At 37.6% G+C, this 121,896-nt stretch overlaps 1 protein-coding gene across 7 annotated transcripts; it reads right to left on the bottom strand.

Annotated features, from left to right (window-relative positions):
• Positions 1–1,435: 1,435 nt before the first annotated feature.
• CENPE (centromere protein E) lies at positions 1,436–71,966 on the bottom strand. 7 transcript variants are annotated; one of them, XM_036410188.2, is made up of 45 exons: positions 71,825–71,966; positions 69,538–69,629; positions 63,849–63,938; positions 63,605–63,723; positions 62,770–62,889; positions 60,967–61,048; positions 60,668–60,735; positions 60,529–60,594; positions 56,141–56,192; positions 54,349–54,436; positions 53,882–54,011; positions 52,163–52,282; positions 50,459–50,617; positions 46,144–46,288; positions 40,262–40,350; positions 38,452–38,619; positions 35,530–35,604; positions 35,204–35,323; positions 33,487–33,609; positions 33,236–33,401; positions 32,782–32,936; positions 32,224–32,538; positions 31,853–32,113; positions 31,537–31,695; positions 29,509–29,799; positions 29,202–29,357; positions 28,519–28,806; positions 28,253–28,405; positions 27,826–28,110; positions 27,084–27,242; positions 26,166–26,447; positions 24,744–25,034; positions 23,810–23,968; positions 23,354–23,644; positions 22,410–22,514; positions 18,754–18,972; positions 15,695–15,892; positions 14,967–15,170; positions 13,115–13,333; positions 11,951–12,136; positions 9,644–9,756; positions 6,918–7,015; positions 5,244–5,427; positions 3,755–3,999; positions 1,436–1,779 (listed from the first exon to the last, which is right to left on the bottom strand). In XM_036410188.2, exons 1-45 carry the CDS (start codon positions 71,878–71,880, stop codon positions 1,685–1,687), a joined length of 7,239 nt encoding a protein of 2,412 aa, XP_036266081.1. In that variant the 5' UTR covers positions 71,881–71,966; the 3' UTR covers positions 1,436–1,684. The 7 variants fall into 7 exon arrangements, with proteins under 7 accessions (XP_036266081.1, XP_036266049.1, XP_045426244.1 ...); XM_036410156.2 differs by lacking the exon at positions 23,354–23,644 and having other exon boundaries at positions 22,410–22,517; XM_045570288.1 differs by lacking the exon at positions 23,354–23,644 and having other exon boundaries at positions 3,755–3,996; positions 22,410–22,517.
• Between the last annotated feature and the right edge of the window lie 49,930 nt (positions 71,967–121,896).

The following is a 121,896-nucleotide window of genomic DNA, read 5'->3' as shown; positions in this document are numbered from 1 at the left end:
AGTGATAGCTTTGCTGGATAGATTATCTTTGGCTGTAGGTTTTTACTATTCATCACCTTGAATATTTCTTGCCATTCCCTTCTGGCCTGCATGGTTTCTGTTGAGAAGTCAGCTGACAATTGTATAGGTGCTCCTTTATAGATTACTACCTTCTTTGCTCTTGCTTCTTTTAATATTCTCTTTGTCTTTTGCTCTTGCAATTTTAAGTATGATGTGTCTTGGTGTGGTCTTTTTTGGATTCCTTTTGTTTGGAGTTCTGTGCGCTTCCTGGACTTGTAAGTCTAATTCTTTCACCAGTGGGGGAAGTTTTCTGTCACTATTTCTTTCAATATGTTTTCGGTATCTTGCTCTCTCTTATCTTCTGGGACCGCCATAATTCTGATGTTGGTTCGCTTGAAGTTGTCCCAGAGGTTTCTTACATTATCTTCAATTTTCTGGATTCTCTTGCCTTCTAGCTTCTGTGGAGGAGTGTCTTCTGGCTCTGTATGTTCCAAATCTTTGACTTGATTCTTGTGATCTTCCATTCTGTTTTTAGGACTCTGTATAACATTTTTTATTTCAGAGAATGTATTTTTTATTTCTTGTTGATCCCTTATCATTTCTTGTTGATCCTTTATCATTTCTTGATGACTCCTTATTAATTCTAGTTGATCTCTTTTCATATCCTCATAGGTCTTATCCATCTTTTCTAGGAAATTCTTGAAAAACCTTATTAAGCGTAGATTTGAACTCTATATCCAGACGCTTTTTGTCCTCCATTTCTTTCGTTTGTGATCTATTTTGTTGTTGCATTTCGCAGTTACAGATGGGACGTGGTTTCAGGGTGGAGCCTGCAGCTTTGGCTTTCTAGAACACCGTATTTAGACGTTTTTTAGTTACTATAGTAAAAAGAAGATTAAGACTAGAAAATAAAAAAAGGTCATAGCACCTACTATCCCATAGCAATTTAAATCCAGAAAGCATGTGCATATTTTTTTCCTAGCAATTACATCATTTAAAAATATTTTTATTATTGACAGTATTCCAGAGGACCCCCATCCTCCCCTCCATCCTCCTCCCCCGCCAGCCCCTCCCCATCCAGGCCTTCACATCCCTACTGCGTGTCCATGGGATATCAGTTCTCTGGCGTATCTCTTCCTTCCCCACCCCCACACCGAGGCATGTCAGCCTGTTCTGGGCCTCCATGCTTCCAATCTTACATTTTGTTGGTTGATTCATTTTGTTCATTAGCAAAATTCTAAATGTTAACAAACAAGACAGGAGAACGAAGATATCCTGAGTATCCCACTAGAAAGCCATTAATTAACATGATAGGAGTTCGATTCAGTACTAATTAAACACTGACTGAATGTTCAAGATACTAAACAAAGAATTCATAACTTTGTTAAGTTCCACGTGGATGTTACAGTAATTAAAAATGGACACAATTTAGATGAAAAGTTTCCTTCAATAACTTTATTCTTTAATATACAAATAAATAAGACAGTTCCACTTCTTAGTATGACATTCACGCCGATGACATTGCTATCACTGAAACTACTAGAATGCCTTTGTCTCCTGTTCCTTCACCTTTCAATCTGGTGGCAAAACAAAAGCGGAGTTGAAATTAAGTTGGACTGTGACATAATTGCCGGCACAGACAGGGAGTAACAGCCGAGGAATGCAGCCCGGAAGTGACAGGCGGCTACTGCATCTTGCACTCGGGCAGGTCCTTTTCTGAGAAGCCCTGACAATCAGCCGGCTGAGGAGCCACGTTCTCCCCTCCAGCAGTTGGCTCTTCTGAGGAAAGAAAATAAAAACTAGAAGCTGTCTTATTTAAAAAATACACAAAACTCAAATACAACGGGAAGTGCAAAGGATGTTAAGACAGTGGAGATACGAAAAAATGAAACATGGCAACATGCTCATTAACACCCTCATGTCTGGTCATTAAGAAAGGTATATTTCACTTCATCAGAGACATAGTTTATTCTCCATTTTTTTCATACAATGAATTGTGAGAAAAACCGTGCTGTATATAAAACCAAGGAATGATAAAGACTTATTTGATTTTATAAATTTGAGTTAAAAAGTGAATCAAACATGGATTAAGTTTGATTTTCTTTTGTCCTATTTTTAGAAAAAAATGGTGTGCTAAAATAGCAGTTGAGAGGATATGTAGACATCTTTGGAAAACTGAGCCTTTAAAAGCACTTCAGCTGCATCCGTTTGTTATGAACTGTATACAGTACAGCTGACCCTTGAACTACAGGTTTGAACTGCACAGGAAAACTTTTATGTGGATTTAAAAAAAAAGTTTTTGATTTTTGAGGGAGAAAGGGAGAAGGATAAAAACATCCATGAGAGAGAACATCATCGATTGGCTGCCTCCTGTACTCCCCCTGCTGGGGATTGAGCCCCCAACCCAGCACTGAGCCTCACTGGCTGGGCTACATGTGGATTTTCTTCAGTGAATAACTATAATTTAGTTTCTCTTCGAGTTTCTTAACATTTCATTTTTTTTTCTAGCTTACTCTATTGTAAGAATACAGTATATAATACATATAACATACAAAACAGGTGATAATTGACTACGTTATCAGTAAGGCTTCCAGTTAACACTAGGTTATTAATAGCTGTTTCTACAGGAGTCAAGTTACTTGGATTTTCGAATGTGCAGGGCGGTCAGCCCCCACGATGTTCAAGGGTCGACTGTAAATCTAGCATAACTGCTCTGGCCAGTCATCTCAAGTTCCTGAGATAATTTAGATTCCTTTTTATAATTAAAAACTGACAACTTATAAAAAATTGTTATTTTACTAATTTAAGCTGGGACTCTGTCTTTTAATTCTGAATTGATCAGTTTTTTTTATTTATTTGTATATTCCTCCAGCCTCTTTTGTTAATTTCACTGAAAAATAGTACCAGAGAGATCTGTAGATTGACAAATAGGATGAAACAACTTTATTTGTGGTTGGATTAATTCACACAGAGACAGGCAGCCTGAGCCTGAATTAATTAGTAAGTAAATTATATAAGCCAATGACTATAATGCTCACGCCCAGCTCTGCAGGGTACTGCACCAGGTGGGTCATTGCAAGGGAAACTAATGTGTTGCTGGTCGTCTTTCTCACCACGTGGCATTCAGCGTGCCCAGGTATGCGTGGCCTGAGCCCTGTGAGACAGTGTCTGCCTGTCTGAAATACCCTATTGCACAGGGTAAGCCTTAGAGCCTGGTGCGCTCTAGAACATTACCCTTTCTTGGACTACATGATTACCAATTATACCTCCTATTAGACTGCAAGCTCCAGTGGGCAGGGGTCATGTCTGGTTTTGCTCATCTATGTACCATCTGGGCCTAATGTGTGCACACAGAGTTAGTCAAAAAATTGTTTACTGAATGAATGAATAAGTAAATTATACAAGCCAATGAATATAATGCTATTGGGATGACTGGCCCACTGACTAGATGAGAAAGTCTTTTTCAGTAAAAGTTTTGTACATAGGGTAGTGTCTTTATGTCCAAAGAGAGTTGCTTTGTCTATCTTCGGGAAAAGCTTGAGGGTTTAAGAGGCAGAATAAAGTCTTCACTGGAGTGACTGGACCTCAGCGCTGGGCTTTGGAGAAACTCTCACAGAGACAGCAGATGAAGGCTGTGCACATCACCAGCCTGCCTCCTTCTTCTCATCACAAAACTTGCCCTTTGGGCCACACAGTATAGTTAGGCCCCACTGTTACCCCCCGATTCCCAAGGAACCAGTATATGTTTACCCACCTGGACAAAGGCCTAAATTTGAGTTATCAAAATAGCGAACTGGATGGGGTACTGGAAAGGACTTCGACCGACTGTCAAAAAACCGATATTTTGGTGATTCCTTTGGCACGGGATCTTGTAAATTCTGCTCCTTGCACTGAGAAGGCGTACGGTGTCTCTTTTCAGAAGCTGTTCTTTTTGGAGTCCTTGGAGAATTCTCACAAGTTACATCTTTGAGAGCCTCATTGGAAAGATGATGATTACTGCTTAAATGGGGGGGGAAGAGGAGGAGAAGAAAAACTGTTAAGACTACAACAAACAAGATTCCTAATTTGGGTTCCCTTATAGAGCTTGAGTAGCTGTGGAGGTCATCCTCCTATTACATCGAGGATACCACCCAAACTTCCTCAGAATGATCTATAATGACCTGTGGAATCTGGCACCTATGGCACCTCATCTTGCATTTGTCTCATTCTCTATGCTCTGGCCACGTGGATGTCTTCAGTTCCACTTAACTGGTTATTCTTTCTCACTCACAGCTTATGCACATGCTGGCCCAGGAAGCTTACCTGTCTCTCCTTTCATCCAGCTCAACTTGTATTCATTTTCCAGATCTACTCATAGATTAGTTTCTTGATCACCAGCCCTCTTTACCATTTAGATAAGGCTTGATTCCTCTGGTAAACTCTTTCATTTGTTTAACAACACTCATTAGAAAGAATTAGTTATTTGTGTAATTATTTGTTTGATGCCTACTTTTATTCTACTATATCATTAGTAGACTAGAGGCCTGGTGCATGAAACTTTGTGCATGGGGAGGCAGGGGGGGACCTCTCAGCCCAGCCTGCGCCCTCTCACAGTCTGGAACCGCTCACTCCTTACTGCCCACCTGCAGCAGAGGTGGGAGAGGATCTCACCACCACCACTGCACTTGCCAGCCGTAAGCCCGGCTTCTGGCTGAGCAGCGCTCCCCCTGTGGGAGCACACTGACCACTAGGGGGCAGCTCCTGCATTGCATGTCTGCCCCCTGGTGGTCAGTGTGCATCATAGCGACTGGTTGTTCTGCCATTTGGTCGATTTGCATATTAGGATTTTATTATATAGGATTAGCATGGGATTCTAATCTTTGGTAGAAGCCAAATAAATTTGTTAGAACTGTTTGTAAAGTAGGTTACAATAATGGCCCTAAGAAGTCTTCTATTGAGTAAATCCTCATGACTTTGGCATATGGACATGTAGTGTATTTAAGCTGTCCCCTCAAAGATCTCTGTTCACATCTTGGTTCTTGGCTTAGTCAAAAAGAGGTCAGTTGACAGACAGTAAACATCTGGAATAGTGTTACCATATTCTTATTCCTTTTAAAAAGGATACATTACATGAACTCTAAAAATTACTTTCCCCATATCTGAAGGGTTGTTAACTGCAAAAAACATATGTATGGGTATATACTGTCCTCCCCAACATGTAACAGCTATAAACATAATTTCTGTATCATGTAAGCAGCTCTTACCTTAATGGTTCATTCTTTTGGTTTATTAGCTGTTCATTATGCTGCTTCAACTTAGAAATCTCCTTTTTTAGTCGTACATTTTCACTTTTCAAAATAAGAGCTTTTGTGCTTTGTACAATGCCACTGCCACCCCCACATGTGAGGGGTTTGTTGGAAGGTTTAGAATCATTAACTTCTAGTACCACTGTGGGAGGCAAATAAAGGAAACATTACTAAATGCAGTAAGTCATTCTAAAACCCAACACATCTCAACCACCATCTCCCTGGAAATCATCCTTGAGTTTCTCCTTCTACCTGACTCCCAATGCCTATTCCATCATCAATTCTAAATATCTCTAGAATTCTTGCTGCTGTTCTCCACCCCCACCCACCAATTTTGCTACCATAATCCTGCTGAAGCCTTTCCCCAGGACTGCAGTGGCAGCAGCCCTCTCTAATTAGAGCTGTCCTCCGCTGATCTGTTTCTGAATCACCTGCGGGGCTTCTTCCAACAGAGTATGTATGTGGGGCCCACCCCAGCCACCCAGTGCATTATAAATACTCAACACAGACTGGTAAACTAAACAAACCTTAGAATTATGTTAAAGCACAAATCATTCTATTTGTATATACTATATGTATAAAAAAAGTGGTATGAGAAATTGTTTTGTAAATTTTAGGTAAAACTGCATAAAAATGTGAGTAGCTTTAAAAGTAGAATAGTCCACTAAATCAGTGATAATTACAAAGGGGGTAAGGTGTGAAGATGTCCATTTTCTTTTGAATTATTTTGAATTCAGGCACAAGGTGTACTGAAAATCACTTAGTATTCAAGAATCATTATCCTGACCCTAATGTAACAACAAAGAGTCCTCAGTTCTATTTTTACCCATTGAAGTTTCCCATGTAAGAGCTGCAAATAGGCAGTAGGGTCATTCAAACTAAATTATGTACTAGACAACATCTTTAACACTATCTCTAATTTCTTTTTTAAATAAATGGACAATATACACAAATATCTTACATTTGCTTGACATTTAGAATATTCAGTGTGCTTTCACACACTCTTTTAGTGTGATCCTTGCAATATGTGTATACACATATGCTAGAAGGTCAGGTGTGGTCCCTTCGATTTCTCACAGCCATTAAGTGGGGGCAATCAGTTGAGACCTGCCCCTGACTTTTAGTTCATTGTTTTTTCTATTATTAGAATATACGAAGCTGCCCTAAGTACTGTTCAGCATTCTTTCTTGGAAGATGAAACACAAGAAATAGGGATATGAAACAAAGAATAGTTTGAGGAATGTATATGCAGAAATTCGATCCTTAGATAAATTTTAAAAAGTTTACGAGTATTTTCAGTATTAAGAACAAGTACGGTAATATTTACTTATTTGTATTATGCACTGATTTTATTTTTACTGTGTATAATATTAAAATCTATTAAGATATGTTTGGATTTTTATTGGGAAGGGTACTTCTATCTTGATAATTCAAGAATCTATAATGAGTGAACAGCTGACATTATAGGAGATGTCAGAAATATAATTGCAATAAATTCATTTTAAAAGCAGTTCTTTCTAAACTAGTGATTTATTCTTAACTATCACATATATAATAGTAGTCCTCAAAATGTATAAGTGTATTGAGAAATAAAATGGACAGGGACTGGAAATATCAGCATTTTCTACTTACTTGTGGTATCTTGGGCTTGTTGACTTCTTCTAAGATTTTCTCTCAATAACCTTATAGCTTCTTTTTGATATTCTACAGTTGCTTTTGTAGAAGCAATTCTAAGAAAAACAATAAGTATTAAGGTTTATCACACTGATATAATACTCTGGTATCATGCACTTTGTAGCTATATAACACCATCAAATTGGAAGTATCCTGTCTGGTTTCAGGGGCACTGACTTAACATTGAGAAACCAATCTTTTAAAATATATTTTATTGATTTTTCACAGAGGAAGAGAGAGGGATAGAAGAGTTAGAAACATCGATGAGAGAGATTCATCGACCAGCTGCCTCTTGCACACCCCCTACCGGGAATGTGCCCGCAACCAATGTACATGCCCTTGACCAGAATCGAACCTGGGACCTTCCAGTCCACAGACCGACGCTCTACCACTGAGCTAAACCCATTTCGGCAAAATATCTTGAAGATAAAATAATTATCAGAGCCTGAAAGTGAAAAGTAGTTTCCTTTCTACATTGTCAACAAATAAACCCTGGGCTGTTAAGGTGATACAGTAAAAGGTCAAATTCTGCTCACTGTTCTCTAATAGAAAGAGACACTTTATGAATTGTGGGCTTAAGATTAACCAGTAATGATAAATGATAAGACTTTCTGCCTTTTTTTAGAGACTGAAAGTATCTGCTGATTCTATTCTCTAAGTAAAATTGCTTTGTTTTTTAAATCGTTTTGATTTAATGAAGAAATGAGTCTGTATTATTTTCATTGAAATCAGTAGTGTTATCAATGAAAGGCTGATTAGAATGCTTAAAGACTCAGAGTGCTATTTTTTTACGCAAAATTATATATCACCAGTAAATATTTATTAAAGATTTATAGGAAGAATAAAAAGGGTTAGAAATCAGTAGGGATCTTCAGAAAGCTTCTAATACAAATCTATCCTTTCATCATGACTGTAAAGAGCAGAGAGATTAAACAACTTGCATATGTCATATATTAGTAAATGGCAACATTATATTTCTAATTCATGTTCCCCAACTTTCTTTTAACGCTCTTTTCATCATGCTACACCACAATGAACTTGAGGCATGCTAGTATGTGTAGTACCATACACAGACAAAGCAACAACAAGAGGACATGTTTTTGAACACTAGGTACTATAATTTCAAAGGAATTACAGGGTGTGGTAAAAGTAGGTTTACAGTTGAATACAGAAAACAGTTTATTTTTATAATACTAACAATTATTGTATTATTTTCCATATGAAAAACTGTGAACCTACTTTTGCCCCACTCTAAACAACCTTTACATAAAAACACAATAGAAAAAACAAATGAAATTGAGAAGGAACAGAAACCTTAGTCAAACTGCTAAATACACATACACACACACACACACACACAAACACACATACAAATATATTAAAGAAAGGAAAAAAAAAAAAAAAAAAAGCCAAAACCAGTTTGGCTCAGTGGTAGAGCATCGGTCTGCAGACTGAAAGGTCTCAGGTTCGATTCCGGTCAAGGGCATGTACATTGGTTGCGGGCACATCCCCGGTGGAGGATGTGCAAGAGGCAGCTGGTCGATGTTTCTCTCTCATTGACGTTTCTAGCTCTCTATCTCTCTCCCTTACTCTCTGTAAAAACTCAGTAAAATATATTTAAAACAAAACAAACAAACAAAAAAAAACTGACCTGAGGATTTAAACTAAATATTTTTTATTGATTTCAGAGAGGAAGGGAAAGGGAGAGAGAGATAGAAACATCAATGATGAGAATCATTGATCGGATGCCTCCTGCATGCCCCACACTGGGGATTTGAGCCCTTAACTTGGACATGTGCCCTGACTGGGAATAGGTCCGTGACCTCCTGGTTCATAGGTCCACGCTCAATCACAGCCACATCAGCTGGGCAGGATTTTTAAGAAATATATTTTATTGATTTTTTTACAGAGAGGAAGGGAGAAGGATAAGAGTTAGAAACATCGATGAGAGAGGAACATCGATCAGCTGCCTCCTGCACACTCCCTACTTGGGGATGAAGGCAGGATTTTTAAAAATTGATTCTGAGAGGGAGAAAGGACAGGAGGGAGGGAGGGAGAGAGGAAAGAAGGGAGGGAGGGGAAGAGAGAGAGAGAAAGAGAGAGAGAGAGCGAGAGAAAGAGGAGAAGGAAAGAGAAGGGGAGGGGTGGGGATGGGTGGGGAGAGGAGGGGAAGGGAGGGGAGAGGAGGAGATGAGATGAGAGGAGAGGAGAGGAGAGGAGAGGAGAGGAGAGGAGACAGAAGAGAGAAGCAAGACAGAAACATCAATCAGTTATCAACTGCCTCCCCCGCAAGCTAGGTATGCATGGTGCCCTGACCAGAATGGAATCTGAAACCCTTGGGTGTACAGGATGGTGCTCCAACCAACTTAGCAACCTGCCAGGGCCACACCGCACCTTCTTAGCATTCACTTCCAAGCATAAAAAGGCCATTTTAAACTATTATTGTGTGATTAAGCAAGAAGCATCCAAAGACATAGTGTGCTAGTAATTGATCAGATTTGTGCTTACTTTTTAAAATCTTTGCGCATATAATGAGAATTTAATTAATTAAAACCATGTCGTTGTTTGTATTCATTTAAAAAAGCTATTACAACAGTATTTTCAAAAGTTAATGCAAAGAAACATATCATTTGGAAAGAAAATTTAAGATATTAAAGTCATGTTTAATTAAGGCAAAGACATACTCCTTTTCAAGCTCCTTGACAATTTTCTTATTCTCTAGATCTGTTTTCACCAGTTTCATTTTGAGATCTTCAATTTCTTCTTTATAGGGTTGAGCTCCTAAAGAAACTTTGTCCTTTTTTAGAGAAAAGAAAAATAAAGTAAGTTTAGAGCAGTTTCACTTTATTGGTAGAAACATTTTCAAACAGCAAAACTCACATGAAAAATGGGAAAGGCACAAATGTGAACCCTAAAATGAGTAACAGATATTTGATGTGAAGTATATTCAAAGCTATTAGAAACTTGTATGTAGAGAACATATGAAGAATTTTATTTCTTAAAACAAATTATTTCCCCAATTAAAAAACAGTAACTATTGTACAAAATGAAACACAAAAGTTGAAAATAAAGAAAGGGTAGACAAATGAAACAAAGTCAGGAAAATGAAACAAAAAAAGATATCAGAAAATATAAAACTAGAACTGAATTAAAGGCACAAAGTATTATGCCTTGTATTCATATATGGTTCAATCCAGTGACACAAATATACCTACTTTCCACTCAGAAACAAATTATTCACATATAAATTCATATACAGAATTCTCTTTTAAATGAATAATGTCAGCTTGAATAAATGTTAAATAATGAAAAGAACACACATCCCTTTTTTGTTGTTGCTGTTAATCCTCACCTGAGGATATTTCTCCATTGGTTTTTAGAGAGAGTGGAAGGGAGGGAGGGAGATAGGGAAATATCCATGTGAGAGAGACACATCAATTGGTTGCCTCCCATGAGCCCCAACCAGGGCCGGGATTGAGCCTGAATTGAACCAAAACCCTTCAGTCTATGGACCAATGCTCTATCCACTGAGCCAAACCAGCAAGGGCAGAGCACACATTTTTTTACTTCTTTCTAATTTTAACTGGAATGACAAGACACTGGAGCCAGAATAGCAAACTTAAAAGTCTATTAGGGTCAGACTCAAGTAGCAAAGTATAAGAAGTGGCTGGGGCTAAAACAAGAGAGTGGGGTAAGGATGTGATAAATGAGGGTGTGCTGTGTAATGGAATTCAAGTTAAACACTGAAACGACTGTTATTCCTAAAGAAAATAGGTCAGATTCAGCCCATAGTGTATTGGCTAATAGGTGGACTCAATAACTAGGGCATTAAAATAGAAAATATTTTCCACCCCCAAAATGTACTTATCTTATAAGGAGTGTTAAATATTAAGATAAGAAGCATTTTTATAAAGTGAACATACATCTTAAACTATTAAACATATCTACAATATATGTCTTTTAAATTTTTTTCTAAAAATATATAATCATTATTATATTCCTATATTTCATTTCTAAGTTGTTACTTGCTTTTTCAAAGCCTAAGTATTGAACGTGAGACATATCTAACTAACAGGAAGTTGAAGTAAAAGCCTGGGTTCCCAAATGATCTGCCAAATTCAACAGTAAAAGGAAACAAACAAACAAAACCCTTTTATTTATAAACTAGAGGCCTGGTGCACAAAATTCGTGCACAGGGAGAGTGCCCCTCAGCCCAGCCTGCACCCTCTCCAATCTGGAATCCCTCAAGGGATATCCAACTGCCTGTTTAGGCCTGATCCCACCGGGACCAGGATTGGACCTTAATAGGCAGTCGGACATCCCTCTCACAATCCAGGACTGCCAGCTCCCAAATGCTCACCTACCTGCCTGCCTGATTGTCCCTAACCACTTCTGCCTGCCAGCCTGATCACCCCCTAACCACTCCCTGTCAGCATGATCGATGCCTAACTGCTCCCCTCCCGGCCCGATCATCCCAAACTGCCCTCCCCTGCCAGCCTGGTCAACCCTAAATGCCCTCCTCTGCCAGCCTGGTCATCCCAAACTGCCCTCCCCTGACAACTTGGTCAGACCTAACTGACCTCCCCTGTTGGCCTGGTCTCCCCTAATTGCTCTCCCCTGAAGGCCTGGTTGCCACTAACTGTACTCCTTTGCAAGCCTGGTCACCTCCAACTGCTCTCCCTTGCCAGCCTGATCACTCCCAACTGCCCTCCCCTTAAAGGCCTGGTTCCCCCCAACATTCCTCCCCTGCAGGCCCAGTCCCTCCAACTACTGCCCTCTACTGCAGGCCCAGTCCCTCACAAATGCTGTCCCCTGCAGGCCTGGTACCTCCCAACTCCCCTCCCCTGCTGGCCTTATCGCCCACAACTGCCCTTCCCTGCCAGCCATCTGGTGGTGACCATCTTTGACCACATGGGGGCAGCCATCTTGTGAGTTGGAGTGATGGTCAATTTGCATATTATTGTTTTATTAGATAGGGTTTGTGAAGTTACCTGAAGTTCTTGGGTCATTTCTTTTGTTTTCTCAAGGCATTTATTTGATTCCTTAACTTGTGCTTGAAGTTTTGCTATCATATCATAAGTCATCTGAAGTTCTTTCTGCATCTTTATAATCATGTCTTCCTTATGCATAGCACTTTCTTTAGCTTCATGCAGTGAAGCTTCCAGCTCTTGAATTTTCTACCAAAAAGAAAGACATATATGGGAAAATTGCAAAAACAAGAAACTAGGCCATAAACACACACTACACATAAGAAAAAAACTCAAAATGAATAAAAGACTTAAGTCATGAAACCATAAAGAACCTAGAAGGAAATATAGGCAATAAAATAGACATCTTGAATAATATTTTTGCCAATATATCTCATAGGGCAAAGGAAACAAAGAAAAAAATAAACAAGTGGCACTACATCAAACTAAAAAAGTTCCGCACAGCGAAAACAAAAACAAAACAAAAACAACAACAACAACAACAAAACACCCCATAAAAAAACAGTAATAAAATGAAAAGGGAATCCACTGTATGGGAGAACATATTTGCCAATGATACATCTGATAAGGGGTTAATTCCCAAAATATATAAAAAATTTACACAACTCGCCCCACTGGCTGGCTCAGTGGTTGAGTGTTGATCTGTGAATGAGGAGGCCACAGTTCGATTCTGGTCAAGGCACATGCCCTGGTTGCAGGCTCCCCAGTGTGAGGCGTACAGGAGGTAGCCAATCAATGATTCTCATTATTGATGTTTTTATCTTTCTCTCCCTCTCCCTTCCACTCTGAAATCAATTAAAAAAAAATATATATATATATATAAACTTATACAACCCAACACCAAGAAGACAATCCAATTAAAAAATGGGCAAAGGACCCAAATAGACACTTCTCCAAAGAGGACGTACAGATGACTAATAGACATATGAAAAAATGTTCAACGTCACTAATCATCAGAGAGATGCAAATTAAAACCTCATGCCTATCAGAATGGTTATCATCAATAAATCAAACAAGCCTATGACACACACACACAAACACAAAGATTGGCCCATGTTCCTTAATTAATATATTCAATACTATAATTCTGCTCTGAAATGTTACATGAGATACATCTTTAACTTTGTGATTAAACTGCAAATTGAAAAATATTAAAAATTCACATACCTCTGTGATTGGCTGTGTGACTCTCGATGTAACATGAAAATTCTTATCGTCTTGTGTAGTAGGATTAGCAGGGGCACCAGGTGTCTGAGAGAGCTTCAAAGTTTGGTAGATTTTAAACAGTTTTTCATTTTCCTCTCTCACTGATTTCAGGTCAAGTTCCCATTCTTTGGCTAGAGTAGCATTTCTTTCCTCAAATTCTGTTGATTCATTCACTATAGTCTATTGAATAGTAAAAATGCCATTATAGTTCTAAAGTGAATTGCATACTTAAAAGGAAAAAAAAAAGCCTATGAAAAATATTAGAATTCTAGGACAAGGTACTAGTATATGTTGAAATTCATTTTCTAAACATTCTAGAACAGTTTGTCAAGAACATAAAAGAATGTAAACATTCTTTTTTATTTTTAATGTTTTTATTGATTTGAGAGAGAGATAAAGGGAGGGGGGAGGGAGGGAGAAAGGAGAGAGGGAGGGGGGGAGAAGAGGGGAGAGTGGGAGAGAGAGTGAGACTTTTTAACTATCCATTTAATAGTATCTATATATTTCAATGTAATTTAGTTTCCAGATGAAATCAAAGTGTTAAGAACTACCCAAACACATGAAATTAAAAAACCAATCTTAAAAGCTACATACTCTAGCACTAATTTGCTCTAATCCTATCTAATAAAGAGGGAATATGTTAATTGACCATCACACCCTCACAAAGATGGCAGCCAATAAGGAGGGGATATGCTAATATGCTAATTGCCACACCTTCAAAGATGGTGACGCCCACAGCCACAAGATGGTGGCACCCAGTTCCCTCAACCCCGCAGGGGCAGCAAGTGTGTCTGGCCACTGAACATGCCTGCCTCCAGAGTTCCCAGCTCCTCGGTCCCCCAGCTGCCCAGGGCTGGTCCGAGGCACAGGCAAGCCTCAGATGGTGGCTGCCCAGCTGATGCCTGAGATGAAGGCAAGCCTCGGATGGCAGTTGCCTAGCTGCCCAGGGCTGCTTGAGGCTCAGGTAACCAGGGCCAGTTGAGGCTTGTGCAGCCGGCAGTGGCAGCAGCAAAGGTGTGATGGGGGCATCACCTTCCTCTGATTGCCGGGTTGCTCCTGCCCCGGAGGGCTCCCAGACTGTGAGAGGAAATAGGCCAGGATGAAGGACCCTCCCTCAATTTTCATGCACTGGGCCTCTAGTTGCATATATAAGAAGCAACTTTCTGATTACTACATGTTTTATTATAATGCTGCTTTTTGAACTAGTTCCTGTAGTTCAAAAAGCAGCATTAATAGTCTGATCAGTGTGGGAAGAATAACAAATTAATAAATGATCTTAAGCAAGGCTGGTTCTTATGAATCAGTTTACAAGGCTGATCAACTTGGGAACAAGGATACAGACTACATTTTTAAACCTCAAGTTGAAGGACAGAACATAAGATAGTGACCAACTAGGTGAAAAGCACATGAGGCCTCACTAGAGCTTTCCAGACTGTCTATGGCTGCACAACAACTCACACCTCACTGTGTCTGAGGCTACTTAGGGATAGGGCTCAATTCCTACAGAATCAGTGAAAAGTGAGAAAGGAAAGGAGAGTGACAAGAGGATTCACAATTTCACAAGTGGAAAGTGATCATCACATACCCATGTTTTGTTATTTTCTTTACAAGTATAAATCGGTATATTTATCTTAAGAAAGCATGTTAGTGGAAGAACATGTTTTACATAGTCAATATTTTTTTTTTTTACAAAAAACTGAAAGAAAACATACTTAAATATCCAGTTGCTCTGAGTCCTTTTAAGAATGAGGTAGAAAAATTTTAAAGCACACAACAAAAAGAATGAGGAAGCATAATAAAAATTACTACTTACAATTATTCTGTTATTATATAACTTATTCACTTGAAAAATCCTATCGTTTTCTTTCTGGATGCCACTTTTAAGCTTTTCTATATCAAAATGAGTATTCAACCATTCTTCCAAAAAGTGGGTTATTTCTTTCCTATTACTGAGTACTTGTTGAAATTCAGTCTGTATGATGTGGTAGTCACTTTCTGAAAAATCTTTGAGAATTTCCTGTGTTAAAAAGTAAGCAATGAATTGTATAAACATTGGGGGACTAGTAGAATTAAAACCTGCCAAAACTATAAATCTGTGACTAATAATAATAATAATAATACGTGAAGTGCTTCTTGATGTAACTTTTCTTTGCATATAGCAGGACATACATGCATGTTAGGAATTAGATGCTAGCTTCACACTTCTGGCTGAGAGCAAACATTCCATGTGCAGCTGTTGCAATAAAAATATTTCTGACTCCCAGTCATAGGTCTGGGAAGTGTTAGAAAGCATTTAGAAACTTATTCTGGTGTTCCACGAATTCCCACTTGCTGATATTGTTAAAGTTGTCTGTATCAGCCGAGTTCTGAAAGGAGGCTCCTCTATTACTTGGTACTCTCTTAGATCTGGCCAGCTGTTATTCTGTAGCTTATTTTTAATATTTGATAAATGAAAATGCCTCTAAGCACATGAAAAGGCACCTTTCTACTTGCTAAAAAAAGACTTAACATCTAATTAAATCCATTTAAAATAAATTATACCTGAATATGTAGATCCACCTTCTGGCTCAAGTTGAGGTCCCTTAATTCTTTGGATGATACATCATAACCTTGTGGAAGGTGCTCAAGTTGACTTATCAGCTCATTTTGTTTTTCCACTTCATCAATGAAAACCATTTCAAATTTATTGATGGATTCATGCTGTTCTTTCTTTATCATTATAACATTGCTTAAAGCATACTTGAAGAGAAACAGACATAGGAAAATTAAACTTATCTCATATTTAGACTATGTTTTAAACCCTCAAGACTAAAGGTGGGATGGCATCTCCTTATCTATATCCTCTGACAAGTGAGAAAAAAGGAAAGAGCCTCTCTCTGTCCCCAATTTTCTCCTCTCAGCATCTCAGAAGAGTTACTTCTGCGTCCTTATTTCTGACTTCCTACTGAATATACCTTGTTGTTATCACGAAAATACTCGATTCAATGTTTAAATGGCAATATGATTTTTCCTTCCTAAAAATACAACTTTCTTTATTGGCTCCTTTTGGTTAATTATATCACCAATCACCCAGGTTTTCAAGCTAGATACCTGATAATTCATTTTCAACATTCAATTCTGCCTATCTTGGTTTGGCAATTAGTATGGGTGCGCCATGCCTCAAAACTTCCTTGTCAAGCATATTTAGATGTTTGACTTCAAGGTGACAATAATTAGAATGTCATGGTCCATGGACTTCAGAATAAATTCTGGATATCTGATAGTCAGGATTTGGGAAAGACTATCAGAACCCGAGGGGCAATTTAACCAAACAGAGACACTTGCTCCCTATTTCCTCAACTTCCACCTTCCTTAACTTCTTATAAATTTGGCCTCTTCCTTAACTAATCCACTAAAACTGCTCTGACAAAGGTTCCAATGAGCTCTATTATCAACAAATTGAGGGGACCTCTTCAGTTCATATTCTGGCTGCTGAGTTATTTGACTTACTCTTCTTCACTGTCCTGAGTTATCTCACTTCCGTTTGGTTCTCTTCTGTCTCACTTTTCCAACCTTGATCCCATGTGTTGCTTTCTCTTTTCTATTACAGCTCTTGAAAATTTATCTTTTTCCAAGTTCTCTTTTTTATCTCAAGCCTTTTATTCCTATACTAGAATTCATGGAACACAGTGCATGAATTCCTGCACTGGTGAGATCTGGCTGGCCCACCCTGATGGGGGTCCATCAGGCCGGGTCAGTGCAGGGGAGGGGCCTCAGGTGGTTGGCCAGTCGGCCCTGCCCCCCGATCAGGGTGTTGGGGCCAGCTGGAGGAATGGGCTGTTTGGGACAGGATCAGTCCAGTTGACTGCTGTAGTGCACATCATAGCCACTGGTCATTTCTGTCATTCTGGTTGTTCTGCAATTCTGGTCCCTGAGCTTTTATATACATTGATTATGCTTTCTGGGTAACCTTACCCATGTTGTATTAACCATCACAAACATGCTGAAGAATCCCAAATCTTTATCTTTAGTCCTGACTCTTCTCCTGACAAACTTCAGACTTACAGCTAAATGCTGTGAGCCTTGAGGCAAAACCAAACCAAAACAAAACAAAAAATCCCCCCCAAAAAACACCTCACCTACTAAGGAGGGCTCCTCGTAGCTAACTGGGCTCAAATAAATTTTAAAAAGTAAAGCCTAGCAGCCATATTTGCACAGGGTTCTCTCATGCAAATTGCATTTCACGAAGAAGCCTACACTGAATTGCCTGGCTCTGCACTGCAGTACCTGTTTCTGCACTGTGTTTCAGCCATCTGAGCCAGTCCTTATAAAGGAGTTCCTGGAATCCCATTTCAACCCAAAGGACTGAGGCTTTCCCTATCAGCTGTGGGGTTTCAGCCAGAGTGGTTCTATTCTAATAGGACAGTGCCTTTTGGACCAATCAAACTGTGAGGATTTGGAGTCCTCATGGGCATGAGGACAGACCAATCAGAGACAGGGGTGGGAACTTCTGCCCATGTAGGCCAACTCTTCGCTGGCTCTGAGAGAATACTTTGCCTTTCCCCAGAAGCCTGAAGCCTGCCTCTCCCTGGCTCAGCTGAAACACTGAAGATATCTTGCTAGAACAGAGTGGAGCAGACCAACACAATGCAGGGTGGAACAGTAGGGAGCAGAGCAGAGCTTTCACAGCTATGCTATATCTATTACAATTGAGCCGAATAAACTTCCTTCTTCACCACACCCAAAAATGGGGACTCCATTGGCACTGAATTGGCGCCATTGACCACTGGTTGACAATGCCTAGTGAGTTTCTCTTCTTAAATGTCCCATGATAACATCTCAAAGTAAACACTTGATCTTGCTCTCCTACCTCATTCCCATTCCTCTTTCCATTACTCACAAACTTGGCTAAACTCAAATCCTGGGATACAATCTCAACTTTTCTCGCTTACCTCCACTATCAAACAGACTGTGATTTTAAACTAAATATTTTATTTATTTCATCTCTTCTATCTCTATAGAATCCCTCATTAGTAGTTCAGCCATCCATAACATCCCATCTGACAACTGTTTCTTGGCTCTTCTTTCTGCCACTAGGCGTATCCCCTGCAAACTCACTTCTTTATCTGTAGTGAAGCATCTAAAATGGCAATCTAATCACATTACTGCCAACACTTAAGATAACTGTTCAGTAGCTCCCCATTATCTGCAAAGTGAACTCCATCCAAGCTTCATTGAACAAGTCTATCTTCCACTACGGTCTTACCTTCTTTAACTTTTTTCCTAGTATGTCATATAACCTGCACATACTTCTATCACTACACTTACTACTACTATCTGTCTGTGTATCTGCCTCACCCACTAGGCTATGAAATAGTTGAGATGTTACTCATACCTGTGTCTAGGCCCATAGGCAGAGCTCAGGTTTTACTGAATGACCAGGTTTTGGTACACTGAGATTCTTGCACACTATTCTTGGACCCATGTAATCTTTAATTCAGACAGAAGTACATATACTAAGAAGCAAATGTGTCAACTCACAAAGGGTGGACTTAAATACAATGAAGTTTTTAACCAAAATTTATAGCAATATTTAGAAAGATATTACTAAAAGGTGTTACCTTTAGATTTTTCATGACTCTGTGGAATTCCATGGAACACCTTTGGTTTACAGTGAGAAGTTTTTGAATCTCTTTGGTTTGTGGAAATGGAAGTGAGAGGTTTGCTTTTATTTTAACTGAAAGCTGTTTTTGGGCTTCAATCTCCTTCTCCAAGTCAAGAGACAATCTATGTAAGAATTCATAATGGTTATCCATCTCTGAGTATCTCTTCAGAAGCTCCTAAAGGAAATTAGAATTCATTCAACTCAACAAATGATTCTAATTTAACAATAAGTAGTTCTAGCCCTAGAATTAAAACAAAAGTTATACTTTTATATTTTCTGTAGCAGAGTAATAAATTAAAACCACTGTGATTAAAAGAACAACAAAAGGAAACTGATATTATTGATTTTGGATTATAGAAATAATACATAATTATTGTGAAAATAAAAAAATTTAAGCAAATACAACGAAGAAAATCAGAATTAACCATTTTTAACATTTGATATTTTCTTTTAGTCTTCCATGATTTGAATAAGCATTTATAAAGTCTGAGGAGAAATTTAAGTGAATTCAATGTTGTAGTATATATTGTAGCTCAAGGCTGAATGCTGGTTCATGTTTACAATGGCAGTGTGAGGTAGCAGATAAAACAAGTAACTAAGAATCAAACTAGCTATATAGCCTCTTCAGACCTTTGTATTTGCCTAGAATCTGAGTTTTCTACCATTTTGTCAGAGTTCAGGTTCTAGCTCTGCCACTTTCTGACAGGGAAAATCATTGAGACATTTATCAACCACAAAATAAAAGACTACAATAACTGCCACAAAGTTTCCTATGTGAATCAAGTTAATATTTCAACCTATATCGATATAATCTATAAAATATGTACACATTACATGTTAAAGGAAATAAAATTATATTTATAAAAACACCTCAAAACCCAAGCTTTAAACTTCATCAGATCTGGCTTCAAATCCTAATTCTACCAACTTACTAGCTAAGGTGGAATTAAATGTGTGAAAGAACTAGCTACGTGATCTTAGAAAACTACTAAACTTCCTCTCTCCACCTTAGCTTCTTTGTATATAAATGAAGCAATACAACCTATCTCATGAGGTGAAGCACCAAATGTAGTGCCTGGAATGTGGTAGACACTCAGTAAGCTTAGGTCCATCAGCTCAAATGACTCACAAGTGGCAAGGAGGGTGACACAGTGGACTGAGTGTAAGTGGAGGGACACATTAAGTTTAAGTTGACACAATCATAAACTAGAGGCCCGGTATATAAATTGGTGCACAGGTGGGATCTAGCCAGCCCACCTTGATTGGGATTGGGCCCGGCCAGGGGGAGGGACCAAAGGCAGTGGACTGGCTAGCTGCCCCCTGGTTGAACTCCCAGTCAAACTCCTTGTTGAGGGGACAATTTGCATATTAATATTAGCCTTTTATTATACAGAATAACCATTTAGTTCAGAGCACTAAATAATAGAATAAGGGGCTTCTGACAATAGTGAGCTCTTTTTCCCCCCTCATAATTTAAAGAAAAAAAATAGATAAGATATTCATTAATCTGGTATGCTGGAGAGGTGATTCCTGCCTTTGACCTTAGGATAAATCACATTATGGTATGGAGCAGTCATTCATTTGTACTTTTAATAGACACATGTTGACAGGAAACAAGGAGATTAAAAGGAGCACATAGAAATCAGAGAGAACTAAGACTGAACAGAGGAAACAGAGGGGAAAAAAAAGAGAACAGAGAAAGCCAAGAAAGGAGAAAAAATAGAGGAGAGAACAAGAGAAAAAAACAAAAAACAAAGGAAATGGAGATAAAGAGAATAAGTTGAAAACAGAGGGGAAAAAAGACAGAACAAAAAGAAAATGCAGAGAAGAACTGAGAAAACAAAGAGAAAGAAATGAGAACAGAAAAAGAAAAGAACAAAGAGAAAAAGAAAACAAAAGATATTAGAGAGAACAAGAAAAAATATAGCAAATACAACAAAGAAAATCAAAGAGAAAACAAAGAAAAAAAGAAAAAATAACAAAGAGAGAGAGAAAAAAAAAGCGAAGAGAAATAACCCAGACACCAGAGATAAGAGAACAAACAGAACAAAAAGTAAAAGAACAAAATGAGAGAACCAAGAAAATAAAAAGAACAGAGAAAACAGAGAGCAGAGAGAATAAAGCAAGAACACAGAACACAGAGAAGAGAAAATAAAAGAGAAAATGGAGTGACGAGAACAAAAAAAGAGACCAAAGAGAGGAGAGAGGAAGTAGAAAATTGAGAGAAAGTAAAAATAAATAAAACAGAAAAATGGAGAAAACAAAGCGAAAAGAGGGAACAGAGAGAACACCAACAACAAAAACTAAGGGGAAATAAAGAACAAAGATAAAAAAGAAAACCCGAAAGAACAGAGAAAACAATACAAAGAAAGAACAAAACAAGAGGAAGAGAGAGAAAGATACATATTGAATGCTAACTCCCATTAGGGATGTGCTAAACAGAAAACAAGTCTTCAGTGATTTTGCATTCTAATAGGAGTAATGGAAAATATGATTGGTTTCAATATCTCCAAACATTCCTCACTTCCATTGCTACCAAGCCACTATCTGCCTGGATTACAAATGGCCTTCCTGCTTCCACTCTATGTTCAACAGAGCAGTGAGAGTCACCCCTTCAAATGTAAGTCAGATCATGTCTCTCACGTGGTCAAAAGTCTGCAAAGGATCTCCATCTCTCTGTCTTTTTAAAACTCGGTCTTTTTAAAGCCCCACAGCCTGCCTCCTCCCCATTAGCTCTCTGACCTCATTTCTTACTAGCTTTCTGCCTTCCTGATGCTCCTGGGACCCACATGGCAGGCTCTGCACAGGAGCTTTGTACTTGCTGTTCCTCCTGCCTACACTCTGGCCCAGCAGGTACCTGAATGGCTATGGCTCCATCCTTCACCTCTTTCAGGTATTTACTCAAATGTCACCTTTCCAGTGAGGCCTTAAACCAGAAGCCCCACTGCTTTTTGTTTATGTATGTAAATATGCACACCTATATGCCTGCACTAGAAAGTTTAGGAACATATTGACCATTATCTTTTCATTCCACAAACTATTTTCAACCTTTTTCATCTCATGGCACACATAAACTATTAAAATTCTATGGCTCACCCTAAAAAGTATATGTTTTTGCCAAATCCAGCAACAAACAACAACAAAAAGGTATACTTTTGATTCATTCACAACCGATTGTTGTGCTGGCTGTTGACATTTTAAAAAAATTTTTATTTAACAATCTAAGGGAAAAGAAGTCAGTACCCCTGACTAGTCAGGTATTACATGTTTAAAAATTAAAAAACAACACCACACATCTGATTTTAGAGAGAGGGAGGAAGGGGGAGACAGAGAGAGAGAGATTGAGGTGGGGAGGAGGAGGGTAAGTAGAAAGATAAATATTGATTTGTTGTTCCACTTATGTATTCACTGGTTGATTCTTATATGTCCTCTGACCAGGGATCGAACCTGCAACCTTGATGTATCGGTACGACATTCTAACAAACCAAACTACCCAGCCAGAGCAGGTATTGCATGTTTTAAAAATTCTTGCGGCACACTGCTTGAAAATCGCTGCCATCGACCTCTGCAGGGTACAGATATTCATTTGTAACTTAAACAGGGGGCACTTACTTTTATCCTAAAGCACTTTTCTCTCAGGCTTTCTGTAGGGTGCTTTTTTTCATCACACAGTAACTTTTTTTCAGATTTTACTATTTCTTTGTTGTTCTGTTGGTCCTGCATTGACACAAGGAAATAAGGTGTCAACTATGATTACAAACATAGGGAATGTATAGAGAAGAACTGAGAAAACAAATACTTTTTCAATTACGTATTATATATCAAGTTTCAATAATGGAATTAGCCCTGACTCCTTCGGCTCAGTGGATAGAGCATCGTTCTGCAGACTGAGGGGTCCTGGGGCTCGGTTCCAGTCAAGGACATGTACTTTAGTTGCGGGCACATCCCCAGTGGGAGGCAGCTGATTGATGTTTCTCTCTCATGGATGTTTCTGACCCTCTATCCCTCTCCCTTCCTCTCTGTAAAAAAATCAATAAAATATATTTTAAAAAATAGAATTAAACATTATACCTGTAGATCAAAAGCAAGTTAAAAATGGACAGAAAATGAATACTAGCACTACTACATCTTATAGTGAGTGATCTCAACTCATTGGGGAAAAAATGGGAGAACCACATATTTTTAGGAGATACAATACTTCACTTTTTTTGGTATTCATCTTGTTTAACTTTTTCCCATCTAACTTCATTAACAAGAGCCCATGTCTAAAACTCTTATGTAGAAGTAGTGAAATGGGATATTTAATCTTTTACAAATATAATCCTGAAAATTGAGAATAATACTATTTTCCTGTTTTGAAACCCTTTAAAAAACACTGTGGCTTTAAGAAAACCACTGTATTTTCTATTTGTGTGAAAAATTATAGTAATAGTTTCCCGATTACCCTTTATTGTTTGTAGACATTTGCCGAAAAAAAAAAAAAAAATAACAAAACAAACCATTTTAAAAAAGCTTGATTCTTATAGTTACTAGATAGGGGAAGATTCTGAACTCACTCTAGCTATTATCTTTCTTAAAGTTTCTCTGCATTGGTCTCTTTCCATTTTGAGAGACTCTTTTATCTTCCTTAGCTCATCTCTTTCCTTAGCTACAATTCTTATTTCTTCAAGGCTTTTATGAAGTTTCTTAGTCAAGTGTAAGTTATCCATTTCCACACTTAGCATAGATAAATTTTGAGCCTCAAATTGTTTCTTCAATTGTTCCATTTCATTCACTTTTTTATGACTTATATTGATATCTTCTTTCATTTTAAGAAGTTGAAGCTCTTTTTTTTGAAGTTCTTGGATCTTGAGATAATTATAAAACAAGTTAGAATGCAATGAGAATCTCTTAAAAGAAGGAAACTAGTGTCTATTTGTTATATATGTATGTTATATATGTCTATATATCTATCTATATCCTTATTTCACAAATAATTTTGGTCACTCCCAAAAGAACAAAACAACACATACCTTTATCTGTAAATCATCTTTTGACTTATTAAGATCCTTTTGAATATTTGAGATCTGAGTTGTTTTTTCTGAAATACTTTCTCTGAATTTATCTGTAGTTTCTTGGTGCTCTTTCAAATGTATACGAGCAATTTTTAGTTCCTTTTGTGTTTCCAGATCCTTTATAATTAGAATTGAAAAATGACATAAAAAACATTACTTCTTCTTAATGAATTGGTTAAACAAAATCTTAAAAAATGCATGCTTATCATTAAAAACTACCACCATCCCACCACTACATTACAATAGTGCAGAAGGATCGAAAGTAAAAGTTCCACCTATCCCAGTCCTGTTCCCTGATAAACTCTGCCACTTATTTTTCACCTTTCATATTATTTGGACCTCTCTCTAAATTAGGGGTGTCGAAGTCAATCAGAGAAGGGGCCAAAATCTAAAATCCAGCCTAAATCGCGGGCCAAATGGTTTACTGAACAGTCATAAACTGTCATTGTGATGGAAACGCAGCGGAGTGCAGTGATGACAGCGCGGTGCGGGCCACATTGCAAGGCCTGGCGGGACGGATTTGGCCCGCGGGCCTTGTGTTTGACACATGTGCTCTAAATCACTATCTCATGCCCTATACTTATGCTTAGTATTCCATTACACAGATGAGCTCCATCTAGTGAGTGTCTTATGGGTAGACATTTGGATTACAATGTTGCAGTAAATGCTGCTGTTTCTGCCCAAAATGTGTGAATATACTGATAGATTAAATTCATAGGCGTGGAATTGCTGTAGCAAATACATATGCTAATACATTTTTAATAAGATATTATCAAACTGTCTTCATAAAAAATTATAACATTTACATTTGACTAACAGTATCATTTATTTTCAAAGAATGGAGCCTCTTATATTAAAACATGTTTACTGGATGGAAAGGAGCACAACTCACTCTAACTATGGTTTCTTGTAGATTTGCCTTGAGCTGGTCTCTTTCCAGTTTGAGAGTTTCTTCTACTCTCCTTAGATGATCTCTTTCTTTCATTACAGATTTCATTTCTTCAAGGTTTTCATGAAGCTTCTGAGCCAAATTTAAGTTCTCCATTTCTATTTTACCCAGAGTTACACTTTGGGCTTTGAATTGACTCTTTAATTGCTCCATTTCAGACATTTTCTTCTGCGTCTCACTGATTTCTTCTTTTAACTTTAAGAGTTGATGTTCATTTGCTGTAAGTTCTTGGATCTTAAGATGATCATAAAATAACATGTTAGCAGTCAGATGGTTTTTAAGGGAAGGAAAAAGAAGTTTCTAAATTGATTTAGACAAGTTTTTCCATTTTGCTTTAATGAATACATAATTCCACACAGAAATTATTTTATTTTGAGGTATAAATAAATAAGTGGTCTATTCTTAAGTGTACATATAGCCCAATTATTCTTAACATCTATGTACTTACAACTCAGATTAAAATATAGAACCTTTCCAAAGACTCATCCTAAAGTTGCTACGTATCCCATCCTACAACCATTATTCTGACACTTTTCTCATCCTAGATGAGTTTTGTCTGCTTTTGATCTTATAAATTACAGTTCTTTTGATAGGTATTTGCATTATTTTCAGTTTTTCCCTATTATGATTAACTGGCATTATTTTTAATGAAAGTATTATATTTTCTTAGTAAAAATAATAAAACTATTACTTCTCACTCTATTATTTTTTTAAAAATATATTATTATTGATTTTAGAGAGGAAGGAAGAGGGACAGATAGAAACATCAATGGTGAGAATCACTGATCAGCTGCCTCCTGCATGCCCTCTACTGGAGATCGAGCCCACAATCTGAGCATGGGCCCTGACCGAGAATCAAACCATGACCTCCTGATTCAGAGGTCGACACTCAACCATTAAACCATACCAACTAGGCAAGGTAACAATTATTTTTAAATGAAAGCAACATATTTTCTTAGTAAAAATAACAGAACTCTAATTCTTACTCTACGTTTTTGTTAGAAAGTTAAAAGCTTTTCCCTCTTCTGTTCCCTCCCTTCCCCACAAACCTCTCCTTTCCAGAGGCAAACACATTATGCACATACTATTTTACAACCTGCTTTTCTCACTAAGAGTTATTTTGGTATTCCCAATTAGGACACTCAAATCTATTTAATTTTTTTTCTTTTTACCTGTTGTATAATATTCTTGACACATCACTCATCTTTATCCAGTTTCCTACTGATTGACATTTTGGTTGTTTCCCGTTTTCTGTTACATACTGTTACAATGAACAACCTTGTGGTCTATGTGTGCATTTGTGTATGCTTCTATCAAAGAAGGGCTCACATTTCCTCACTAGGAAGAGGGACGAGTGTAACTTACTTTAGCTTCTACTTCTCTGAGACTTTCTCTGAGCTGGTCTCGCTCCATTTTGAGGGTTTCCTCCATTCTCCTTAGGCTATCTCTTTCCGTAGTAACACATTTTAGTTCTTTAAGGTTTTCATTAAGTTTCTGAGTCAACTTTAATTTCTCTGTTTCTGTACTTTCCAAGACTGAATTCTGTGCCTCCAATTGCTTCTTTAATTGCTCTGCTTGATACATAGTTTCCTTGAGATCATTTTTTACCTCAAGAAGATGATGTTCCTTCTCCTGAACTTCTTGGATCTTGAAATAATCATACAATAAATTAAGATATAAATAGATAACAAAAGCTAAACATTCGTTTCTAAATTATGTAGACAAAATCTCTACTTGTCCCCAATTTTAGGCTAATTCATATCCTGTTTTACTATACCAGTGGTCGGCAAACTCATTAGTCAACAGAGCCAAATATCAAAGTACAATGATTGAAATTTCTTGTGAGAGCCAAATTTTTTAAACTTAAACTTACACTTTTAAAAAATATATATATATTTTATTGATTTTATACAGAGAGGAAAGGAAAGAGATAGAGAGTTAGAAACATCAATGAGAGTCATCGATCAGCTGCCTCTTGCACACCCCCTACTGGGGATATGCCCGCAACCAAGGTACATGCCCTTGACTGGAATTGAACCCGGGACCCTTCAGTCCCCAAGCCGACGCTCTATCCATTGAGCCAAACCGGTCCCAGCTAAACTTAAACTTTTTCTAACACCACTTCTTCAAAATAGACTCGCTCAGGCCATGGTATTGTGTGGAAGAGCCACACTCAAGGGGCCAAAGAGCCTCATGTGGCTCACGAGCCGCAGTTGCCAACCACTGCACTACACAAAAGACTTGATTTAAAACTATTACTTCGGAAACAACTTAAAGAAATACCTGTGCTTTTAAGGCACTATTTTTGTTTTCTAAATCTATTTGCATATTTGATATTTCATTTGTTTTCTCAGAAACAGTCTTTTGGAGTACATCAATAATTTCCTCATGCTCCTTCAGATGTTTGTGAGCAATTTTTAGTTCCTCTTGTTTTTCCAGGTCCTTTATTATTAGAGAAAGAAAAATAATATATTCAGATGAACACAATTCAGACCATATGTACAAAAGTACAGAGTAAGAAGTAAATTTTTTTCTCTCTCCTTATACCTCCTAGAGTTCATCCTCCACTTGACTCTCAGATGCTAATACAAGCTAGATATACTACTCTACAATTTCCCCTTTTCCCTTGGATACTTCCAAGTCATAGCTCTACCTCATTCTTTATCTGTGGAATTGCATTCCATGGTCTGAATGTGCTACACTTATGTAAGCAGTCTCTTACTAACAGAATTTTCCCTATTTTTTGGTTTGCTTTATTTTGTTATTACTACTTGCTATGAATATCCTTCTACAAATATCTTCCTATGGTTGTGCTAATGTGTGCAGAGTAAATAGGTACAACTGAACTTTTGGGTAAATGAACAAACTTATTATAATATTTGGAAGACATCACCAAATACACTCCTTCTTCCTCCTTCAACCTTCTAAAGCTGCACCAATTTTACACTCCCATCAACCCTCTTGCCTATGCTTCTTTTGGGACACAGTGTCATTTTTACTAGATGGGGAAAAGATGGTAACTCACTCTAATTATAGTTTCTTTTAGGTTTTCCCTGAGCTGGTCTCTCTCTCCTTTGAGAGTCTCCTTTGTACTCCTAAGGTCATCTCTTTCTTTTGTAACAGATCTCATTTCTTCAAGGTTATCCTGGAGTCTCTGAGTTAACCTTATGTTCTCTATTTCTAGGCTTTCCACAGTTGACTTTTGGGTTTCAAATTGTTTCTTCAAGTATTCTATTTCACACATTTTCTCCTTAGTCTCATTTACAGCTTTCATCTCAAGCTGATGTTCTTTTACTGGAAATTCTTGAATCTGAGAAAATCATAAAACAAATTAGAGCAAAGGCAGGTTTTTAGAAAAAAGATTTGTTTCTAAATTAAGTCAATCATTTTTACATTTAGTTTAATTTTTGTACTTTTTACTTTCACAGGAACACAAGAATAACAAGACCTACCTTTCCCCATAATTCAGCACCTAAATTTTCCAAATTTCTCTGAATATTTGCTCCTTGATCTGTCTTCTCTGAAATATTCCTTGTACTAATAGTTTCTTGGTACTCCTTCAGAAGAATATCAGTAGTTTTTAGTTCCTCTTTCATTTTTTGTCTCTTTATGATGGGAGCAAAATGAATAAAAGTTAATGAATAGAAGTTAATAGTGAGCACTGTTATCACCCTAATACTATTTTTGTATCCAAAAACATCAGAAGAGGGAAACTTACTTCAACTACAAGTTCTTCAATGTTTTCTTTGAGTTGGTCTCTCTCCATTTGAAGGGCCTCTTGCACCCTTTTCAGTTCATCTCTTTCTTTAATTATAATTTTCATTTCTTCTTCACTTTTCTGAAGTCTCTCAATTAATTTGAGCCTCTGGCTTTCTATACTTTCTAGTGATGAATCTTTGGCTTTGAGTTGCTCCTTTAATTGTTCCAATTCATTCATTTTTTCCTGAGTCTCACTAATTTCTTTGAAGCAAATAAGTTGTTCCTGTTTTACATGAAGCTCTTGCATCTTAAATAAAAACAGCCAAAAAGTATATATACAAATGCATAAAGTCTGTTTTTATTTCTATCTGCACATACATGTATGTTTGTTGTGTTTTTATGTGATATATATATATTTATCGGCAGAAGTAGGTTTATAGTTGTGAGTACACAAAACAATTCATTCTTTGTTTGTAATAATCATAACCAGTATATCTTTCCATATGAACAACTGTAAATATACTTTCACCCACCCCTATGTGAGTGTGTGTGTATAAATGTTATAATACTTATTTATTTTTAGGTAAAAACCCCCAGTATGCTCTCCAAAACAATTTAGTGTGTAAAAATAAGTATTCTTTGTAATTCAGTTAGCTACTTCCCTCAGATTTTTTTCCCACTGTACCTTCGCACCCAACTCACCTTTTGCTGTAATTCAGATATCGTTTCCAATTCCTTTTGGAAACTTGATAGTTCAGTTTCTTTCTCTGAAAGATTCACTCTCAGCTTATCAATAATTTCCTCCTGTTCTTCCAGGCGACAATGAGCAACTTTGAGTTCCTCTTCAGTTTCTAGGTGCTTTATTAGAGGAAATTGTAAGAAATTTATAGAAACATTATTACCATTACACTCCAATTCCTTTTTCCAAAGGTTTAGTTTCCACAAAAATATTTGCTTACAAATTAGTTAAAAACGCACACACATATATAAGGAAAAGAATGTAACCTACCTTAGCTGTGATTTCTCTTATGTTTTCTTTCAGTTGGTCACTTTGAGACTGAAGAGTGTCCTGCAGCCTCTGTAGGTCATCTCTCTCCTTAGCTATAGATTTCACTTCCTGGTGACTTTCTTGAAGTCTCTCAGACAAGTTGAGTTTTTCCTTTTCTAATCTTAGCAGTGCTGACTCTTTAGCTTGGAGTTGCTCCTTCAATTGCTTCATCTCACTGATTATTTCCTTTATCTCATTGTCTTTTTCCTTTACAGTAAAGGACTGCTCTGGTATGTCTTGAGCCTCTTGGATCTTAAGAGAATCATAAAACAGTAAAGATACTTTATTTGAGGACAAAAGAAGTCAGGATATTTTCTAAAACAATTAAGACAGGATTTAATGGTTCATTTACAGAGCAATTCTCCCACTTCCCTACTCTTCCATTATTCGGGTATTTAGCACTTAATATTGAGGGCTCACTGTGATGTCAGCATATTATTGGAGGCTAGAGATAAAACAGGAATGAGTCTTACAGGATCTCTGCCATTTTGAGACACTTTAGGGGAAAGTAGACATTCATTCAAATCTTACCAAACAGGAGTACTGGTTCTTCTAGTGTATTGGCGGCAAACAACCTATGCTGAGTGTTTATGAAGTGGGGGAGTTGGTATGGTAATGCTGCAGGTAGGGAGACCATCTGAAGAGATGAGGGAGAACAATGGACTAGAGTTGCTGGAGTATAATGAGTAGGAGGATGAAAGAACTGAAATAATGCTAGAGACCAGCAAGGTCTGGGAATCATCTGCCTTACAAAGGATTCCGGCCTTGATGTCAAGAGTAACTGTGTCATCAAAGAGTTTTAAGAAGATCAGAATGGAGAATAAATTTATTTCTTACTGAATCAACGAGTAAGACAGTAATGCCTTATGAGATGCTGAAGGAATAGATTTAAAGAAGGGAAAAAAAAGTAGTTTTGGCTTCGTCTTTGTCTATATAATATTGTTTTTTTTTCTAAATAATTTTGAGTATTAATGAAAAAAGCTGTCTCTCTAAATCTTTCATTTTCAATAGTTTTAAGTATTTATAATAATTTTTAGCTCTGTTTCCAATTATTTCATTATAGACTGAATTTTGTCCTCCCAAAATTTGCTGGCGCCCTAACCCCCAATATAACTATTGGATATAGGGCATTTAAAGAGGGCAATTAAGGTTAAATGAGGTCATAAGGGTGGGACCTGGTCCCATAGGACTGGTGTCCTTAAAAAAGAGGCAGAGATATTGGACACTTTCAGCTCTAGTGCACAGAAAAAATGCCATGTTAAGACGCAGTAAAAAGACACCATCTACTTTCTAGGAAAAAAGGCCTCTCCATAAACAGAATTTTCAGGTACCTTAATCTTGGCCATCTTGGCCTTCTAGAACACAAGTAGGAGAAAATAAATTTGTTATTTTAGCCACCTAGTCTATGATGTTTTATGGCAGCTTTAGCATACCATATACACCCTTTAAAAAAAAATCACCATTACTATCCAGCTTTTCTTGTGTATTAGTTAACCAGTAAAGCAGTTATTTTCATAAAGTCTCAGGAAAAAATGAACCATACTGCCTAGAATGAGTAAGGTAAAATTTAAGCACCTACTAGTAAAATTATGGCTGAAAAATTAGAAATAGGCATTAAATATGATATACACATTGATTTTATAGTAAACTCTAAATAAGTTTAGTATAAAAATCTGAGCTGATATTTTATTTTACATAGCTGGTTTCACTCAGTGGATAGAGCCTTGGCCTGCGGACTGATGAGTCCTGTGTTCAATTCCAGTCAGGAGCATTAAAAAAAAAAGTGAACAAATATTTTTTGCCATTTTCCAAGTTGATTGTAAGCAGTTATATTAGAAGTTATTTCAAAGATATTAGGATGAAGTTTATGAATTATTGTTAGTTATTACCACTGTGAGTAATGAATATTACCATCATGTACTTAAGTGTTTGAGGTTAAGGAAAAAACTCATATATAAACATATGAAAACTTTAACAGGAACTCTTTACCTCTTCCTGAAATTCATCCTTAGTTTCTCTTATGGTTTTCTCTACAGGCAAATTCTTGGAGCTGTCCTCGGAAATCTTCATTTTCAGAGTTTTAATAGTTTCTTGGTGTTGTTTCAAAGATTCAAGAGCATTTCGTAATTGTTCTTGGGTGTCTATGTTCTTTGTCAAAGAAATACAAAATCATTTCCATTAGAATAAGGTGAAACAATGAAAATAATTTTATAGTTTCTACTTGATCATAAATAATAAATGATGGCTCCGATAATGTTTTTAAAGATGTTCTAAGTTTTCAGCATTTATCCAGTCAAAACCTTACCATGTTTACGGTATCCTCAATGTCACTTTTCAGCTGGTCTCTCTCAACTTGCAGGCTCTCTTGGAGTTGTTTTAAATCGTCTTTTTCTTGGGTTAAGGTCTTTACTTCTTTTAAGGTTTGGTGAAGTTTCTCAGTAGTCAGTATTTTCTCCCTTTCTACAGTTTGCAGCCTGGAATCTCTACTTTGTAATTGTTCCTTCAGCTGTTCCACTTCATTTAACCTTTCTTGACTTTGCTGAAGTTCTTGGGTTTTCTGAGAAAGCTTTAAAATAAGACAAAGTAAGTGTGAAAAGCAGAACATTCTATGTCATATACATGGAACCAAACTGCAGCAGATGAAAGGTCATTTCCCTAGAAGATATCTTTACCAACCTCTGCCTTTAAGTCATCCAAAGTTAAACCAAGTTTTTGAGATTCTTTAGAGAGATTTTCTATTTCCTGATTTATTCTTGCATTCTCTTCAAGGACCACGTTATACTTTTGTTCAAATTCAATATGATAATTTTTAAAATCTTGGAATTCTTGATCCATGTTTTTATAATTCAATTGGGTAGTTGCAAGGTCATCTTTAGTTTTCTTAATTTCTTCAAGTAAATCTTGAATTCTACTCTCCTTATGAACTACTTCAGAACACAATTTGTCTTTTTCTGATGTTACTAGATATAGCTCTTCAGATTTATCATTCACCTATGGAAAAAAAGAATACTTAGTATTGTTAATTATGTATGATTTACTGAAGTTTTCAGAAAAACAAAAATAAACACAAAAATCTTTCTCTCTCTAAAAAAAAAAAAAAAAAAAAAAAAAAAAGACAAAAATTAAGCAAAGATTTGACCGAGAAAAGGCAATATTTTTATTGTCTCTTTAACAGTGTATTTTCTTATTTAACTTTACCATCAAAATAAGTTATTTGCTTAAAAATGTGTTTACCTCTTTTCTTAGCATTTCTACTTCTGAAGGTAAAGATTTCAATTCTGAGAGCAAATTAACTTTTTCATGCAAAGCTTCATTTACTTCAACTTCTTTCTTCAGTTCTTTCTGGAGATCTGTAATCTTTCTTTCCAATTCCAAATTACAAAGCAAATCTAGGAAATTTTTGGAAAATTAAATAAATAGTTCCAACAAAAGTCTATCTATCTGCACACTTGTTAATATTTCTTGAATCACCTTTTTTAAGAACATGTACAATTTCTAACCCTTATAATCTGAAGTCCATGGAAACATTTCTACATACTGATACATATAATACTGAAAGTTAATATTAAGTTATTAAAAATCAGAGAATAATGGATTTTCAACTATTGGAATATTGTTGCAAAATCTTTTAGGTACATTTCAACAGAAAGTTAGATTTGCAAAGATGTAGTCTGAAATTTCAAGATACCTTTTGGAACTCTGCCATCTAAAAGGGAGTTGAGTTTTGTTATTTCATTAAAAGAATATTGTAATTCTTTCTCCAGATCAACTTGTATTTTCTCTTTTGCCTCCAACCGGCTTTGATGTAACCGATTATCACTTTCCATTTGCTTGCACATACTTTCAAGTTCTTTCTATTAAGAAGAACATTGAAAATTTACAAAAATGTACTGATCATTACAAGTGCTCAATTTTGAAAATATTACAAAAATCACCTACCATTTTCTCTTTTAGCTCCAGATTTTCACTCCTAAGAAAGGCTGATTCTCTCTTGGCATCAAGGGCTACAATTTCAGCATCAAGCTGAGTTTGTTTCTTCTGTTTTAGATCTCCGGTGTCTTCCTATACACATGATAAAAGATTTTAGTGAAATATAACTCTCTCAGAATTAGAAATGTTACCACACTTTTGTTCAGCCAGCGTGTTAAAGTTCCTTATGTATTTTTCTTTTAAGTTATTCTCTCCAAAACATGATAGGCTAGTAGTTAAAAATTAAGAGTAAGAATATCAAATTAGCCCTGGCCAGGTGGCTCAGGTGGTTAGAGTGTTGTCCTGTACACTAAAAGGTTTCAGGTTTGATTCCTGGTCAGGGCACATACCCTGGTTTCGGGTTCATCTCTGGTTGGGGCAAATGGGAGGGAACAGATAGAAGTTTCTTTCTCACACCAATGTTTCTCTGTCTCTCTCTCTCCTCCTTAGATAAGGATTATTTAAAAAAAATTAAATTACCACTTGAAAAGAAAATTATCCAGTAGGAAAATATACAAATAGGTAACTTAGTGAAGGGAAAAATCAGAAATCATGTTTAGAGAAAAGTGGCATTTTAACATGACTTTAGCTTAAATAAATTCAACCATATGTACTTGGCAAAATATTAATGCACGCATGAATTAATGAAGCATAAGAAACAATTTTTTAAAAAGTTGGCCAATTCTGCTTGCTACTTTATTAATCTTATTCTCCAGGATTATATGAAAGCAACTTTTTTACCCACAACTCAGAACAGTGAGAATACTTCTAAAAATATATATTTATATATTTATTGATTTCAGAGAGGAAGAGAGAGGGAGAGAGACAGAAACATCAATGATGAGAGAGAATCAATGATTGGCTGCCTCTTATACTCCTGACACTGGGGATTGAGTCTGCAACCTAGGTATGTGCCCTGACCAGGAATTGAACTGTGACTTCCTGGTTCATAGGTTGAAGTTCAACCATTAAGCAACGCAGGCCAGGCAAGAATACTTTTAGAAAGAATCATCTTATTAATAGGAGGTAACAAAGATTACTATGAAAAACTCAAAACAAAAACAATAGAACAGAAATCACAATTTAAAAAATTCAAGCTAGAAACTGTTAATTTTCTTAAAGTAGTCAGGTGTATTGAGCAAATAAATAAAAACATCAAAATTTCACCATGTCAATGTTACTTAATACCACAGTCTAGTATCAAATAGTCATATAGAACAATAGTTTCTGAAAAATACTAAAACTGTTGAAAATAGTTACTTAAATTATGAGAATGCATTAATATCAGTAAAATTAATGAAAACATGCTCATTTATGTGTTTTAGTTCTAGATCTTTATCAATAACATAAGTGCTCATCTGAAGACATTGACTACACACTTCTACATGCATTTGTACAAAACAGAAGAATTAAAAACATTTTAAGATTACTAATTTTTTAATGGCAGCTCATAACCTACTTGTTTATAATGACTCAAAGGATGGTATTCTCAACTCTTTATGAGTGGTTCCTTATCTGTAAAAATGGCAATGTTCCTAATATAGTCCTTTATTGACAAGATTAACTAAAATACTGTATGTAAAACATTACAATGCTCATCACATTGTTGGCACATTTGCTTTAATGATGATGATGAAGATATGCTATAAATATTAACATTACATAATAAAATAAACCTGATTTTTACCGATGAGTATGACAAGTCTGTTTTCACACTTTCTGAATTCTGAGAGTCTATGTATTTCTGTAATTTTTTAATTTGGTCTTCTTTTTCTCTAAGTAGATCTACTTTTGAACTTAGTTCATTCTAAAAGAAATCAAAGGAGAGTAAAACAATTTAATTGGATTTGTATTCTAGGGGATTAAAAGGAACTTATTAATAGTTCAAACTGGTAAACAGTAAAATTAAAAAAGTTGACACTTAAATATTTATTTTCTGAAATCATATTCAATTATGTATGATTTGTTTTATAATTCTAGTTGCTTAGTAGAAATATGAACATAAATGCTCACCTCAAGGTCCTGATTATATACTTCTGCATGCTTAACTAAATTCTTTAAGTTCGAAATTTCATGAATTAGTTGCATCTGTAAGAGCATGTGAATAGGCAACATAGCAAACCAATAGTTAATAAAGCAAAAAAAAAAAAAAAAAAAAAAAAAAATTTGAATCACTGCTTCAGAATCACCCAACAAGTAAGAAGAAACTGAGAAATAATTATTCAAGCTACTGTAACAGAGCATCTCATTATTTAAGAGTACCAAAAAGCCCCAAATCAAACCCCAAGCCCAAACAACCAAACAAAACCTCTGCAAACCCCAGGAAGAAAGCAAACAAGAAAATCCCCCAGCATGACCCAAATAAGTTTTGTCATCTGTTAATAAAGCTACAATAACTTCAAAAGCAAATTAGTATGCACTACTTTGAGGAGATGAAGTAGTAATCAAACTTTACAAAAACATGCTTCTATTAGGCTCTTGTTTTGGGTAAGTACAGAAATGTATTTATCTTAAGAGATTTCTTTTCTTCTCATAAATTATCTATTTGTTTTTACACTGGCATACTTTTCAATGAATTGCGATTTAAAATTTAGGTTTAAATTATGATAGTTTTATGGGGCCTTTACAATATTATTACTGTTTACCAAAGCTATAAAGATTTGCATGGAATTATCAACTGTTACTTTGATGGTTTATAGGAAATATTGGAAGGCTAATATTTTTTGCTTTATATTGCTCAATTAATATATAAGTACTTAAAGATGAAAGTATAGTTTAAAGTTTCCTTTCTAACAAAACATCTGTAGCATTTAAATATTTGAGTACTGGCAATTTTTGTGCTAATAAAGTAAAATAACTTTTTTGTGTGTTTAATTCAGTTCTAACTTGTTTTAGATTTCAGACTACTGCTAGCTTAGACACTCTTATTTTAGATTAGCACCAATCAATAGAAATATAATGTGATCTTTCTCTCCCCCAATTTTTTTGGGGGTGGCAAAATTTGTAATTAATTTTTTCTAGTAGCCACATTAAAAAGAAGTAAAAAGAAGCAGGTAGAATTAATTTTAATATATGTTATCTAGCCAAATATATCTAAAATATTATTGTAATTTCTTCCTGTAATCAATAATAAAAACTAAGAAAATATTTTTTAAAAAAATTTTATGCTTAGGCCAATTCACACTAACCCCATTTCAAATGATCAATTGCCACATATAATTAGTGGCTACCCTCTTTTTCAGCAAAGTTTAGACATCTGTATTGATTAAAGTTTAAATTGGCTCTGTTACCCTTTCTTCCACTTCTAACTTTTGCATAAGAAAATAACATTTATTTATATAGACCTGCTGGGATTCTTGTCCCAGCCTTACAAAGGGTTCAGCAATCTGGAGAATGGGGATGATGCATAGATTTAAGGAGTCCAAGGACGAAAGATAATTTTGAAAGGCATTGGGGATCAGAGGAGCCTCAGCTAAAAGAACTAGAAGACTACTTCCTTGTCTAAGGACCCCATGCTATTTATTTAACACAATTTGTCCTAAGGCAAGGTGGAGATATACACTTCAAAGGGTAAGGTTTCAAAAGCATTGTCAGGTGTTTGGCCAACAGGAGGCAATAAAATGCTCTGAGCTGTCTGGCAGCAGACAATCCTATTCAAGTTTGGGGGAAGTGCCATTTAGCCGTTTCCAACAGGTAAACTACATATGTGGCTCACCCTTGTTGAGCCACCCAAGCTTCACCAACCTTTTGGTGAAACTCTTATAATTATTACATGCTGGAATTGGTTCCTGACAAGAACTAAATAATCAATCTTAAATTTTTAAAGCATTCAGCAAAAATAATTCTCCTACTTTTATTTGAAATAGTACTTTATTTTAATTACTGGGAACAGGAAAAGATTATGTGATTTTTGTAATGATCTGAGTGTAACCACTATTTAATGTATTGATTAATGAGCACAAGGAGAAAATAATCATCCATTGTTATATACAAAATAGTACAGATCTCAACTGCAATTTGCAGCAGGTGAAATGAAATTTAGCTTCTTAAAGACAAAAACCTCCTAGTTGTGAAAATTATAAAGTTAAATAGATCAAGTTAAAATAGGTAGAGGATTGAAGTTTCTCTTGTTCTCTGAGTCTGATGATACTTGATCTTGTTTATTCTGCTCTCTAAAATTATTGTTTAAACACCCTGCATTACATTCTCACTTGAAAATTATCCACAACTTTGGTGATTTTTGATGAAATCCTTAGGCAAACCAGAGCACATATCCTCAGATCATAATAGGATGTTCACTCCCCTTTTGTTAAACTTTCCCCCGAGATGTACATGTTGGAACATGTTTTACTGTACACACACAGACTTATGTTTTTAGTTTAAAATGCAATGGATATCATAAAACAAATCTTCAAATAGAGTAAGCCTTTAATATTTAATATTTTAGATTATCTCACAGAACTAAGAATTTCAATTTGTGTTTGAGAAAAACTAAATAGAGTTGTATTATTTTCCTCCTGATGGTGGTTAAAAATAAAAATAAAAAGTCAAATGAGAGTTTTAACACATAGATTCTGTGTTATTTTGTAATCTTTTTGTGTGTGGCTCAATTAATGAGCTTCAGTTTTTATTTTTAACTGAATGTATAAGTGATAATATTAAAATTTTGTCAATGCAAACAGAAGAAATAGATTAACTAAACCTTCCCAAAGATGTTTTTAATTCTTTCTTCCTCTTGAGCATAAGAACAGGTGAAACAAATATGGTTTAACTATTTTAATAACAATATAAATGAATTATTTCTTAAATTCTCTAATTGTGTATGCATATGGAAGATGGCTGGATTCTTAACCTCAATCTTACAAATAAATATCTTTAAGAAAATGATATTTCTTACAAAAGTTGTTTTAGTTTAGTGTTGTTTCATATCCTTACCTCTTGATCTTTTTCTGCTTTTCTTTCTAGAGCCTCAAATTCATCCAAATCATTCTTTTCTTTTAATTTCAATTCCATTTCTTCATTTTCTTTTCTTAGTTTTTCATAGTCCAACACCAGGTTATCATAGTCAGCACGAAGTGAATTCAACTCACTTTCTAAGTTTTCCTGTTGTAAACAAAACCAGATTTTCAAGCTGGAGAGAATTCAGATTATATGTTTGTTTACTTAATTAAAAATTTGGATTAGTCACATAAATTTAACCTTGCATCATTTGGTAGTTTAGGTCATTCTCTTTTTCAATATCATCCTAATGTTTTAACTTGTTCCACAGCAAAATAAAGAATTTGTGTTTTGGAAAATTAGCTAACTTAGAACAGATGACTACTTTGAAAGGGGTAGAATTAAAAGACTATATAAACAAATGCTCTGCCTTGTGCCTGCCCAGAAAAGTTCATCAGGAGTAGGAGATAGGGTGCATAATGGAAAATCTATTTTATCAAAGATCCTTAAGCTCCTTAGGAATAAAGCTGATGATTTACCTCACTTGTCTGATACAAATTTTATTTTTCAGATGGCTTTAAATTAGGAGAGAAACAGAAGTATTACTTATTGATCTCTAAAACTACTCACTGCTAGGTTTTGGCCATCCTCAACAGAGACCTGCTTCTGTTTTCTATACTTTTATGATAAAGAGATAAACTTTATCATACAAATCCATCAATGGGCAGATTAACTAAACATTCCCAAATATGTTTTTAATTCTTTCTTCCGATTGAGAATAAGCATAGGTGTATCAAATGTAAGTTTTTTTTTTTAAGTATATTTTATTGATTTTGTACAGAGAGGAAGGGAGAGAGATAGAGAGCTAGAAACATCGATGAGAAAGAGTCTTCGGTCAGCTGCCTCTTGAACACCCCCTACTGGGGATATGCCTGCAACCAAGGTACGCGCCCTTGACCGGAATCGAACCCAGGTCCCTTCAGTCCCCAAGCCGACGCTCTATCCATTGAGCCAAACCGGTTTCGGCTCAAACGTAAGTTTAAAAAAAACAATCCACAATCAATAAAAATCAAAAACTAAGACCAGGGATTTTATAAAATCAACAAGCTTTCATAGTATGCTTTAGGGACACAAAACCACTTTACCAATAATATTTAACTAATTATAATAACTATAATAATTTATGACTAATTACAGTGGTTAGCTAATAATAATTCCTAAGAAGGTTCCAAGTTTATTCCAAAATTAACATGACATTATTTTAACTAATTCATATAAAGAACTTTATTTCTTTGAACATTAGCAGCTGGGAAAGTAAACATGGAATCTACATTTACTAAGATAATCTCTACAGGAGTCTTTATTCCTAAAGTTGTGATGAGACCATATGTATTACATTTACTTTTATTTTTCATTATTATTTGGCAACATTACTTTTCCCTGATGTATTATTGTACTATAAGCCTGATAATTTTGACACTTCTAATGTCAGACATTTTTTTTTTTTTTTTTAACTCTTAGGAGATTTTCCAAGGGAAAAAAGAAAGTAAATCATAGATACCAAAATCTGCTGGTAATGGACTGAGTTTTATCTATTACCATACACCCATTTTATAAAGCTTTTAGCTTCCTTCTGGATGGCATAATTATCAGCTGTGAGTCTAATGAGTGAAGAAGCCTTAATTAGAACCAACACCGTTACTGAAATTAAGTCAGAGCCATTATGTGCTATAACAACAGCAAACACCAATAACAAATAACTTTAAAGAGTAAAAGGATAATGTTCTATAAAATACATTCAAGTTACCTGACTTAGTAGCTTTGTTGCTGGATTCCACTCTATATCCGTTATTGTATCAAGGGTGTTACTGAAAACATCAGCCTCTGAACAGACGGCTGTTAATTAGGGGAAAAGAAATTTATACATAAATATGCTAGTAAGTTTCCTAAAATTCAAAGTATAGTTTAGTAAAAGAATTCTGATCAGATGTAATAAGCTCAATTTAGTTATTATGTGCTCATAGCATGACTGCCAAGAATACATTAAGAACAGGTGTGATTGTATATATTATTTTGTGAATTGAGATCACTGGCTAGAATTAATTGTAAAATATAAGCACTTTAACACAATACAGGTAAAAAGAACAAATTATGAATTTGAGATTTGATCATTGTTAAGTAGTTTTTTTAAATGCTCCAAAATACTTCAAGTGTTAGACATAACTTTGAAAATTTTCTGTGTAAATTCCACCTTTTTAAGATTAGCAACATTTAAGGCAGATGTTATATGAATAGTAATTTAATTGGATAAAGATTAGAACAAAAACAATAAAAATATTTGTATTATGTAGTCTAATGACAGTGCACCATTTTTAAGAGACCTGGAAATAGAAAATGTCATGAGGACTCTACAACTAGAACACCCAGGAACCAGCTGTGAACCAAGGAACACCAGATTTCAAGCAGCACAAATAGGCGGACTAGGATGAGCTCTGCACTTTTTCACAGGAAGGTCATATTTCACCAAGGGAAAGGAGAGAGAGAGCTACATAACCAGACACATGGAAAGAGAGATCATGATGAAACAAAGAAATAGCCCACATAGAAAAGAAAAGGAGGCATCACCAGAAAAAAAAAAAAAAAAAAAAGTAAATAAAATGGAGGCAAGCAATCTGTCAGAGAAAGATTTCAGAGTCATAAGGAAGAACCAAGAAGAAATGAAAAATGACATCGCTGCTATAAAGAACTCAATAGAAAGCATTAACAGTAAACTAGAAGAAGCAGAGGCCTGCATCAGTGAGCTAGAAGACAAGATAGGAAAAAATACCCAAGCAGACCAGTGTTTAGAAAAACAAAAACAAAAACAAAAAACAACTTAAAAAACAGCAGGAGAGCCTAAGGGAACTATGGGACAACATGAAAGGAAACAACATCCACATAAAAGGGGTTCCAGAAAGAGAGGAAACTGAGCAAGAAATAGAAAACCTATTTGAAGAAATGATGATAGGAAACTTCCCAGATATAGGGATGAAAAAACTCACACAAATCCAAGAAGCTCACAGAGTTCCAAACAAAATGAATCCCAAGACCGATGCCAAGGCACATTATAATTAAATTGGCAAACACCAATGACAAAGTAAGGATCTTAAAAGTGGCCATTGAGAGACAGAAAGTTACCTACAAAGGATCACCCATCAAACTAGCTACTAATTTCTCAACAGAAACATATCAGGCCAGAAGGGAATGGAATGAAATATACAAAGTCATGCAAAGGAAGGGTCTGAACCCAAGAATATTGAAATCAGCAAGGCTATCAATAAAAATTGAGGGTGAAATCAAGAGCTTCACAGACAAAAAAGGTTTAAGGGAATTTATCACCACCAAACCAGCAATGCAAGAAATGCTAAAGGGTATGTTGTAAAAAGAAGAAATAGGAAGCGAAGAAGGAACACAGGCATAAAGTATAAAAATGGCAATAAACAGGTACTTATCAATAATAACTTGATATGTAAATGGATTAAATGCCCCAATCAAAAGACATAGGGTAGCTGAGTAGATAAGAAAACATGACCCATATATCTGTTGTCTATGGGAAACCCACCTCAGAAAAAAGGACTCACACAGACTGAAAGTAAAGGGATGGAAAAAGGTTTTTCAGGTGAATGAAAAAAAAAAAAAAAAAAAAAAAAGCTGGAATAGCAATATTTAATATCTGACATATTAGTTCTCAAAGTGAAGGACATAAAAAGAGATAAGGAAGGCCACTTCATATTATAATATTAAAGGAAGCAATCCAACAAGAAGAAATAACTCTGGTAAATATATACACTCCCAATACAGGAGCACCCAAATACATAAAAAAAACTTCTGGAGGATATCAAGGGAGAGATTGACAGCTATACAGTCATATTAGGGAACTTTAATATCCTACTATCACCATTGGATAAATCATCTAAACAAAAAAATCAGCAAAGAAACATCAATCCTAAATGACTCACTAGATCAAATGGAATTGACATCTTCAGAACATTTCACCCCAATGCCACAGGATATACATTCTTCTCAAGTGCACATGGTTTATTTTCAAAGATAGACCATATGTTGGGACACAGGCAAAGTCTCTTCAAATTCAAGAAGATACAAATCATATCAAGCATCTTCTCAGATCACAATGGAATAAAACTAGAAATCAATTACAATAAACACAATCCAAAAAAATCAAACAACTGGAGGCTAAATAGCATGCTATTAAACAATGCCTGGGTTTCAGAGAGACCAAAAAAGAAATTAAAAGCATCTCGGCAACAAACGGCAATGAAAACACAATAATCCAAAATCTATGGGACACAGTGAAAGCAGTCTTGAGCGGGAAGTTCATAGCTCTACAAGCCTACCCCAAAGAAACAAGAAACTATGGTAATACATTATCAAAACCTACAACTCAAAGAGTTAGAAAGAGAGCCATAAGAAAAACCTAGCATACGCAGAAGGAAGAAATAATAAAGTTCAGAGTAGAGATAAATGAAATAGAGAACAAATAAACAATACAAAAGATCATCAAAAACAAGAGCTGGTTATTTGAAAGGATAAACAAGATTGATGAACCTCTAGCCAGGCTCACCAAGAAGCAAAGAGGGAGGACTCAAATAAACAAAATCAGAATTGAAAGAGGCAAAAATAACAACAGATCCCACAGAAATACAAAGGATTGTTAAAAAATACTATGAACAGTTCTATTCCAACAAAAAGGACAAACCAGATGAAATGGACATGCTCTTAGAAAAATACAAGCTCCCAAAATTAAACGAAGAAGAATAAAAAAACCTAAATAAGCCACTAACTACTGAAGAAATTGAAAGAGCAATCAAAAATCTTCCAGCCCTGGTCCAGACTGCTTTACAGGGGAGTTCTACCAAGAATACAAAGAACTAAATAAAACCTATCCTCCTCAGACTATTCCAAAAATTCATGAGGAAGGCACACTTCCAGTTCTTTCTATGAAGCCAGCATTACCCTAATCCCAAAACCAGATAAAGACACCACACAAAAAGAGAACCGCAAGCCAATATTCTTGATGAACATAGATGCTAAAATCCTCTACAAAATTCTAGCAAATATGATTCAGCATTACATTAGAAAGATCATACACCATGTCCAAGTGGGATTTATTCTGGGGATGCAAGGACGGTACAATATCTGCAAATGTGATACATCACATAAAAAAACTGAGAGACAAAAAATCACATAATCATATTAATTGATGCAGAAAAAGCATTTGACAATATCCAACACCCTTTCTTGATAAAAACTCTCAGGAAAGTGGGAATAGATCATACCTCAACATAATAAAAGCCCCATATAACAAACCTATAGCCAACATCATATTCAATGAGCAAAAACAACTTATTTCCCTTAAGAACAGGATGCCCACTTTCACCACTCCTGTTTGACATAGTACTAGAAGTACTAGCCATAGCAATTAGACAAGAAGAAATAAAAGGCATCCAAATTGGAAAAGAAGTAAAATTATCCTTATTTGCAGATGACATGATACTATACATAGAAAACCCCCAAGACTCCATCAAAAAACTATTAGACTTACTAAATGAATTTGGGAGTGTAGCAGGATACAAAATTAATACCTAGAAATCTATGACCTTTTTATACATCAATAATGAACTCACAGAAATAGAAATGAAAACAAAACAAACAAAAAAATCCAATTTACCATTGCACCTAGGAATAAACTTAACCAAGGATGTAAAAGACCTGTACTCGAAAAACTATAGGACACTGAAAAAAGAGATAGAGGAAGAAATAAACAAATGGAAGAACATACCATGTTCATGGATTGGTAGAATCAACATCAGTAAAATGTTCATAGTACCTAAAGTAATCTATAGATTCAATGCAATACCTACAAAAATACCAATGGCATATTTCAAGGATCTAGAACAAACTCTCCAAAAATTAATCTGGAATTAAAAAAAAAAACAAAACCAAATAGGCACAGCTGGCCTGAGAAAGAAGAACAAAGTTGGAGGGATAACAATACCAGACATCAAGCTCTATTACCAACCCACGGTTCTCAAAACTGCCTGGTACTGGCATAAGAACAGACATATAGACAGAACAGAGGACCCAGAAATTGACCCAAGTCATTATACTCAAAAAAAAAAAAAAAAAAAAAAAAAAACTAGATCACCAACTTACACCATACACACAAAAAAAACTCAAAATGGCTAAAGGACTTGAATGTAATTTGGGAAACCATAAAAATCCTATACTACTCCATAGGAAGCAAAATTACAGACTTATATAGTAGCAATATCTTTATAAACACAGATCCTAGGGCAAGAAAGATTAAGGAGAAAATAAACAAATGGGACTACATCAAATAAAAAGCTTCTGCACAGCAAAAGAAACCATCAACAAAATAACAAGAAAGCCCACTGCATGGGAGAACATTTTTGACAATGTTATCTCTGATAAGGGTTTAATATTCAACATTTACAGGGAACTCATACAACTTAACAAAAGGAAGATAAATAATCCAATAAAAAGTGGGCAAAGGACCCAAATAGACACTTTTTGAAAGAGGATATTCAGAAAGTCAAGAGGCATATGAAAACATGCTCAAAGTCACTGATCATCCAAGATTTGCAAATCAAAACAAGGAGATACCATCTCACACCTTTCAGAATGGCTATCATCAACAAATCAACAAAGACAAGGAAAGGATTCAGAGAAAAAGGAACCCTCCTTCACTCCTGGTGGGAATGCAGACTGGTGTAGCCACTGTGGAAAACAGTATGGCATTTCCACAAAAAATTAAAAATGGAACTGCCATTTGACCCAGAATACCACTTCTAGGAATATATCCCAAGAAAACAGAAACACCAATCAGAAAGGATATAAACACCCCAATGTTCATAGCAGCACAATTTACAATAGCTAAGATTTAGAAACAGCCTAAATGCCCATTGGCAAATGAGTGGATTAGAAAACTATGGTACATCTACACAATGGGATACTATGCTGCTATAAAAAAGAAGGAAATCTTACTATTTGCAGCAACATGAATGGAACTAGAGAGCATTATGCTAAGTGAAATAAGCCAGACAGTGAAAGAAAAATACCACTATTTATGGAAAATAAAGAACATTATAACCTGCTGAACAAAAAGATACAGAGGTAAAAAAAGCATCAAACAGACTGTCAAATTACAGAGAGAAGGCTGGGGAGGGTTGAGGGGGAGTAACAAGTCAATCCAAGGACTTGTATACATGCATATAAGCATAATCAATGAATACAAGACACTAGGGGTAAGAAAGGGCATGTGCCTGGGGCTTATGGGGGCCGAGGGGAAGGCTAATGGGGGGAAAAAAGGAGACATATGCACTACTATATGTAATACTTTAAGTAATAAAATAAAATAGATTTATTTCACCCTATCTTACTAAAAAAAAAAATTGCTTTAAAGTGTAAAATAAACACTAAAAAAAAAAAGAAAACGTCATGAATGTTCACTTATTTAGTTATCATCTCCACTGGAATATGCTTTAGGGACACAAAAGCACTAATCACATCTAACATACATATACTTTATTTAAATGTGTTTACCCATTAACGGAGATATAATCAGTAAAGTCTCCCATCGTAGGGATACTTTTATAAAAATGCACTCACATTCATCAATTTCTCCTATAGAAGTTACACCACTCCTTTGTCTTTTTATTGTATTTACTGGCATATTAAACTCATTTACATAGTTTGATTCCTTCATTTTGTTAATTTTGCCAGGGCACCAAGTGACTCTTCGTTTTATTTTTGCCTAAAGAGGAGAAAAAAATTAAAATTACCTCACCCAGATAATAAAACAAGGGAACTAGTTTCGTTTTTTAAGAATGATTGCCTTGGTAGAATTCTTATCAAGCCTGGTTTAAGATCTTATCAGCCTAAGGATATACTGAGATAAGAAAACATACTCAAACTTTTCAAATCAGTGTTTAAACCCATCATTAATTTGATGAAACTATTTAATTTTTTTTAAAAAATTGGAATCTTATAAGTTTCTCCGGGACTTAGTTGAAAGAAATTGGGTGACACATAATCCTTAAAAGAAGCACCTTTGGGAACCCAGCTTGAAGTGGGAAGGAGCAGACAGGTAGCCCATTTGAATTTCCTCTCACAGGGCCCTTCACAATGCCAAGTATCTTCCAATTTGACTAACTAATGCCTCCACCAGTGCTCCTGGTCTCATTTGTTCCTTTCTCTGGTGGCCCCTGTTCCCTTAATGACCTATTATTCATTTGTCATTTTCACTAGGCTCCTTCCTCTCAGGTTTACAAATGCACAAGCCTCTGTTTGTTTTTGATTAAAACAAAAAATAAAAAAACACAAGAAAATCTTGACTCCTTACTCTCCTTAGCTGCCATTTTCTTTCTGTTTCTGCACCATCTTCTTCCTTATTCCTTCAAAGACACCTGCCTCCTGGTTCTTATCCCACTCAGCTAGCTATCCTCACCACTAACTCCACTTTCCTGGTTTCTCTTCCTCTGCCCACCTTCTGTTTGTGGTTTTCCATATTTCATAGCTACCATTCTTCTCTTGTCCCTCTACTAGTACAAGCATTGTCTCATTTTATTTGATCCTCTCAACAATTCTATATTACCATATCCATTTTATAAAGAAGCTAATGGTCCAAAAAGTTTGGAGAAGTTGTGTACGATCTCACTCTCAATTGGTAGCTGAGCCCAGGCCTGTAACATCAGAGCCTATCCACTAACCACTCCACTGCTTTGCATCTCAAGGTTTTCTGTATGAAATAGTTATTTGTATAATGCAGATATATATGTGCATGACTGCATGCTTTCATACTCTTACCACACAGTATCTTTTTGCTTAAAATAGCCCTTTCCACAGCCTGCTCTGCAAAAGCCCAGTCATTAAAATCCTTCACTTCAAAGACTTTCAGCTTAAATCCATCTGCTCCCAACCCTCTCCTGAATCTTGCCATTATCTGAAATTCCTAAACCTGGATCTCCTACTCTATCTAAAGTCCCTATCCTTCCACCTCATTGATTCAGTCAATCCCGTTTTGGCTATCAAGCTTAAGAGGGAGCTCTATTCCCTTGATCCACTTCCTTCTCACCAGCTCCCTCTCGGTTCTTATCTCATCATCTTAGATTCCATAGATGATCACTTGAATCATGTTTTTGGGTCAACAGCCTCAAATTATTTGACCCATTCTCTGTTCCTTACACCTATTCCAAACTAGTGAACACTCAATGAATTACACTACCTCCTCAGCCTTCATCAGTCTCCTGAACTCCGTCAGAGCCACACAACAGGAAGTCTGGCTACTAACATCACCCGGATCTTCAATGCTGACTGGCCACACTCCTCTTCCCGTGGGCTTTCTTTTCATTACAAAGGCTATACTACTGCAAACCCTTAGTATGTCTACAAACTCATGTCTTTACCATCTCCTGCCACCACAGCATAAAAAAAAAAATAAATAAACTTCCTATTTCACAAAGAAAACATAAGCCTAAATGTATGAAAGCAGTACTTGCACTGAAGCCTGTCCTTTCCCCGTCCTTGTTATAATGAACAGGTGTTTCTCCCTCTACCTAAGCCCAGACCTTCTGCTGTATTTAAGATCCCATCCCTTTGGGCCATCTCAACCCACTGCAAGATGGCTTTCACTCCCAACACATAACACAAAATGCTTTTGCAAATGAGCTTCTTGTTCCTATCGATAAATCCCAATTTTTTTGCGTCTACATGTATCTTGTTGAACTTCTCAATAGAATCTGACACACTGCCTCTCTGGAATAGTCTCTTCCTCTCGTGACCACATTCACTTGTTTCCTTAACCCTAGCCTCCTTTATGGATTCTTCTTCTCTGCCTCTCTTTACCTACAAAGTTGCTGTTTCTTGGGGTTTTGTCTTTGGCCCTCTGTTCTTTTCATTCGCAACTTGTTCCCAAAACAAGCCCATCCATTCACAAGACTTTAATTTGGATCGATCTGTAATGTTTGTGTCCAAATGGCTATCTGCATCTCAGATCTTTCACTTGATTTTCATACACTTGCATTTTCAACTGTCTGACACCTTTAATGTCTCAAATCCAAACACTGAGCAGCATCACTGCTCTATATTCCTTGTCCCTTAACACAATGAATATGGCTACCAGCTATCCAGTAAGCCTAGCAATGCCTGCAAGTCATTCTGGAAACCTCCTTCTCCCTTTCCCACCTCCCATATCTAAACAATCACAAACTCCTGTTGAATCGCCCTCCCAAACAGCTCTTCAGTTTATCCAATATTAGAGCCACCATCCTTGGAGAGGCCCAATCAATCTGATGTGCATACCAGCTCTACACCTTCCTAAAATGCAATTCTGATCATGTTACTTACAAGGCTTTGCTCCTGTCATTAGCATAACGAAAAGTTTAAAACTTTCGATGTGATTTAAAATGCCCCTGCCACCAGTCCAAGAAACACGTCTTTTCACAACTTCTGTACATGTAGATGTCTTCCTGAACCACTCATCCCTACATCTTTAATTGGGCTATTTTCTAAACATCATTCAGTCAATACATAGTTCTTGAGGTCTTCTATATACCTAGCATGTTGATTGGAACATAATGTATATTAATAATAACCTAAAGAGCAAATCTTTATTGAGGGTTTGCTATATGGAATGTTAAACACATTCTATATTACTTATCATCAATCCTATAAGGAAGGGTTCAGGTTGTCTCACTGAGTAGGAAACTGCAGCAAAGTATCTATAATTATAAAAGGGGATTATGCTAATTAGACTAGGAGGTCTTCCAGACATCCTTCTGGACAAAGCCATGGTGGCAGGGCCGAGGCAGAGGCAGTTAGGAGCGATCAGGTTGGTGGGAGGAGGGGTGGGGGAGGGGGAAGTGGGGGATATGGGAGGGAGAGACAGTTGGGGGTGAACAGGCTGGTGGGGTCAGTTGGGAACTATCAGGTCAGCAGGGGGGGGGGCATTTGAGGGCGAGCAGGTTGGCAAGGGGGGGCAGTTGGGGGCAAGCAGGCTGGCAGGGGGAACAGTTGAGGGCAATCAGGCCAGCAGGGGAGCAGTTAGGGGGTGATTAGGCCGGCAGGCAGAGGCAATCAGGTAGGGAGGCAGGCAAAAGGTTAGGAGCCAGCAGTCCTGGATTGCAAGAGTTATCCCGAATTGGAGAGGATGCAGGCCGGGCTGATGGAGGCCTGCTCCTGTGTACAAATTTTATGCACGAGGCCTCTAGTCTATAATAATGAAAGCATAATATGCTAATTAGACCAGATGTCCTTCCAGACGAAGCTGGGGCTGCAAGGATGCCCAGGTCTCGAGTGCCGGCCGGTGGGTTGAAAGGAAGCCCGGGTACGGGTGCCAGAGGGAAGCTGGTGCCAGCAGTGGGGGAAAGGCAGTCCTACTCTTGCACAAATTTCATGCATTGGGCCTCTAATATTTAAGAAACTGCTTAAGGCCCAGAATTGGGATCCAAATTCAGGCAGTTCAGCTCCAAGAGGTCATTCTCTTACCTATTACCCACCAGACCCCAAAAATATCTGTTGGACAACAGATATCCAACTATTCTAGTAGAAACAAAAAGAACACATACTGGAAGCCAGAATTCTGATCTCTATGTTGACTTATATTCTAGTAAAATTTTCCTGAGATGAATATTTGTTTAAAGAGAAAATATTCCCACTCTAGATATCTGTGGCTCCCAATCACCTAATCAATTTCATTAGACTTTCTTAAGAAGCACATTTCAAATCTATTCCTTGACTATATAAGACTTCTTGAATTTGTATCTCTGAATGTGGGAATCAGGAATGTGTATAGACAAATGCACAAAAAGTTCTGAGTTTCTTGAATATACTATATCAAAGGATAAGAAATACATAATTGAGAATAAAGAACACCAATTCTATTCTTTATATACCAAGTTTAAGCTGTCAACATTTATATTTTCACCTTTAATTCCTGTTGTGATGTGAGGGAAGAAGAGGTCACCAGCATTCGTGTTAAGTTTTGAATTTTCTCAATCTGCACTTTTTGAAGCACATCTTTTTCTTCCAAAAGTTGAGCCAATTGGTCTTTTTCCATTGCCTGGGCCCGAGTCTCTATAGAAACCTATAGAACATAATATTTGATTATATTAATGAATATGGGGTTTTAAAACCTTGAAAAGTAACCTAAAAGAATATAAATTTTTGAGAACCATGAACATTTTAATGCTACTAAAATAAAATACTCTACTTGCAGAACACCAATATGCAGTTACCAAAAGTTTCTCAATCTTATAATAAAATCAGTAACATATAACAATTCCCCTCATGTGCATACTCTGTATGCCATGTATAAGATTGTAACAATGCTGTCAGAGCAATTCTATTTAAACAAACAAACAAAACAAATAAATAAAAGGAAGGGAGAGGGAGAGAGAAACATCAATTAGAGACATCTATTGGACACCTCCTGCATGCCCCCTAACTGGGGATCAAACCGGCAACATGGGCATATGACCTGACCAGAGTTGAACCATGACCTCCGGGTTCATAGGTCAATGCTCAACCACAGAGCCACGAGCAGGGCCAGAGCAACTCTATTAAGTGCCTGAAAATATATAAATAACATGCAGAGAAGTCAGAAAAGTAGATACTGAATATCTACAGCAAAAAAAGAGATTTTTTTTAGGACTATCATATGGTATCTCAGAGTTCATCTTTTAAAAGATCACTTGGGGACCATAATGATTAAAACAAATAAATTTCAATGACAAATGATCATGCTATTTTATTTGATCCTACAGGGTTAGAAAAGGAATTCAAGATAACATGAAACGACAGAAAGTAGTTTTGGAAGCTGTTACATGTAAAAAAGGTGTGTTTGCAAACAAAGAACATTTTGAACTAAATCAATAATTTATTCAAACCTTTTCTTCTCTGCAAAAGAAATCAATAGCTTATAGAAATAATAGGAATTTGTATAAATGCATTTGTTTCTGTTGGGGAGAATTACTTAAGACAATTATTATCTCCAAATAATTTGCTAAGTGTTGTGTAAAATATTATGTTAAATCTGCATAAAATCAGGATTAAAAATGTATTTTAAAAAAAAAAAAAGTAGTTTTATGTAACCATACATGATTTCCCTTTTTAACAAACTTCCCTATGTTTGTGACAATTTTTAAAAAGTATCTACTTGTCCTGGCTGGTGTGGGTCAGTGGTTGAACACTGACCCATGAACCAGTTCGATTCCTGATCAGGGCATGCCCAGGTTGCAGGCTCGATTCCCAGTGTGGGGCGTGGGGAAGGCAGCTGGTGAATGATTCTCTTTCATCTTTCATGTTTCTATCTCTCCTTTTCCCTTCCTCTCTAGAATCATGGAAATATATATTTTTTAAAAAGGTATTTACTTGGCACATTTAAAAATCTCAAATTTTGCCCTCTGGAAATGAAAAAATGAAATAGAAAATAATAGCAAGAAACCAAATCTTTCAGTTTATAGTGAATTAAACTAAAACTTTTGAGTTGATTTTTTCTTAGTTAAAAACTGTTTTAAAGTTAGGTCACATGACACATAAATTGATGATTTAAGAGCCTTTCTGAGCATTTAGGCAGATCTCAATTCTATTTCTGTCCCATTCTTTACTGAAATGCATGGTTCATACATACCTCCTCTAACTGTTTTTTAAGGTCCATTATTTCTTTTCTATATCTTTTCAGGAGAGCTTCATCACTTGATACCTCATTTACATAAGGAGTATTCTTCATATATTTAGCAGTACTGGCAAACTGGAAAAAAATACAAGTGTTAAGTGCTCGAAACTAAAACATTTATTTTAGTCAACGTTTAGGTATCTTGTAGTTAAGTTTTGTAGAGAAAAATCAATGCTCTTTCAGGGTGGCTTACTACTTTCAACACAAAGAACATTCTGTGTGCTGTAACAATTCCTGTAATCTACCCAGAAACCGAAATATCTTAAAGGGGAGTCAACTATTTTAAAGACACATGGTGACAGAAAACCTATAAACACTGGCTTACTATGATAGAATCCCATCTACCCTTCAAAATCCAATGCAAATTGCTCCCTCTACCTGAAGCTTTGCTTTAGGTCAAAAGCATCTGTTCTTCCTTTGAATTCTATCCTACTTATTACCCATGTAACTCAGTCCAAGGCAATTATGTTGGAAGACAGTTAATCTTCCCCATAAGACTATAAATTTTGTAAAGCCAGGGACTCTATCTTTTATCTTTGTTTCTCTGACAGGACCTTGATCCAGTGCTCAATAGCTCTTTAAAACAATGTTTCTTGCCGAAACCGGTTTGGCTCAATGGATAGAGCGTCAGCTTGGGGACTGAAGGGACCCGGGTTCGATTCCGGTCAAGGGCATGTACCTTGGTTGCGGGCATATCCCCAGCAGGGGGTGTGCAAGAGGCAGCTGATCGATGACTCTCTCTCATCGATGTTTCTAGCTCTATATCTCTCTCCCTTCCTCTCTGTACAAAATCAATAAAATGTATTTAAATAAATAAATAAATAAATAAATAAATAAAACAATGTTTCTTAAAGTAATTGTCAGAAGTAACTTTAAGTGGTAACATGGTAACCATTAAATCACGGAACCCATCATTGAAAAAGCTATTTTATTGAAATTTCTCATCTTTTAACTCCCCCTCTTCCCCTCAAAAACAAACCCAAAACAAAGTACAGGCTTTAAGCTCAGAGTCAAGGCATGCAACAATTAGCTAGCAGGAATATAAGAATTATTGTTAAAGACAAACACATTTTTGAATCAATTTCCACCTGTTGCAAGTGATTCTAGTTTTCATTTATGGGACTGATAAAAAAAAAAAGTATCCTTTTATAATAAATTGAGTAAAAAAATGAGTTATTTAAATAAAAATATTATGTTAATTTCAGTAAAAGTGTTGAATATTGCAAAAATTGTGGAGATTAGATATGAATAATTAAAACCTGGGAAAATTAAAAAATTCTATTTAGTAGACAACACATTAATTTTTACAGGTATGTTATGTCCATGAAAAAAAAAATACAGCTAGCCTGGCCGCTGTTGCTCAGTGGCTGGAGCATTAGCCCACACAAAGGGTTGTGGGCTCAATTTCCTGTTGCAAGTTCGATTCCTGGTCCTGGTCGGGGTGCTCATAGGAGGCAACCAATTGATGTGTCTCTCTCACATCCATGTTTCTCTCTCTCATCTTCCTGCTTCCCTTTCCATTCTCTCTTAAAAAAAAAAAAAAAAAAAATCAATAGAAAAATGAATAAAAACAAAAAACCTACAGCTAAGTTAGTAGGTATTTTTTTCTTCTTTAAGGTGATTTGTCCCCCAAATTAAGTTGAGATTAAAAAAAAAAAAAAAAATCAAACTCACCTGGAGAGTACTAAGAGTTTCATCAAAAGACACCGGAGTGATTGTGCAGATAATCCGTGTTTTGGCATTTCCTCCCAAGGAATTCTGGAGAATTCGTGTTAACTTGCTATCTCGATAATTTATGAAACCCCTTGGTGAGAAATAAGTTTGGGAAGAAAAAGAGTAAGAATTTTTATATAACAAAAATGATTACTTTATTAATGCAAAACTTTAACATAGCTACAGCTTTAAAAATAAATTCTTTTCAGGTTAAAGAGGGCAGATAAAAATTACTGACTATAAATATTTAAAATAAGGTAATTTAGCTGGTCATAGTCATAGGTTTAAGAAGTCATGCATGCTCACAGAATCACAAAAGCTTTTGAATATCTGAAAGAAATCAGCACTTTTGTCACTGAACTATAATAATTTTCAACCTCATGAAAAATGTAAGCATTAACAGGTAAATGACAACGGGATAAACTTACCCAACTTGTCCATCACTAAGTTTCTTGATCACTTGTCCCAAAATAAATAAACTTCGATTTATATTACAGCCTTCCTTAAGTCGCACACCTGCATTTATTAAACAAATAGGAAAACTAAAATTGATTTCTGTACTACATGATGAACTTATTTACCAGTAAGTTATACGATAAATTATAAATAAGAGGGTCAGATGCTAATGTCTATGCTTCCTACTAGATCTGAGCCCACCTTTTTTATACCACTGGTAGAAGGAGCCCTCTCCCTATTCCTCCCACCTATTGAATGAATCAGCGAAGTTGTCACCTGAGAGAACTAGCAAGAGGAAAATGACTAAGAATCAGAAGGAGGAAAAAGCCCCTTTCCCAGAAGAGCCTCTGAATCCTCAGCTCAAATCTATTGTTTTCAAACCTCACAAGCAACTGTACATTTACAATGAAGTTAGTTCCTACAGGCTCACAACCAATAAGTTTTCATTTTAAAATTGTTAATATGCTCAAATGGCTCAAACGTTAAAAAAAAAAAAAAAAAAAGAAGCACGTTGAAAAATCTTTCTCTCACTTTTTTTTTTTTTAAATATATTTTTTATTGATTTCAGAGAGGAAGGGAGAGATAGAAACATCAATGATGAGAATCATTGACTGGTTGCCTCCTGCATGAGCCCACAACCTGGGCATGTGCCCTTGTCCGGAATCAAACCTGGGACCCTTCAGTCCACAGGCTGACAGTCCACTGAACCAAACCACGTAGGGCTCTCTCTCACTTTTATGCTTCATTCAACCTACTCCTGTTTCTATTCCAGTAAACCATTTTATCTAGAGATTTTTATAAATATAAGTCCATAGATATTACTTTCTCCCCTTTCTTTTTTACACTAATAACAGTATACTAAATACACTACTTTTTCATTTGGCAGCTGTTATTTCAGGTGTTTTTTTAATATCTTATTTTAAAAAATATATATTTTATTGATTTTTTACAGAGAGGAAGGTAGAGGGATAGAGAGTTAGAAACATCGATGAGAGAGAAACATTGATCAGCCGCCTCCTGCACACCCCCTACTGGAGATGTGCCCGCAACCAAAGTACATGCCCTTGACAGGAATCGAACCTGGGACCCTTCAGTCTGCAGGCTGACGCTCTATCCACTGAGCCAAACAGGTTAGGGCACACTAATTTCTTATTTACAGGTCTGAGAATTCACTGGTTTGGTGGATATAGGCTACCTTCAGCTGAGTGTGTTTATGTCAGGCTGAAGGAAATTAATGAAGAGAAGCTTGACATCTTTATGATTGTGAACCTTCTTATCTTTTCCATTTGTGTACGTTCTTCGGGTCTGTTTTAAAGTTTTCTTTATGTTGGTCTTGTGAAATTTTTGTTGAGTTTCATCACAGTTTTTACATCCTTTAAGTCATTGCTGTAAATGGAGTCTTTTGTACGCTTAATATTCTAATTGGTTGTTGCTTGTATCATAAGAGTTATTAATGTTAGCATATTAATTTTGTACCCCACGACCTTTCTGAATTTCCTTACTGATTATGACAATTTGGTTTTCATGGTATTCTCAGGAGCTTTCCAGCTATACAATCCTAACACCTGCATAGTTTTAGTTTTTTAATTGATGCTATAGTAGTCTGAAATAACTAGCTAGACACAGAAGCTGATTTTTGCATTAAAGACTTTATCACAAAATTATTACTGCCATTATGTTATTAGTTTCTAAAATGCATGCTAGCTCTTTTTATCCTGTAAAACAGGAAAACATTCAGACCAATAATGCATGAGTTTTCATTACCTTCAGCACCTGTTTGAGCAGCTCTTTCACTGCCTGCAAGATCAACCAAATTCTGAAAGAGATGGAAATAAACCTTTAGGAAGGGTAGCCTGAAATAATGAAATCCAAACCGAAAGAACATTTTTAATGCATGGTTTATCTGACCACCACTCTGATACCACTGTCTCTCACCCCGCTGTCTAGGCCTTCTCTTTTCTAAGACAAACTGATCTTTATACCGTGTTCCTTAACTATACTGTATCCTCCAGAATGCTGACAGAATAGGTTCTCTAGTTTCTACACAGAGTTCAGAACCTAACCATGGTGAACGTGATTCTTTCTATTTGGCATCTATGTTGCACCAACATTATATCTATCCATTGCTTACTCTTAACTACGCACTAAATGGAACTACCCTCAATATATGCTCTATGCCCAACACACCTCATGTACTTCCATACTTGCAAGTGCTATCTTTTGCCACTGCCCTTTAGTTAGTTTGAATGTTCTAGTATGCCTTTACTCATTACTCAGGACCAAAGGCAAATGTTACCTCAATGAAGTTTTGCCAACTTTACCCTTCATCTCACCTTGAATGCAATGCTTTTCAACTGTGTACAGAGAGGTGTTTACAGATATGACTTATAGTGCTGAGCTTGTCATTTGTACCTCCCAACACACTGTAGCGTCTTTAAAAGCACAGGCCCCTCTTTCATTTCACAAGTGTTGAAAAAGTGACTGCCTGTCATGCTGCAGGTGGTTAGGTACTAGGAATACAACGTGAACCAGACAAATAAAGGCCCCTGCTCTCAGAGAGCTTGTCTTCTACATGGGGTGGGATGAGGAGAGGAGGAAGTTGGAGAGAAGAGAGAAAAAGACAAACAGATAAACATTTCATGTAAGTATACACAGGTAATTTAAAGAGTGCTGGGAGAGAGGAGGAAGGGACAGAGAAAGATCTTTGGATTGGTGGTTGGGGAAGGCCTTCCGTTAAACCAGAGGTGGGGAACCTTTTTTCTGCCAAGGGCCATTTGGATATTTATAATGTCATTCGCTTAATATAATTCAGTTAATATAAATTTATGCTGCTATGAATAAAGCTCCTAGATTTATTGAATTTCCAGTCCTGCTAGTGGTTATCTTGGCAGGGCCAGACTAAATATCTAGTCCGCAGGGTGGACATTCCCCACCCTTGCATGATTAGACTAACATCAGAAATGACAGGGAAGAGGGAGCCAGCCATGCAAAGATCAAGGGGACTGTATTTAAGAATAAAGAATAGTCAGTACACCCAGTCACAAAGCAATAAACAAGCTTAGTGCATTCAAAACAGAAAGGGCAGCACTGGAGGAGTGAGTTAAAAACAGGACAAGATAGGGTAAGAACTCTGGATTTTCTAAGTGCAATGGGAAATCATGAGAGGGCTTTAAGCAAGAGTGACATGTCAACAGTGAAACCCTAGGTGGAGAAAGGAATGGGGAGGGGCAAGAGAGGCAGCAGGGAGCCCAGACAGGGATGTGAGTGTGAGACAATGTGGTTTGAGCTAGGCAGGTAGCAGCGGGGACAGTAAGTAGTGGAGAAATGTTTTCTTTATGCTTTCATCTCCAGAGCCCAGTACTATGCTCACAACATGGTAAAGGCTCAGTAAATATTCCCAATGCATTTAACATCAGATGTTTAAATTATTTCTCTGTGGAGACTTGAGGGAATGGCAGGTAATTCTGTACCATTACTTTGTAGTTCTTTCTCAGATACTTCTTTCTCTAAAATACTCAGAGAAGTCTAATCTTTTTTGTAGAGTATCTATTACAGGTAACCCAGATACATAACAGGGCAAAATGGCGATGAAAGCAGCATGAATTAAGATATAAGATGGGAATGAGCATTAGTATTCAAAGATATGAAGAATCTGTAAGAGATGAGCTCATGTGGAGTACAAAGAAGTAAAGTTAGATGGGCCAAGAGTGGCCAGATCTTGACTATGGGAGTGACACAACAAAATCAGTACTTAATAATATTTGAATTGAAGATCAAAGTCATGAAGCCAGGTCCAGGAGAATGATATAGCAATTTAAGAGAGATGAGTACCTAAATAAATATGACATCCAGGAGAATGTTGAAAGATGAAATCAGTAAGAAATGGGAAGAAAGGGAGGGCAGAAAAAGAGGCAAAATGACTTGGGTTTCCAGTCTAAGTGACCAGGGTAATGCTAGTATAACTGGAAAAATTAATATTCATTATGATAGGGAGAAATTAATTTGGTTTTAGACACACTGAAGTTTGAGACAAGAGTGGGACATCCTATATAATAAATAGACCGAATGGCGGAACAACAGTACAACCCGTCGCTATGATGTACGCTCACCACCAGGGGGTGCACATGGAACATGGTGGGTGTCGGCAGCAAGGGGCAGAGCGAAGTTACTGAAATTTCTTTGCTCCTGTGTATGCCGACACGGGTCTCCCTTGCACCCACTGCCGGTGTCAGAGCTGCAGCTCACAGCCACTGCTGGTGCCCGCCCCATTTGTACCCGCAGCCAGCGCCGAAGCCGCTGCTTGCACTTGCTGCCAATGCCCGGCACCGGTCCCAATTGCTTGGCACTGTCAGCAGGTGCAAGTGGTGGCTGCCAGCCCTGATTGCTCTCAGGGCTTCTCTACTCCCCCCTGTCCTGAGAGATAATCAGGGCTGGCAGCTGCCACTCATACCCACTTATGGTGCCAGCCCTGCTCGCAGCCACTGCTGGCGCTGGCTCCAATCACTCCGCACTGTCGCACTGTCAGCAGGTACGAGTGGTAGCAATGGGATTGGGGCTGCTGGCAGACAGGGGACCAGAAGCTGCGGTGGGAGGGTCTGGGTGGGGGCACGGAGGATGGGCCGAGACCTGCCCTGTGCCCACCGCAGCCTCACAGCACACAGTTCCTTTCAAGGTGCACGAATTTGTGCACTGGACCCCTAGTACCATTACTGTAATCATTAGGAAGACATGTATTAGAACATGTATTAGAGACTCTAGATAAAAATAAACATTTGGCCATCATTAACACAGAAATTATAATATAACAATGTCTGAGAGCATGGGAAGTAAGAAAGGCCACAGAACAGCCTGTGTGTTTGTTAGAGGGGTAGGAGAAAAGAGGCCACATAAGGGAACAGAGAAGAAGCACAGCTAAGAGAACCTGGATCTTATCACAGAATGGCGAGGAAATGCTCAGTCACCGACAAAGAGTCAGAAAATGATCCTTTGGGGAACACTTCTTCCCTAGAAGATACTTAAGAGTGAGAGGCTGGAAGGTTGTTGGATCAGATGGAACCTATGGTCCCTAAATGAGAGCAACAAACAATATGAGAAAAGTCATCAAATGGATCACTGAACATGTCAAGAGTACTAAAGCTAATGTATTAAGAGAAAAATTGGAAATGTAGTGATTTATCACAAAACAAAACAGAAGTTAAGTTTTTGCTGTTAAATTAAAACAAGACTAGTTTACTAAAATAAACTTTGCACTTACATGGTAAAGTAAGTAAAGTAAACTAGAATTAAATATTTAATTAAGACTATTTTTCAAAATCTAAAAATAAACAAACATATTATAGACTATTACTCCCCCACACCCCCGAAGTTGTCAAATCAAAAGTAAACTTAAATATCAAGCTAAAGAATTTAGGCCTTCAAGACAGAGAATAAAAGAATAATGATAATGAATAAGAAGGAAGCATGAGAAGAGATTGAAATGATATAGAACAACAATGTGAGGCTTATTTATGTGAAAAAAAGAATGTTTGCATAATGCTTTTAGTCACTTATTCAACAAACAGGACTGAACATAAACTATGTACAAGTGTTGGGTCTACGAGATCAATGAGATATCACTCTTGCTTCCCAAGGATTTGCAGTCTAAAACACTGTGTTTATAATATAAAATATACTACTTTATTTACTCAAGAATGAACTTGAATAATGTGATTTATTTTTAAACCATCCCACTTAAGTTTCTGTTTATCTCACAAGTCTTAATTCTATTGGCTGAGACTAAAAAGCCAAAAAAAAAGACACTGACTGCCCCCCCCAATTCCAAGATTATGTTAACTCTTAAATGTGTGTGAAAAACAAACAAACAAACCAAAACAAACAACAAACAAAAACCAAAACAAACCCCCCTTCATTAATGTCAGAGAAAGCCTCAAATCCTACAGTCCTAACATCTAAATTTTAGGAGATCCTTTAAGTTCGTACTACATTTTAGCTAGTAATTTCATGCTACATATGATACCAGTTAAACCACCATTTACAGATGGTTCTATTTAAAATAGTTCAGTTAACAGTTCTTATGAAACCAAACATCCTGCAGCTGAGTCCAATTTTGCTTTGTCATATAAGGTACTTTATCACAATTTATCAATACTCACCAAGTGGGACACCTTGACAGATCCTTCACAATTAGAAGGTTCGCCTTTCTCTCTGCTTTCCAAAATCTAGAAGGAAAAGGAAACTTGTAGAAAAATTAGTGCATTCTTAATTGGAAAGACCAAATAGAGAATTACCTACCATCCTAAAAATGGTATGAGAACGACTGCTTCTTTGATTCATTTTTGTAATTCCATAATGTCTATTCTCTGTAAAAAAAAAAAAAAAAAAAAAAAAAAAATATATATATATATATATATATATATATATATATATATATATAAATAAAAAAATAAAAATGAGTCATATTTCAGCAGAGTATGTCAAAACTTTAAAAATATTAACTTTTATTTTAGCTTAAAAGTGAAAATGTGAGCCTAAATGCATTTAACCGAATAGTTTTTACAATGTTTTGAAAAAAATACAGAATAAAGTCTTACTTTCTCCCTTTCTGATCCACTTCAAAGCCATTTCTGATGTAGAAACAACTTCTTCTGTGAGGTCAGATACATACACATTCCTCTGAAACAAGTTTAATTATGGGAAGAGTAAAGAAATAAAAAACATTTAAAAGTTTGCATATAACAAAAAGATGCAAATTATGATAGAATACATTTTAGAAGTTAAAAATGCAAAATGAAAACTATAGTATGGAAATAAGTAAACTTATGATATTTACAATTTACTTCCTATATCAAAGCACACCAAAATTCTAACATGAAACTCCCATCTTGCTCTTTTTAGAGCAATATATTATAGCTGTCAATATTTTAAAATTACACATATAGGGTGGGCAAAAGTAGGTGTACAGTTGTGAGTATACAAAACACAGAATTTATTTATTTTAGAATGTATTCTTGTATTATTATATTAGAGGCCTGGTGCATCCTCTCCAATCCAGGACTCTTGAGAGATATCTGACTGCTGGTTTAGGCCCGATCCTAAACTGGCAGTCAGACATCCTTCTCACAATCCTAGATTGCTGGCTCCCAATTGCTCACCTGCCTGCCTGCCTGGTTGCCAGTAACTTTCCCCTCAACCCCCCACTGGCCTGATCACCCCTCACTGCCTCTGCGTGCCAGCCTGGTCACTCCTAATTGTCCCCCCTCCCCCCACACACACACCTTATTGGTCACCCTTATTGCCTCCCCTGCCTTGATCGCTCCCAACTGCACCCCTCTGCTGGCCTGGTTGCCCCCAACTGCCTTCTCCCCCACCCCCTGCCAGCCTGATTGCCCCACACAGCCTGATATTCAGTTATTTGGTCACCCCTCACTAATTCCCCTGCTGGCCTAGTTGTTCCACACAGCCTGCTTCTTCAGTCATTTGGTTGTCCCTCACTAATCCCCCTAACAGCCTGGTCATAGGCAGCCATCTTGTGAGGGTGAGGGTCAATTTGCATATTACCTCTTTAAATATAGGATTACTAGAGGCCTAGTGCACAAAATTCGTGCACTCAGGGGTCAGGTCCCTCAGCCTAGCCTGCACTCTCTTGTAGTCTGGGAGCCCTTGGGGGATGTCCGACTGACAGCTTTGGCCGGCTCCCCATGGAGAGCGGGCCAAAACTGTCATTCCAACATCCTTAGTGCTGCCATGGAGGCGGGAGAGGCCCTGCCACCACCGCTGCACTCGCCAGCCGTGAGCCTGGCTCAGAGCTTCTGGCTGAGTGGCACTCCCCCTGTGGGAGCGCACTGACTACCAGGGAGCAGCTCCTGCATTGAGCATCGGCCCCCTGGTGGTCAGTGTGCGTCTTAGTGACCAGTCATTTCACTGTTAAGTCGATTTGCGTATTAGCCTTTTATTTTGTAAATCTGTTACAATTGTAAACCTTCTTTTGCCTACTGTGTATTGCTTAAAAAGGGATCTTTATAATCTCTTAAGAAAAAATAAACCATAGATACAACACTTAAAAACATGTAGTAATGGCCGGGACCGGTTTGGCTCAGTGGATAGAGCGTCGGCCTGCAGACTGAAAGGTCCCGGGTTCGATTCCGGGCAAGGGCATGTACCTTGGTTGCGGGCACATCCCCAGTAGGGGGTGTGCAAGAGGCAGCTGATCGATGATTCTCTCTCGTCGATGTTTCTAACTCTCTATCCCTCTCTCTTCCTCTCTGTGAAAATTCAATAAAATATATTAAAAAAAACAAAACAAAAAACATGTAGAAATGAAAGGTAAATGTTCAAGAACAACAATCCAATAAATAAGTCTCTTTTTGAGCCACACTGTTAGCTCTACTGCTCACGTTGTAGTCCTCCCGGATTATTAGAGGCTTCATTTTCCGAGTGTCACACAGTAAGTCTGTGATGGTCTCATTGTAGATCTCCATGTAGGACACACGCAGGAGAAATTCCCTGTCAGGAAACTAGAAGAAAAACAATAAAACATTAATCACCCGTTTAGGAAAACCTAATACTAAATGTTTATGTGTTAATATTAAATATTAAAATATTGTTTGAGAAATTATCTCCTTAAAACAAACAAACAATCCCTAAAAATCCCCTATGGTTCTATATTAACAATGATAAACACAAAACTATACAAAAGCACTGTTTCAGAAAAATGTAGTATCATAGAAATAGAAGTGTCCAGTCCAAATATATAAGCTCAAAATAAAACCCTACCCACAGAGGTTCAAATAAAAACATTAAAAATCATTAAAATAAAAATAAGTCATGTAAATGCAATCAACTCTTAACTAAATTAGGCTGCTTATCTGGCCCTCTGCCGTCCTTATCTTTTATCTATATCTATTTTTACTGCGCCTTGGTAAGCACTGCTAGTTAAACAAAGGCAGTAGGGAGTTCTGATAAGACTTCTCTGTTCCTTAATGCCCATTTTGTGGTCGGAGTATTACTATTTCAAGCAAAAAATTAAAAACTTTAAGCTCTGAAGTTTGGGGTGGGGGTGGGGTGGGGGGAGTAAATTTATGCCATGCCTTTCTTCTCTCCCCACAGATAATCAAGAGATAACTATAAATCTATTGTACTTCCTTTCATCATTATGAGAGAACACTGAGTTGCTATCCTATTATTACTACTTTTACCTGTATATACTAGAAATTTAGCTAAGTTATTTACCTTCTCAATTTTTTGGAAAATGTCATGAATTGCTCTGGGTATTACTCCCAAATAATCTCCTGAACCCATCATAGTATATGTTTTTCCTGAAGCAGTCTGCCCATAGGCAAATATAGTTCCTGCAAAAAACAAAACACACACACTCAAAGGTTTTAAAAAAGAGAGACCGAGTACGGAGTGTAAAACTATCCATATTTGTTGAACAGACAGCCCAGATTAAAATGTTTTTGCAATGAATACAAACCGTTGTAGCCTTGTATGGCAGAATCTATGATGGGCACTGCTATTTCTTCATAAACATCTTTAGTGGTTTCATTACTATCAAAGACACGATCTAAACAAACAAACAAAAAACACAGGAGTTAAACCAAATAGTGTTTTCTTCTTAATTAGTAGTTGCTCAAAGAAATAAAATTGTCAGAATATAGTATAAAATATTTAAGACTATATTTTCTTTAACTTTTTGGTCCTCTGAAAATATACTTTTATGTAAAATGTGTTGATTCTCACACCTAAACCCCACCCACCTAAACAAACAAACAACCCACCCAAGAAAACGTCATCTATGCCAGCATTTTTCAACCGCTGTTCCGCGGCGCACTAGTGTGCCGCGAGATGTTGCCTGGTGTGCCGTAGGTGCAGACAAGACAAGAATTTTATAATTTTTCACTATTTTGTTTACTTAATATTTCATAATAAAGTAATTATAAAATACTTTCTTTGTGTTTATTTGATTCCTATTCAAGAGAATTACTTTATATATAGTCAATATAGGCACAGAGTTAAATTTTTTAACATTTTCTAATGGTGGTGTGCCTCGTGATTTTTTTCATGAAACAAGTGTGCCTTTGCCCAAAAAAGGTTGAAAAACACTGATCTATGCTATGTACTTTCAAGAGGCAGTAGGGCATAGTGGCTGAATATGGAGTCTTGAAATAGATTATCTGCAAATCCTGGTTCTGAGACTTACTAGCTGTGTGACTTTGGGCAAGGTGGTTGATATCACTGTGCCTCAGTTCCCTAATTACCTTTTTCATAGAATTATTCTAAACATTAGGCCAGTGGTCAGCAAACCACGGCTCGTGAGCCACATGTAGCTCTTTGGCCCCTTGAATTTTTAGCAAAGGCCAGTTTAGGAGTACCCTAATTAAGTTAATAACAATGTACCTACCTATATAGTTTAAGTTTTAAAAAAATTTTAATTGTTGTACTATTGATATTTGGCTCCGTTGACTATTGAGTTTGCTGACCAATGCATTAGGTTAATACTTAGGGAATCAGAACTATTACTATTCTTTGGGACATTTCAATGTTTAGAATATCCAGTGAAAAGGACTAGCCCAATCTAAACCAAGAAATGCAAACATTGGAAAGAAAAATACTGAAAAAAGCTGAGTTTAGAGGGAATGACCATTTTGCTGGTTGCTAAAGGTTAAGTTTAGGACAGAAAGCATTTGCCCTGATGAATACACTAGTCTAGGAAGTAGTTTTCTGCTTTTGTTAGCAAATTAAAAATGGACCACTCTTGCAGTAGTAGCCTCACATTAAAAAGCTCATAGCAATTAATCTGTCAATCAGGAGGGAAATGATCAATGAGAAATTCAGTGATCACACTGCTTGCAGCACATCCATATATCTACCCTATTGGCAGAACTATATGGAAAACCAAAGTTCCATCTGAAGGCTGCTTAGGCATCATGATTTCTGAGCCTAACGAGAGATGATCAAATCTTAATGCCATCTGATTCAGATCGGTGAATGAGTAAAAAATCCTCAATGGGCATGTACGGCTTCTGAGAATCTGTAGTACCTAAGTCAAAATGCTTTCGCATTCATTGCTTTTGGTTTTATAATCTCTGGCACACGTTGCTCTACCTTTTAAAAAAGTATGTTAGAGGAGAAACCAAGATGGCGGCATAGGGTAGACACCCGAATGCAGCCTACCACAACAAATTTGAATTTAGAACTGAAAAACAGGGGAGGCATTGCCCTGAAGCGCCGGACGGCTGGCTGAGAGGAGGCTCTGCCATCTGGGAAGGAGAGAGAAGGCACGCTGAACCTCAGGAACTGTGAAGGTACGGAGAACTGTGTGTGCGAAAAGGCGCTGGCTTAATCCCGGTGCGGAGAGGAAGGGCCGGACCGAGATTGCTGCTGGCTTACTCCCTGCACGCAGAGAGGGCGGGCCGTGCTGAGTTCGCTACTGGCTTACTCCTGGCACAGAGAGGGCGAACAGCTAACGCGGCTGGCTTTCTTGTCCGAGAGGAAAACAGAATCACCCTATTGCTCTGATAAACGGCCCCAGAAAGGGAGAGGCCAGACTGTCAGGCAGTGGGCAGAGATCTCTCCGAGGTGTGTGAAGCCAGAGGCCATTACTGCGGGACCTGGGGAGGAGCCGAAGGGAAAACAAAGTTTGTCTGCACCAACCCGAGACTCCGCCCTACCTGTGGCTGAGCACAGAAGCTCTCCCAGAGGCTGGCTTTCTCTAAGGAGGAACTTGCAGGAATCCAAAGCTTGTCTGCGCCTTTACCAAAGAGATGTGCGCGCCTGCAACCAATCTTCCAAAACTCTCCACGAACAGGACTTTTCTAAGGCGAGACTGACAGGGAACCAAAGATTGTCTGCGCCACCCCGAGACCCCGCCCCATTCAAGCAGAGTACGGAAATCCTCCTAGCTGAGACACTGCTGATCCTCACAGCCAACTGGCTTGGAGATCAACGCTTCCCAGTGATACCAACAATAAGCAAGGCTTAACAACAAGACTGCACACACAGCCCACAAAGGGCTACACCAAGACTGTCCACTGCAGGTAACTGGGAAGGCTGTGCTACTAGGCTCTACCAGAACAACTAGCACACAAAGCTATTCCATCAAATCAGGGAAACAACTAAAATGCAGACAAGAAGAAGGACACAAAGGAAGGAGATGGAGGAAAAGAAAAGATTGGACATTGAGTTCAAAACTACAGTTATAAGGTTATTCAACAATATCCTAAAAAAGGCTGATAAAATAAATGAGACCTATGAGGATATGAAAAGGGAGCAACTAGAAATAATAAGGGATCAACAAGAAATGAAGAAAACATTGTCTGAAATAAAAAATATTATACAAAGTCCTAAAAACAGACTGGAAGATCGCAAGAATCAAGACAAAGATTTAGAACACAAAGAGCCAGAGGACACTCCTCTGCAGAAGGGAGAAGATAAAAGAATCCAGAAAGTTGAAGATAGTGTAAGAAACCTCTGGGACAATTTCAAGCGAACCAACATCAGAATTATGGGGATTCCAGAAGAGAGAGAGCAAGATACCGAAAGAGTACTAGAAGAAATAGTGACAGAAAACTTCCCCCACCTGGGGAAAGAAATAGACTTACAAGTCCAGGAAGCCCGCAGAACCCCAAACAAAAGGAATCCAAAGAGGACCACACCAAGACATATCATAATTAAAATTCCAAGAGCAAAAGACAAAGAGAGAATATTAAAAGCAGCAAGAGAAAAGCAGGTAGTGACCTATAAAGGAGCACCCATAAGATTGTCAGCTGATTTCTCAACAGAAACCATGCAGGCCAGACGGGAATGGCAAGAAATATTCAAGGTGATGAATAGCAAGAACCTACAGCCAAAAATAATCTACCCAGCAAAGCTATCACTCAGAATCAAAGGACAGATAAAGAGCTTCACAAATAAAAAAAAGCTAAAAGAGTTCATCACCACCAAACCAGAATTATATGAATTGCTGAAGGAGGTTATTTAGGAAGAGGAAGAAGATAAAGATAAAAATTATGATCAACAAATACGTAGCTATCAACAAGTGAATCTAAAAACCAAGGGAATTTAAAAATGTGATGAACAATATTAACTGGTGAATATAATAGAATCTGAGGTATGGAAGGGGAGTGGACTGACGATTCTCAGGGAAAAGGGGAGTGGGGGTGCGGGAAGAGACTGAACAAAAACTGTGCACCTATGGATGAGGACAATGGGGGATGGGGAAAGGACAGAGGGTGGGGTGGCAACCTGGTGAAGGGGAGCAATTGAGGGGGGGAAGAGGATCACATTTGTAATAATCTGAACAATAAAAATTTATTTAAAAAAAAAATTATGTTAATCCCCTCAAATAGTCCTTTACCAGGAATCATTTTCTCTACTACATGTCTTGGCTCCAGAACCTTATACGTTGGCTTTCTATATTAACACTGTTTTGACACTCATTCCTAAGGTTGTTGAGAACACTTCACTGTCGCTCTTTGGTGCCCAAGTGGCAGCATGGGAGTGTGGTTAGAACACAGATCTGGGGCCTGACTTCCACCTGCTGGCTGTGTGACTCTGGGCCTCTGCTTTAGTCCAGTTCTAAAATGGGAAGGTACCTATCACATAGTATCTACTGCACAGGCTTATTGGGGGATCAAATGAGTTAATACTGTGTTTCCCCGAAAATAAGACATCTTCCGAAAATAAGACCTAGTGCAACTTTGGGAGAAAAAATTAATGTAAGACACTGTCTTATTTTCGGGGAAACAGGGTATTATGAAGAGCTTAGAGCAGTGTCTGGCACATTGGCAACACTATTACATATTAAATCAATAGAACAAATCAGACTAGCCAATCTTTAGGGCAGGCAGGGGTGGGGAACCATTTTTCTTCCAAGGGCCATTGGGATATTTACAACATCATTCTCGGGCCTTACAAAATTATCAACTTTAAAAGTAGCCTGCTATATTTGGTTAAACACTTTAATTAGCTTACCCTAATGCCTTGGCAAGGCCAGACGGAATGATTTCTCGGGCCTCTAGGGCCCATGTTTCCTACCCTTGCTTTAGGACCGTGAAGTCCCTTTGTCCTAGGAAGCTGTCCCTCACCCTGCAGGTCCCAGTTTAAGTGGAACCATTTCAGACACCTAGCTAGATCCTCCATTATAAGCTTCCACAAGGCTTGCCATAATAAGTGGAATTACTTATTAAGGCATCCCTTTTGACATATGATAAGCTCCTTAAACACAGGGGTGAATCCTTGCCATATTTCAGCAAAGAATCAATATCTTCTCTACTTACTGTTTAAAGAGTTTTCTTGAAAATAATTGTTGAAAAAAATACTAAATAAAAAAAAAAGATCTTAAAGATGACTTGACATTAAGTGACATATTTTAGGCTTATGAAGTTTTAGGCCATAAATACACTAATAAATAAGAGGGAAATCGGTAATTTTAGTCATAAGACACTCTGACCATGACTGTGTTTTAAATATCAATTTATTATCTTACTCTTCATACATGGATGAGCAATTTTTTAAGGTACCCACTGAAGCAGTTACCAAGAGGCTTGGTCTCATCTTTAATGACAAATCTAGTATTATTCACAAGCTTTTGTACTTTTTTTGTTATTGTTCTTAATCCTCAGCCTAGGATATTTTTTCCATTAAAAAAAAATATATATATATTCTTGTTGATTTCAAAGAGGAAGGTAGAGGGAGAGATAGAAACACCAATAATGAGAGAGAATCACTGATCAGCTGCCTCCTGCATACCCTGTATGGGGAATCAAGTCTGCAACTCAGGCATGTGCCATGAGACCCTTCAGTCCACAGGCCAACACTCTATCCACTGAACCAAACCAGTCAGGGCTTTCCACTGATTTTGAGAGAGTGGAAGTGAGAGGGAGAGAGTTTGTTGTAAAATGCTTGAGTGCCAGCCAGTAGGATCTTTCTGACAGGACAGAGAGAAACAGATATGAGAGAGCCACATCGATTGGTTGCCTCCTCATAAGCCTGGACCAGCGCTGGGGATCTAGCCTGAAACTGAGGAACATGCCCCTGACCAGAATCAAAACAACCAGAGACCCTTCAGTTCGAGAGTTTGAGCCAAACCAGCTAGAGCAAACCTTTGTACTCTTAATAGGACCAGAATAACAGGTTAACTTCTGATGTTAGAATAAGCTTACCAAAATTAAAGGATTTACTCCCATCCACTTGATAAATAGCATTATTGCCAGTTTTCCAATAAACTTGCGTATCTTCTCCAAGAGCTTCTTCTCTAAAACAATAAAACACTGGATTTTACTATAAACTGGTCAAAGAAGCAATGTTATTGAAAGATAATTTAAAATATTGCATTTTCTGAAGACTATTTTAAAAGTTGGCAATGACATCTATATCAGATAAACATGAAAAATCCACCTTTGGGGGGGGGGGGGATAGTGGGTCAACACTTTTAAACAGGCCTTCAATAACCTCCTGCTCGCTCATGGAAGTTTCATTAAGAAGCTCTTCACTCCCACCGTCTTACCCAGTACTGATAGCTGAAAAGACACACCCAAAATGCAACCCTGCTTACATCCCTCTCCCTTAAATCCTTAAAAAAAAAACAAAAAACAAAAAACATATCTTATTGATTTCAGAGAGGAAGAGGGAGAGATAGAAACATTAATGATGAGAAAGAATCATTGATTGGCTGCTTCCTACATGCCCCCCACTGGGGAAACCCAGGCATGTGCCCTTGTCTGGAATCGAACCTGGGACCCTTCAGTCTGCAGGCTGATGCTCTATCCATTGAGCCAAACCAGCTAGGGCTCCCTTAAATCCTTTAAAAGTCACCTGAAGTCCTTACTATGGCACAGGAGACCTGGATCATGTTTCTCTCTCTTCAACCTTATCTTCTAAATCCCTGTATCTATCCTAACTCCCTACCAACTAATTACCTGAAGGTTCCCACAGGATAATAGATTCAACCCCTCTGCACCTGGAATATCCTGACTTACCTTGCCATTAAGTAACTTTATTCTTTCACTAGAAGCCTGGTGCATGAAATCGTGTGTGGGTATGGTCCCTATGCCTGGCTTGCGATCGGGGCGATCTTCCCCAGCTGCCAGTGGCTGCCACCCACTCCCCATTGGCCATCAGGCAATCGGAGCCTGCCAGCCAGGGAAAGAAACCAAGAGGTGAGCCTCATAGTGTCTGGCCGGGTGGTCGTTCTGCTGGTGGGGTCAATTTGCATATTACCCTTTTATTATATAGGACTCATGAAAAGTGTCAGGCGTTTCCTGACATGAGCCCTGCCTCTCCCCCAAACTGTCATCTCACCAAAGGGCTCCAGGCCTCCAGCAAACACTCTCCACCAGCCTATGGCAACACTTGCCAGGATGTATTGTAATAGATTCTTTATGGGGTGAAGGCCGGGGACCAAAGGAGCAAACAGACTTGAGTACCTCCCCTCCCTGCTTTTTCTCCATAGCATTTATTACTCGCATATCAACCTTTCACATTCTACATTTTTTTAACTTTACTTTTAGTCTCTCCCGCCCCAATGTAAGATCCACAGGGCAACGACGACAGTATCTGTTTAAGTACAGTATACCATACTAAAAAAAATCCATGTAGAATACCAGTCATTCCACTTTCTGCATGTTGTATTCAGTCATTGTCTGAAGTATTAGGTGCCTACTGAATACGATGAAAAAGATAAACAAACAAATTAATTAATTAAAAAAAAAAAAAGACAGGCTCAATGGCTTTTTGAGGGCATACAGCCAGGAGGGAGGCAGGTCCGGGTAACATGCCTGAGAGCCAGTGGGATCTCTCCGACAGGCTTTTCCCAGCGGGTGGGTGCAGGCGGGGGAGAAGCATCGCAGGGCTGCCTCTAACGTGGCCCATGCTGAGTTTTTTGGATTTAAGAGAATCCGCAGCTGGAATGTATCTTTAGATCCTTCCCTGCTACTTGACAGATAAGGGAGCCCAGGCCTGCGGAGGGTGAGCGGGTCAAGGAGGAGGAGGGACTGAAGACCAATGGGCACACCCCAAGGGCACCGACCACAGCCCGCAGAAGGTCAAGGGAGGGAGACACCTCCGGTAACGCCAAGTATTTTTAAAAATATATATTTTATTGATTTTTTTACAGAGAGGAGGACAGAGGGATAGAGAGCTAGAAATGTCGAAGAGAGAGAAACATCGACCAGTTCCCTCCAGCACACCCACTACCGGGGATGTGCCCGCAACCAAGGTACATACATGCTCTTGACCGGAATCGAACCGGGGACCTTTCAGTCTGCAGGCCGACGCTCTATCCACTGAGCCAAACCGGTTTCGGCTAAAGTATTTTTAATTAAAAAACTAAAAAGGATAAGCGGCCGAGTTACTAAGCAGCGGCGCCCAGCGCAGCCACTCTGGGAATCCGGCAGGCTTCCCCTCCTGGGCTGGGGCGGCGGGGCCGCGGGCCGCGGTCGGCACCCCTACCTGCTGTTGAGCGGGCGGACCCGCACGCAGACGGCCACGGCTCCTTCCTCCGCCATCGCGGCTCCTCAGACCCCGGGGCAGCGGCCCAGACCTCCGCGCCGGCGATGCCCAGGCCGCGGGCAGCCCCGCCTTTAAGTTTAAATTTTCCCCAACGCCGCTGCTGATTGGGCGAGGTCTCCGTGACGTCAGGGCCGTTCCACCTGCGGCGCGGCGCGGGGGGCGCGCGAGGCCGGCGGGCGCGACCACGGGTTTGGGAGTGGGTGTAAAGGGTCTGGAGGAGGGTGGGTGCAGAGAGGGATCCGCGATAAATAAATAGCTGTTACCTGCTACAAGCCACTGAACTGCAGGACGCCACTTCACCCTAAAAGTTCGCAGTATGCAGAAAACACACACAATTGTTTTTCACGTACAAAAGAGAATTATGACCTTTAAAGAATCAAAGCGCTCCCCTCACCCCCCCAAAAAAAGAAGAAAAAAAAAAAAAAAAAAGAAGAAGAGGAAGAAGAAAAACCTTCACTGCCCAGCCTGGAAACAAGAATCTTGTGCTCAGAAGCTCTGAGGTTTAGATTTTCTCTTTATCTCTTTAAGTTCCTGTTTTCATTGACTTTGAGTTCTGAAAGGAAGAACAGTTTGCCACGCTGATGCTGCCTTTTGACATACTGATTTTAATCTGTTTGTTAAGAAACAAAACACTCAGAAAGAACCTTCATTCTTCTCCCTTTCCGGCCCAAAGGAGTCAGAGAAGCCTGCTTTAGGAAGGGAACCTTGGCTTAACCATCACTTTAAGAATCTGTTAATTTGATTAGCCCAGTTGGAAGATGCTGGGCTGTATCTAATAAGACAATAAGAGTTAAGAAAGCTGTGCTTTCACTTAAATTGAGTGGTCAGGAAAGGCAAAGAGAGATGTTAAAGATAAACTGAGGCATATTTAAAAAATTTAAAGGTTTATTTGAGCAAAAATCTATTCAAACCAGTATCTCATCTAGCAGATAGAAAAGAGCTCTAAGGACCTATACAAAAAGAATGACTCTCACAGGCAGAAAGGTGTGGAAAAAGGAAATTACACTCAGCCCAAAAGCGGATTGGTGATTAAAAACTGACTTTCCTTTACGGAGTGATAGGGGCCTATCAGGCAGATTACCTAGTGCTGAGTTGTTGATTCCTGACTGACTTGTTTAAAATCCTATTGCTGGGAAAGCCAAGAATATATTTAAATCTGTGAAGCTCCCGTCTAGCCTGGTGTTTCGCATGAGCAACTCCATTTTGGGCCTGTTGTCTTATTTTCAACAGATTAAAGAATTTGAAGTATGGAATGTTTGGAGAGAGAGTTTTAAAATTTGCATGCATACTACTTCTCTAAAAGGTGATTAAAATTTCTACTATTAACTTTTTTCTTACCTCAAAGATTAGTATATGTGTATGATGAAAAAATGTAAGTAACATAAGAAGAATCACAGTGAAAAATTAACCTTCTTCCCACAACTGATTCCCAGGGTACAAGTTTGTCTCTCCAAAGGTAACTTGCCATATCCTAGAGAGTTATCCTCAAATCAGTCTACAGATATGCACATACTAGTACATGTCTCTTTTTCTATATTGCATATCTTTTTACATAAATAGGGACCTACTCTATGAATATCATGTAGTCTACTTGGCTTACAACATGATATTTAGCAATTTTTACCCAGTTCACAAAGGTAAAATGAATACCTGAGGCATGCATGTTAATTGCATACACTTCCATGTTGATGTTTAAATCACAGTTTTTCCATCCAAACTTTGCTTATTTCTGCTGAAGCTGCAGAGGGCACTGTCACCCTTCCAGAATATGGCAAAGCCTTGAATAAAGTGCTTTGCAGTTTTTTGAATGTGGTGCTAATTATAGGATTCTGAGCAGTTCCTGGTATTAGTATATATCAATTCAAATTACTCACACGTGCTCACTTCTTATATATGTATTTTATATAAAATTAACTGCCATATGTGTTTACATTATGTCATCATCCTCAACAAGGATAATTTTTGTGTAATAGGCACAACATTTAATTTTCAAAGCACAAATCTTATCTTTAATTTTGTAGCTATCTCTGCAATGAACACATAGTATCCCTTTTTAAATATATTTGTATTGATTTCAGAGAGGAAGGAAGATGGAGAGAGAGATAGAAACATCAATGATAAGAGAGGATCATTGATTGGCTGCCTCCTGCATGAACCCCACTGGGGATTGAGCCCGCAACCTGGGCATATGCCCTTGATCAGAAACGAACCTGGGACCCTTCAGTCTGCAGGCTGATGCTTTATTCACTGAGTTAGGGCCCTTTCTTTTTAATTATGATTACATAGGATTTGTGTGGCATCGTGGAAACTACTGACCTAGGTCATCCAACTCCACAATTTATAAACTATGCCACACTAGGAAATCATTTATCTCTGTGAAATCATTTATCTCTGTGATTCAGTATTTTTTCATCCACAAAATGAGGAGATTGGATGAAAGTATTTTTAAGGTTCCTTTTAGCTTCAATAAGTTTATGACATCTTTCTTTAAAAAACCTGTTAAAATTGAGTATGAATGAGTGTTAAATAGAATATGGATGAGTGCAGGGGTGGGAAAAGCACTCTAGGTTACGGAGAAAATCTAAGACAGTTACAGTGCTGGTGACGTCCACCCTAAATCATTCTCCTTTTTCTGGACAGAAAGCAAGACTACAATACCAGAAGTAGGCTGCTACTTCTAAGCCTAGATATAAAAACTTCATGGGTGCATTTTTCCTTGGTGATCAGTCTTTCCCTTTGCCTCACTGACTATTGCAAACCTTGGCCATTCTCCTCAAAGCTGGGTCTATCTTTACTGAGAAACTAGGGCAATCTGGTAAGATGTCTCTCCACCTAGCTCTCCCAATCTGCTAGCCTACACTCCAACTGATCTATATCCCCCCCAACTCTTGTCTCCTTTCATGTAGTTACTGAGAATGAGGTCTCTGTCTGGTCTGAGGTAGATCCGCCCTTGATTCCTTCCTTTCCAGCACCTTGTTCCAGCAATTATTCTCTAATATATATATATATATAGCTACAAAACAACAAGAGAAGAATCACTCACTGCTCTAAAACAACAATAATCTAAAATGTCAAGTGAAAAAAAAAAGAGTTGTCAAATGAACATTTCGTATCATTTACCCATCAAACTTCATATTCCCTAAAATGAGTGAAATGTTTTTACTTCTATTTCACAGTTGAGCAAGCTAGACTTAAAAGATTTGAGTTATTTGCCATTGCATCAGAAGCTGAATGTAGGTCCAATGTTTTTGTGTCACTACTATAGCTGTTTAAAAAGGTTTACTTCACATCCATTTGCATGATTAAACTTTTTCTGACACTCTTCACACTTTACTTTTTCTTTAAATGGCTATGGCCACATAATAAATATTTTAGGCTTTGTGGCCATTGTAGTATGAAGGCAGCTATAGATAATTCATAAATGAATGGGAATGGTGGTATTCTAATACAACATTATTTATAGATAACAAAACTTAGATTTAATTTTACATATCATAAAATACTATTTTTCTTTTGTTTTCAATCATTCAAAAATGTGAAAGCCATTGTTGGTTCCTGGGACATACAAAAATGGGTGGTAGGCTGGATTTGTTCTATGGGCCTCAGTTTGCCACCCCTTGTAATTTATGTCCGTAATTTTTGCATTTTTTCATATATATATATATATATATATGTATATATATATATATATATTTCAAAGAGGAAGGGAGAGGATATAGAAAATTCAATGATGAGAGAGAATCATGAATTAGCTGCCTCCTGCATGCCCCCTACTAAGGTTTGAGCCTGTAACCCGAGCATGTGGCCTAGGCTGGAATCGAACCCGGGACCATTTATTCTGCAGGCTGATGCTCTATCTACTGAGTCAAACTAGCTATGGCAATTTTTTAAAAATTTCTTTATAGACATGGGCAAGGAAGCAGCCAACCCTATACTGTGATGTTCTTTAAATGATAAAATTTCCAGCTTATTTGACACAACACCAATTTCATGGCTCATTGGTTAAGGAAGAAAGTTCTCTGAAGGCTAGTTTTATTCTCTCTTTTGTTTGCTTTTATTTCTTCCCTTTGTATTTAATGAGAATAAACAAAATGTTCTGGGATAAGAACAAAAGTTTTTATCAAAAGTTAACAGCTGTTGAGCCATCTGTTACTGTAAAAGAGTTTGATTAGCACCCTACAGCAATTAAGCCATTTTAGGTTGGGATGTACTAGGACAGTGGTCGGCAAACTCATTAGTCAACAGCGCCAAATATCAACAGTACAACAATTGAAATCTCTTTTGAGAGCCAAATTTTTTAAACTTAAACTTCTTCTAACGCCACTTCTTGAAATAGACTCTCCCAGGCTGGGTGGGGGGGGGGGGGGGGGGGTGTGTGTGTGTGTGTGTGTGTGTGCGTGTGTGTGAGGAAATAGGAGGTATAGGTAAACAATGATGGGTATTGTTATTGACAATAGAGCACACCTCATTTGGAAAAGGATGTAGATAACAAAAGAAGTAGACTCCTGATAAATTGTCTTCTTTTAAAATGTTATATTCCTTTTGGTAAACATATGAAAGGAAACCATGTGAAAAGAACCAGCTGGGAAAATTAGTTGTGAATTTGTAAAAATAAAATTTTATAGTCGCAAACTTGTGATTCTTAATTTGTTTTCTGGGGCATGAGTGTTATAAATGCCCCCACAAACATGGTTCCAGATTTGGCTTGTTGGGTTTTGATTACATAGAAATAGAAATGACTTTAGTGATGTCTGGCAGAGTGGCCCCACAGCCAGGAGTGTAATGAGATGTGGTGAGAAGTGGAGCACAGCTTGCTGCAAGGAACAAATGAGAGGTGGTGTCTATCACCAAGTTGGTACCAAGGAAATGCTCATGTTTACTGGAATGAGTGCAAAATTGGCCAGGTGAGTTTATGGGATCGAAGTTAAGGCAGTAAAAATTACTACTCAAATAGCAAGATAACTGAAGGTCATCCGACGGTTATCTGTAAAAATATTTGGATACTATTGCATTCCTTCTTGCAGTCAAATATTCTAGTATTTAAGGTGTGCCATGAACATAATCATGGTCTAAATACGTGTTTCTCAACATGGCCACTGTTGAGACTTTGGGCAAATGATTTCTTTGTTATAAGTACAGCCTCACATGCTTTCAGGATGTTCATGATCTCTGGTTCTACCCAATGAACAACAGTATCCCCTAGGTATTGTGACAACCAAAATACCTTCACATTCTTTCAAATGTGGTCTGGTGCCACCACACCCAGACCAACAACACCGGCTTAAATGATAGAATTCTTCTATCTTGCCAGCCTTACCCTTTGCCAGGCTGTTTGTTTAATAGATGAATTACACACAACCAGACTTTGCAACAATAGACATCTTGGCAATAAAACATAAAGATATGAAATGTTTCTTTCATCTTTCAGATGAACAAAGCAAAAAAGACACATTGAATAAAAGATATGTTATCCCTAAAGTACATTGTTTTTTATTTTGTCTTTATATACAAGGCTGGTGCAGTAAAGTTTGTATATAGCTATTTCTATATATTGATCCCATTATCCCATTTTGGATGATCCATATTGCATTTGTCCTTTCTCACACTTATCAGCTTTCATGTAAAGTAGATTCCCTGTACCTCATTGTCTTTGACTTCTCAACACACCAATGTAATACTTCTTAAGGTATGATGCGCAGAATTAAACCAATTACTGTGGCTGGTCATTGCCAGGTTACAGTGAGTATAGAGTGCTATGACCTTCTTTGATCTTATTGTTAACTTCCTGTTAATGCAAATGAAGAAATATATAATTATTTTAGATATCTTGAGTCATTATTACTTGATGTACTTTTGCTCATGTAAAACTTCTTTAGTTGTTTTTATTGGAATTGCTGTCAGTCTTTTTCAGAAAAATTTCCAAATGTATGAGAGAAGTCATGTGACTACTCACACATATATATCAATTCCTTCTAATTTGCAAATGGAAAGACTTTAATGATAAAGATGCAAAAATCTAGAAGAAATAGGGTAACGACAGATAAATTTGCACAAAAAATAAAAAAAGAAATTTGCATGGAAAAAAGCTAAAGAAAATTAAAATAAAAAAAACTGGGTAAAGTATTTGTGAGTTACATTGCAGACCAACCGTCACTATATCTAACATAACACAAATTCTAAAAATACAGTAAGAAACCAGTAACCCTAAGAAAAATTGGCAGACTAAAAAGTAATAATGAAGAGAATCCAAAATGGATTCTGCTGCCTTGCACAACAATTTCAAAACTACAACTAAAAGACAAAAAGGACATCATCCAGAACCACAGGAAAGCTGGTTGAGTGGAGATTCTACAACTAGAAGGAAAGAGAAAAACTCATAGAGAATCAGAGGGAGCTGCAAAAGGCTGAAGTATGGAGACACACACACAGCGACGAAGGGTGGCTGAGTGCCTGGCTGGCTTTTTCTGGTAGGAAGGAGAAGGAAACTCCCAACTGCACTGAATCCCAGTTCTAGATGAAACCCCATGGACCTAGGCTCATACTGGGGAGTCTGATCTGTCAGGTAGAGAGAAAGGCACACGGAAACTCAGGGGAGCAGTGGAATACAGGGGTCTGGAGGCACACATGTGAGTGCACACAGAGAGAACTGATTGCTGAGGTTGCTACTGGCTTTCCCTAGTGGGAGGGAGTTGGAAGTTCCCAACTGCACTGAACCCCAGTTCTGGGCGAGTTCTGGGGACACAGGTTCATACGGGGGAATCTGGACTGTTAGGAGGAAACTCAGAGGAGCCGTGAAAGGCAGAGGTCTGGAGGCATGCGTGCAAATGCACACAGAGAGGACTGACTGCTGATTATGCTGCTGGATTTCTCTAGCTGGAGGGAATTGAAGCTCTTGACTTTGCTTAACTCCAGGTCAAGGCAAGAATCTGAGAATCCAGATTCATTGGGAGAGAGACTGGATTGTATGGCAGTGGGCAAAACTCGAGGGCAGTTTTCTCCCAGAGGTGCTTGCAGCGATTATCGAGGGACCTCATAGGGCAGGGCTGATGGGAAGCCAAGACTGTCTGCTCCATTCTGAGACTCCACTTCATCCAAGCTGAGCACAGAGACTTTTGCAATTTTGCAAATTTTGTCCCATAAGGCTATCTCTAGCACAGAAGTTCTCTCAGTGTAGACACAACTGATCCTCACAGCCAACTGGCCTGGAGGTCAATTCGTCCCAGTGATACCAACAACAATCAAGAATTAACTACAACAAAGTTTTACACACAGTCCACAAAGGGGTGCACCAAGAGTGTCCACTTCAGGTAACTGGGAATGCTGAGCCACTGTACCCTATAGGACACCTACCACACAAAGCTACCCTACCAACTCAGGGAAGCAGGGAAAATGAGGAGACAAAGAAACAGATCACAAACAAAAGAAATGGAGGAAAACAAAAGACTGAATATAGAGTTCAAAACCACAGTTATAAGGTTTTTCAAGAATTATCTAGAAAAGGCTGATAAATTTAACGAGACCCTTGAGGATATGAAAAAGGACCAACTAGAAATTAAACATATACTGACTGGAATAAAAATATTATACAGAGACCCAACAGCAGACCAGAGGATCGCAAGAATCAAGTCAAAGATTTGAAATACAAAGAAGCAAAAAACACTCAACCAGAAAAGCAAAAAGAAAAAAGAATCCAAAAAGTTGAAGACAGTGTAAGAACCCTCTGGGACAATTTCAAGTGTACCAACATCAGAATTATGGGGGTCCCAGAAGAAGAGAGAGAGCAAGATATTGAAAACCTATTTGAAGAAATAATGACTAAAAACTTTCACCACCTGGTGAAAGGAATAGACTTATAAGTCCAGGAAGTGCACAGAACACCAAACAAAAGGAATCCAAAGAGGACCACACCAAGACATATCATAATTAAAATGGAAAGAGCAAAAGACAAAGAGAAAATATTAAAAGCAGCAAGAAAAAAAAAACCAGTTAATTACCTATAAGGGAGCATCCATATGATTGTCAGCTTTCTCAACAGAAACTATGCAGGCCAGACAGGAGTGGCAAGAAATATCCAAAGTAATGAATAGCAAGAACCTACAACCAAGATTACTCTACCCAGCAAAGCTATCATTCAGAATTGAAGGTCAGATAAAGAGCTTCACAGATAAGAAAAAGCTAAAGGAGTTCATTACCACCAAACCAGTATTATATGAAATGCTGAAAGATATTCTTTAAGAAGAGGAGGAAGAAGAAAAAGGTAAAGATAAAAATTATGAACAACAAATACATATCTATCAACAAGTGAACCTAAAAATCAAGTGAATTAAAAATCTGATGAACAGAATAGACTGATGAATATAATAGAATCAGGGGCACAGAAAGGGAGTGAACTGATCATTCTCAAGGAGAAATGGGTGTGGGATTTCTGGAAGAGACTGGACAAAAAATCTTACACCTATGGATGAGGATAATGGCGGAGGGGGGGAGGGAGGGAAGGGCAGAGGGTGGGGTGAGAACAGGGAAGAGGGGAACTATGGGGGGCAGGGAAAGAGCAACAATTGTAATAATCTGAACAGTAAAGATTTATTAAATAAAAAAACAAACAAAAAAGTAATAATGAATGCTAATTGTTCTACATAAAATGAAAAAAATATTCAACTTTATGTATAATGAAAAATGTAAATTAAAATTACAGTAACATACAGTTTCTCAATCATCTTAATAATAAAAAATTGACAATATATTCTATTAGCTGGTGGGAATACAGAAAGATACAACCTCTAAGGAGGGGAATTGACAATATCTAGCCAAGTTATATTTGTATCTTGCCTCAAATATGTGGACATAGCAAAAGTACCAAAAACAGCTATTCACAGCAGAACTTTTTTCAATAGAAGAAGACTCAAACCTTAAGTCAAATATCCATGCATAAGAGATAGTTGAATAAACTATTATACATCCCATAATGAAGTATTATGCCCTTTTAATAAAGAATAAAGAATATGTCTATATGCCGCTTTGAAATGAACTCTATAGTAGATCACTAAAGTAAAAAATAAACATGAAATCTGTATATTATGCTTACTGTTATTCTAAGGAAGAGAAATTGTTTTGGTTTGTATTATAACAAAAAAAGAGTACCAAACTATAATAAAAAGAAACAATGTTATTTGTAGATCAGGATTTCTTGACAGCAATACTATTGAAACTTTGGAATGAACAATTCTTTGTTATAGGATTGTCATGTGTGATGGTAGGATGGTTCATAATATCTTTGGCCTCTACACACAGATGCCAGCAGCATTGCCTAGTAGTGAACCAGATGTCCCCAAGGGGGCACTATTTTCCCATTAGAGAATCACATTGATAGCGGTAGGGAGAATGGAAGGGTAAGAAATGGATGCTGGACTTCTCAGAATATATATTTTTTGGTTTTAGATTTGACTTAGGAACCATGTATATGTTTTATGTAACCATATAGTAAATTAATACAAAATAAGAAGCAGTTCCTAAAAATTGAGAGTAAAATGAAACAAATGGAAACAAAGCACGCTGAGAGTATATATTTCATGTGACTTTAAAATATAATAATTTGACTGTACAACTCTAGTGAATATACCCCAAGAAGGAAAAAAAAAGAACATCCAGGAAATATTAAAAAAAATTTTTTTTTCAGTAATCAGTGTTAGTAATAATGTTGACATTATTGTTAAAAAACTAATGAGTAAGTAATTAGGTTAGTGTTGTTAGGAACTAATATTTTTAGCAAAAGAGAACACACATATAAAAAGTACAAACAAAAATAAGTGAAATATACTAAATTTGGATTGGAAATATTAACATGAACTCATGATATATATTTTCTTAAAACAAGTGTTTCCTGGCTGAAAAAGTCATGGGAAAAACCTTATAGTACCCTAGCTATTATTCTCAATGATTTTTCTCCATAAAAAGAATCCAGAGTTTCTTAAAAAAATGAGTGTTTCCAGGTCCACATCAGACAATGTACAAGAGGGGTCTGAAAGATCCTGTCATCAGAAAATGAGGAAGCTACCAAATAACTACTATGAGCAATGACAAAATGACACAGGAGCCAAATTAAAGAGGCTTCCCTAAAAAACAATAGCTGCATTGAGTAAAGCACATCAAACATGTTAAATTTCATGACTTCATACCTCATTGGGTACCTTTGGAGAAATTAATAAAAAGTAATGTATCAAGATGTGTTTGTCTTTCCAGTATGAAGAATCTCTGGATAGCCATATAGCTGATAAAGGGGTATTTTTCTTGATTGAAGCATACCAGCTAACAAATAAAATAGAAATTAAGTAATTTCTAATAAAAATTAGGAAAGACCAATAATAGCTGCTAACAACATTTTGATAAAACCAGGCCAGTACCACTTAAACTCACAAAAAGAGGGACAACCAAAAGTATGTACTTCTTAGTAGAAGTACATCACACCAACTGTGGATTATTTGTGCCAAAATGCCAATCTGAAATAGATCAGATCTCTATGTCTACCTGCCCATTTACAGAAAATTCAGGAAACAGAATTGTATGCTGACTTTAGTGGGATACAATGAGATGAATCCAGAATGTGGAAAACTCTACAGGAATAATAGTCTTGTTTTTTCAATTAAAAAAAAAATTATAAGGAAAAAAGGGGAAGAGAAATGTGCACATTCAAAGAAATTTAAGAAACGTGTCAACCAAATGAAACATGTAGAACTGGCTTGATTATTTTTTGATTGAGGCAAATCAACCCTAAATAAAATATTAATGAAACAATTGGTGACATTTGAACATTGACTAAATACTTGATAAGTATTAAAAATGTTATTGGTAATTTTAAAAAGAATTATACTGCTTTTTAAATAAAAAACCCCACAGATTTTATAGACATATGTATTAAAATATTTTATGGGTGAAATGAAATGTCTGATATTTGCTCCCCACTGAAAAGAACTACATATTCCTGCCTCATTGGCCCTCCAAAATCTGCTTAGAATTTGCAGTTGGTAGCTGAACAGCTCAAGCAAGATGAAGGGGTAACATATACATAAGATTGTCCTTCTTGGAGGATATGAAAATAGCTGAATAGATCTTTGTGCCCTCCTTTATTACCCATTAACATCCTGTTATCTACCTCCAGCAGGAAAATAGAGATTTCTTATCTATTACTTCTCTAAAATTAGCTAAAAACATCCCCTTGTTTTAATGTTTCTCATAATTTCAGCATATCACGGGCTTAAAACTTTCTAGAACTCATTTATTTAAGGCTTTTGTGTCACTTCTGTGATGTTTGTGTTGAAAGCTTTGAGATCATTTTTTCCCCTCTAATTTTCTTTCTCAAATCTTTCAGTGTTTTTTTTTTCTTTTTCTTTTTAAATCTGCAGTTTGACTATGTGCAGTATTTCCTCCCATTCCAAAATGCAGTGGTCATTTTTTTTTAACCTAAACTTCGATCATATCTATGTACAAGCTAGTCCAAAACAGAATGTTAATAGCAATTTAATATAGTTCTTTGATTTTGTGCATGAGAATATTATCACAAAGACAAGAAATGGTGGTGGTGATGGTGGTGAGGGTCAAGGGAGAGAGAGACTTTCTAAAGCAGAGTATCTCTTTTTAAAGAGCATTTCACTTTTAGCGGATACCAGGTGACTGAAACTCCCCATTGCTGCTACCTCTTGCCTTTGTAACTTGTGTTAGGGAAGTGTTACTCCTTCTACATGTGAACCTGTAATCATGTGAGTATTTCTTCCTCCCTCATGGAAAAGCTCTCCACTAGACTGGCACAGTAGGGCTCATGAATTAAGAAGCCATATTCTTGTGCAGCATCTATGTAGCTGCTGTTCAGTTTCATTTTAAAAATCATGATCTTCAATAGAAGCAGACGAAACACCACCTGTGGCCTCAAACCCTCTGCTTTCTACATAGGCTTCAAGGTTGCTCGAGTTAAATTCCACTACTATCTACTACGTTGTTCCTTAGAGTGAATCAGCAGGAATGAGGCCACATCCGATATGGGTTTCATATTTTGCCTGACTCACTTCAGAGCCATTTCTTCTCTATTAGATTATAAAAAGTAGTTATTGTATCTTATCATGAGTTATATTCTGTTCTATCTCAGTCATCTAATTGAGGTCATTTCATTCCTTGTGTCAAAATTTCATTCCTTGATTAAAAAAAATTATTAGTCGTTACTCCATATACTGTTATGGAGAGACAGCATGTTTTAATAAAAAGAACACACACACACACACACACACACATATACACACTAAAATAAAATAAAAAAAAGAACACCGAAATGTATGTTAAAAATAAATGCTGGTATTCTGGTTCTAGAATTAACCAGCACTGTAGCTTACTAACTTCTCTAGTTCTTTAAAGTAGAAATAATACTATTTGAGATTTTTATTAGTATCAAATGAAAAAAAATACATGCAGAAGTAGACATTTCAGATATTTTACGTACAAACCAGAGGCTCGGGGGGAGGGTGGTGTTCCTTAGCCCAGCCTGCACCCTCTCCAATCTGGGACATTTCTCTCACAATCCAGGACTGCTGGATTCCAACTTCTTGCCTGCTTGCCTTCCTGATTGCCCCTAACCTCTTCTGCCTGCCAGCCTGATCATCCCCTTAACACTCCCCTGATAGCCTGATTGATGCCTAACTACTCCCCTGGCAGCCTGTTTGCCCCTAACTGCCATCCCCTGCATGTCTGGTCGCCCCTCACTGCCCTCTCCTGCAGGCTTGGTCCCTCCAACTGCTCTCCCCTGCAGGCCTGGGTCCCTCCCAACTGCCCTTCCCTGCAGACCTGGACGCCCCCAACTCAGGCGACCTTGCTAGCAGTTCTCAATCTGTGGGTCGTGACCCCTAACCATCAGAAAACTCAGATATTTACATTATGATTCATTAACAGTAGCAAAATTACAGTTATGAAGTAGCAACGAAAATAATTTTATGGTTGGGGGTCACCACAACATGAGGAACTGTATTAAAGGGTCGCAGCATTAGAAAAGTCAAGAACCACTGATTTAAAAGTAGAGAATATAGATTTATTGGGGAATTGGATGTGAGGTGTGAGAAAAAGAGATAAATAAAAGATATAAATCCAACATTGTAGGCCTGAGACAGTGTAAGATTAAAATACTGTATTTGACAAAATAGGTGATTGAAAGGTTGGCAGGTGTTGAGAAATATGTCTTCATGTTCAGTGAGGCTCAATATATAGCTGTTGCTGATTTTGGGCTTAGAAATGTACTTACTTTTTCCTTCTTCCCAGTTGCCAACACATATGTGCCTGGGGTACCCTATAATTTACGGATGGTTTGTACTAGCCACTGCTTGCATAAAGCATAACAACAGAACATGGACCTAAAAGATGCAAGCAGGATGATTCAGAATGCCTGCCATTTTGTAATTGGGTTTTATACGGTTGTGAAAAAACTTATGTGATTATTTAGCTGGGCCCATTGTTCATTCTGTCCCCTTTTGGCTCTGTCACATTCCTGCCTGCTTCTACCTCCAAGGCTAACTTAAGTTATCAAAGTTTTCTTTTTCTTTTCTTTTTTTAAATATATTTTATTGATTTTTAACAGAGAGAAAGGGAGAGAGATAGAGAGCTAGAAATGTCGATGAGAGAGAAACATCGACCAGCTGCCTCTTGCACACCCCCTACCGGAGATGTGCCCTCCAACCAAGGTACATGCCCGTGACCTGAAACGAACCTGGGACCTTTCAGTCCACAGACCGACGCTCTACCACTGAGCCAAACCGGCTTCAGCAAAATTTTCTTTTTCTTAAAAGACACTTTTAAAGTAACAGAAAAGGCTGAAGACTTCCTTTTAGAAAACTTGCATATGTAATCTTCTAAAAACGTTATCTTTATTGTTGAAAGTATTACAGATGTCCCCTTTGACTTTCCCCATTGACTCCCTCCACCCTGCTCCTGCCCCTCCCAAGCCTTCACCACACTATTGTCTGTGTCCATGGGCTATGCATATATGCATATAAATCCTCCAGTTAACCTCTCTTTGCCTTCCCTCTGAAACTCATCAATCTGTCCCATACTTCTATGCCTCTGGATCTATTTGTTCACCAGTTTATGTTGTTCATTAGATTCCACATATGAGTGAGATGATGTGATACTGATCTTTCTCTGATTGGCTTATTTTGCTTAGAGTAATAATCTCCAGGTCCATCTAGGCTCATATGTAATCTTTCAACATGTAGCTGTTTTCTATGGTGTTTTTGGGTTTCTTAAAAGCACATTCTAACTATTCTAGATCTTTTAATTTTAATCTGTACAGAATCTACCAGTCTTTTTGCATGCTTGTTTATATAGATTAATTTTATTAGAAAAATTGGTGTAAAAATACTTATTAAGTAGTCTCATATGAATTGTAATATAATATGGGACTTTGCTTTAGGATACAGTTAAAGAAATAATATGGGTCCAGATGAATAAGAGAAAAAAAGAACCCAGAGATAATCAGAAGGAACCAGCTGAAACATACAGTTATGTACTAAGACGATAATGCTCCATGAGTGAATGTAGTGTTGGAGCGGGTTTTTAGATTGGTCATCAAGACCATTGGGAAGAGCAGAACTCCAAGATAGAAACTATGTAAAGGTTTCAATGGGTAAATGAAATAAGTTCAAAACATGGTACTTTGAGTAGATATTGTTTTTCTTTCTTTAAAAAATATTTTTTATTGATTTTAGAGAGGAAGGGAGAAGGATAGAGAGATAGAAACATCAATAATGAGAAAGAATCATTAATTATCTGCCTCCTGCACACCCCACATGGGGGATGGAGCCAAAAACCCAAGCATGTGCCCTGCCGGAAACTGAACTGTGACCTCCTGGTTCATAGGTAAACGCTCAGCCACTGAGCCACACCAGCAGGTCCATATATTGTTAAGATTCATGATTGTGATTAAAATGAACGGTTGAGCCGAAACCGGTTTGGCTCAATGGATAGAGCATCGGCTTGGGGATTGAAAGGTCCCGGATTCGATTCCGGTCAAGGGCATGTACCTTGGTTGCGGGCATATCCCCAGTAGGGTGTGTGCAAGAGGCAGCTGATCGATGACCCTCTCTCATCGATGCTTCTAACTCTCTCTCTCTCTCCCTTCCTCTCTGTACAAAATCAATAATATATATATAAAATGAACGGTTGAGGGCCAGCAGCAGTGGAAGAAGTTCATTGTTGCTGAATGGTGTCATGTGGAATTATGGGTGGGCAGTGAGGAGGGCACAGAGAACTCTCTTGTTAGCATAGAGTGGTTAGAGGTGCCTTTCTTTGACATTGCAATGGCATTACCAAAGCCCACTAAGGAAAGGTGTTCAGGATGTTTCCAGAGTGTACAGGATGGAGGTGGCTGCCTGACGGTCACATGTTGAGAATCCCAGTTCTGCTCAATGGGTAGTACTTGAAGAAGGCTGAGAAAATGGGATGCATGATCCAAAGTAGTGGGAATATCATACCATGAAATCATTCCCTTTCTTCTAGTCTATAAACAGTTGCCCCTTGAAGAATGCAAGGGTTAAGGGTGCCAACTTCCCACACAGTAAAACATCTGCATGTGATTTTTGACTCCCTCAAAACTTAATTATTAATAGGCTACTGTTGACCAAAAGCCCTACCAATAACATAAAGATTTGATTAACATATATTTTGTATATTATATGTATTATGTACTATATTATTATAATAAAGTAAGGTAGAAAATGTTATTAAGAAAATCATAAGAAAGAATAGGAAGAGAAAATACATTTATAATATTTAATAAAAAAATGTGGACCCACACAGTTCAAACCTGTGATGGTCAAGGGTCTACTGTATATCTTTTGACTGAACATTGCTATTTTATAGCTACTTTCTCCACATCAAAGCTGCTCTCTAGGATTATAAAAACTTTAGGGGTGGCCTGGATTCCTCACTTCCTGAAAACAAAATAAAATCCAAACAAAACCAATAACAGGGAGAATTAAACAGAATATTAGTGGGCATGTGCTTTGGAATCAGATGTTTTGAGGGAGAATGCTAGGTTTACTAACTAATTTGATGTATAATCCTGGGGAAACTATTTAAGTAGTTAAGTAGGGCTCCAGTTTTCTGATGAATAAAATAGTTTCTAATAGTGTATGCTTCATAGGATTATTGTACATAATAAATGTGATAATGTGTGTAAAGTGCTTAGCACATTACGTGGCTCAATAAATGTTAGCTCACATTTATAGAGTGATTAAATTGGTCCACTAACAAATATCTTTTCTTTTAAGAGAGAGAGAGAGAGAGAGAGAGAGAGAGAGAGAGAGAGAACATCTTTGTGTCAAGTAGTAGGCACTGATAGGTTACATTTATCTCTAAATTTGCTATTTTATAATAAAAATAACTTTTTTTAGACATGCTTTTAAAAAAATATATTTTTACTGATTTTTAGAGAGAGAGGAAGGGAGAGGAATAGGGAGATAGAAACATCGATGAGAGAAACATCATTGATCAGCTACCTTCTGCAGGGAATTGAGCCCACAACCTGGGCATGTACCCTGAGGTTGAAATTGAACTGGGGACCTTTTGGTGTGCAAGTCAATGCTCAACCACTGAGCCTCACCAGCTGGGCAAAATAATCCCTTTTTTTTAATGTGGGAATTTGGCCACCTTTTCCCTGTTTCTTTATATGGTCTTTCCTCTGTGCATCTCTGTGTCCTAATCCCCCTTTCTTGTGAAGAGCCCAGTCATATTGGATTAGGGTCCACCCAAATGGCATCTCTTTAATTTAATTACCTCTTCAGAGACTCTATTTCCAAATCATCACCTTCTGAGGTATTGGAGATTAAAACTTCAACATATGAATTTTTTGGGGGGAGGGGAGGCATCAGCCCATATTAGTTTGAAAATTAAAGTGAAAACTGCATTCAATTTGTTCCAGAACAAGATTTCCCTAGTCAAAATCTGCTTGATTATTTCCTGTTAGCCTGCAACTCGTTTCTTTTCAAAACTGGTTGTTTCTGTGTGAGATCTCTGGACCACTGGAGCCAGAATCAATCAGTCAGCAGTATTTATCGAGCATCCACTGTGCGCTGCAGCTCTGCCAAGGGGTCTGAAGTATTTAGCACTGGTTGTGCCTGCCAGCCAGGGTCAGGCTGTGTTGTGCAACCCCTTTGGCCTTTGCCTCGTGCTATGAAAGGAAGTATGCAAGTGTGAGTTGAATATTCTAAACCCTGAAATCTAAAGGTCCTTATCGCAGGAGGGAAGTCTCCAAATATTTCCTTCATCCATAAACCTGTGGTTCAGAGACTGATGGTATCTGTAAGCAGAAGATCTTAAAATTTACACATTAAGCCCTAGCTGGTTTGGCTCAGTGGATAGAACATCAGCCTACGGACTGAAGGGTTTGATTCAGATCAAGGGCACATATCAGGTTGTGGGCTCGATTCCCAGTAGGGGGGCATGCAAGAGGCAGCCGATCAATGACTCCCTCTCATCATTGATGTTTCTATCTTCCTCTCCCTCTCCCTTCCTCTCTGAAATCAATAAAAATATATTTAAAAATATACACATTAAAAGGCATTCCATTTACTAAGGACAGTTGTGTTAGGGAGAAAACACTGTCTTACTTTAATAAGCTAACGCAGAGAGTTCATCTCAAGGAGAGAACTATCTTCCTTTGGAAACCTACCTTAATAATGTGTTTGGTACCAATGTGAGGCCCTCTGGAATGCAGGATGGAGAAGAGAATAGGGGTGGGAGGAGGGAGTAGACCCTGCGATCTGATGGGTGGCTAGAGCTCAGGAAGCTGAAACCATTGAAAAATGCCTCTGAGGAGGAATGGCAGAGGGAAGTCTGATCTGTAATTGTAAACTGCTAGCTGTGCTGTGCAGTGATGTGAACCTCGTCTGCTCTCTCCAATTTCCAGTGGAGTCTCCTGCAGGCACGGCTTTGAGGTTTTGAGTGCTGAGAGACAAATAGTGAGGCCAGATGGAGTGGGGGGAAAAAGAAATAGAATAAGCACATGATTCTCCCCATACTAAGAAGTACAATAGTATTACCAATAATGTCGATGCTGCGTTTGCAATGTTCTACTAAAGCAAGTAGCAAATGCCAACAAATGTGGAAGCCTACTTTATTGTGTTTCTGTTACCACAGGCCTAAGATTTTGCTTGGTCTGTGGTCGCCTCCTCTGGGACAGTGAGTATGTGGTGGCGGCAGCGGCAGGGATCATGGGTCATGCTTCTTAAGCACTGGAGAAAAGACTCCCAGCTTCTCCTTACCCTGGCAGGGTAGGGCATCACTTGTCTTTAGCTTGGTCCATTAGTGCAAAGGCAGGGGCTATTTATCTTATTGGTGTGTTGTACTTCCCTCTGTCCTTCTAGTTCTGAACTTGCATTCCCTAAGTTACTACTGTTATGGCTAAGGGCGAGACCTTGTGCCTGCTTCTTCTGATTGCTTAAATCTACCTCCTTCCTAAGAATCCTTATATAGTCAGATGGGGGTCTTAAATCTCTAATATTTCATTTTCCATAAGCAAAGACTCATATTTTGAGGTTTGATAAGAATTTTCAGTTTAGCAATATGAATATGATATCCAGAAGGCATGTGCCTGGTTCTTACCAGGAAAAAGGTGCTTAAACTGGTTAACTGAGCTGGGTTTAATAAAAGGACAATTTACCCTAGCTGGTTTGACCCAGTGGATAGAGCATCAGCCCTTGGAATGAAGGGTCCTGAGTTTGATTCCAGTCAAAGGCACACACCTCAGTTGCAGGCTGGATCCGGGGTCCTGGTTGAGGTGTGTGTGTGTGTGTGTGTGTGAGGCAACCAATTGATGTGTCTCTCTCCCTCTCCCTCTCCCTCTCCCTCTCCCTCTCCCTCTCCCTCTCCCTCTCCCTCTCCCTCTCCCTCTCCCTCTCCCTCTCCCTCTCCCTCTCCCTCTCCCTCTCCCTCTCCCTCTCCCTCTCCCTCTCCCTCTCTTTAAAAATTAATGGATAAAGGGGCCCACTTCTGGTGAGAGAGGAATAGAGAAAGGGTCCTATGACATGAGCTGGCCTTGGGAAGACAGACACAGATCATCTGCGCGGTCTGGCGGGGAGGAAGTTAGAGCATGAAGGACTCTGACCTTATTGCCCTCCTGCCTTCTGCCGCCCGCTGCTGTCTCAGGTTGGCTTGTCATTGGCTGCAGTCCACTCAGGCCAGACTCCCAGTGACAAGAACAGGGTGAAAAAGGTGGGAGAGGATCTGGAGGGCAGACAGAAGAAATCATAATTTTTCTGTGGTTGGAGGGTTTTACAGTATTATCACATTGTAGGCTGCCTGGTACTGAGGGAAGGCCGGGACTGCCAGCTTAGCTGCTAAGTACCTTTCCCTCCAAGAAGACCTCCTCTGAAGCCCAGCGGAAGGGCCTTGCTGTTTTCTGAGCGTCTCTAGCGCTGTGTTTGTCCTGCTCATTGAATGATACAGTTGCTGCCTTGGAGCCTGTGTGCATGGAAGCGCCTGGTACATTTTTAGCTCCTAAGGCAGAGCTGGTGTCTTGCTTATACAGTGTCCTGAAGTCTGAGAATATTAAATGGAAAATTTCAGCCGAAAACAATTTATGTTTTAAATTGTGCGCCATTCTGAGCACTCCACTTCCCATAGACATTGTATAGACATTGCATCATCTCCCATCATCACAAGAAGATGGTGAGTGAGTACAGGACAATAGCATACAGAGAGTCCCTAAAAAAATGTATACATTTTAACAACCGTTAGTTCAGTTTTGAAAATGAAATATATTTTAATAAACATTGCCTTTATCATTATTCAAAGTGTGTATACATTTTTTTTTTCGGGACACTCTATACTTTGAGAGGCCACATTCACGCAACTGTCATTATGTATATTATAATTGTTCTATTTTATTATTAGCTATTGTTGTTACTCTCTTACTGTGCCTATTTTCTAAGTTAAACTCTACCACAGGTGTGTATGTATAGGAAAAAAAAAAAGTATAGATAGGATTTAGTACCATCCAGGGCTACAGGCACCCACTGTGGGGGGAGGGGGAGGAAGCGTGTCTTAGAATATTCCCACCTCATGGATAAAGGGAACTACTGTTTTTGTTTCTTCCAAAATGCCTCACACAATATCTTGTACTCAATTTTTCTATTAAAAGGTTTTTGTTTTTTGTTTTTGTTTTTGAAGTGGCCAGCCGCACAGGGCATCAGGGAGAAGAATTATCCACGTCTTCTCTAGTATATCATGTGCTTACTGCATGTTTCCATTGTCACTAAGGACATCCAGTTTGCCTGGACGGTAATGACAGCATTTTTAGCAGATTCATGCCCCCATCCTTCCGTGCAGTTTCTAACACACAGGGCAGCCAGAAGAATAAAAAAGCTGTGATGGTATTGGCTCGATTGCTTCCCTTGTTCTCAAGTCTCTTGCTGTTTGCCTGCTTCCCGTCCTAACAGTTACTCTCAGCCCGTTATCAGTTCCCCCCTCTAGTCTCACTCCTCTGTCCTTATTACTCTTTTTATTTTATTGTTGACTCTATTACAGATGTCCCCAATTTAACCCCCCCCCCCCCTTTACCCTCCATCCTGCCCCCACCTGCCCTCGGTCTTCCCCACATTATTGTCTATATGCATGGGCTATGCATATATGCATATACTGTATATTCTTTGGTTGATCTCTTCTATTTCTCCCCACTCTCTACCCATCTGAGATCTCTGAATCTATTCTTTACCTCAGGCTTCTGGCTCTAGTTCAGCTAAGTTGCTTGCTGGCTCCTCAACACGAAGAGAGCATAATTTGCTTCTGGTCCTTTTCACACATCTTATTAAAGGTCTAGAACACCCTCTTTCCCCCTCCCTGGGTTATTATGGAGATACTATTGCTCTGAGGTTTTAGGCAAGAATCTTAGCAGAGGGGAAAAAATTAGTTATGTTTCTTTGATTTTGCATTTATGTACTTGTGTTTTGGAATCTGTAGGTAGTATTTTAGATGTTTCCTTCAAATATTATTTTTATCTTCCTAAAGTTATTTTAGTATAGGCTGCATGTTTTGGATCTTGATTATGCCTGTAAGCATATTACTTATTTTTCCAATTTATTTTTATTTGTAAATTTTATAAGCAGATAGTCAAGATTTTCATACAGATGTTGGTGAAAGCATTAAAATAGATAATTTATTACAGATAGAATTGATCTATTAACCAACACTCTTTGGTTCTCATTACTCATCTAGCTATTAATTCACTCACTTACAGTATATCCATATCAATTTTCTCCTAATGAGTAAGTTTATCATTAAAAATCTCAAATGACTTGCTATAACGCAAATATAACATTTCATGCCAGCCTGGCTATCAGAAAAAGATATTAGGTGAAAGTGCATGATTTATTCTTCATAAGGCTTGACTGGTTTTAGCCATTAACACATAAATGTTCACACACCCTTATTGATTTCTTCAAGTTATTTATTTTATTTTATTTTATTTTATTTTATTTTATTTTATTTTATTTTATTTTATTTTATTTTGGCCAGGGTTTGAAATAAACTTTGAAGTCTGTCATTTCCAGAAAATATATTTTAAAAATGGAACATTTGTTTGTTAATCTTCAGTCTTCTGACATCTCTTTTATTCACTACTACATCTCAAATACTGATGCCTATCCTGCATTGTGCCAGCAAATCCCTTTACTGTTCAGATATATAATTTATTCTCGTTAGATCCACTTGAACTTAAACAAAAAGCTAATTAACTAGATAGTAGCTCTTCAAGTCTCATGCCACCAATTTTGGATTTCAATTCTATATTTGAAAATGTTTATTATATACTTTTTGTTTGAAGATTATTCTTTTTAAAGGAAAGATAGAAGCAAAATGGGAAATCTGTTTCAACACATTGGTTATCAATGTGTTGTGGTATAATAGATGGGTCCAAGTAATGAATTTCTTGCTTCTTTGTTTTGTTCTGATTCTATTGTTTATTGTCTTACCCCCACTCCCCCAAACAACAGCAATAATAAACCCCAAATTCCCACAATAAAACAAGACAAAGTCAAAATTTAAAAAGGCAGTGGGAAGGAAGATCAGGGTGGAGCAGAGGGAGTGAAGGTGGGGAAAATGGGGACATCTGCAATAGTGTAAACAATAAAAATTAAGTAAAAAGAAACAGGTCCATATATAATCCCACATCAGATCAGATGCTACTACGTAGATGAGCTGTTTTTGGCTTTCAAAGAGTTCTGAACTTTGTAATTGTGAACAAAAGACAGTAAACTTTGTATTGCTGGATTAATTATATCAAGCAAAGTAGATTTCACACCACAGATGCAGTAATGGTTTAATATCAGAGAATATATTAATATGATGTACCATATTAATAGCTCAAAGGAGAAAATGTATGTGATGTCTCGACAGTTTTTAAAATGACATTGGACAAAATCTAACACGCATTGCTGATTTCTAAAAATAAAGGAATATGTGGGTTCATACCATTGAAAAATAAATAAATAAACAAACAAATAAAGCCAAATTAAAAAGAGTCTCCTTCAACTGGAAGTTTGGTTCTGGGTGGTAAAGGCTTGGGGAGCAGGGCTGCTTGCAACCTGGCTTCTGGGTACTATGGTGTTCAGCTATTCTTGTAGTGTTTATTTTGCTCTTTTTATATCTATGCAGCTTTAAAGTGTATTTAGGAGAATTTTAAGTTACCAATAATATTCTCCTTTGTGGGTTCATAATAAAACTGCAATGGCTCCAGGAGCCCGGACCTGTGGAGATGATGGCAAGCAGCGGCAGAGGCATTCTCCCAGGTCTATTACCCAACCCCAGTTTGATTTGATCATCTCACCTTAGTATCGTTTACTGGTCCTAACATTAGCTACGTACTTCTTTTTAAAAATGTAACCCTCAATATTTGAGTCTGCTGTTTTAGTTCAACATGAAAAAAAATCCAATTTTTAATTTTAAAGAGACTTTCAACTACAATACCTAAGACATTTAGCATAAAGAAAAAAAAAATATGTGCACAGAAAGGTTAAATATGCTCCCTCATTTGATTTGTGTTGTTATTGTGTGTATGTGCGTTCTAAATTTGTTTGTTGTGTGTGTGTGTTCCAATGACCAGCATCTACCACAGAGGCTATAGATCAGACCCTGCTTCTCTCTTTGGGTTCTCTCCAGGCCTGATTTCCAGGCCCCTCGGCAGTCAGTGCTGGGTCACCGTGCCTGCAGCTGTAGCAGTCAGTGCTGGGTCACTATGGCAACCCAGTGCTGACTGTAGGACTGACTTCTGGTTGGTAGAGCCTCCCTGTGGTTGTGTATGTGATGGACCCAGGGTTTTTATATATATATATATATATATATATATATATATATATATATATACACACACACACATACACACACACACACATATATATGTATGTGTATGTATGCATATATATATATATATATATATATATATATATATATATATATATCCCTTATGTAAAGGCTACAGATGCTTTCTCTGAATACTCTTGTGGGTATACCTGACTTGTGAAACATTTTCCTCCCCACACAGATTTCCAACTTTGAACTGTCTCATTATTCTATAGATGTTTAAGATTACTACATGGTGGCTAGTCCTCCTATATAGTGTCTTGGATAGTCATTCTCACACTTGGCAGATGTTGTATGTTGGTTATGTACTATCTGAATTTCACAAGCTCTTACAATAATCTTTATAGTATCACTCTCAATCCAGGCAAGAGGGGGCCCCTCTTTGGTTATTGTTATAGGATGAATTGTGTTCCACCCAACTTGCAGATTTAGATGTTGAAGCCTTGACACTTAGTTTCTCAGAATTTGACTACTGTATATTTGGAGTTAGGATCTGATAATGCTTGGTGTATGTATCTCAGGTGTCTGCTGCTCATGATTTGGAACTGATGATACTAGACCATGAATTTATCTGGCCATAAGCTTCTGCTTTGGCCCCCTATTTGGCACCAAGTTTTGCACATGGTTGGCCATATGGAAATATTAGTTGATTTATCTACCTTTTTTATGTTCACTATTAGAAACTCTATTAACTAGAGTTTCTCTTCTCTCAAATTCACCACTGGGGAGAAATGAAGATTCCCACAGCTTTCTTCTTGCCTTTCTATCTTTAAAATGGGGATGTTTAGGGTTTTTAAGGACTCTTTTTGTTAGTTTTGCTTTGGTGTCAACAACCACTGGGAAATTAAAAAATAGGTAAATACCTTTCCACTTTCTGACTACTCCCTTCCATCAGGATTGGGAGTAGCCAAGGATCTCAAAGGGCCATAATAGAGGTTTCCAATAGAGGAAGAATAGAAAGTGTGTGTGTGTGTGTGTGTGTGTGTGTGTATGTGAATGGGGGGGGGGTTGTGGTGAACTGCATGCCAATTATCATGTGAAAATGTAAGCCTGTTTGTGATATATTGCAGTTATTCAAGAGTATTCAGAAATATGGTTTTATTAAAACAAAAATAATATATGACATGGTCAAAAAAAAAAAAGCTTGTGGGCTATATTCGGTCTGCAGCTTATAGGTGTATAACTTCTGAGCAAGGAGATCTTTAGTCTCAGGAATGAATTTAATGCAATTTGATTACTTTTTATTGTAAAGAGCAATCAATATCTCAGGACCATTTTATAATAATATTGTGTCACATATAAAGGTTTGTTCTTGCAGCTAGAGTCTACATTTTATTAGTGTGTCTGGTCTTAGCATAATCAGTACTCAATTAATATTTGCTGATTACATTTATGCCAGGCAGAAAATTTGGTTTCCAAATTTATTGGGTAAATTCTGAGATCGATGGCAATCTTAATGTCTAGTAGCAAATGTCATACAAAATAGAAAATCTTCCAGAAAAAGTTGATAGTATTCTTTATTTTCTGCATTATTTGAATTGCTTTTATTTCTATTTTATCCTAGTTTTTACTTTGTGTTTCTTTATTGTCTTTAGTTTATGCTAAATGAAGAAAAATAGTAGACATAGTTTACTGAGGACCATTCAGAAAAAGGAATTGTTTGATATTTTTTAAAAAAGATGTTCTTTGTGTTTATGGCATATAGGTGTCTTTTAAAAAAATTATATAGATTCTAAATGTTCTGTGTTGTTTATTATAAACTTGCTTGGTGTCTTAGAAATTCTAACATCTTGGTATCCAGACTATTTCTTGGCATTAAATGACACAAAATAAATCTTTACTCAGATAATCACCAATCTTGGTTCTGAAAATGTGGTCACAGTTTGTTTTTCTTACCAGATCATGTCACCATGATTTTTCTTCTGCATAATCCAGTTTATCTATTTGGCTGAAGGCATGCATGAAAAGACATTCTTTATTATCATTCTCCTTGTAAAGTTGCTCTCAGAGTGTGTTCTATAAAACCCTGAGCCCCTTTTGGAAGGTCTGTGAGACAGAGCAGAAAGGGGAAACCAAGAGTGCCGGGAGCACCAGGAATTCTGGGAATAGTAGTTCTGGTGGCAGCCCCGGGCCCAGAGAGTGGGTAGCGCCAGGAATGCTGGGAATCATCGTTCTAGTAACAGATGGATCTCTTAGACACTAGAGCACATGTGTCAAACACAAGGCCCATGGGCCTAATCCGTCCTTCCAGGCCTTGCAATGTGGCCCGCACCACGCTGTCATCACTGCACTCTGCTGCGTTTCCATCACAATGACAGTTTATGACTGTTCAGTAAACCATTCGGCCCGCGACTTAGGCTGGATTTTAGATTTTGGCCCCTTCTCTGATTGAGTTCGACACCCCTACACTAGAGCAAAGTGAGCCTGGAGCAAGTTATTGTTGTGGTGGGGGATGGAGGGAAAGCAGAGGTGAGAGACAAAAGTAAAATCAGAATGTCTAGGAAAAATCAAAGGGAAGATATCCTAAAACTTCCAGGAAATCTTCACCAATGAAGCAAAGCAAAAAAACAAACAAACAAACAAACAACAAAAAAAACGCCTTTATTATTCTGTGAGCAACAAACCAAACTGTGTTGAGGTCTCAGACAATTCGCTCAAATGATTGCAAAGACAGACAGAAATTCCTGAATTGGAGAAGGCTCCCCTGAGAGCTCCCAGGTTAGAGAGGGTGCACGTCGGGCTGAGGGGCCTACCCTCAATGCACGAATCTTTGTGCACTGGGCCTCTAGTGTATAATAAAAGCCTAGATGGTGTCATGCCCTCACACGACACCCTTGCGTGATGTCATCACAAGATAGCTGCCAGAAGATGGCCATCACAAGATGGACATGCACATAATGGAGGCAGGGTTTGGTGGCTGCTCTGTGCAGTGAGGCCTCGGGGTCCCATGGCTCTGTGCTGTGTTGAGGAGGACTGTCCAGGCAGAGGAGGCAGGTTGCGGCAGGGGAGGGTGTTGTAGGTGATCAGTCTGGCAGGGGAGGGCAGTTGTTGGCGATCAGGCTGGCAGAAGGGCAGTTGGGGGTGATCAGGCCAGCAGGGGGAGGCCATTGGGAGCGATAGGGCCAGTAGGGAAGCAGTTAGGCGTCAATCAGGCCAGCAGTGGAGTGGTTAGAGGCAATCAGGCAGGCAGGTAGGCAAGCAGTTAGGAGCCAGTAACCAGGGATTGTGAGAGGATCAGGCCTAAACTGGCAGTCAGACATCCCCCAAGGGGTCCCAGATTGGAAAGGGTGTAGACTGGGTTGAGGAACACTCCCTCTTCCCACCCCTCTGCACAAATTTTGTGTACTGGGCCTCTAATAAATTAAATAAAAAATAATATTTTAAAAAAGAAAGAAAAACTAAAGAGCTGAAAACACATATACCATGCTAAAATTAGTTAAAAGAAAGTTGGAGTAGCTATATTAATTTCAGAAAAAGCATACTTCATAACACGGGCTATTAGGGATAAAGAGCGGATGTACATAATGATAAGGGAGCCAGTTATCCAAGAAAACATAGTAATCCAGAATAGATAAATCCATCAAAACAGAAAACAGATCACTGGTTGTTAGGGGCAGGTTGGGGAGGGAATAGGTGTGAGTGCTTAATTCTTTTGAGGTTATTTTAGAATGGTGAAATATCTTGTGGAACTAGATAGAAGTTAAAGTTGAACATTATGATTATACTTAACAATACTGAATTGCATACTTTTAAAAGTTTAGTATTTCATTTTATGTTATATAAATTTTACCTCAATAAAAACAGAGATGCAACAACAACAAATAAAAAGCAAAATGCTAGTTTAAAAGTGTACTATGTGGCCGAAACCGGTTTGGCTCAATGGATAGAGCGTCGGCTTGGGGACTGAAGGGTCCCAGGTTCGATTCCGGTCAAGGGCATGTACCTTGGTTGCGGGCATATCCCCAGTAGGGAGTGTGCAAAGAGGCAGCTGATCGATGACTCTCTCATTGATGTTTCTAACTCTCTATCTCTCTCCCTTCCTCACTGTACAAAATCAATAAAATATATTATTAAAAAAAAAAAGTGTACCATGTAAGTGAACTCAGAACTATTAAGGAAATGTCTCATTTCCCATTTGGCTTTTAGGATTCTCAAATTTCAAGTAACAGACATTTACTGAATAGTAACAAAATTTCAAAAACAGTAAATAATCTATAAGGTATGTGGGCTGTGCTTGATTATCAGATTTAGGAGCACTTGAATACCAAAGAAAGTTTTGATTTTATTTTTAATTTATTAACTTATGCTTCTGTCTTTTCCAAAAAGGATTTGTGGACATTCTGTAAGAATTTTATACTTCTCTCCTATAAAAGTTTAGAGCAGGTAGTACAGGGAACGAGATTCCTTTTTGATTGTCACTTTGCCATCCCTAGAGAATGGCCTTGTCCCCATAGTTTAAAATGGTGACTTATTCTAAGCAGTAGGATGAGAAAGGGATCAAGTCCATACGGGTGAAAAGGGCATGCACTGGCAGACATTCAGTAATGTGCACTGAAGCTGCTCTGAAACCCTCTACTTCTGTTCAGAGGTTTGATTGTTAGTCATGTGGTCACACTGTGTTTGTAGGGAGCCTGAGAAATGCATCTTTTATGATGAGTGGCTATGTGCCTAGCTAAACATTGATGCCTATTGAAAGAGAAGCCTTAGAGCACATGTGTCAAACACAAGGCCCTCGGGCCAAATCCGTCCCGCCAGGCCTTGCAATGTGGCCCGCACCGCGCTGTCATCACTGCACTCCGCTGCGTTTCCATCACAATGACAGTTTATGACTGTTCAGTAAACCATTCGGCCCGCGATTTAGGCTGGATTTTAGATTTTGGCCCCTTCTCTGATTGAGTTCGACACCCCTACCTTAGAGAGTGGAATGGAGGGGCTGCTAGAAGTTTCAGCTATTTTTGGCATAAAGAATAGTCAATATTATTATTTTTTGTAAAAATGGCATCATCTTGCCTTAGCTGGTTTTGCCCAGTGGATAGAGCATTGGCCTGGGGATTGAAGGGTCCAGGGTTTGATTCCAGTCAAGGGCACATGCCCAGGTTGTGGGTTAGATTCCCAGTAGAGGATGTGCAGGAGGCAGCTCATCAATGATTTTCATCATTGATGCTTCTATGTCTCTCTCTCCCTCTCCCTTCCTCTCTGAAATCAATAAAAATATTTTTTAATGACATAATCTTGAATGTATTTATTACTATCTTTTAAAAAAGGAATTGTTTTAGGATAAGGCATATGAAAGCTATGGAAAGTCACACATTTTATTTGTTTATTTTGTGCCCCCTATTTTTTCCAATTTAGTATTTTGGTTAGGATTGAAGAAAACATTACTGAAAGACACTGGATTTTCCTATTGCAGATATTTTGGAAGTTATCTTTTTGCATGGTTTGAAATAATTTCCATAAAAGACATACAAGGAAGGAATGAAACATTTCTTAAAGGTACAACATTATTCAGGTCTTTTGATTTATGAAAGATGTGTGTAAAATTCCATCACTACAGTATAACCTTTGAATAGAGTTTTTCTTTTAAAAACTTTTATTTCTTTATTCTTTTTTACTACTAGACACCAGATATTAAAATTTTTTTTGAACAGACGTGTGTAAAAAGAAAAACCATGATAATCTCTTTTGTGTGTATTGTTTTTGAAATTGTTTCTCCATAGATTAAATTTTATATCCAAGCTTAGAGGGAAAAAGCAAGCTAGTAATATAATTGTTCTCTGTCTGGCCTGGTCACAGCCTACTGCAGGAAGCTCATTCAAATATGGGCTCTTCAATATTTCTGGCAGAAAAGAAAAGCTTTCTCTCTTCTTCACATAAATAATACCATGCCATGCATCTTTATTAATCCCGGCTTTGTGAAACGAAGTTTTAAAATCTACTAAGTATCCTCTTATTCAGCAATTTTCAACCATTTTTCATCTCATGGCACACGTAAACAAATTACTAAAATTCTCCAACATATAAAAAAATATTTTTTTACCAACATGACCAAAAAATAGATATAATTTTGACTCATTCACATCACTTGGCTATTGTTGTGTTGGCTTATTGTCATTTAAAAAAAAATATTTTATTGATTTTTTTTTTTTTTTTTACAGAGAGGAAGGGAGGGGGGCAGAGAGTTAGAAACATTGATCAGCTGCCTCCCGCACACCCCCAACTGGGAATGTACCCGCAACCAAAGTACATGCCCATGACCAGAATCGAACCCGGGACTTTTCAGCCCACAGTCTGATGCTCTATCGACTGAGCCAAACCGGTCAGGGCTTATTGTCATTTTTTAATTTGATAATCTAAGGGGAAAGAGGTCAGTGCCCCTCACTAAATAGTCGGGTATCACACGTTTTAAAGATTCTTGCAGCACACCATGACACACTGGTTGAAAATTGCTGCTCTAATTCACAGAATTGCTCTTGTAGAGAGAAAACAACTGCTTTATTACTCAAAGACCATGTGCCTATATACAATCTGTTTTCTATCTCTCTGTCGTTGCTTCATTGGCAGGATGCTTGCTTTCAAGTATAAATGAGTCCAATTTTATATCTTCTGTATAGCAGTCATTCCTCTGAGTGATGTGGGTGACCAGCTGTCTGAGAATCTGCTATCCAGGGTTGGCTTCTGCTACAGGATGTCTTCTTCCTAGCACTGTATAAGTTTACAATATTCTTTATGGAGTTGCTTAATTGCTTCATTATTCCATGTTTCTAAGCAGTCTGCACTTACTGGCTGCTGAAGGGAGACTTGGTGGCTGCACATATTTGCAGTATCGTTAAATAGGCTAGATTTTTGTTCTATCGCTGACTGGGTGGCATAAATAAAGTCACAGGGATTGTGGTAACATTTGGATTCTGCTTTGAAAAAGGATTTTTGAAGCCCCTCTCAGTTGCAATGTTCCATGTGAGTTGCTATTTTGTCCTAAAAGTTTATAACTGTATTACAAGGTTAATCATTTATATCCTATTGTGTGCAGCACTTTGATCTGGGTGTTTTGAGAGATACCACAGAAAAATAAGATATTTTTTTTTCTTGTTTATCCTAAAAGTGAAGTAATTGGTGAAATATAGTAGGCATGACCCCTTTCTGCCCCATAACCACATTCAGTATTTCTAGCCTCTTTAACCTCATGAGATTGCATGTACCTCCCACTAAAGAACCTCCCATCCCAGCTTCTCATCAATCTAGGCCTGACCCTTAGCCCACGCTCTGACAAGCAGCCACACATGCTCAGCCATGGGGGAACCCTCAGAATGCATTCTGGTGAGGCGAGGCAGCTGTGTCCTCTTTCCAGAAGCAACAGGCACCAATAATGGGAGTGTAGTGGGAACACCCAAAGGCTAGCATTGCTGGGGTTGGTGGCATTACCTAGGGTGGCTGCACCCTTCCATTGTGAAGGTTTTCATGAAGATCATGAAAACCTTCACAATGGAAGCTGTGAGGTTTTCATGAGGCCAGTTCTATTATATGAATTTGGGCAGTTCCCTGGGTGGGAAGTCTCTACTACTAGTAACTGGGCTTTTAAGGATTCTGAGTTATTAAAAATATTTAATATAATGAAATTATTATGTATTGCTTATAATTAAGCCTAAAAACGATCATATCTTTAATGATTAAGAAAAGAGTAAAATCTAAGTGTTTGAATAGACATATAAATGTAATAGGATGGAGATAGACTAGGGCTCAAGAATATGGGAAAGATTCACAACGAGGTAGATGTTGAGCTCTGGAGTCTCAGTTCATTCAAATACTGTAAGCCAATGATTTTCAACCTTTTTCATTGCATGGCACACAAACTACTTAGTAACATTCTGTGGCACACCAAAAAATATATTTTGCTGAGCTGACCCCCCAAAAGATATAATTTTGATTCATACATACCAGATGACTTTGTTATGTTGGTTATTATCATTTTTTTTTAATTTGACAATCTAAGATAGTGGTCAGCAAAATCATTAGTCAACAGAGCCGAATATCAACAGTACAATGATTGAAATTTCTTTTGAGAGCCACATTTTTTATACTTAAACTTCTTCTAACGCCACTTCTTCAAAATATACTCTCCTGGGCCATGGTATTTTGTGGAAGAGCCACACTCAAGGGGCCAAAGAGCCACAGTTTGCCAACTACTGATCTAAGGGAAAAGAAGTTAGTGCCCTTACTAATTAGTCAGGTATTGTATGTTTTAAAAAGTCTTGTGGCACACTCACTGAAAATCACTGCTCTAAGCTGTTGATATATCCCAAATATGGTATCACTAGTAAGTGCTTGAGGTAAAAAGGTGAGCCAACATGACACAGTTCCTGCCTTCAAGAAGCTTACAGGCCAATGAAAAAAGAAATGAATCTTCATTACAACAGCTCTAACCTCTATTGGGGCTGTAAGAGAATTCTATCAGGTGTGATCTTATATCAGGGACACGTGCATTCAAAGAACAGTCAGGTGAGGCTTCTCTGAGGTGTGTCTTTGAGAAAAAACACAATGTGTGAACTAAAGTTAGCTGATTGAGGAGGGTCTTTGGGTGAAGAGCGTCCAGGTAAAGACGTTAGCATTTGTAACAAGTTTTCCAGTGAGGTTGAATATAGTACATTTTGAAAACTGGATAATTGTCTGTGTTGTTGAAATATAGAATATGGAAGTGGAAAGTGGCTAAGATAGTCTGTAAAAGAACCAAATATTTTCCTTCTATATTTAACTTTCATGGTTCAAATGAGGTTATAAAAGATAAAACCAAGCCTGAGAATGATATGCGACGTTAGGGTGCTAGTATTACTATTTGCAAGTCAAGATGAACACTCTGCTGATCCTCCCATATGTTCTATGTTCCACATAATCTTGAAGCACAGCCTGAGTAAAGAATTGAAATTATTATCTGAAATTGAATCATTCTAAACAACTCTGAGTCAAAATAGTACAGCTCTGTGGAAACGAGAGATACTTTATACATAATTTTAAGTGGAGGACAGACTAGAAAAGTTTTGGAATATAAATTTTCTTATCTTGAAATAACTGTACAGTTTCTGTGATGGTATTCTGGACTAGAATAGGGCCAGTGGCAGTGTTTAAAGGGATGAAGAGAAATGGGCACAGCTAAGATATATTTAGGAGAATATGGTCAGTGATGAAAAAGATAAAGTGGCATGAAGAAGGGGATGCAATCAAGATGTTGCTTCTTCATTTGAAAGACACAGACCTGTAGTTCATGAGTGGTCAGACTGTCCACCTGTGGTGGATTACTCAGCTGATACAAATAAATCTCATAATTTCCATTTATACATATTTCAATTTAATTTTAATAGTGTAAATACTTTTAAAAACATAGTAGTAATATATCTGAATTTGTATCTCTACTCTGTTGCCTAGCAAAACTTCAAGTAAAAAAAAAATCAGAAAATATTTATTTATCTAGTGGCTGTGGCAAAATTTGAATAACATTTAGGCATATATTTGAAGAATTGTATGTGATTTACTCATGAAGCACACCTATGAAAATACATAGCACTTTGAATTTTTTTTAAAAAATCTCCATTCATTATTTCTTTTACTTACGGCCCAGTGCATGAATTTTATGCATAGGATGTGTGTGTGTGTGTGTGTGTGTGTGTGTGTGTGTGTGTGTGTGTGTGTTTGTGGGGGGTCCCCTCAGCCCAGCCTGCACTCTCTTCAATCTGGGACCATTGGCCCCTAACTGCTCACCTTCCTGCCTGCCTGATCACCCCCAACTTCCCTTCCCACCCTCCCCAACTGTGCCCCCTGCTGGCCTGTTCATCCCACGCAGCCTGCTGTTTGGTCGTTTGGTTGTCTTTTACTAACTTCCCTGCTGGCCTGGTCACCCCATGCAGCCTGCTGTTTGGTCGTTACTGTGAGGGCATCCAGACCAATTTGCATATTACCCTTTTATTAGTATATTCCCAAAACCCTGTGAAAGGCAAAATAAACCTCATTGTGTAGAGGAGTACACACCGGCTTGGAAAGCTTTAGTAACTATAAGTCCATCCAGGCTGTAGGCAGCAGAGCATGGATAGAAGCTTGGCTTTTCTGATCCTCATTGAGAAACAATAAAAAGAACCTCTCAGAAAGAACCTCTGAAACTTACATTTTTGGCTAAAAGAGTTCAGATAAAAATACATGCTTCATTCAGGAAGGGAACCTCAGCGGATTCATCTTCGCACGAATGTGATGGACAGGAAGAAATCTAACAAACACCGTTCCCCTCTGTGTCCCATTGTTTGTGATCACCCAGTAAGGATTCCTTTATCATACGTGTGCTCTTTCTCCTACTGTCAAGTACCAACTTTCCCTAGCCCCCCTTCTCCTTTCACCAGAGTGGCACATGAACCCCAACTGTCTGATGTATCTGTGTCTCCTATCTTAATGATACTTCAGGCATGTACATTCGTAATAAACTGTACATCTTCTCCTATTAATCTGTCTCTATTAATTTGGTTATTAGCCCATGTAGAAGAACTTAGAAGATGGAAAGAAAGTTATTTTTTTATATCCTCACTAGATATATGAACTGCTAATTAGTTAACAGTCACTTAATTATAATTTGGAAGGTCATGAAATTTTTTTCTTAATGTATGTACAAGCTATCTCTATTCAAGCAAAATGAAATGAAGGGTTGATCAATGTTTCTCAAACATTGTTAAGTAAAGGACCACTTAATTCATTCAAGCGATATTCCAAATCATATTTCTTAGGATTGTTTTTAGCTTTGTTTTTTATTTTGGCCTGAATTGATCCTTTAGACTAGAAATATCTTCTGTAATTGATGGTGAAGGCATTATTATTTTTAATATTTTGTGTTTGCCTAAAGAGCTTGTATAATACTGAGTTAATGGCACTCAAAACTCCTGGCAATGTGAAGATGCAAATATATAAAAATGCCTTTCAAAACCCAGCTTAGCTTTAGAAGGTAACTTGCTGAGAAAATGCTTATAGCAATGGGTGACATTATTCAGCTTTGTGAGGTGCTGGCTGGAAAGCTACAATGTTATTGCTTAAAACTATATTTGTTTATGGAGGACATTTACAATTGCTCTGGGGGCTGAAATTTTGTGAAAATATCGTGTATAGGTCTCCCGGTTGGCCTACTTATATGGTATAAACATGTTTTCTTGGCATGGGAGCCAGACTACTGATGTTACACAAAATGTGACTGTTAAAAAAGATATAGAGTAACTCATGATTACAGTTGGCATTTGTCAGGATTAATCAGTTTGAAGAATAAATTAGTGGTGCTTTGAAAAATCTTATGAAATATTTCTTGTATAAAAGCCAAATAATTTGTATTTTCTAAACAATAGAATTAAATGATAGCTAATCAAATATAGAATTTAAGTATTATTATTTTTAAAATGTATTTTTATTGATTTCAGAGAGGAAGGGAGAGGGAGAAAGAGAGAGAAACATCAATGATGAGAAAGAATTATTGATAGGCTGTCTTCGGCATGCCCCACACTGGGGATTGAGCCCACAACCCCGGACTCAACTCTTCTTATTGGGAATCTAACTGTGACCTCCTGGTTCATAGGATGATGCTCAATTACATTATATCCCTTTTGTATAAAGGAAAAATTATAATCGAATAATATGCCTTAGAAATAAAGGAATGAATTTTACCATGGGAACTAAACATTAAATACTAACCTGGTTAAAAAGATGCATCCGGAAAAGGCTATTGATTATTTGAATATTTTAGGTAAAAAGTTCATGTAGCTCTTCACTGTGGCATATGTTGACCTCTGATTGACCTCAGGCTTTAAAGAGATACATTGGGAGATATAAATAGTGCCTTTTGTTATCTTCAACATCTTTGAATACCAGATGTTCAGCTTTTTGCTCTGTGCATTCTTGAATCTTTTGTTTCTATGTTTCTTAGGGAAACTTCACACTTGGTTCAATAAAGTCTTCATTTCAATTAAAAGTTTGTAAATGCCCATTGAAAGCTTATGCTAGTAGGAGTTAAAGTAGAAGCTCAGGACATGAACACCATTGTAGGTGAGGTGGGAAGAAAAAAAGCAACTAAGTATGAAAAAAACCCTATGGGCAAATTAGCATTCAAACGGAAAGTGAGAGGGGTAGTTTTAGTAGTTTAAAATATGTGTCCTGATTCTCCATTTTCATTTGGCTTCACATCTGTCAAAAATTTTATTTTTATTTTCAACATACAAAAATTTGTGACCCCATTCAGTGACATCAGAAATCAGTTTACACTTTGGCAGGCACTGAGCATGTGGTGTTGTTCTTAGCATTGGTCAGTGTGGTCTTTGTCACAGGGTATAGCCAAAGCCAGAAATAATCTGATGTATTTATAATAATTTATAGGAATGTGGAGAATGCAAGAGACCTTGAACGTGTAATTAAAATATGTCCCAATCTTATTTCATTTCTTCTGAGAGAGCTGTGCTTGTCCTGTTATCCAGGGGAGATTTGGACCTAGATCTAAACTCACACACACACAAAAAAAAGATGCAGCTACAGGAAATGGGAGGCAGTTTATGAGTCAGAAAACTCTCCAGATGCTGGACATTTTATACTTAATAAATACTTTTGTTTCAGATAATTATTAGAAGTGCTGAGCTAACTCTAATGTGGATTTTGCATATGAAGTATACGGATTTTAAGTTGAGATAATATTTTTTTTTTTTATAATGTCAATTATATTTGAGTAAAAATAAGGATGAAACCATTAAGATAAAGTAACAAATGTGGGAATAAATCCTGAGAAGTTTCATAATAAGGCAGTTTAGCTATATGCTGGCTAGATGAAGCCTCTTATGTGAGTATAAATGTCTCACTATGAGACTGGAAACATAAGACAGATGACTCTGATTCTGACTGTAGTTTTACAAAGGGGTACCCATCTAAGAAAATAATGTTACAGGGCATGACTCAAAAACTAAGATTATTTCAGCTAGCTACTGTCTCATAGCTTTATCATTTTTCTTAGGACAATAAAAATGTCTCCAACATTTCTCTCTTTGATATGTATTACTGAAACCCATGAATCAGTGGTGCTAGCTTGTTTTCAGGTTAAGAACCCCTTTGTGAATGTGATGAAAGTTATGCAGTTCCTCTTCAGGAGTATTAATAGTTGTTTTATAGAAAATTTCCTGTAGACCCCACTCCAGAAACCCCTTTATAGACTCTTAAGTTACAAAACTCTGCTCTCACTCATGGCTTTTCTTGCTTATTTGTGACGGGGCTGGGACAACTAGAGCATTCAGTGTTGCTCAGCTCCCTCGTTCGTGTCTATAGCAAACACTGTGGAGGTTAAAGGGAAGTATTGAATTTGAGGCTGTATTTCTCTCTGGAATAAGAACAGAAAATCATTGGCTTATTTATCCATCCATTACAAAGCATTTAGGCCCTAGCTTGTTTGGCTCAGTGGACAGAGCGTCATCCTGCAGACTGAAGGGTCCCCAGATTTGATTTTGGTCAAGGGCACGTGCCCTGATTGTGGGCTTGATCCCTAGGGAGTGTGCAGGAGGCAGCTGATCAATGATTCTCTCTCATCATTGATGTTTCTATCTCTCTCTTCCTGTCTCTTCTTTGTTGAAATAAAAAAAAATATATTAAAAAAATAAAAATAAATAAATAAACCCCAAATCTTATATAATAATAGATATGCAAATTAACCCTCACACCTTCACAAGATGGCTGCATATGGCTAGGCTGGCAGGAGGGTTAGTGAGGGATGACAAAACAACTGAACAAGCAGGCTGTGTGGGGTGACCAGGCTGGCAGGGGAGTTAGTGAGGGAAGACCAAATGATTAAACAGCAGGTTGTACTGAAACCGGTTTGGCTCAGTGGATAGAGCATCAGCTTGCAGACTGAAAGGTTCCAAGTTCGATTCTGGTCAAGGACATGTACCTTTGTTGCGGGCACATCCCCAGTAGGGAGTGTGCAAGAGGCAGCTGATCAATGATTCTCTCTCATTGATGTTTCTAACTCTCTATCCCTCTCTATTCCTCTCTGTAAAAAATCAATAAGAATATATTAAAATAAATAAATAAATAAATAAATAAATAAACAGCAGGTTGTGTTGGGTGACCAGGCTGGCAGGGGGGGTTAGTGAGGGATGACGATTAAACCTCAGGCTCTGTGGAGTGACCAGGCCAGTAGGGTGGGGGCAGTTGGGGGTGACCAGGCCAGTAGAAGGGGGGAGCAGTTGGGGGAGACCAGGCCAGCAAGGGAAGCAGTTGGTGGTGATTAGGCTGCCAGTGAGGGGTGACTAGGTCAGTGGGGGTGGGGGGGCAGTTGAGGGCAACTAGGCTGGTAGGGGGGGCAGTTAGGGGCAACCAGGCCAGCAGGTAGGACAGTAAGGGGTGACCAGGCCAGTTCAGGAGGGAGGAGGTAGTTGGGGTTGATCTGGCTGCCAGCGGGGGGCAGTTAGGGGCAGAGGCCAGCAGAGGGGGGGGGCAGTTAGGGGTGATCAGGCCAGTGCAGTGGCAGTGAGGGGTGATCAGGCCATCAGGGAGAGGGGCCAGTTTGGAGCGACCAGGCAGGCAGAGAAGTGTGCAATTAGGATCCAGCAGTCCAGGATTGTGAGAGAGATGTCTGACTGCTGGTTTAGGCCAGATCTAAACAGGCAGTCAGACATCCCCCAAGGGGTCCCAAATTAGAGAGGGTGCAGGCTGTGCTGAGGGGACCCCCACAACTTCATGCACGAATTTCATGCATAGGGCCTCTAGTGTTTAAATAAAAAACATTTAGTAGATAGCTATATAAATACCAGTTTTGTAGGTACTGGGGGATATATGATATATAAAGTTATCCAACCATAAGAAGAAGCCCAGAAAGGCTATTTACACTACTAGTTTATGTAAAAATCAGAGATACTGAATGTTAAGCAGGTATAATTATATTAGTTAAATGTATTTAAACTGCATGGCATGTTGTATGCAGAAATGCCTCTTAAATTGTAAAATGTCCTTAAAATGTTTTATTTTTATGTTGGGAAACTGAAGCCAATGAAGTTTATAGTGAGCAAAGAATTCATGAAACTTTTGTATAAAACATAGGATTTAAAATCTTAGACCCTCAAAACAAACATCATTTATGTCAGAAAAAAATTGTTTATGGAATTGTTATCTACAAGACTTAACAGATATATTCTGAATGACAGCATAAAGTGACATTTAGCAGGCATCTTGTTCAAATATAAAGCTTAAGAAAACCAGTTGTAAAAATATAGTTGAGAAATACCCTTTAGCTGCATAATATAGGTGAATCAATGCTTTCAAATAGAAATTGTTTCAAGAAAAATAGTAATCCCAGGGAAAAGTAGGTCAAAACTTGCAGAGACTTTCACACATGGCAAAATGTGTTAGAGTAGGTTTTCTAAGAATTGTGTTAAAAACGTAACCTTCGTAGCCTCCAGGAAACCAACAAAAAGAATACTCAAATTAATTACAGGAAATATGCCTTTCTGTATGCATAAGCTTCCTAGGGTTGCTATAATAAATTACTATAAATTTGTTGACTCAACATAAGAAAAACTTATTCTCTCACAGTTGTGGAGGCTAGGAATCCAAAATCAATGTGTTTGTAGGACCATGTTTCGCCTGAAGGCTCCATGGAAGAATCCTTCCTTGCCTCTTCCTGCTTTCTGGTGGCTTCCAACAAGTATTGGTGGGCCTTGGCTTACAGCTGCATCACTCTAAATCTCTGCCTCCATCTTCACATGCCCTTCTCTGCATCCCCCTGTGTCTTCTCCTTTTCTGTCTCTTTATATCAAGTCCACATTAATTTGGGATGATTTCATCTCCAGATTCTATGATACCTTAATTGTATTTGCAAAAACCCTTATTCCAAATAAGGTCTGAACATTTTGAGGTTCCAAGTAGATGTAACTTTTGGGATTACTATCCAACTCATTATGCTATACCACTGATAAAACAACAAAAACATTTAAAAAGATATATTTCATTGATTTTATTTTATTTATTTATTTTTTTTTACAGAGAGGAAGGGAGGAGGGATAGAGAGTTAGAAACGTCAATGAGAGAGAAACATCAATCAGCTGTCTTCTGCACACTCCCCACTGGGCATGTGCCCGTAACCAAGGTACATGCCCTTGACCGGAATTAAACCTGGGACCTTGCAGTCTGCAGGCCAATGCTCTATCACCTAAGCCAAACTGGTTAAGGCAACAAAAACATTTTTTTATATTCATTGTCTAACATCAGGAAAAAGAGGACCAATATTTCATTATTCTAAAACTCAGAAATTATTCTTGTAAATTGGCCTTCCTGAAAAGTATGTGAAAATGAGATCACTATATATTTTTTTTTTGGTAAAAGTTAAAAAATCCAATTATTTAATAATTCATGCACAAAGGCAAGGAATGTCTGGATAATTCCTGACACTGACAAAATAGGTGCTTATGATTACTGAAATAAAATTTTTCAATTGAACTCCACTACACTGTAATTAAAGAGATTATCTAAATCCATTTATGCCATTAAAAACATTCTATGAAAATAGTAACTGAATCTTCAAAGCAATCTTTAAGACTTTATTCACACTATAAAATGTGAATCCTCTTTTTGTTTAAGTAGGCTACATTGTGTGATTAAGATAGTGCTTTAACCCAGCTGGTGTGCTCAGTTGTTGTTGAGAGGACCTATCAACCAGGATGTCACAGTTCCATTTCCGGTCAGGGAACCTGCCTGGATTGTGGGCTCAATCCCCAGTGTGGGGCGTACAAGAGGTAGCAGATCAATGATTCTTTCTCATCATTAATGTTTCTATCTCTCTCTTCCTCTCCCTTTCTCTCTGAAATAAATTAAAATATATTTTAAAAAGACAATGTTCTTGAAAAGTTAAGCATAAATTTGCCATATAATCCAGTTATTCCAACCTTAGGCATATATTGAAGATAAATGAAAACATATGTCCACACGAAGACTTGCACACAAATGCACTTAGCAATATTATTCACAATAGCCAAAAATTGGAAACAACCTACATATCTATTAACTAGTGAGTAGATAGATGAAATGTATTATATCCATAAAATGGAATACTGTTTGGCAATAAAAAGCAATAAAGTACAAATACATGCTATAATATGGATGAACCTCAAAAATATTATGCTAAGTGAAGGAAGCCAGGCAAAAAAGACTCCATATTGTATGATTTCATTTAGATGAAATGTCCATAATAGGCAAATTTATAGAGCCAGAGGAAGATTACTGGTTAACACCTGGGGCAGGGAGTAGAAATAAAAATTAACTATAAATGAGCATGAGGGATGTTACTGGGGGAGTGAAAATGTTCTAAAACTGATTATGATGATGGCTGAACCATTCAGTAAAGTTACTAAAAATAATTTAATTATACACTTGAAATGGATAAATTTTATAATATGTAAAATATATCACAGAAACAGCTGTTAAAAATAGGAAAAGGACAATAGGGGAAAATGAGTGATGAGTACACACATGAACTCTACTATCTTGCAACTTTTCTACAAATCTAAAGTTATTCTGAAATAAAAATGTATTCAAAAGTTAAAAAAAAAGGCTGAAACAGGTTTGGCTCAGTGGATAGAGTGTCGCCCTATGGACTGAAGGGTCTCGGGTTCGATTCTGGTCAAGGGCATGTACCTGGGTTGTGGGCACATCCCCAATAGGAAGTGTGCAAGAGGCAGCTGATCGATGACTCTCTCTCATCGATGTTTCTAACTCTCTATCCCTCTCTCTTCCTCTCTGTAAAAAATCAATAAAATATATTTTTTAAAAAGTTAAAAAAGATAGTGTTCTGTTGCAATGACAAAATCTCAAATAAACTAGTTTAAAAATAGTAATTTTCTGAGTCATGCATGTAGCTAAAAATTCCAAGAGGATGGGATTGTCTTTAAAAACACTATGGATTCATGACAAAGCCGGTTTGGCTCAGTGGTAGAGCTTTGGTCTGTGGGCTGAAAGGTCCCAGGTTCGATTCCAGTCAAGGGCATGTACATTGGTTGCGGGCACATCCCCAGTAGGGGGTGTGCAAGAGGCAGCTGGCCAATGTTTCTCTCTCATCGATGTTTCTAGCTCTCTATCTCTCTCCCTTCCTCTCTGTTAAAAAAATCAATAAAATATATTTAAAACACACACACACACACACACACACACACACACACTCACACACACACAAACCAACACTATGGATTCAAAGAATGACTTTTTTTTTTCTTGATCTATCTCTCCAACCCATATATCCATCACTTGGTTTTCTTTCTATTGGTATATTTGGCTTCCTATAATAGACATGTTTTCTTCATGTAAAGGAAATGATGGCAAAGCCACAGAGATCTTCAGGATTATGTCATCCTAGTTTAGTAACCCATGGCTGACTAAAAAGATGGCATTCCTTGATACAATGTCATAGAATGATTTTGACTGGCTTGAATTAGTTCACCTGACAATTTTTGGACCAATTATATATGGTCAAGGAATTGTTGGGTTGTCTTAGTCAGTTCAGCTGCCATAACAAAGTAACGTAGACTGGGTGGCTCCTAAGCAATTGAAACTTATTGCTCATGGTTCTGGAGGCTGGAAGTCCGAGATCAGGGTGCCAGTATAGTCAAGTTCTAGTGAGGATCCTCTTTTGGGTTGTAGATTGCTGGCTTTTGTATTCTCACATAGGGGAGAGCAGAGGACACAGGAAAGCTCACTGGTGACTCCTATAAAGGCACTAATCCCATTTCTGGGGGCTTCACCCTCATAATCTCAACTAATCTAATTACCTGCCAAAGGCCCCATTAATCCTAATTACCTGCCAAAGGCCCCACTTCCTAATAGCATTACATAGACTAATAGAGTTTCAACATATGAGTTTTAGGGAGACACAAACATTTGGTGTGTAACAGTGGTGTAGTGGGATGCTCTGACTGGTTGTAATTGCAGAATAAAGCTAAGTCAGCCATGGTGGGATTCAACACATGAAAACAGTGCCAGTTTTTCGTGGAATAAAATGAAATATTTTTTAATGTTGAATTTTGTGGAGATTCTTAAAATATTAATAATCAACTTTCCAAATGCCTATCTAAATAACTCTACTATGTGTTTGTTTTTTAAAGAGATCCTGAGCTAAAATCACTGTTTCCTCTATCTTAGACATGACTTTTGAAAGTTTTTTTTCCAGCACATTGTAAGACATTGCTGTTCAGAGTGGATTAACTATGACATTTGGAAATGTCAGAGGTAATTTTGGCTATGCCAATACTGGGAAATGTATCTCACCGATCCAAAAATATTATTTTTTTGAAGGTCTGTGTGCTCATGACATCGCTAGACATCTTTGTCTGTCCTAGTGTCAACAGATAGATTTAGCATTGAAGCAATCTGTTCCTTACAAAGCAATTATCATTTGAAAACATCACTGCATAAATTGTAGTACAAAAGAAGCAAAGAGATCTGATTAGTGGTTGATTTAAGGGAGGAGAGCATCTCCTGAGTACAGCAGAGTACCAGGAATCAAGAACTCATACCCTGTTTTTTCACTTCTGTTGAAGTAACCTTATTAGAGGAACTGGTTTAAACCCTGGAGTGGTTGATAGGATTTTCCAAAATTCCAGAGATACTCATTAGGAAGAGAAACACTTACAATGTTTGTTTAAAAATAGTTAATAGCTGTTTTTTTTTTTAAATGCAATTGATATGTTCTGGAATATATGTGTATGTTGAATTAACTAGTAACTATATTTGTTGAGCACTTCTAAGGATCAGATTCTATGCCAAACCCTTTACAAATCTAGTATTATTAAATCTTCACAGCAGTCCTTTCTCACTGTATATATGTGGAACTCTGAGGCAAGTTTTGTGTGTCCCAAAGATCATCCTGCTGAAGTGGAAATGAGATTCATACCCATATTTACTTGACTTGACTAATTTTGTCATATCTTAGGCAAGCTTCCTAAATTCTACATAACCCTATATTGGATTCTTTTGTAAAGCAGTCATGTCATTATTCATGTGTAGGGTTGATGCTCAGTAAAATTAAATTGCATTAAAACATTTGTTGATATAGGTTATACCCATACATTTTTTCCCCTTGATATATTCTAAGAGGTGTAAGGGTCATTAGATATTGGCTTCTTCTTTCTTCAAAGTCTACAGTTCTTTGACCCACACCTGCACGTTTAAGTGAAGGAGAGATGAGTTTTGAATGGCCCAATGAAAATATATTAAAATTTCACAGGATTTAGAAAATTAATATATAATTACACTTTATCTGTTGTCTATCTAAAATTCTAATTTAATGAGATATTTCTTTATCTGGAAACCCTAATTTGAGTTCCTCCAACTTAAATCTCTTTGATGTTTGCTTTTGTTTCCCTTGAATTCTATTTTATTTTATTCAGTAGAGTATTAAATATACTTTATGATTTTTTTTTCTGACAAAAGAGGACATATTGTTCAGAGTTTCTGAAACTTATTTGACCACAAAGACCTGTTATTAAAGAGCATCTCACAGTCTCAGAATTTCTCAGAAGTCATTTGGAGAATTGCTAACCCAGAATAAGAAAAGGAAGTTTTTGTCCCTGGTCATAAAGTCATTATTTTTGGACTGCATACTGCTCTGTTGAACATTTTTCCTACTACTATTCTAAATAAATCCTTCATTACACCTCTCTCTTCACGCCACCCCCGAAATTGCTACTCTTATTGTGGCTTTATTTTATAAAATTTTTCAAAAAACAGAAACTTTATTTAAGTTGGCATTTGGAGGGCTTATAAAGGGAGCTTTCAGCCAAAGCCAGTTTGGCTCAGTGGTGGAGCGTTGGTCTGCGGACTGAAAGGTCCCAGGTTCGATTCCGGTTAAGGGCATGTACCTTGGTTGTGGGCACATCCCCGGTGGGGGGTGTGCAAGAGGCAGCTGGTCGATGTTTCTCTCTCATCAATGTTTTTAGCTCTCTATCTCTCTCCCTTCCTCTCTGTAAAAAAATCAATAAAATATATATTAAAAAATAAATAAATAAAGGGAGCTTTCATATTCTACCACTCATCATCAATTACCCCAAACAGGAAGAGATGTACTTTTCATCTTCAACCGAAGTTTTTATTTATTTAATAATGTTACATGCAATAATTGTTAATATTTTAAGAAAAACAATTTTAAATATAATAATGTTACATGCAATAAACATTAATATTTAAGAAAAAGAGATTTTAAATATAATATTGCCCAAATTGTACTAATAAGTATAATGGCCCAAATGTTGTAGAAAACATTAAAAATCTGCAAATAACAGGATTACTTCTAATATATTCTAAATTATTTTTTCCCCTGGCTCTATTTTTGTTCATCAGTTTATGTTGCTCATTATATTCCACAAATGAGTGAGATCTATGATATTAATCTTTCTCTGACTGGCTTATTTCGTTTAGCATATTGTTCTCCAGATCCATTCATGCTGTTCCAAATGATAAAAGTTTCTTCTTTTTACAGCTGCATAGTATTCCATTGTATTAATGCACCAGTTTTTTTAATCCACTCATCTTCTGATGGGCACTTAGGCTGTTTCCAAATCTTAGCTATTGTAAATTGTGCTGCTATGAACATAGGGGTGCATATATCCTTTCTGATCGTTGTTTCTGTTTTCTTGGGGTATATACCTAGAAGTGGGATTACTGGATCAAATTGGAGCTCCATTTTTAGTTTTTTGAGGAAACTCCATATTGTTCTCCACAGTGGCTGCACCAGTCTGCATTCCCACCAGCAGTGCAAGAGGGTTCCTTTTTCTCCACATTTTTGCCAGCACTTGTCTTTGTTGATTTATTGATGATAACCATTCTGACAAGTGTGAGATGGTATCTTGTTTTGATTTGTATCTCTCAGATGATTAGTGACTTTCAGCATGTTTTCCTATGTCTCTTGGCCTTCTGTATATCCTCTTTCAAAAAGTGTCCTTTTCCCAGTTTTTGATTGGATTGTTTATCTTCCTTTTGTTAAATTGTAGGAATTATCTGTAAATTTTGGAGATTAAACCCTTATTGGAGATAACATTGGCAAATATGTTCTCCCATGTAGTGGGTTTTCTTGTTGTTTTGTTGATGTTTTCTTTTGCTGTGCAGAGCTTTTTATTTTGAGGTAGTCCCATTTATTTATTTTCTCTTACTTTCCATTGCCCTAGGAGCTGTATCTGGCTCTCACCAGATGCTGAATCTGCTGGTGCCAGGTACTTATACTTCCCAACCTCCAGACTGAGAAATACATGTTTGTTGTTTATAAGCCACCCAATCGTATTGTATTAGAACTCATTCCAATTACCTTATTTTAACTCAATTACCTCTTTAAAGACCCAAACGGAGCCACATTCTAAGATACTGGGGTTTAGGACTTCAACCACATGATCTTTGAGGGGACGCGGGTAACATCATTCAGTCACTAATAATGACCTGTAATGTTTGGCCCTGCTCCTATGTGCTTGTAAACCTTTGAAGCTTCTATCAAGAAAACCTGTTTATCATACAAATTTCCAGGCAGAGGAGAATATCACCATGTCTGACCTTCAGTAGTGTCTCAAAAGAGAAAAAAAAGTTAAAAAAATGTGCTAATAGGTGGTCTGGGGAGGAATTTATTAGTTAGTGAATTTGTAAACTAGTCAAGTTGCTGGACAACAGTATGTCTTTTGTTGTCATGCAGGAGTTCATTTTGAATTGGTGTTAAAAGTTAAAGTGTTTGTGCTTTTTTGTCTATGTTGTATATCATGGTTAGGTACAGTTTAACTGTTTTGAGAGTCATAATAAAGTTTTATTACCTGTGGTTTCTGTTTTTCCTGTTTTATTTCAGTTCCCTTCTCTTCTTATGGCCATTCTTTAGTCTAAACTAAGGGAAAAGTCATTGCCTTTTGTATATGTGATTAATTCAGATTTGTGCTGCTATTCAATGGATTGTGAGTCACTTTGGTATCTCCCAGTGTCAGGGATTCTTGTTCTTTTTTATTATTATTATTATTATTATTATTATTATTATTGTTCTTTTGGTTAGAATGACCATCTGTCATGATAGTGGTGGCATTCGCTTGCAACCACAGAAACATTACAACAAAAATTCTTATGAAAGTTTGCAAAGTACCATGAAACCATCAATATAGACTTACAGTTCACGAAAACATGCCCCACAATCCATTTGGATCATCCTTATATAAGCAAGTAAGCTTTTCCTTTAAATTGGATATTGATTTTTCAACTTTGCCCATTTAGTCCCAGATCTGTCAAGGATAATTTAATGGTAGCATAACTGGAGGGTGAAGATAATTAGGAGCAATTTAGTGCCTTGACATAGCAAAGCAGAAAGGAAGGAGCAAAGAGAATAGGCCTAGCTCTATAATTTACAAGGGTGTGAGCTGGGCAAGTCACTGAGTTTCTCCTATGAAGCAATATCATCTTCCTAAAAATGTGACTTGCAGGAATCTTTAAAATAATTTGTATAAAATCAACTTCATCTCTAAAGCCACTGTTGTGTAATTTGACATGATGCTGAGTGGAATCACCTCTGTTCTTGATTTGCAGCTGATGCCCAAAGTGAGGATAAGAGGCCCTAAGTATCCCTCATTTTGATAAAAGCTTCTTTCAAGTCACTACAAGTTTAGACCAGGCACTATCTTTCTAGTATTTCCTATAAAGGAGGCCAAACTAGAGTCCATCACCCTGCCCACTACCCTATTGCCCCTAAAACATTTAAAGGAAAGTCTGTAGAGGAGAAAGGGAAGATGCCAGAAAACACACTTTAGGAGGAAGTGCAGGGCTTGAGTTGAGAGGTTGCTCCCTTTTATTTTGGAAGCAAAGAGAATGGGCTGAGGATCCAAGAAAAACCACTGAGTGAGACTGCAAGGAAAAGGGACTGGCAGATCATCAGGTTGCATCTCATCTGCTGAGAGAGTGGCCTGGTTGGTCTGCTCTTGTGTCAATCTGGTCAGGAGAAAGAGTACTGGGGAGAGAAGGGAAGGGGCAGAGCTGGATTAGCAAAGATGTGTGGGTGTCTCATGAATCTAGTGGATAGTGCAGAGGCAGTCAGGTTCCTATACACCTACCGGAAGTGCTCAAAGGAGGGCAGACTGCCGGGTTATGGGCGGACTGCTGGGTGCGGGACTGAGAGATGAGGGAAGAAGGTAATCCAGACCCAGATCTTACTTCAGGGAATTCTCTGCAGGGCTCTTGAAAGTGTTCACATGTGACCCATATGAGAGTCAGAGTTTGGACACCTTACATCCAGGGAGGAGAAACAACAGGGCCAGCCCACAGCATCGGTAACCTTCAGGCAGTTACATGATCTCACTCAGGCAAATACAGAACATTTGAAACTTCCCAGGATTCTTCTGCCTGCCCCAGTAATGAGCACATTTGAATCTAGAAGAGAAGAGGGTAAGACCACCCCTCCCTTTCCACATAGCCCATCTTGGGGAAAGCTTAGAATTGGATATGGCTTTGGAGTTTTAAAATGGACTGCACTGTCTGGATAGCCAAAAGTTTCTGGAGATAATATGGAATAATTAAAATAGTTAACAAACAGGAAAGAAAAATTTGTTAAATGATTTTCATCTGCAATTAGATAAAAATTATTTTACTTTTATATCTCCAAAATTTAAGAATCAGTATACAAGTTGCACAAGCCCTCTTGCCTTGGTTGGTGAGAGTCAGCACATCCTTGTCTCAACATGCTGCTTGACACTCTTTGGATTGTAAATTAATATAATATAATATAATATTAATTTCAGAGAGGAAGATATAGGGACAGAGAGCTAGAAACATCAATGATGAGAGATAGTCATTGATCAATTGCATCCTGCACACCCCTACTGCGGATTTGAGCCCACAATCTCAGGCATGTGCCCTGACTGGGAATCAAACCATGACCTCTTAGTTCCTAGGTCAACACTGAACCACTGAGCTACAATGGCCAGATTTTAATAGATTTTCGATTGTGACTGGGGATTGAAAGGTAATGGAGGACAAGAGAGCAGCCACCTGGGAGGATCCATGTCAGTCAGAGGTATGTGAGGTGAAGGAGCATCTGGTAAAAGGGGTGACTGAGGAAAGGAGAGGCCCGTCCCAGGCAGCAACACAGCAGCAGGGAAGGGGAAATTGAATGTTAGAGACATAAGAGAAAGAAAGGCAAATGTAACACCGAGAGCTGAAGCTGGGTCAGAGAAGTGAGGGAAATTGAGAGGGCATGTTTGTTTATAGCTCTTAAGAAGAGCTATACAGAAGCATCTATTTTCACAGGCCAATGTTTCTGATGTATCTGTTAGTATATATTTCACTCAAATTCAGTAATTTTTAAAATCCTCACCTGAAGATATGCTTATTGATTTTAGAAAAAGAGGGAGGGAGTGAGAGAGCTGGGGTGGAGGAGGGAAGAGAGAGAGGAAGAGAGAGAGGAAGAGAGAGGGAGAGAGAGAGAGAGAGAGAGAGGGAGAGAGAGAGAGCGAGGGGGAAGGTGAGAGAGAGAGAGAGAGAGAGAGAGAGAGAGAGAGAGAGAGAGAGAGAGAGAAATTGCCTCACCATACATGCCATGACCAAGGATCAAACCCTCAACCTATGTATGTACTCTCACCCAAAGTCGAACCCACAACATTTCAATGAATGGGACAATGCTCCAGCCAACTGAGCCACCTGGCCAAGGCAGCAAGTTATATTCGAATCCCCCCTTTGTATTCATCCTGCTCCTGACATTCAGGAACACATTTGTTGGAATACTTCATCCATCACATGGAGAAAAGTTTACATTATTATATTTTATGAATCAAAGTGCTTTCCAATCATAAAGAAATACTTTGGACTCAGTGATAGAACACATTATAGCACATAAAAGAAACAAAATAGGATAAGAGAAATTGGATAAAAAAAAGCAATGGCAAAATTATCCATCCTCAAAAATTCTACCTTAGAAGATCAAAGAGGTTTGACAAAAACTGCTATTATGACAATTCTAATTTCTAGGCAAATGTGAATTTTGAATTATAAACTTTTTCATGAAATAAGCTATATGAAAATGATTGCTGGAGAGATATTAATAAAATTATGGCTTGAATTAAATGTGAGGATTAAAACAGAGATTTTTGGTTATAATCCACTCAATTTAACATAGTTAATCTTGTCAATATCAACAAAGACCACAAATATTAATAAATATAAAAGAACATATAAATTTATAATTTTTGTTATAGGTATCATCTTTTAATAATAGGAGAGTATGATAACATAAGCAGAAAAAACAAATGAAGAACAAAAAAACAAAGACAGCAAACAAAACCACTTTGTACTTTTTAATTATACATATTATATTTTCATTTATTCAAAACTGTATGTAGAAATCCAATATTACTTTTCATTAGCAAGTCCTTATCAACTGGTTAAGAATCTTCATGAACATACCAGGCCACTGTGGCTCAGTGGTTGGACATTGACCCATGCACCAAGAGGTTGCTAGTTCGATTCCTGGTCAAGGCACATGACCAGATTGTGAGCTCTATCTCAGAAAGTGGCATGCAGGAGGCAGCCGTTCAATCATTCTCTCTCATCATTGATGTTTCTCTCTTCCTCTCCCTTCCTTTCTGAAATCAATAAAAATA

The sequence above is a fragment of the Pipistrellus kuhlii genome, unplaced genomic scaffold (assembly GCF_014108245.1).
Source record: "Pipistrellus kuhlii isolate mPipKuh1 unplaced genomic scaffold, mPipKuh1.p scaffold_m20_p_1, whole genome shotgun sequence".
Taxonomy (NCBI): Eukaryota; Metazoa; Chordata; class Mammalia; order Chiroptera; family Vespertilionidae; genus Pipistrellus; species Pipistrellus kuhlii.
This window is presented reverse-complemented; position numbering and strand designations above follow the sequence as displayed.

Bases quoted from the DNA above. Each gene is read 5' to 3' on its own strand.
- CENPE (XM_036410188.2), bottom strand. From the start codon at position 71,880: ATGGCGGAGGAAGGAGCCGTGGCCGTCTGCGTGCGGGTCCGCCCGCTC. The intron at 33,402-33,486 runs GTAGGTGATTTT...TCTTCTTAATAG, and splicing joins TGGAGCTAAAAGAGAAAATG to AAAGAACTTGAAAGTATGTG. The intron at 25,035-26,165 runs GTAAGTTACACT...GATCATCTTAAG, and splicing joins TCAGAGAAGTAGAAGCTAAA to ATCCAAGAACTTACAGCAAA.